Source organism: Phyllobates terribilis, unplaced genomic scaffold (genome assembly GCF_046119375.1).
Source record: "Phyllobates terribilis strain yellow unplaced genomic scaffold, ASM4611937v1 Scaffold_3__8_contigs__length_932513732, whole genome shotgun sequence".
Classification (NCBI taxonomy): domain Eukaryota; kingdom Metazoa; phylum Chordata; class Amphibia; order Anura; family Dendrobatidae; genus Phyllobates; species Phyllobates terribilis.
Window position 1 is genome coordinate 290,354,216 of NW_027362763.1, and position 132,265 is coordinate 290,486,480.

Consider the following 132,265-nt stretch of genomic DNA (forward strand, 5'->3'; position numbering starts at 1 on the left):
TGATGCTTAGTTGTAATTACTGCTGGCACTGATGTTCACATCACATACAGTCATGACTAAAAGCGTTAGCACCCTTGAAATTGTTCCGGAAAATTAAATATTTCTCCCAGAAAATTATTGTAATTACAAATGTTTTGTTATACACATGTTTATATTTTCTTTGTGTGTACTGGAACAACACAAAAAAATGGACATAATTTCACACAAAAGCCCAAAAATAGGCACCTTTACAAAATTGTGGGTAAACAAATTTGTTTCAAGCATTTGATGCTTGTTCAAACTCACCTGTGGCAAATAACACTTGTGGGCAATATGAAAATCACACCTAAAACCAGATAAAAAGGGGAGAAGTTGACTCAATTTTTGCATTGTGTCTGTGTGTGCCACGCTAAGCATGGAGAACAGAAAGAGGAGAAGAGAACTGTCTGAAGACTTGAGAACCAAAATTGTTGAAAAATATCAACAATCTCTAGATTACAAGTCCATCTCCAGAGAAAAATTGATGAAAGGGTGCAACGCAGCATAATCCGGATGATGGATAAGCAGCCCCAATCAAGTTCCAAAAAAATTCAAGCTGTCCTGTAGGCTCAGGGTGCATCAGTGTCATCGCGAACTATCCCTCGACATTTGAATGAAATTAAATGCTATGCAGTTTTCCAAGAAGTACTTGAGTAATCCAAAATCCTTCTGGGAAAGCGTCTTGTGGGCAGATGAGACAAAAATAGAGCTTTTTGGTAAAGCACATCATTCTACTGTTTACCGAAAACTGAATGAAGTCTAGAAAGAAAAAAGCACAGTACCTACAGTCAAATATGGTTGAGGTTCAAAGATGTTTTGCAGTTGTTTTGCTGCCTCTGGCACTGGGTGCCTTGACTGTGTGCGAAGAATCACAAAATCTGAAGATTACCAAAGGATTTTGGTGTCCAGTGTCAGTAAGCTGGGTTTCCGTCATAGGTCAAGGGTCTTCCAGCAACACAATGACCCCAAACATACTTCATGAAGCACCCAGAAATGGATGGAAACAAAGTGCTGAAGTGGCCAGCAATGAATCCAGGTCTAAATTCCATTGAACACCTATGGAGAGATCTTAAAATTGCTGTTGGGAGAAGGCACCCCTCAAATATGAGAGAAATGGAGCAGTTTGCAAAAGAAGAGTGGTCCAAAATTCCAATTGAGAAGTGTAAGAAGCTTGTTAATGGTTATAAGAAGCGATTGATTGCAGTTATTTATTCCAAAGGGTGTGCAACCAAATATTACATTGAGGGTGCCAACCAGCAAATTTTGAGGGTTAGTGTGAAATTAGGTCCAACTTGCCTTTTTTTCTCTGTTGTTTTTGTGTTGTTCCAAGGAAATAAACATGTGTATAACAAAACATGTGTAATTGCCAGAATTTTCTGGGAGAAATACTTCATTTTCTGGAACAATTTCAAGCATGCAAACACTTTCGGCAATTACTATTTCATATTGATGATATGGGTATTGTAGAAAAAAAAATTTCCCTGCACCAACAATTCCACGTGCTCATTCCAGTTCTCTTCGCCTGTTGTAACATTCTGTTCAAAGGTCAAGAACTATTTGTTGTGACAAATTTGCAAAAATACTCCACATCTTGTAATAGCAAGACACTATATTGTGCAATAGCATGCTCATAAACTTCGATGAAAACTTACTTCACATTTTTCTCTTGGATTTTATTTGGTCAACTTAACTTTGCCCTAAAAGATTTAGTGACTTTGAGAGTGAGTCCGATGTATCTCACTCAATCTGATTAAATATGTTACTGGATGATATGTAATTGATAATAGCCTATTACTGCCTGCTGAATTAATACATAGCAAATATGTTTATGAGCCATCCAATTTTCACTCCGATCATTAGTAGGATTAGTCTTCAATAGTCAACATGTTACATTAGTAGATACATATATAACAATTTTGATACTTGACTCACCAAACATGCAAACATAAGTCACTTAATTTCACCCAACTATATAACTTCACATACAGAATGCCACCAAACACTTTAAAAAGAATGTGTCACCATGTTTTTGCTACCCCATCTGAGAGCAGTGTGATCTTTGGGCAGAGACTTTAATTCCAGCAATGTATAACTTACTGGGCTGCCTGCTGCAGTTGTGTAAAATCACTGTTCCACCTGCTGCAGGATCTAGCACTTCTCTAAATGCTGAGCTCTGTATAACCCCGCCCACACCACTGATTGGTAGCTTTCTGCATATGCACAGTGCACACAGAAAGCTGCCAATCAGTGGTGAGGGTAGCGTTTTACCAAACTCAGGAATATGGAGGACTAAATGACAGCAGGTGTACTAGTCCTTTAGTGATAATCTCCTAAAACAGTAATTTTATCAAAACTACAGCAAGAAGCCCAGGGAGTGATACGTTGTTGGAATCGGGAGTCTCTATTATGTATTATGCTGCTCTCAGATTAGGTGGCAAAAACCTAATGACAGATTTCCTATAAGTTATTTTTCCACATAGAAATTGTGATATGCTGAAAAAATGGTCATATCGACTGTAGTAAGTGACATTTTCCCATGTATACTCTCATCAGTAAAACAATGTAAACCAATGACACATAACTCCATTTCCTATGGTTTACAATGATTATTCTCACTCACTATGATATTTTATGTTTTGCATCTATAGATCACATCTATTGAACTCACGGAACAGAATCTGAAAAAAAAAAAAATTGCTTAACATGTTATGTTTAGAAAAAGTTTATTCATATCCCCATTATGGTAAAAGGTGGGATCAGGGAATGCACTAAATGAAAAAGAAAACTGTTTAATAAGTTGCATTATTGGTCAGGAATGACATTTATTTTAAAATGTTAGGAGAAATAGTAAAAGCATCTCAATTAAAAATGAAATAACATTTATCAAAAATGGCACAATAGTAACACATTATTACAACAATACATATAATTAATCATGTGTTTCATTATTGCAAATGTGACTATTGTAAATTCTCATAAACTAAGGCATATAAAATTAGGACAAATTGATTAATCTATTATCAAAGTGTACATAGGATAATACAAGATTGTATAGGAACATTATATACAAAGGCGTAAAAATCTTTAGTGTTACTTTACAGTAGTATATGATGCATACAATCTCCTATACACATACTGATATTAAAGGGAGTATGTCACCAGGTTTTGCCACCTAATCTGAGAGCAGAATAATGTAGAGACAGAGACCCTAATTCCAGTGATGTGTCACTTACTAGGCTGCTTGCTGACATTTTGATAAAATCCCTGTTTTCTCTGCTGCAGATCTAGCAGTGCTCTGAATGCTGAGCTCTGTATAACCCCGCCCCCAACACTGATTGGTAGCTTTCTTCCCATGCACTGTGTACACAATCAGTGTTGGGGGTAGGGTTATACAGAGCTCAGCATTCAGACCACTGCTAGATCTACAGCAGAGAAAACAGTGATTTTATCAAAATGTCAGCAAGCAGCTCAGTAAGTGACACATTGTTGGAATCGGGGTCTCTGCTTCTACAGTATGCTGCTCTCAGATGGGATAGCAAAAACCTGGTGTTAGATTCCTTTTAACGAATCAAGATTAGACAGGCTGTGCTGATAGCAAAATTGGGCCAATTCTTCACACCAGGAATTTCCATTCCATAATAAGTGACAGCTCAGACGTACAAATAAGAAAATATTTGATTATGTAAAAAATGTATGTTTTCAAAATGATGAAAATCAATTTCTAATAACCTACAAATCAAAAACGATGTAACAGACCAGTAGAGCTGTAAACAATATGCTGAATGATCAGTCCGGGGTCTTTGCACATGATGTGATCAGCATTGAGCCTTTACACTTTTTAGCAAATTGATAAATTTACAATTGGAAAGACATCATTTTTCTCAGGAATAACAGCCCTTATGTTGAATCTATATATGTAAATTTGGTGGGGCATACCTCAAAATTCCAGGTGCACCTCTATAAACAGGATATAGCGAGAAAATATAAATTGATATTTTGGAAAAAGTGAAACATATTTTTGAAATGCACTATTTTATAATTTATTTTAGTGTAATCCAGGTGATCAACTGTTTATTATATCTATTAATTGTTTTTCTTAAATAAAAGCAAGCTTACAGGGGCTGAATCTACCACATCCACTTTAGAAAACAGATGTGGATGATTTGGGAGATGTGGAAAAAATTATGCAAAGTAACAATGCACTCAAACATAGAAGTGTTAAAGAGTGTATCATCATCAGAAAGTGACCTACTGTTTAAATCAGATTTTTATGTTATACGTATTTTTTTTTACATTTTGGTAATGCTTTTTTTTTCATATTACGTTATTGAAATAAATAAAATTAGTAATCTTGAAATTTTCACACTGGCTAATGGGGCTTTTTCAGGATATTACTTCCTGTTCTTTCAGGAAGAGACTATGACAGACTTTTCTTATTATGTGTTATTTCCTGAAACAAAAGAAAAATTGATGAAAGGTTGCAACACAGTATAATCCGGATGATGGATAAGCAGCCCCAATCAAGTTCCAAAAAAATTCAAGCTGTCCTGCAGGCTCAGGGTGCATCAGTGTCATCGCAAACTATCCTTCGACATTTGAATGAAATTGAATGCTATGCAGGTTGCCAAAAAGTACTTGAGTAAGCCAAAATCCTTCTGTCTTGTGGACAGATGAGACAAAGAGAGCTTTTTGGTAAAGCACATCATTCTACTGTTTACCGAAAACGGAATGAGATCTAGGAGGCTGATCCTGCTCCTTCCTTCACAATGACCTTTGAACACGCTCAATAAACACGGAAATGCAAAATATATGGCCAGGATCGACCAATGTAGCTATGTGGAAAGTATGAGTATGAGACTAAAAAAAACAATATCCAGTGTGAACATTGAAAGATTTCTAATTTTTTAACATTTTTAATTCAGATTGTGCTATGAAAAAAAATTGTCAAAAATGTAAAAAAAAATACATCTAATCAATACATCAATTTATGGTGATAACTTATCTTTAATAGTTTATTTTTATCAATTTCACAAAATCCAAAATGAATGAACAAAAGTAAAATCTAAATCAACTCAGTATTTGTTGTGTCTTTAAAGGGAATCTGTCAGCAGGTTTTTGCTATGTAATCTGAAGACAGCATGCATTAGGGGTTAAAACACAGATTTCAGCCTCTCTTATCAAGCTCCATGGTTTTGTTTGCTTACAATGATTGTTTTAGTACCAGGAGCTTATCATTGCTGTAACTAGCTGGACAAGCCCCCTCCTGTGATAGGCACCTCACAATCTATGGACTTTGTACATGGAGAGCCTGATGTGGGCGGGGTTAGCTTCCTCAGCTCTGCTTCATTCTACATATAAAAGCTCTGCAGTGTGTCAGAACTGCTGCACTCAGGAAACAAGATACATCGCTAGATTCAGCTTCTCTATGCCTACATCAGGCTGCTCTCAGATGAGGTAGCAAAAACCTGCTGACAGATTCCCTTTAGAGGAACGTGGCAGGGAGGTTGTTCCAAACACGTTAGAGAACTAACTCCAGATCTTCTGTGGATGTAGGTGTGTGCAAATCCTTCTGTCTCTTTTCAATTCAAGATAGACTCAATGACGTTTGAGATCAGGGCTCAGTGGGGACTATATTATCACTTCCAGTACTCCTTGTTCTTCTTTATGCTGAAGATAGTTTTTAATGATATTGGCTGTAAGTTTATTTCATTGTCTTGCTGCAGAATACATTTGGATCTAATCAATTCTCTTTTGTTCACTCACTTTGCATTTTCTTAATATTATCATATCTATTTTTTAAAACATTTTTACTTTGCAGTGTTTTTTATATACCTGCCTAAAACTTTTGCACAGTACTATAAGTCACTGCCAAAGCTGTTTGGCAGGAGCTGTCCCCATTGAAAACACATGAGCACTCTGCCAAGCTGGGTGTTCATCTATATGAGACTGTTGGCAAATATGTTGCCTTCACCCAGCCGACAAAAAGATAGCAACCCCGAATACAAGAAATTAATATGATGTCACTTAGTAGGTGAGTTTATACAGAATTACAAAGTATCCGTTGAGATGAATGGATTGTGTGTGTATTGCATGGATTTGTTGGGTGTCCAAAAGCATGGCACACTCTTGGTTGCTGCTCTCCCTATAAGTTATATTAGGTTCCTAAATGGGGGACTAACTCCAATATTTCTTAATAGGGCATTGAAAAACATGTTTTCTAACCTGAACTACCCTTATAAAGGGCGTTTTTGCTGACATTCAACGTACAAAGTGAGTTTTGGGTTGGATTTTGTGCCCATTTTGTTGACTTTACGTTTCATTTTTAGAAGCAAAATAGCTCATAGTCAGCATATGCTTTATAATACTTATAGGTTTATACTTACAGCTCAAGTGCAAAATGCATTAGCTTTAGTCTTATGGCTATATTGTTTTCTGTGACACTGGACAAATATGCAATATGTCAGTTATTCTACAAAATGTGCTGAACCTTTCAAGTAACGATCAACTAACCACACCACCCTAAGCGTTCTGAGAAATAGACCGCCTGTGGGTCTATCATTTTGAACTTAGCTGTTGGATGATGTTAATACTTCATCTAACTTCAAATTTCATTTCTGCAGAAATCCAAAATATATTACAAATGCATAAAACATTGAGTGAGAACAGTTAAGTTTCAGTGCCAGTTCTGCCAATGATGATGATGAGGATTGCAGTATAGTTGTAGTATATTTTTCATCTGTATACAAGAACTACCTGAGTGTATTGTTGCAGATATTGAAAGGGTTCTCTATGCATTTTTGCCAATATCCTCGCATACATACAAAACACTTACTGTTTATGTTCAGCTTTATAAAAATAATGATCCATAAAAACAAGAAGCTCTGTTTTTACCCTGTTTCTCATAAAATATTTTTTTAGAAATATAAAAACAACTGTCCAGACATCAAAGAGCTTAAGCATCTGTGCTTGATCCCAGAAACTCCATCTCTGTAGCCTTGTGCCCTTTGAGTTTCTTCCTGCGGAAATCCGCAGATATTTCCTCAAAAGACTTCCCTTTAGTTTCTGGAACTTTAAAGTATGTGAATACAGTGAAACCGAACAGGAGAACTGCAAATATGATGAACACGTAAGGCCCACACGCATCCTGCAAGTTAGAGCAAAGAGAGCCTTATATGTTATCTTATACATTTATATGTGCCTTATGTATTACGTAGAACAATATAATCAAAAAATAAAATATCACAATATATAATACGTTATAAAGCCAACTAACCTATGAGATGTTTTGGTAGAAAGCATTACTATGTTGTACAAAAAATTACAATCCTCAAAAAATTACATCCAGGTTTCAAGTATTAAAATATTATGCAAAACAGAATGCGATGTCCTTTTAAAACTTGCATTGGTAACAACGGACTCTTGTCATTCAGTTTTAAGCACTTATGAATATTTTTATATACAGTATGTTCACTATGCTGTATATGACTGATATTCTTTAAATTATTGGGTAACACGGCAGATTCCCGATGAACCGTAGCGCTTATGCCACGAGCCCTGTTTTTTCAACTACTGGCCCTTTAATTAATAGTGGGCGCGCGCACGCACGCATGCACATACGCAGCATTAATTACTGAATGCCACAGCACTGCACACAATGCTAGATTATGTCTGACGTTGGCCTATATCAGGACATTCTTTGTAGGCGGAGTTAGAGTTCTCTGCTCTCCTATCTCTCTCTACCTATGTGATGTATACAGCAGTCTCCATGTATCTTATGTGATGTATATTCAGCAGTTTCAGTATATGCTATATAATGTATATACAGCAGTTGCAGTGTTTCCTATGAGATGTGTACTGCAGTCTCAGTATCTCCTATGTGATGTATATAGCAGTCTCAGTGTCTCGTATATCATGTCTACATAGCAGTCTCAGTGTATCCTATGTGCTGTATATACAGCAGTCTCAGTGTCTCCTATTTGATGTATATACAGCAGTCTCAGTGAATCCTGTGTGATGTTTATACAGCATAGTTTCAGTGTATACTATGTGATGTATAATCAGCAGAGTTTCAGTTTATCCTAAGTTATGTTGTCACACACTTGTCCCTGGTGTGGGCTAAGTTCCCTACACCCCAGGCTACTAAACTTTCTTGTGCTGCTCGTCGGGCTTTGCAAGTAGCCCGACGCGCTCCCATGTGTTGAGCTTCCTAGGTCAAGACACACAACTTGGTATTAAAACTTTTAGTTTGTCTGCGCACAGTTCCTGTCTTTGGTCTCCAGGACACCTCTTGTCTGCCTGTGGCTTTTGGACATCTCCAATCTGCATGCAGCTTCCAGTGCCTCTGCTGCTTGTTCCTCGTCTTTAAAGACCTCTGCTATGTGTCTGCCTGCAGACTCCAGGATGTCTGCTGTCCACCTGCGGCTGCCAGTACCTCTGCAACCTGTCTGCAGTCTCCAGGATGTCTCCTGGCTGTGGCTTTCAATCCCTTAGTTACCTGTCCTCCTGTGGCTTCCAGTACATCTGCTAACAGTCTCCTGTCTGCTATCTATGTTCTATGTGCCTCATCAATCTGCTGCACCGACACCCGTGATGCATGTGCACCCCTGAACCTTGGGCGTAGAAGATCCATCTCACTTAGTGATTTCTTGACACATGTATATACAGCAGTCTCAGTGTCTCATAGCTATGTGTACAGCATAGTCTCAGTGTCTCCTACAGTCACGAAAGTGTTGCCACCCTTGAAATTGTTCCAGAAAATGAAGTATTTCTCCCAGAAAATTATTGCATTACACATGTTTTGTTATACACGTTTATTTCCTTTGTGTGCATTGGAACAACACAAAGAAAGAGAAAAAAGGCCAATTGGACATAATTTCACACAAAACCCAAAAATATGGCAGAAAAAATTGTTGGCACCCTCAACTTAATATTTGGTTGCATTCCATTTGGAATAAATAATAATAATCTTTATTTTTATATAGCGCTAACAAATTCTGCAGCGCTTTACATACATTATCGTCACTGTCCCCATCAGGGCTCACAATCTAGATTCCCTATCAGTATGTCTTTGGAGTGTTGGAGGAAACCGGAGAACCAGGAGTAAACCCACGCAAACACGGGGAAAACATGCAAACTCCTTGCAGATGTTGTCCTTGGTGGGATTTGAATCCAGGATCCCAGCGTTGCAAGGCTGCAGTGCTAACCACTGCGCCACCGCTTCCAACAAGCTTCTTACACCTCTCAACTGGAATTTTGAAGCACTTTTCTTTTACAAACTGCTCCAGGCCTTTCATATTTGAAGGGTGCCTTCTCCCAACAGCAATTTTAAGATCTCTCCACAGTTGTTTAATGGGATATAGATCCGGACTCATTGATGCTCACTTCAGAACTCTCCCTCACTTTGTTTCCATCCATTTCTGGGTACTTCTTGAAGCATGTTTGGGGTCATTGTCCTGCTGGAAGACCCATGACCTAGGAAGCAAACCACCTTGCTATCACTGAGCACTACATTGCGACCCAAAATCCTTTGGTAATCTTCAGACTTCATGATGCCTTGCACACAGTCAAGGCACCCAGTGCCAAAGACAGCAAAACAATCCCAAAACATCTTTGAACCTCCAACATATTTGACTGTAGGTAGTGTTCTTTTCTATGTAGGCCTCATTCAGTTTTCGGTAAACAGTAGAATGATGTGCTTTACCAAAAAGCTCAATAATCCTCTCATCTGTCCACGAGATGCTTTCCCAGAAGGATTTTAGCTTACTCACGTACTTTTTGGCAAACTGCAGTCAAACTTTTTTATGCTTCTGTGTCACCAGTTGGGTCCTCCTGGGTCTCCTGCCATAGCATTTCATTTCATGCAAATGTCAGCGAATAGTTTGCTCTGACACTGATGCACCCTGAGCCTGCAGGACAGCTTGAATTTCTTTGGAACTTGATTGGGCTGCTTATCCACCATCCGGACAATCCTGTGTTGCAACCCTTCATCAATTTTTCTCTGACGTCCACGTCCAGGGAGATTGGGTACAGTGCCATGGGTTGTAAACTTCTTGATTATGTTGCACACCATGGACCAAGGAACTTCAAAATCTGTGGAGATGGACTTGTAACCTAGAGATTGTTTACATTGTTCAACAATTTTGGTTCTCAAGTCATCAGATAGTTCTCTTCTCTTTCTGTTCTCCATGCTTAATGTGGTACACACAGACACAAAACAAAGATTGAAAAAACAAAGGGGTGGGATGGAGAAGCGCTGTGCTTGTGTGAACCTGTTTAATTGATGGAATACATATGCAGATACCAAATGGCTGCTCACCTTGATGGGTTGTGCAGACCGCACAACCCGGGTTTAGAGGCCTCTGGTGTTTAAAGCGTTACCGCCGCGTCCACTGTGTCTCCTCTAAAACCGCTGCCGGAGCTTCCGATCACGTGGTTCCGAGTGTAGATCACACGGGTGGTGACATCATCACAGGTCCTAGTTGCTGAAAGTGCATCCAGTTCCCTGCAGCTCCGAGCCACAATTCCCAGTGGGAAAGATAAGACAATGTGCAAAGTATTGTGGTCAATTCGGGCGCCGGACACAGAATTAAGCACCTGGGACAGATTACTTAAAAGAAACGAACCTCTTTATTTAGACACTCTTATGCCCACGACGCGTTTCTGCAGCGGTCTGCTGCCTTCATCAGGTGGAATTATCAATACAAAGATTGAGTCAACTTCTCCCCTTTTTATCTGATTTCAGGTGTGACTTTCATATTGACCACACCTGTTACTTGCCACAGGTGAGTTTGAACGAGCACCACGTGCTTGAAACAAAGTTGTTTACCCATAATTTTGGAAAGGTGCCAACAATTTTATCCATCCCATTTTTGGAGTTTTGTGTGAAATGATGTTCAATTTGCTTTTTTTTTTTTTCTCTTTTTTTTTGTGTTGTTCATATACACACAAAGGAAATAAACGTGTAAAACAAAACATGTGTAATTTCAATAATTTTCTGGAACAATTTTATGGATGCCAACACTTTCGGCGATGATAGTATGTGATGTATACTTCAGTCTCAGTGTATCCTCTGTGATGTATATACAGCAGTCTCCGTGTATCCATGTGATGAATACAAAAGTCCTCCTACTGCTGGAATTCTACAAATGTTACATGAGCAAAGATGAATTTCTCTCTTTGAAGACTAAGGGGTAACATTTCTCCTTTTGGAGAGTGACATACCGGCTTTGGCGCGTCAAGGTAAGGAGGCTTATTTGCCGTGCAATGCTCCTCTGGGAAATTTAATATGAAAATAATATGAGAACTGCTTCCAATAGGTGGCACTATGGAGTTCAAGTCCTCTTTTTCTCTGAAGAGGAAATTTGTATATCACTTTGAAAAGACATGCACTGAAATATGCATGTGTGTTCGAAACAACTTACTGCTGCGAGCAGTGCCTTTCAAAACGTATCATTGCAAAGAGTGGCTGCGCTCCACACTGAGCAACTCAAACCTGGAAAAGCAATTGTGAGTAGCATCATCATTAATAACACCAAAGAGAAGCAGTTTCAGACACCCCATTAGGGGTGAGTTAATTAAATGTTTGATCAAGTATAGCAGGATAATATTTAAGTTGATAATTTTGTATGGTCTGTGAATAAAGGGATAAATATCCAAATGGTCATTTGCAGAAAAATGTTCCCCACCCCTACACTAGACATAAAAGAATAAATCTGGGTTTTATACTCACTGCGATGTATTGGAAACACATTCCAATGATGAAGTTACATGTCCAGTTGCAGAATCCAGATACCGCCATAGCTGCCGGTCTAGGACCTTGGCTGAAAAGCTCAGCAACAATGAACCACGGAATAGGACCAGGTCCGACCTCAAAGAATATTACAAATAGAAAGATGGCGACCATACAGAGATAGCTCATCCCAGAATGGCTGTGCTGGAAGACATAATGAAGTTGTACAAGTCTAAATCTTTACTGATGATGATCACTCTTACTTGATTTTGACTGTTATTTGGCTGTAAAATAAAGAGGGTGGACTAATGTTTCTCATATTGATCTTACCAGCAAAGCTAGAGCAATTGTCATGATTACGGCACAAATACACATTCCTGCCAAACCAATGAGATAAAGGGATCTTCTTCCAGCTCTCTCCACAAGGAACACCTGTAATGTAGCATATGTTACTATTCTGTAACTATTACTCAAGTCTTATTAAGTAACTTAATAGATATGTGAAAAAAAAGACTTCACCATGGACTGAGCTCCCAGAGAATTCAGAAAGTAGCCAATACAATCTGCTTTATTCTATATTTTCCTTACATATGACGTCTTTAGACAAATCAGAGATACTGGAAAATTGCATACTGTCACATACATAAAATGGCACCGACCACAATGGAGGAGGTGGTACTGTTTATAACCGAGTTATAAGTTACATTGGCATAAAAATAATATAGTGGGAAAAACAGCAGCATGGATATCTACACATAGACAGAGAACTAGAAAATGCCCTAATATAAAGACCACCATATGAAGTATTATTACCTCCTTTGTGCTCTCCTTCATGTTCACCTTCATTTTATAATCAAGAATTTAGTTGATGTTTGAAGTTCAGAGGCTTAGCTCATAATGCCAGGTTATTGCTGTTTATGTGATACTTATATTTTAGACTAATAAATTTTTTATAATTTATAGTTTTATAATTATAACTTTTTATAGCTCTGTATCTGCGTTTTTGTATGAATGCTACTATTTTTACATTTTTTTTATTCTCCTGTAACTCAATAAAGTACAACAGACTCCATTGTAGTTGACACAGTTCTATCACAAATTTTGACACAGTTGTGTTGCAGATCCAATCTCAAAAGAGAGGAAAACAATGCGGGTTCACCCGACACCTTGCTATTGTGTAGCATTTGAATACACAGGTGAGGAAGTGTGCTACAGCTCAATCCATAGTTTATAAAATGAAGACTTCTATTGTAGGTCCATGTAAAAATAAATCATAAAATAGATATTTTCAGGATTACGTTTTTGCAAGCTGTCTTGTAACAAAGGTAGCATCCTATGATGGATACTGCTACCAAAGTTTGTCTGTGGAGCTTGCATGGCTGTGTTAGAATCACTTCAGTTTCATTTTTCTGTTTAATATGTACATTACTGTGCAAAAGTTTTAGGCAAGCAGGTGTGATAAAAGCGCTGCAAAGGAAGAATTCTTCCAAAAATAGAAGTGTAAGTAGTTTATTTGTATTAAAGTGAATGAGCAAAACAGAAATTTAAATCATATCAAAATTTGGTATGACTGCCCTAAAAATAAACTAAAAATAAACCATCAACCCTTCTATTTTTGAAAGCAATCTTATTTTGCAGCATTTTTTCCACACATACCAAAACCTTTTGCACAATATTTTTTAAACATTTACAGCTGGCATAATTTAAAGGGAGTTGTCTGATGAAAACAAGTTATCACCTATCCCCAGATTAGGTGATAAATTGGCGGGGGTTTGCACCAACTAGAAGACCTGGGCATCTTTATCCCCATTTCCCATGGGTCTGCAAGAACTGTAAGTGTGCTCAGCTTTTTCTGGCAGCCCCAATGAGAATGAACGGAGGGCTGATTTCATGTGAACTGCCACTGCATTATATCAGGATTAAAGTGCCGTATTGGGTATAAAAATTCCATGTTCTGTTGATTGGTGCTGGTTCCAGCGGTTGGACCCCTACCAGTCAATAAGTTATTACCTATCCTTTGGATAAGAGATAACTTATTTTCACCTGAAAATCCCTTTATGTTTATTGTGCATCTAAAGAATGGCAGTCGACTCCCCTAACATATCTGTTTTATTAAGGCGAACCTGTCACCAGGTTTGACCGATACGAGATACGGCCACCACCTTTCAGCTCTCATATACAGCATTCTATAATGCTGTATATATGCCCCCAACTCGACCGGCAAGACAAGAAAAAGAGCTGTTATTATACTCACCTGGGGCGATCCAGTCCAAGGGTGTTGCTGGTCCTGGTTCTGTGCCTCCCTTCTTCTTTCGATGCCATCATCCTTATTACTTCGTGTAATGTGATGTCATCCACACAGTCACCCTGAGATTGAGCTCCTGCGCAAGCGTACTTCTCTGCCCTGACCAGGGTAGAGTAAAGTACTGCAGTGCGCATGCGCCGGTTCTCTTTCACCTTTCACGGCACCTGCGTACTGCAGTACTTTGCTCTGCCCTTCACAGGGCAGAGAAGTATGCCTGCGCAGGAGCTCAATGTTGGGGTGACTGTGGATGACATACAGGATGCGTCATCCACACAAAGTAATAAGGAGGACGGCATCGAAAGAAGAAGGGAGGTGTCAGACCAAGACCAGCGACACTCCTCAGACCTGACCCTCCCAGGTGAGTATAATGAAAGCTCTTTTTCTTCTCTTGCAGGTTGGGTTGGGGGCTTGTATACAGCATTATAGAATGATGTAGATTAGGCCTGTAAGATGGTGGCCATATCTCATATCGGTCAAACCTGATGACAGGTTCCCTTTAAGTACTTGTATTTCCCACAAATTCTTCAACTTTTCCAATAACTATGTGTTCTGTTATACTTCTTTTATTTCTCCTACAAATGTATGAATAAATTGGAAACTGGGTGTTACCATTCACTTGGACCCTACACAGTTTGATACTGTCCACACTGATTGGATAATGTGACAGTGTGACTCGTGACAATCCCAACTCATCACACAAAGTTGGCAAACTATAGCTTTCTAAGAGAAATTACAGAAAAATAGCACAAAACGGGTCTAATAAAACCTACTTCTGAATTCTTAATGCTTGAGAATTACAATGATTAACTAAAATTGGCATGCCAGGAGAGCTGAAGATTCTCTTCAGGCCAGCTTACATAACGCATACAGAGCTTTTTCTATTCTGTTGGTACTTTCTACTTTTAACTATTCAAATATTACCTAGCTTGTTCGGTAATAAATAATGGGCTGCCAAGTTGCTAATGCAATTTTGTGGATGTCAGCGTTTGATTTGCGCTCGACTTTGTATGCCGAGATAAAAATGCTTACAGGCCGAAATACAGCAGTGCTGTGCCAGGTGAACCTATGTCAGCAATGTACCTGGCTTATTTCAGCAGACCTCTTTCTTGCTCACTTCTCTGTGCTAGATTAATCAGAGCAAACAGACAGCTCTCTGCCCTCTTAGCTGCTGCAATATGGCACAATTTTCTGGGCTATCTATGGTAAGCAAGAACATAATAAAGTGTAGTCAGATTTACCATTACTGTTATGGAGGAAAAAAGGGTAGTAGATGGGCACGTTATTCCAGAGAATAGATTAAAAGTTTAGATTTTATTAGTTATGACGCGCCCCCTGGGACATATTCCTTTTTGAGGGGAATACCCGGCACCGGATCAGATGGGGGGTTGTAGTCTCCGAGCGGCTGTGACCCGGCCCGTGCCCAGGGCGTCAAACTCAGTGTTATGTGGCAGTCCTACAGATGTTATTAAGAGTTCTTTTGTGTCGACTACGCCACCCGTTGTGATGCGGTCACTGTGGCCGCCGCTGCAGCAGGGTCCGCTGAGGCTGATGGTGGGTGCGCAGCTTGGTGGGATAACCCCCAACGGGAGGGGTATAGCCTCAGAGGGGACAGGTGCAGAGGATGGGGGTTGTGGTGGTGCAGTGCAGACGGCAGTGAAGACAGAGTCGGGTTGTGCAGTTAAGGGTGTTTACTTACTGCAGATGTTGTACTGGTCACTCCAGCTTCGAGTGACCACCCGAGCCGTGCTGCGTCCACCAGGTCCTGGATCCAGCCAACCCCCAAACAAGTCCGGAGCGTGGCCCTGAGCTCTCCTTCTGTCCCGTTCTCTGGCCGTCCCCACCAGTGATCCACCTAGGTCCAGCCCCCTCGGGCCTTCTGTTGGGACACCCTTGGCCTTGGGTTCCCTGACCCTTCATGTGGTGTGCCTTCGGGGTGGATGTGGTGGGTGACCGTGGCAAACGCTGCCCACGGTCTCCGGTCTCTGGCTGGGGAATGTTTTTACCCCCACCAGCTTGGGTTCCGGTACCCTGTGCCGACTCTTCACCCGGGGATTTAAGTTGGGATCTTGGAGTCCTTTTCTGCTGTTTCCCCCTCTGGGTCTCTCTCTTCTCCTCTCTCACTCTGGGTCTTTCTTCTCCTCTGCTCCTGACTTTCTCTCTGCATCTGACCCTGTTCTTAGTTGGTGCCCACCTTATATACACCCTCTATGTGTGAGCTCAGGTGACCAGCACCCAATGAGCTCCTAACTTTACCCAGGCTGCTCCCCCTATCTGCCCCTACACTACTTGGGATGTACCACCCCCCTCCCACTCCAGCCAGGAACAGACTCGGTCGTACCTGCACATTTCTAAGTGGGAGTACCGTCGGTCTGCTCCTCGGAAATGGGATGTGTGTAGTGCATGCAGCCTACCGAGCTCAGTTCCACACTCCATCCTTACCCGGGAGTGGAATATCACACCTCTGGGTTAAGGTGCAATACCCCTGTAGCAGCCGAATCCTCAGGGTGCTACATTCCCCCCTGGTAAATCACAGCACGTCCTCGGGCTGTAAGACATAACACCAAAAACATACAAATTTTTTTTTTCATAAACATATAAAACATATAAAACAACATATATATATATCAATATAAAACATTCTCGTCGCCTCTGGCTCCTCCTCCGGTCACTGTGCAACGTGTGACCGGGTAAAGTGCGACAGTCTCTCTGGAAAACTGGTTTTCCTATAAAACCGGTAGGGGGCGCTTTAGGACGCGCAACTATATACAGGGAATATGGCCGCTCTCAGTCCTCGGCCAGGTATTGGGGAGGAATGACCGCTCTCAGTCCTCGGTCAGTGGGATTAAGGGAAATACGGGTAACAGTTCACACTTGCTGGTCCCAACGGGGACTATATTAGCAACAACAACAGTTTCAGTTTCAGTTCACGATGCCCCGACGGGCAACTATATACAGCTTCTGCTTCGCTGTACTTAACGACGGCGTCCTCCTGCTCTTTCTTTATTGTTACCTTTGGCTTCAGACCCGTTCGGGCACGTATGCTGGGCAAACAGGTCCTCTTCCAGATGCGGCACTCTTGGTCTTATGGGCGCGGTGGTGTTAGCGCCCGGGTTGCCCGGGCCTTGCGGCCAGGCCTGGGGTATCTGGAAGGTAAAGGGCACCGTAAGGACGGCGGCGCCCTGGGCTACTTGGCCTTGCGACCAGGCTGGAGGCTCCGCGGAGGTAGGGGGCGCTGTTGGTGATGCGGCGCCCGGGGGTACTAGGCCTTGCGACCAGGCTGGTGGTATTTCCTGCTTTGTCACGCTCCGGGTCGAGGCGCGTGACGTCACAGGGGTCGCTGCGGCGGCTTCCGGTCGGGGCCTAGTCCATAGCGGTGACATGGCGGCTACGGGCACAGCAGGGGGACTTTCGGGCTCTGCGACGGGGAGCTGGGGCAGGTGGGCGGTTTCCCAGCTTGGGGTATAGGCGTCCCCTTTACCTGCCTCCTTGCGTCCGGCTCCCTTCTCGGCGCCGTCTCCGGCCTTTGGTCCTCCCGCGCCATCCTCAGAGGCGGTCTGTTTCCTCTTCCAGGGTAGCGTGCTCCGTTGACTGGTCTCAGCTTGCTGGGCCATCTCCCGGCTCCATTCCGCCAATATCTCGCGCTGTACCCGGGCCATCCTCCGTGCGAGGCCCTCCAGGGCAGTCTGTGCACACTCCCGGTCTCGGGGGAGCTGTGCAAGGACCTCCACTAGGCCTAGTGGGGTCGTGGTGTCTAGCAGGCTCCTGACCAACGGGTCGGTGCTGCTCTGCTCTTCTTCCAGCAGGCTCCTGGCCAGCGGGCCGGTGCTGCTCCGCTCTCCTTCCTCGGTCTCTAGCAGACTCCTGGCCAGCGGGCCGGTGCTGTTCTGCTTTCTCTCCATCTCCGGGTAAGCTCCTCCGCTACTCCTCTCCAGGCTTCTTGCCTCCGGGTGCGCTCGCTCCAGACTGCTCCAGGCGGCACCCATCTTCGTTCTTTCCTTTCGTCTCCTCCCACTTCGAGGGCGGTCCCGGGGCAACTCGGTGACTGTCAGCTCCAGGGGTAGTTCTTTCACGCTGACAGACACCTCCAGCATCACAGTCTCTGTTGGTGGGGGCGGTTTCCACTTTTGGCGCCATTTTCTGTCCTGGCCCACGATGGGAGGCGGCCTCTTGCCCTCCTTTGGCACGCCCATAATGGCGTCCGCTGCTCTTCCAAGGCGGGAAATCTTCGGATTTGGCGGGAAGCGTCGCCCAGTGGCGGGAAACTCTGCAGATGGCGGGAACAAGCTGGAAATGGCGGACAATCGGCGGGAAACGACCTGTGATGGGGTCCGATGGCGTGGACCCTCCGGAACCGGCGGGAGACTTCTTTCTGAGGTAAACTTGCACTTTTCTTCAGGCACGCAGTACCCGGGTGTTGCGGGCACGTAATCCTGCCGACTACGCCAAAGTTGACGCGCCCCCTGGGACATATTCCTTTTTGAGGGGAATACCCGGCACCGGATCAGATGGGGGGTTGTAGTCTCCGAGCGGCTGTGACCCGGCCCGTGCCCAGGGCGTCAAAGTCAGTGTTATGTGGCAGTCCTACAGATGTTATTAAGAGTTCTTTTGTGTCGACTACGCCACCCGTTGTGATGCGGTCACTGTGGCCGCCGCTGCAGCAGGGTCCGCTGAGGCTGATGGTGGGTGCGCAGCTTGGTGGGATAACCCCCAACGGGAGGGGTATAGCCTCAGAGGGGACAGGTGCAGAGGATGGGGGTTGTGGTGGTGCAGTGCAGACGGCAGTGAAGACAGAGTCGGGTTGTGCAGTTAAGGGTGTTTACTTACTGCAGATGTTGTACTGGTCACTCCAGCTTCGAGTGACCACCCGAGCCGTGCTGCGTCCACCAGGTCCTGGATCCAGCCAACCCCCAAACAAGTCCGGAGCGTGGCCCTGAGCTCTCCTTCTGTCCCGTTCTCTGGCCGTCCCCACCAGTGATCCACCTAGGTCCAGCCCCCTCGGGCCTTCTGTTGGGACACCCTTGGCCTTGGGTTCCCTGACCCTTCATGTGGTGTGCCTTCGGGGTGGATGTGGTGGGTGACCGTGGCAAACGCTGCCCACGGTCTCCGGTCTCTGGCTGGGGAATGTTTTTACCCCCACCAGCTTGGGTTCCGGTACCCTGTGCCGACTCTTCACCCGGGGATTTAAGTTGGGATCTTGGAGTCCTTTTCTGCTGTTTCCCCCTCTGGGTCTCTCTCTTCTCCTCTCTCACTCTGGGTCTTTCTTCTCCTCTGCTCCTGACTTTCTCTCTGCATCTGACCCTGTTCTTAGTTGGTGCCCACCTTATATACACCCTCTATGTGTGAGCTCAGGTGACCAGCACCCAATGAGCTCCTAACTTTACCCAGGCTGCTCCCCCTATCTGCCCCTACACTACTTGGGATGTACCACCCCCCTCCCACTCCAGCCAGGAACAGACTCGGTCGTACCTGCACATTTCTAAGTGGGAGTACCGTCGGTCTGCTCCTCGGAAATGGGATGTGTGTAGTGCATGCAGCCTACCGAGCTCAGTTCCACACTCCATCCTTACCCGGGAGTGGAATATCACACCTCTGGGTTAAGGTGCAATACCCCTGTAGCAGCCGAATCCTCAGGGTGCTACAGTTACATGATTAAAAATTTTAAAACTGAAACCTCAGACCTGACGCGTTTCAGGTGCAGAACGCACCCTTATTCATAGGATAAAAGGAAGTCCGTGCTTATACACTGGCCGTCATTCAAAATTACATTTACATAATCAATTGCATTAGAATAAAAACAGCTCCTATGTCCATAGAAAGTCCAATAATACCAGGATTAAAGAACATGAATTATATATGCTAATATCAAAACATTAAATATATATAATATGCAAAAACAATCAATATATAAAGAACAAGTCATTCCTATAATTCATGCCCCGAGGGTATTTCGTGTCTATTTGCAGGATCCAAAACGCCTCACACAAGGCTAATTCTTTCTGCCAATTCCCACCACGAATAGGGCGGTTAACCTGTCCAATTCCAAAGAAGGAACGCTGGGGTAAGTCGCCTTTATGTATAACTATGAAGTGTTTCACTGCACCAGAGCATCCTGTGTTATTGCTATTTATATTGAATAGATGTTCTGCCATTCTTTTTTTCGATTTTCTAGTAGTATATCCGATATAGTATAAATTACAGGCACGGCAGTGAATGCAATACACTACATGGTTAGATTCACAATTTATAAATTATTTTATTTGGTACTATGTGCTTTGTGAGGAGTAAAAGGTATGTTTATTATTTTCTGCATAATTGCAAACATTACACCTGTTAATACAGCATCTGTAAAAACCTGAGATAGAAAGCCATGAAGTAGGTGGCTTAGATTTGCGGAGTAAACTTGGTAATTATATCAGTGAGCAGCCTCTCTTAGGCCACAGCCACACTATCAGTATTTGGTCAGTATTGGGTCAGTATTTTTTCTCAGGAGAGGGTGATAAATGCAGAATTGGTGACTTGTTTCTATTATACCTTTTCTCTGATTGTTCCTCACCTGGTTTTGGCTCACACTCCTGAGAAAAAATACTGACCGAATACTGACCAAATACTGATAGTGGAGCTGTGGCCTTAGCTACACAGTGGCATCCCCCTGCAATTAGAATATGTAGGGTGTCATCTTGATTCACTACTGAAACATACTTGCAGACAATTTTACTGATGCTATCAAATTGGGGACTATAGGCAGTGGAAAAGGTAATAGAAGATGAAAATTGATTATTTTCTTTTTTACTAGGTTTATATAAAAGGAAAGGATGTGGAATTTACTGTCAGGCTGCGTGCCCACTATGCGTTTTTCAAGCGTTTTTGATGCGGAATTTCCGCTTGGTAATACGTGCCCCATGGTCCCCAATGATAATCCGCATGTGCTGTCCACATGATGCGGAATTTTCCGCTGCGGATTTTCCTAGCGGAAAAATCCGCAGCATGTCCATTATTTGTGCGTTTCCGCATGCGGATTTGAGGTCACAATGCATTTGAAAAACGCAAGTCAAATCTGCATGTAAAAACGCTGCAAAAACGCTTAAAAAACGCATGTAAAATCCGCATGCGTTTTTACTGGCAAGGACATGCAGGAACGCTGCGGAAATTTTCTGCTTCAATTCTGCATCGTGGGCACATAGCCTCATGCCAGAATTCTGGCATTACTTGTGCCAAACATTTTGGCACAAATCATTTTGTTATTTGTTCCAAAAAGAACAGATGTTGTCTAGAATATATACCTGTAGAGATATAATATACACTAGATTCATTACTGGCGTGTGCCAGGTCTAAACTATACCACTCAGGATGTGGTATAAAATTGGAAAGTGAGTGTAATGTGCACCAAAGATGTCCCAAATTTATCAACAAGTGTGCGCCACTTTCATAGACATTGCAAATCTTCTGACTGCCTATTGTTCTGCTGTCTAAATAGTCAAAGGCAATAGTTAATATGTCTCATTATGTGTTACGCTAAAAACTCTTAACTGTTGTTAAATATTTAAAGGGGTATTCCTATCTCCAAGATCCTATCCCAATATGTGGTAGGTGTAATAACCCCTTCATGACCTTAGACGTATCCATAAGCCCAGGTCGGTAGGTAATCACTGACCTGGGGCGTATGGATATGTCTAGGCGATTTTGCACACACAGAGGCTGTTCACGCGCGATTGCCGCCGGGTGTCAGCAGATTTTGACAGCTGACACGCAGCACTCAGTGCCAGGAGCGGTCCCGGCACTTTAACCCCCGAAATGCTGCGATCAAAATCGATCGCAGCATTTAGAGAGCCAGGCAGAGGGAGGAAGCCCATTTGCCATTGGAATGGCGCGGGGGGCAATTGTTGCTATGGTGACCCGATGTCGTCATGGTGACATCCGGGTCACCAGAGCTAGCAAAGTTACTAGATCATGCGCAGTGCATGATCTAACAAGTTTGTCTGTCAGTGCAGCACTGACAGTTTGTATAGTATAGGAATGCTCCGGCATTCCTATACTATGAAAGCGATCAGGCTGAAAAAAAATGAAAATCCCATAGTGGGACAAAGTAAAAAAGTAAAGAAAGGTGAAAAAAAGTAACAATATTAAAAAATAAATAAAAAAATATATATACAGTACAGACCAAAAGTTTGGACCCCATTTATAAGGCATAAAATCCCACTTATTAAACCTGACAGGGCACACCTGTGAAGTGAAAACCATTTCCGGTGACTACCTCTTGAAGCTCATCAAGAGAATGCCAAGAGTGTGCAAAGCAGTCATCAAAGCAAAAGGTGGCTACTTTGAAGAACCTAGAATATAAGACATATTTTCAGTTGTTTCACACTTTTTTGTTAAGTATATAATTCCACATGTGTTAATTCATAGTTTTGATGCCTTCAGTGTGAATGTACAATTTTCAAAGTAATGAAAATACAGAGAAATCTTTAAATGAGAAGGTGTGTCCAAACTTTTGGTCTGTATTGTATATTGTACGCGTAAATAAATATTTTTTTATGAAAAAAAATATAAATAAAAAAGTACACATATTTGGTATCACCGCATTCGGAACGACTCGGCCTATAAAACTGTCCCACTAGTTAACCCCTTTAGTGAACACCATAAAAAATAAAATTAAAAACAAGGCAAAAAAACTATGCTTTATCATCATACTGCCGAACAAAAAGTGGAATAAAACGCGATCAAAAAATAAAAGTAAACTAAAATCAATAAATAAAAAAAAAATCAGTAAATCAAAATGTTACCGCTGAAAACAACATCTTGTCCCGCAAAAAAACAAGCAGCCATACAGCTCTATCAGCCAAAAATTAAAAAAGTTATAGCTCTCAGAATAAAGCAATGCAAAAATAATTATTTTTTCTATGAAATAGTTTTAGTGTAAAAGCTCTAAAACATAAAAAAAGATATAAATGTGGTATTGCTGTAATCGTACTGACCCGAAGAATAAAGCTGCATTATCAATTTTACCACACATGGAACGACAAAAAAAAAAAAATTCCTATGTAGTGAATGGAGTATATACTACCGCGCTCGCAGACGTCAAAAATAAATGTCTGAAAGAATCTACTGTAGAACACCAGGGTAAACATATGTCAGGAGTAATCTGGCTATTGCCGTAATAGACCTACCTACAATAGTGTCAATAATAAAATGGAAAAAGGATCCCTGCACCTGCAATCCCCTATTGTGCTGCTATAGGGATCACAGAGACAACTGATAAAACCATCCAATTAGACACTACATATTAACCAATGCAGTGGATACCACAATGGTTAAAGTACCTGTGTAGTTTGCTTTGTCCTCCTATATTGTGCTGGGTCCGGGAATCCCCGTATAATGCCTGGCGGTGAAAAAGTCTGTAATGGGAGCGTCCTCCCAGAGATGCCCCTTGCCGTGAATCTTCAGCTGGCGCTCGACCTGCGGTGTGCCCCGGCCGGAAGCTACGCCGCTAGCTGATGCCGCACGGGAGGGAGGAAGTGGTTAGGGTGATGTCACTGCTCAGAGAGCCTCAGAGCGGCCACAAAATCCAACGCATATCGAAGGAATCACTGTTCTTCTTCTTCAGGGAGTGCCCCCCCCACATGCTCATCATGATTATATAGCACTACTAATTAACCTTTCCACCTACAGAGGAGTTTTAATTCCCCTAAGCACACCTGATGTATAGGCTCCAGGAGACACACCCAGAGCAAAAAGGGGCCCCTAGATATGTGATAAATAGTGGATGCAAATAGATATATTATATATAAAAAGGAGCCTGAAAAATATATAATAGTATCTTTATTCTGGATAGAAAAACACTGATTAAAAATTAGTTTATTTAATAGTAATTTATTTAAAAGGTATATGAACCTATATCAAGAATTAAAAGTTAAAAATATATATATACATGATTGCATGAAATATGAAATATAAATGGATGTATGAATATCTAATATGTACACATACACCCCCATAAAAAGTTATTATATCAACTATTAAAGTGATATTAAAAATATAATATATGCTAATAAAGTGTATATATATATATATATATATATATATATATATATATATATATATATACTGGATGGTGGCCCGATTCTAATGCATCGGGTAATCTAGAATAAACATGCGGCTGACCGGGCGCCACTAAGCAGCGAAGCAGTGTTTAAATGGGTTGTGCACTACTTTTAATTAACTTCACAATGTATCCCCTCGGTGCCCCTAATGAATTTGGTCATTATGTTATGTTGTCAATCCTGCTTGTGACAACATCGCTGACGACGCACAGGCAGCACGTAATTCTCCCGCCTGCAGCCGGATCTTGCTTCCGTTTACATCACGATTATTTGCGGCTGCAGCCGGGGTTCTGCTGTTCCGCGCACCACAGTGAATGACGGGCTGTGGCCGGGGTTATCCGTCATCGTGTCACATCCAGCATCCACAGCGTGGTCTATCAATGTGGTTTGTATGGCTCCGTCATTCCTCTAATCCTGGTTTGTATGGCTGACTTATTTTAGATTGTACGCCTTCCTCATCTTAGCTTGTATGGCTCCCTTATCCTGGTTTTGTATGACCTACTCATTCCCCCATCTCCACAGCACATTTCAAAAACTAAACCCCAATCCTCCCTTTGTTTCCTTTCTCTGCTCCAGCGCTGTCTGTCCTGTTTTCAGCAGCTCCTCGCAGGATCGGAGGCACAGCACGCGCTCTCAGATACTGCCGTGATTAGCTGCTGTCTGTAGATTCGCTGCTTTCCACTCCGGGACTAAGTGCGTGGACAGGCACAAATCGGCATTCACTTTAGTAGCACATGCTGCAGATGTCGCTATGAAGATTTAACAATAATACAATGAATACAGAAAATAATACTTTATTAACTATTATTGGTTATGGAACTTAATACAACTGAACAAAATTATTAAACAGATAATCAAAATATATAAACTATTCCATGAATATGTAGCAATATTTTACAATAAATCATCGGACAAAAGAAGTACGACTTTAGAATATATTTCTTAACAATATCAACCTAAAATATTTTTGTACACGACATTTTTGGTGAATACTTTTGGACTATCTGTAAGCAACTTTCCTTGTAAATGGGTATCCAAAACTTGCACCTTGACATTGGATCTCATTTTAACTCTTGAAAATGCAACATACAGTTGTCCATGTCCAAAAACGGGCTCCGGTAAATATATTCCAACACGGTGTAGAGTTTGACCTTGTGACTTGTTTATTGTCATGGCAAATGCAAGTTTTACTGGAAACTGTCGACGTCTAAGCCTAAATGGAAGACCGGTGTCTGAAGGACATAAATCAATGCGTGGAATGAACACTTCGTCTCCTTTTGCAGATCCAGTGATCACTGTAGCTTGAATTATGTGGGAATGGAGTCCAGTAACAATAAGGCGAGTTCCATTACATAGACCATTTCTTGTATTTAGATTCCGCAGCAACATGACGATTGCTCCAACTTTAAGTTGTAGTCTGTGGGATGGCATTCCTGATGGCGTAACACTATTTAAAAATTCAACTGGATAATGCTCTCGTTCATCTTCATTGTCGACATCCACCGAATCATCACTTTTGTATAATTTATACTCTCCAGGCATTCTATCCATCACACGGGAATTTAGCACAGCTACGTCATCGTTCTTGGGACAGAGAATAGCATAGGAAGAGGCTCTCTCAACACTGTTTTGGTCGTTCACATCTATTTCAACGCGTTGTCCAAAAACATCACTTACGATGCAGTCAGTGCACAACATGTCTTCTGGTATTTCAATAATGTCTTCTCCAAGGTTATATTCATTGCTAAGTTCACCATTCCCAAGTTTAAGAAGCCAGTTGCTGTACTCTGGGTCAGAAGATCGCATGTTGTTAATTAGTTGTAGTTTATTAAACTCTTTCCAAAGGTCTGACATTTTTAGGGTTGACTCGATAATATTTGTTCTTGTTCCATTCGGTACAACTGGAAGGCATTGCCTAAAATCTCCGCCAAGGACAAAAACTTTACCTCCAAAAGGAATTTCATTTTTTTCAGCAATATTTGTAGTCATAACTTCACGCAGAAGTCTGTCAATTAAGCTCAAAGCATATTTAGGCGCCATGGTGCACTCATCAAGTATCAAAAGATTTGCACTGTTCAACTGTTTTCCTGCAAATGTGTCTTGTTTGATTCTGGAAACGGAGATTTCATTGACCGGAACCTGTATCCCAAAGAGTGAAAGCATAGTGCGACCTCCTCTTAAAAGGTTTGCTGCAATACCTGTTGTAGCCGATGGCAATACGACTTTTCCTAACCCTCTAACGTGATGCATTAAAACTTCATAGAGGTATGTTTTACCGCTGCCTCCAGGACCGTCAATAAAGAAACATTTTGGCGTTGGATCGGCTTGGTTTTCTAAAGCGCTCACAATAGTGTCATATGCAATTCGTTGTTCTTGATTTAAGGAGTTTTTCTTCTCTGTTGCCAACAATAATTCATAAGCTTCGTCATACTCTTGAATTTGTGCAACTTGACTTGTAGGCTGTGGCAAATTAAAGTCTGAAAATGTTTTTCCATGCAGTAGTAGGATATTTTGGATATCTTGCATGGCATAAGATTCGCAATTGTGACAATTTCCACTTTTGTTGTGAAGACGTAAGCAGTAATCTTCAATTATATGTTCTTTGAAATTTGTCCAAAGTTGATCCGGATTTGTAGGCGGTCCAAAGACACAAATGTAGGCAAACAATTCACGAAGTTTCTTAGGCATATGTAGGGTAACTGCGTCTTCTAAAGTAAGTGTCCACATAGTATCATCCAATAGAAGTCCTAAAGCCAAAGTTGCAGCTTTAAATGTATCGTGCACTACTCCATTAACTGTTTTCAAATCTTCGTAACTTCTAGCAACTTTGACAAGCAGTAGTAACAGCCGAAGGCAATATCTTTCTTGATCCTTGACACTAACAGTATACATGCGTCCAATTATTCTGCTAAGTCCTCGTTGTCTTGGCTTCCAAGTTTTATTCCAAACGTAATGCTCTGGAATCTCTCGATACAAATACTGCCTTGCATTTTCGTCATGTTGGTTCAGCAAAAACCATTCCATTAATGTTGACGTTGTGCTTAAATTTTTGGAGACATCTTCGACTTGAGCATTTTCAAAGAAATAAAGCTGTTGTTGATTTGGTAAATGAATAGCTAAACGTATAATGGCATGGGACTGTGAATGCATTGGAAATGCAAATATTCTCCAAGCAGCTTCTGGAGCACTGACATATCTTGAGTCAACAAACAGTGATGATTCATCTTGATTGACTGTTTTTTGTTGGATTTCGACGTTAGCTTTGTCATGTCCCTTGTAGATGTACTTGAAAAGATATTTAACACTTTTTATTGAAGCGCAGATTTCAACATTGATGTGACAGTTGTAGCGTTTTAATAAGTACGGGTTGTATGGAACTATCCATGAGTTATTTATAATCTTTTTGTTGTGTAAAATGTTATCAATCAGTTGTCTCCGGTAGGATGGGTAGCCGTCCAAATCTTTAACAGTGTGCTGTCTCAACTGCTTTGGAAACCCTTTTGTACACTTTCCGTTTTCCATGCGTGGACTTTTTGGATTTGCTACACCGCATGGGCCATGAACCATATTACAGATTACAATATTATACAATTCAGGATACTTTTCTTGGTTAGGAATTTCAGCCCACACTATGTTGTCAATTTCGTCCTCCGCGCGAAACTTGGAATCCGCGTCTAGAATAATTAGTATATGCGCATGTGGGAGACCTCGTTTCTGAAACTCTATGACATGTACCATTGCTACGACTGTTCCAAAAAGGCTTTTTTTGATGTCTTCTAAAAGGCTGCTGAGTTTTAGTCGAAATACGCGTGCAACTAAGTCCGGCCTGTGTTCAACTTGCTGCCAGGGTTGTAGATTTTCTGTGATTTCCGGCCATTTAGGATTACAGGTCATTGTTAAAAAAATGTCAGGTCTTCCATACTTTGTTACTATTGCCATTGCATCTTGTTAACGCTGTTGCATGTTGCGGGGGCTACCTTCAAAGGACGACGGGAGAATTACTGTTTTTCCTATTGGAATTCCTTTTTGAATGGATTGTTTTTGCAAATGTTCTTGAAGAACGCAGTAGTCTTCAACTTTAAGTTGTTTTTGGTTCCTTCGTATGAAATTGAGCCGATTTGCTTCAATTTTTACGTATGCGTCTACTAAGTACTGTTGTGTCAGTTTCCCACCGTTTAAAATAGGATTGAAGTAATTTCGCACAGACAGAAGAAAACTGTAGTACTGTAGTTGTGTAATTCTTCTTGAAGTTCCTTGCTGGTGTAGGTTTTCATGCCAGCCTTGATCACCGCTTGGAAAGAATAGCGGATACAGAAGAGCATCAAGGTTGCTGTGCAAAATGCTAATCCGTTGTGTTTTGGGAACGAAAGGGTTGTTTTTGTCTGGCTTAAGATGGACTAATATATCTCTTTGAAAAGGAGGCTCTCCATCATCGTTTTGAAAAACAACTGCGACCTCACTTACACGTGGTTTGTTGTAACATCGGGGATCTTGTTGATGTTCTTGTTTAATGGCCATGATAATAGAAGGCATTTCCGTCCCATTTTGTATAGCTCTCTGTTCCTCTTCAGCTTCAACGTCTTTTAGCATGCGATATGCGGCAGCAAATGGGCTAATTGTTTGTAAATGTACGGAAATTAGGTTCATCAGTTCTGCATTACACTTTTAATTTTCTTTTCGGTTCATCCTTTGTTCTGTAGCCTCATTTGGATCAAAGTTGTATAATTGTGCAAATGTTGGTGGTTGTCCTAGTTCTGGGTGAAGTGTTCCAGTACGGTGGTAGATCTGGCCATGAATTTTAAAACAATACGGTCCGAATCCAGGGGGCGGTGCAATGTTGGCACCAAATGAAGCAAAGGCATGAGAACTGTTGATACTTCTGATATTTTCCATAAAATTTCTACTGTGTTCATGCGTTCCTTTCATCAACTGCTCAAACAGATCTGAGTAGTGACATCTTGGTAGCATTACTTTTCCTTTTTGGCAGCATTGAGTAAACTGATTGTCAGATGGTTTTTCCTCGATAAAATTCATAGATTCGCATTTTGAACAAACTACATTCATCTTCCCACAGTAGTGTTGAATAATGTTAGTTTCATTGTCTGTTACGTAACGTGCAAGTTGTTGAATGTTCTGCTGGGTTTGCCTTAGTTGGTAGAGCATTCGTTTTTTATAAATTTGTCGATCGTGTTGTTCTTGGTTTGTCCTGGATTCTAGAGATTCATTGAGACAACATTGTCTATGGGATTCCGCATCGTGTTCCTGTCTAGCCGCAGTGTGTTGCGGTGTTTCCCGTTCCCGACGTTGTCTGTGAGATTCCGCATCCTGGGCTTGTCTGGCGACAGGGTGTTGTGGTGTGTCTTGTTCCCCGCGTTTTTGTTGAGATTCCGCATCCTGGGTTTGTCTGGCGGCAGTGTGTTGTGGTGTCTCTTGTTCCCGACGTTGTCTGTGACATTTGGCATCCTGGGCTTGTCTGGCGACAGTGTGTTGTGGTGTCTCCTGTTCCCGACGTTTTCTGTGAGATTCCGCATCTTGGGCTTGTCTGCCGGCAGTGTGTTGTGGTGTCTCCTGGTCCCGAAGTTTTCTGTGAGCTTCCGCATCTTGGGCTTGTCTGCCGGCAGTGTGTTGTGGTGTCTCCTGGTCCCGAATTTTTCTGTGAGCTTCTGCATCCTGTGCTTGTCTGGCGGAAGTGTGTGGTGTTGTCTCCTGCTTCCGAATTTTTCGGTGAGCTTCCGCATCCTGGGCTTGTCTGCTGGCAGTGTGTTGTGGTGTCTCCTGTTCCCGGCTTTTTTGGTGAGATTCCGCATCCTGGGCTTGTCTGGCGGCAGTGTGTTGTGGTGTCTCCTGTTCCCGGCGTTTTTGGTGAGCTTCCGCATCCTGAGCTTGTCTTGTGGCAGTGTGTTGTAGTGTCTCCTGTTCCCGGCGTTTTTGTTGAGCTTCTGCATTCTGGGTTTGTCTGGCGGCAGTGTGTTGCGGTGTCTCCTGTTCCCGGCGTTTTTTGTGAGCTTCTGCATCCTGGGCTTGTCTGGCGGCAGTGTGTTGTGGTGTCTGTTGCTCTCGACGTTGTTGTTTTCTTGCTGCTTCTGCTGCTTTTCTGTCTTCCTCCGTGGCGTATTTTCGCTTACGACCCATTATAAAACAGGAAACCTAAATAAGTATCTATTCACGCGCGCTGTCACTGGCAGAACGTGTTCAGTAAACCTGACTGAAGTCCCTCGCACAATGTGACTGAAGTCCCTCGCACAGTGTGACTGAAGTCCCTCGCACAGTGTGACAGAAGTCCCTCGCACAGTGTGACTGAAGTCCCTCGCACAGTGTGACAGAAGTCCCTCGCACAGTGTGACTGAAGTCCCTCGCACAGTGTGACAGAAGTCCCTCGCACAGTCTGACTGAAATCCCTCGCACAGTGTGACAAAGAAAACCTGCTCAGTACGTTATGAGCATTTTGTGAGTCACATGACAAATGGGCGGAGTTAGCCGTGCTATCTCCCGAAGGTGGCGTAGATATTTCAAATGTTGCGGTAATTGGCCGGAGAGCGGGTTTAAATTTGGAGCGGAAATCTGTGATTGGTCGCGGACGGCGTCCGCGACCAATCATAAAAGCAGGGTTTAAATCTCGTACGCCGTGTTACTAAGCAGCGGACAGTATGTTTGAATTCAACGTTAAAATCTGTGATTGGTCGCGTCAGGAGAGCGCGACCAATCAGCGTATCGTATTGGTGAGGACCGGGGAGCGGCTGCCTGTGCGGCTACTTCCGCTCCGAGAACCCGGGACATGAGCGGGCGCTGGCAGCAGAAGTATCCGGACTCGCAGCGCCGCTCCCCGGTCCTCCCTTCAGCATGGATGTCAGCGGCGCTGCTGGGCGGATACTTCCGCTGCGAGAACCCGGGACATGAGCGGGCGCTGGCAGCAGAAGTATCCGGACCCGCAGCGCCGCTCCCCGGTCCTCCGTTCTGCATGGATGTCAGCGCCGCTGCTGGGCGGATACTTCCGCTGCGAGAACCCGGAACATGAGCGGGCGCTCGCAGCAGAAGTATCCCAACCCGCAGCGCCGCTCCCCGGTCCTCCCTTCACACCCTAGCCGCTGATCTCCCCACAGCATCCGAATAGTGTTCCAAAGGTCCTGACATTTTTATTCAAAATCGCCGATTAGTCGCCGGCGCTGCCCGCGACCAATCACCGATTTTGGCGCCACATTTAAATAGCGTCCGCGACCAATCAGCACAGCGGAGTTTAAATGTGGAGCCAAGATCAGTAATTGGTCGCGGCCGATATTTGAATGTGGCGCCCAAATCGGTGATTGGTTTCGGGCAGCGTCCGCGACCAATCAGCACAGTAGTGTTTATCTTTTGCGGCAAGATCAGTGATTGGTCGGGGGCCAAGACCGCGACCAATCACCGATTTGTGCGGCACTTTTAAATATCGGCCGCGACCAATTGTATGTCAGCGCCGCTCCCCGGTCCTCCCTTCACACCCTAGCCGCATGGATGTCAGCGGCGCTGCCTGTGCGGATAGTTCCGCTGCGAGAACCCGGGACATGAGCGGGCGCTCGCAGCAGAAGTATCCCGACCCGCAGCGCCGCTCCCCGGTCCTCCCTTCACACCCTAGCCGCTGATGTCCCCACAGTATCCGCATGGTGTTACAAAGGTCCGGACATTTGTGTTAAAAATCGCTGATTGGTCGCTGGCGCTGGCCGCGACCAATCACCGATCTTGGCGACAAATTCAAACACCGCTGTGCTGATTGGTCGCCGACGCTGTGCGCGACCAATCACCGATTTTGGCGGCACATTTAAATAGCGTCCGTGACCAATCAGTACAGCGGTGTTTAAATGTGGAGCCAAGATCGGTGATTGGTCGCGGCCGATATTTAAATTTGGCGCCCAAATCGGTGATTGGTCGCGGGCAGCGCCAGCGACCAATCAGCGATTTTTAACACAAATGTCCGGACCTTTGTAACACCATGCGGATACTGTGGGGACATCAGCGGCTAGGGTGTGAAGGGAGGACCGGGGAGCGGCGCTGCGGGTCGGGATACTTCTGCTCCGAGCGCCCGCTCATGTCCCGGGTTCTCGCAGCGGAAGTATCCGCACAGGCAGCACCGCTGACATCCATGCGGCTAAGGCGTGAAGGGAGGACCGGGGAGCGCCGCTGCCTGTGCGGCTACTTCCGCTGCGAGAACCCGGGACATGAGCGGGCGCTCGCAGCAGAAGTATCCCGACCCGCAGCACTGCTCCCCGGTCCTCCCTTCACACCCTAGCCGCTGATGTCCCCACAGTATCCGCATGGTGTTACAAAGATCTGGACATTTGTGTTAAAAATCGCTGATTGGTCGCTGGCGCTGCCCGCGACCAATCACCGATTTTGGCGCTAAATTTAAATATCGGCCGCGACCAATCACCGATCTTGGCTCCACATTTAAACACCGCTGTACTGATTGGTCGGCGACGCTGGGCGCGACCAATCACCGATTTTGGCGGCACATTTAAATAGCGTCCGCGACCAATCAGTACAGCGGTGTTTAAATGTGGAGCCAAGATCGGTGATTGGTCGCGGCCGATATTTAAAGTTGGCGCCAAAATCGGTGATTGGTCGCGGGCAGCGCCCGCGACCAATCAGCGATTTTTAACACAAATGTCCGGACCTTTGTAACACCATGCGGATACTGTGGGGACATCAGCGGCTAGGGTGTGAAGGGAGGACCGGGGAGCGGCGCTGCGGGCCGGGATACTGCTGCTCTGAGCGCCCGCTCATGTCCCGGGTTCTCGGAGCGGAAGTATCCGCACAGGCAGTGCCGCTGACATCCATGCGGCTAGGGCGTGAAGGGAGGACCGGGGAGCGGTGCTGACATCCAATTGGTCGCGGCCGGTATTTAAACGTGGCGCACAAATCGTTGATTGGTCGCGGACTTGGCCCGCGACCAATCACTGATCTTGCGGCCAAAGTGAAACACTACAGTGCTGATTGGTCGCGGACGCTGCCCGCGACCAATCACCGATTTGGGCGCCAAATTTAAATATCGTTCGCGACCAATCACCGATCTTGGCTCCACATTTAAACACCGCTGTGCTGATTGGTCGCGGCCGATATTTAAATGTGGCGCCCAAATCGGTGATTGGTCGCGGGCGGCGTAGGCAACCAATCAGCACAGTGGTGTTTAAGTTTTGCGCTAAGATCAGTGATTGGTCGGGTCCGAAGACCGCGATCAATCATCGAATCGTCTTGGTGAGGATCGGGGAGCGGCGCTGCCTGTGCGGCTACTTACGCTGCGAGAACCCGGGACATAGCGGGCGCTCGCAGCAGAAGTATCCCGACCCGCAGCGCCGCTCCCCGGTCCTCCCTTCCGCATGGAGGTCAGCGGCGCCGGCGGTCCTTCCGCTGATACCGGCCGGGAGATGAGCGCCTCGCGCTGCTCATCTCTCGGCTGCATCTCCGTCCCGCAGATGGGTCCGGCGGTCGGGTTCCTTCTGCTGTTGCCGGCCGGGAGATGAGCGCCTCGCGGCGCTCATCTCCCGGCTGCATCGCCGCTCAGCTCCGTCCCGCAGTTGAGCCGCTAACGGCCGCCATCTTTTTTACAGTGCTGATTGGTCACGGACGCTGCCCGCGACCAATCACCGATTTGGGCGCCAAATTTAAATATCGTTCGCGACCAATCACCGATCTTGGCTCCACATTTAAACACCGCTGTGCTGATTGGTCGCGGCCGATATTTAAATGTGGCGCCCAAATCGGTGATTGGTCGCGGGCGGCGTCGGCGACCAATCAGCACAGCGGTGTTTAAGTTTTGTGCTAAGATCAGTGATTGGTCGGGTCCGACGACCGCAATCAATCATCGAATCGTCTTGGTGAGGATCGGGGAGCGGCGCTGCCTGTGCGGCTACTTACGCTGCGAGAACCCGGGACATAGCTGGCGCTCGCAGCAGAAGTATCCCGACCCGCAGCGCCGCTCCCCGGTCCTCCCTTCCGCATGGAGGTCAGCGGCGCCGGCGGTCCTTCCGCTGATACCGGCCGGGAGATGAGCGCCTCGCGTCGCTCATCTCCTGGCTGCATCTCCGTCCCGCAGATGGGTCCGGCGGTAGGGTTCCTTCTGCTGTTGCCGGCCGGGAGATGAGCGCCTCGCGGCGCTCATCTCCCGGCTGCATCGCCGCTCAGCTCCGTCCCGCAGTTGAGCCGCTAACGGCTGCCATCTTTTTTCAGAAATCCCGCGGCGCTGATTGGCCGCTGCCGGACCAATGAGCGACGCGGGATTTCCTGGACAGACAGACACACAGACAGACGGGATAAGACGATTATATATATATATATATATATATATATATACAGTGCCTACAAGTAGTATTCAACCCCCTGCAGATTTAACTGGTTTGATAAGATGCAAATAAGTTAGAGCCATCAAACTGCAAACGAGAGTAGGTTTTATGAACAGAAGCATAAATCTTACAAACCAAAAAGTTATGTTGCTCAGTTGAATTTTATTACATTTTAAACATAAAAGTGTGGGTCAATTATTATATAACCCCTATGTTTAATATTTTGTGGAATAACCCTTGTTTGCAATTACAGCTAATAATCGTCTTTTATAAGATCTGATCAGGCCGGCACAGGTCTGTGGAGTTATCTTGGCCCACTCCTCCATGCAGATCTTCTCCAAGTTATCTAGGTTCTTTGGGTGTCTCATGTGGACTTTATTCTTGAGCTCCTTCCACAAGTTTTCAATTGGGTTAAGGTCAGGAGACTGACTAGGCCACTCCAACACCTTGAATTTTTCCCTCTTGAACCAGGCCTTGGTTTTCTTGGCTGTGTGCTTTGGGTCGTTGTCTTGTTGGAAGATGAAATTACGACCCATCTTAAGATCCTTGATGGAGGAGCGGAGGTTCTTGGCCAAAATCTCCAGGTAGGCCGTGCTATCCATCTTCCCATGGATGCGGACCAGATGGCCAGGCCCCTTGGCAGAGAAACAGCCCCACAGCATGATGCTGCCACCACCATGCTTGACTGTAGGGATTGTATTCTTGGGGTCGTATGCAGTGCCATCCAGTCTCCAAACGTCACGTGTGTGGTTGGCACCAAAGATCTCGATCTTGGTCTCATCAGACCATAGAACCTTGAACCAGTCTGTCTCAGAGTCCTCCAAGTGATCATGAGCAAACTGTAGACGAGCCTTGACATGACGCTTTGAAAGTAAAGGTACCTTACGGGCTCGTCTGGAACGGAGACCATTGCGGTGGAGTACGTTACTTATGGTATTGACTGAAACCAATGTCCCCACTGCCATGAGATCTTCCCGGAGCTCCTTCCTTGTTGTCCTTGGGTTAGCCTTGACTCTTCGGACAAACCTGGCCTCGGCACGGGAGGACACTTTCAAAGGCTGTCCAGGCCGTGGAAGGCTAACAGTAGTTCCATAAGCCTTCCACTTACGGATGATACTCCCAACAGTGGAGACAGGTAGGCCCAACTCCTTGGAAAGGGTTTTGTACCCCTTGCCAGCCTTGTGACCCTCCACGATCTTGTCTCTGATGGCCTTGGAATGCTCCTTTGTCTTTCCCATGTTGACCATGTCTGAGTGCTGTTCACAAGTTTGGGGAGGGTCTTAAATAGTCAGAAAAGGCTGGCAAAAGAGATCTTTAATCCACACATGTGAAGCTCATTATTCTTGGTGCCTGAACTACTTCTTAATACTTTAGGGGGACCAAACAGAATTCTTGTGGTTTGAGGGGTTGAATAATAAATGACACTCTGAATTAACTTTTAACGTTTTTAAAAAAAAAAAAAAAAAAAATCTGCTGCAGTGCATTTCCCACTTCCAGGCTGATCTACAGTACAAATGTCACAATGCCAAGTTAATTCCGCATGTGTCAACCAGCTAAATCTGCAGGGGGTTGAATACTACTTGTAGGCACTGTATATATATATATATATATATATATATATATATATGTATATATATAAAAAAAAAACTAAACTAAGCCTTTTGGCAAATGTTCCTTAATCAATCCTGAAAGGATGTCTTGCAGGGAACACAAATACTTGCCCCATCGATAGCCTACCTACCCTTAAGGGAAAAAAATATAAATAAAAATATAGAAAGGTAAAAAGGTAAAAAATGAGGCATAGGGGTTCATGCAAAAAAAAAGGGGGGGGGGGGGGGCTGACTGGATTTGGTGAACCCCTAATTAAAGGCATATAATTCGATCTCATGATTCAAACCCCTAGGTGCCAAGTAATCCATGGTTACGACCACTCATATAGTAACAGTTGGTTGGTTAGTTGGTTAGTTAGTTGTTAGTGGTCGTAACTCTAATCAGGTACTGGAGTGAGATATCTGGCTTTGGGAACACCACAGGTCATCATGAATTAGACGGACTGTGGTGTCCCACCCCAGCTCTACCACAATGGAAAATGGAGGGGAGACAACTAAACTCGCAAAATTTAGGTGCAGCTAAAAGTTGCCCCTAAATTTTATGAGTTTTCAAAGCTTTCAGCTCAAGAATTCTGACATGAAAGCTTTGATGAATCGGGCCCAAAGTGTCCATGTGAAAAAAATCACATTATGCACTATTCTCATTTAGATGAGACTCACGTATTCAAGTCTGTGGGTGAGCAAGAAAATGAAAAAATAATCAGATCCCATACAGATCATCCGTATTGCATCCGATTTTTATGGATACATTGCCATTATTAACATTAGCAATTGTATTTGATCTTGTACATTTTAAAGTGTTCATACCTAAATGTGGATGCCACATGGATGTAAAAAATAGACACACAGATGGCGTAAGGATGGCAAAATGTATGAAAATCTATTTTTTGTACTCTCATCTAAACCCAGTCTGATGCCAACATCCAACACTTTTAATTGCTTTGCATATGATACTCATGTACATTGGCTCCAGAACACATCGTCCTGTGTAGTTTGTACACATTTAGGATGTTGAAAGAAGAAAGATATGAAGGATCCTAAAGTTGTACTATGCACTATGTAGGCTGCAGACAATCCCCCATCTCAGCTTGTACAAATAATCACATGCATTTAGAAACAAACAAATATGGTGAACAGATTCCACAAATAATGATTAAAAAGACTTACCGAAACAATAGTAAAGATTGTGTTCACTGCACCAACTCCAATGGTTGCATACACTGGTTGACCAATTCCGGCTTTATAAAAAATGCTTGTTGAATAGTAGAAAATCTGTTAAGAGATGAACATTTATGGTTTATGTGCCAGTAATGCAACTGTGCTGTAAATAAAGTGTGATTTGAATATATCATTCTTTAGTGCAGGGGTGGGGATCCTCAGGCCCGCTGGCCGTTTACAGCTCTCGATGACCTTTTATCCAGCCCTCGGGCAGTTTCCCGGGTACCACAATGCTTGGGCCAGCAGCGGTATTTTGACGGGCGCTGGCCCATTAATTTCTTCTTGCTCTGTGAGAACGAGCACGCAGTGTTCACTACTGAATGCTGAGATGCATGCAATGAAAGATTATGTCCTGACACCGGTGCCAGCATCAGGACGTACTTTGTGGGGGGAGTTAGCGCACAATTTGTACGGCCCCCAAAAGATGGTATAGATATCCAAATGGCTTTTGGCAGAAAATAGATTCCCCAACCCTGCTTTAGTGAAACATCAGCTGTATTTATATGACCTATGACTGATTATAGTCAGCACACAAGGACAGGTTTAACACTAGCTTAAATACAGACTGCACACAATGGTGTATGTTTATCAATTCTGACTAATTCTTACATAGTACAAATTTAGAGAGTCTTAAAATGTGTTACATTTATCATAGTGGTTCATGCTGTTTCATAAATCTGTCTAATTTTAAGACTGTCTAGTCTAAATTTACACCACTTATTAGTTGGCTTAGTTTGTGCCAAAAATTTGAACAAAAATTTTGGCACTTGTCTGGAAGCAAGGCATGTCACATTAAGCCACACCCCTTTTCTGGCAAACCATACCCTTTTCAGCTAGGCAACTCCCACTTGTCAAGAAAGGTGCAAGAAGTGTGTAAATACATAAATATGGAAGATAAAGGAGAAAAATGAGTATGACACTTGGCCAAAGTGACTATGGGCTGTGCATTATATTACATGAATGACTATGGGCTGTGCATTATATTACATGTATGACTATGGGCTGTGCATTATATTACATGGATGACTATGGGCTGTGCATTAGACTAGGTGGATGACTATGGGCTGTGCATTATACTACATGGATGACTATGGGGGGCACATTATACAGTACTAGATGGTGGCCCGATTCTAACGCATCGGGTATTCTAGAATATGTCTCCCGACGGTGGCATAGTTATTTTAAATCTGCCGCCAATTGGCCGGAGACCGTGTTTAAATTTGGCGCCGATATCGCTGATTGGTCGCGGCCGGTGGCTGCGACCAATCAGCGAACCGTGTTAGTGAGGACCGGGGAGCATCTACCTGCCTTATAATGCCCCATGCGGGATGTCACTCCCCCCCTCCATATAATGCCCCATGCAGGATGTCACATCCCCCATCCCTTATAATGCCCCATGCAGGATGTCACATCTCCCCCTCCCTTATAATGCCCCATGCAGGATGTCACTCCCCCCCATATAATGCCCCATGCAGGATGTCACATCCCCCCCTCCCTTATAATGCCCCATGCAGGATGTCACAACCCCCCTCCCTTATAATGCCCCATGCAGGATAATGCCCCATGCAGGATGTCACATCCCCCCCTATATAATGCTCCATGCAGGATGTCACATCCCCCTTCCCTTATAATGCCCATGCAGGATGTCACATCCCCCCCTATATAATGCCCCATGCAGGAAGTCACATCCCCCTATAGAATGCCCCATGCAGGATGTCACCCCCCCTATATAATGCCCCATGCAGGATGTCACATCCCCTCTCCCTTATAATGCCCCATGCAGGATGTCACCTCTCCCTCCATATAATGCCCCATGCAGGATGTCACCCCCCCATATAATGCCCCATGCATGATGTCACCTCTCCCTCCATATAATGCCCTATGCAGGATGTCACATCCCCCCCTTATAATGCCCCATGCAGAAAGTCACATCCCCCCTATATAATGCCCCATGCAGGATGTCATTCCCCCACATATAATGCCCCATGCAGGATGTCACTTCCCCCCCATATAATACCCCATGCAGGATGTCACTCCCCTCCCTATATAATGCCCCATGCAGGGTGTCACATCCCCCCCCTCCCTTATAATGCCCTATGCAGGAAGTCACATCCCCCTTATATAATACCCCATGCAGGATGTCATCCCCCCTCGCTTATAATAGCCCCTCCACGATGTCACACCCCTCCACCCCACCATTTAATGCCCTATGCCCCCATACAATAAAAAAAAAATCCAATACTCACCTCACTTCTCAGCTGCTGCTCCGGACTCCAGCGTAGCTGGCATCTTTCCGCTCTGCGCTGTGACCGTTCAGGAGAGAGCGTGGTGTAAAGACGTCACCGCGCCCTCTGACCTGAGACGTCACAGTGCAGCAGCGGAAGACACAGGACCTGCTGTGGAGGCACGGGGAGGGGTAAGTATGGCGCCGGGTGCCGGGGCCCTGAGCAAGCGGGGGGAGGGGAGAGGAGGAGAGGGGAGGAGAGGGGAGGGGAGAGGAGAGGGGAGGGGGGGGCGTCACACTTGCCGTCAGGAGATCAGCGGCCGTAGCCGCTGATCTCCCGACGGTAGCCGCATGAAAGTCAGCGGCTCCTCCGGTCGGGGGACTTATGCTGCGAGCAGCCGGCTGCATCTCCCGGCTGCATCGCCGCTGACCTCCGTGCGGCAGATGAGCCGCTAACGGCCGCCATCTTTTTCTGAAATGCCGCGTCGCTGATTGGCCGCGGCCGGACCAATCAGCGACGTGGGATTTCCTGGACAGACAGACAGACGGGATAAGACAATTATATATATTAGATGGGGGACTATGAGGGGTGCATTATACTATATGGAGGACTATGGGGGGTGCATTATACTATATGGCGGAGTATGGGGGGGTGCACTATACTTTAGGGAGAACTATGGGCTGTGTATTATACTCTAAGGAGGACTATGGGTAGTGCATTATACTTCTGTTATGGGGCCCCATGACTTCTATGTTCGCCCCTGGTGAGTATAATGTTTTATTTTTTCTATACATTAAAGAACAGAGGCAAAATGGGGGACATATACCAGGGTGGGGGATATATATACCAGGATGGGTCCCAGTATAAGGGACATATACCAGGATGGAGGATATATATATATGAGGATGGGGCCAAAAATAAGGCATATATACCAGGATGGAAGGCATATATATATATATATATATATATATACAGTACAGACCAAAAGTTTGGACACACCTTCTCATTTAAAGATTTTTCTGTATTTTCATGACTTTGAAAATTGTACATTCACACTGAAGGCATCAAAACTATGAATTAACACATGTGGAATTATATACTTAACAAAAAAGTGTGAAACAACTGAAAATATGTCTTATATTCTAGGTTCTTCAAAGTAGCCACCTTTTGCTTTGATGACTGCTTTGTACACTCTTGGCATTCTCTTGATGAGCTTCAAGAGGTAGTCACCGGAAATGGTTTTCACTTCACAGGTGTGCCCTGTCAGGTTTAATAAGTGGGATTTCTTGCCTTATAAATGGGGTTGGGACCATCAGTTGTGTTGTGCAGAAGTCAGGTGGATACACAGCTGATAGTCCTACTGCATAGACTGTTAGAATTTGTATTATGGCAAGAAAAAAGCAGCTAAGTAAAGAAAAACGAGTGGCCATCATTACCTTAAGAAATGAAGGTCAGTCAGTCCGAAAAATTGGGCAAACTTTGAAAGTGTCCCCAAGTGCAGTTGCAAAAACCATCAAGCTCTGCAAAGAAACTGGCTCACATGAGGACCGCCCCAGGAAAGGAAGACCAAGAGTCACCTCTGCTTCTGAGGATAAGTTTATCCGAGTCACCAGCCTCAGAAATCGCAGGTTAACAGCAGCTCAGATTAGAGACCAGGTCAATGCCACACAGAGTTCTAGCAGCAGACACATCTCTACAACAGCTGTTAAGAGGAGACTTTGTGCAGCAGGCCTTCATGGTAAAATAGCTGCTAGGAAACCACTGCTAAGGACAGGCAACAAGCAGAAGAGACTTGTTTGGGCTAAAGAACACAAGGAATGGACATTAGACCAGTGGAAATCTGTGCTTTGGTCTGATGAGTCCAAATTTGAGATCTTTGGTTCCAACCACCGTGTCTTTGTGCGTTGCAGAAAAGGTGAACGGATGGACTCTACATGACTGGTTCCCACCATGAAGCATGGAGGAGAAGGTGTGATGGTGTGGGAGTGCTTTGCTGGTGACACTGTTGGGGATTTATTCAAAATTGAAGGCATACTGAACCAGCATGGCTACCACAGCATCTTGCAGCGGCATGCTATTCCATCCGGTTTGCGTTTAGTTGGACCATCATTTATTTTTCAACAGGACAATGACCCCAAACACACCTTCAGGCTGTGTAAGGGCTATTTGACCAAGAAGGAGAGTGATGGGGTGCTACGCCAGATGACCTGGCCTCCACAGTCACCAGACTTGAACCCAATCGAGATGGTTTGGGGTGAGCTGGACCGCAGAGTGAAAGCAAAAGGGCCAACAAGTGCTAAGCATCTCTGGGAACTCCTTCAAGATTGTTGGAAGACCATTTTCAGTGACTACCTCTTGAAGCTCATCAAGAGAATGCCAAGAGTGTGCAAAGCAGTCATCAAAGCAAAAGGTGGCTACTTTGAAAAACCTAGAATATAAAACATATTTTCAGTTGTTTCACACTTTTTTGTTAAGTATATAATTCCACATGTGTTAATTCATAGTTTTGATGCCTTCAGTGTCAATGTACAATTTTCATAGTCATGAAAATACAGAAAAATCTTTAAATGAGAAGGTGTGTTCAAACTTTTTGTCTGTACTGTGTGTATGTGTATATATATATATATATATATATATATATATATATATATATATATATATATATATGCATATATAATGTCCTCCATCCTGGTATATATGTCCCTCATCCTGATATATATATATATATATATATATATATATATATATAGATAGATAGATAGATAGATAGATATAGATAGATATACATATATAATAAGGATGGGGGGGCAGATGCCAGTGTTACACATCTGTCCTGAGTCTGGGCTCTGCTGCCTACACCCCGGTCCGCTAAACTTTCTTGTGCTCAACATTAGCCTTTGCAAGAAGCTTGGTGTACTCCCTTGTGTTGAGACACACACCTTGGTTTTGGTATTAAGATATTAGTTTGTCTATGCACAGTTCCTGTCTGCAGTCTCCAGGACATCTCCTGGCTGTCTGTGGCATCCAGTACCTCTGCAACCTGTCTGTGGCATCCAGTACCTTTGCAACCTGTCTGTGGTCTCCAGGACTTCTCCTGTAATGATCTGTTGGTGGCTCTTGAGTAGTGGACTTGGGGAACACTGCTCTAAGCTATTAGGGGGGCGTATGCTTTCTCTGGTTGCTCCCCTCTTATGATTGGTCAGCATTATACTGGGAGAAGAAGTACATGCCCCAATTGAAAATTATCTGATAACAACTACTTGGTTTTAAACTAAAGTTAAATCACTAAGTGCCAAATAGTTTGATTGCTAATTTCTCCACATTGAAGAGGAAAAATTAAAAGATAACAAAAACGTTTTATTCTGCTCTGTAGCCTCTACATCACATGTCTAGATCGACTTGAAACATTTTGTGAAAGGTCCTCTTTGATAATTTTACCAATTTGGTATTGCCATAATCGTACTGACCTGAAGAATTATCTCTTTCCATAAGTGGCTTTGCTGGAGATTTTACTGTTGTTTTTGCTACTTCATGAAGTATTATCAAAAGACTGAACATGTACACAGCATTGTTATTTTTGCATTGCTGTGCATTATGTTCATCTTTACAGCAGTTTTGCAGCGCATTTTGAGACAGATTCCAGGAGGAAGCTGCCTGCAAATGACATAGTGTGCACATACACCAAGTTTATCTGAGTGCTTTCACAAAATGTTTCAAATCCTCAACAGTCCCCCTGGTTCCGATTGCTCTTAGTGCTCTCCCATGCCTTTTCTCAGCGTTAGACATAGCAGCAGGGATGGGTAGGTGGTTGTATCCATGTATCCATAGAACAGTGAGGGAGAAAAACTGGCTTATAGGAAAGGAGTAAAGCATATGAAGAGGAAATAAGTGGAAGATAAAACCCATGCTTATCCATCCTACATTACTGTGAGAGACATCCAGTAAATGTCTCCACAAGTGAAAAATCTGAAACTTGGATCAGGCAGCAAACTGCATATCATGGACTCTGAAAATGAATGAAGGCATGAAGACAGCAGACTGAAACTTAGTTCAGTTTTATTACCTAACAATAACTGCTAACATACAGAGAGGAAAATAAGTATTTGATACACTGCCGATTTTGCAAGTTTTCCCACCAACAAAGAATAGATCCGTCTGTAATTTTTATTGTAGGTACACTTTACCTGTGAGAGACAGAATCTAAAAATAAAAAAACAGAAAATCACATTGTATGATTTTTAAATAATTAAATTGCATTTTATTACAAGAAAAAAGTATTTGAACACCTATCAATCAGCAAGAATTCTGGCTCTCACAGACCTGTTAATTTTTCTTTTAGAAGCCCTCATACTCTGCACTCATTACCTGTATTAACTGCACCTGTTTGAACTTGTTACCTGTATAAAAGACACCTGTCCACACACTCAATCAATCACACTCCAACCTCTCCACCATGGCCAAGACCAAAGAGCTGTCTAAGCACACCAGGGACAAAATTGTAGACCTTCACAAGGCTGGGATGGGCTACAGGACAATAGGCAAGCAGCCTGGTGAGAAGGCAAGAACCATTGGCACAATTATTAGAAAATGAAAGAAACACAAGATGACTGTCAATCTTCCTGGGTCTGAGGCTGCATGCAAAATCTCGCCTCGTGGGGTAAGGATGATTCTGAGAACGTTCAGGAATCAACCCAGTACTACACGGGAGGACCTGGTCAATGACCTGAAGAGATCTGGGACCACAGTCTCGAACATAACTATTACTAACACACTACACAGTCATGGATTGAAACACTGCAAGGCACACAAGTTCCACATGCTCTCGCCAGCACATGTCCAGGCCAATTTGAAGTTTGCCAATCACCATCTGGATGATCCAGAGGAGGCATGGGAGAAGGTCATGTGGTCAAATGAGACCAAACTAGAACTTTTTAGTATCAACTCCACTCGCCATGTTTGGAAGAAGAAGAAGGATAAGTTCAACCCTAAGAACACTGTCCCAACCTTGAAGCATGGCGGGGGAAACATCATACTTTGGAGGTGCTTTTTTGCAAAGGGGACAGGACAACTGCACTGTATTGAAGAGAGGATGGGGTCATGTATCGCGATATTTTGGCCAACAACCTCCTCTCAGTAAGAGCATTGAAGATGGGTCGTGGCTGGGTCTTCTAGCATGACAATGACCCAAAAAACACAGCCAGGGCAACTAACGAGTGGCTCAGTAAGAAGCATTTCAAGGTCCTAGACTGGCTTAGCCAGTCTCCAGACCTGAACCCAATAAAAAATGTTCGGCGGGAGCTGAAACTCAATGTTGCCCAGTGACAGCCCCGAAACCTGAAAGATCTGGAGAAGATCTGTATGGAGGAGTGGGCCAAAATTGCTGCTGCAGTTTGTGCAAACTTGGTCAAGAATGACAGGAAACGTCTGACCTCTGCAATTTCAAACAAAGGTTTCTGTACCAAATATTAAGTTCTGTTTTCTATTGTATCAAATACTTATTTCATGCAATAAAATGCAAATTAATTATGTAAAAATCATACAATGTGATTTTCTGAATTTTTTTTTAAAGATTCTGTCTCTCACAGTTGAAGTGTACCTATGATAAAAAATGCAGACCTCTCCATTCTTTGTAGGTGGGAAAGCTTGCAAAATCGGCAGTGTATCAAATACTTATTTTCCCCACTGTATGTAAAATGAATTTTTTTAATTTCAAAGGATGTGTTCACATCTGCATCAGATTCTCTGTGTGGAGCATGTAGTATTATGATGGTACAGTGGGTACAGAACGTATTCAGACCCCTTTAAATTTTTCACTCTTTGCTTCATTGCAGCCATTTGGTAAATTCTAAAAAGTTCATTTTTTTTCTCATTAAAGTACACTCAGCACCCCATCTTGACTGAAAAAAAAAGAAATGTAGAAATTTTTGCAAATTTATTAAAAAAGAAAAACTGAAATATCACATGGTCATAAGTATTCAGACCCTTCTTTGCTCAGTATTGAGTAGAAGCACCCTTTTGAGCTAGTACAGCCATGAGACTTCTCGGGAATGATGCAACAAGATTTTCACACCTGGATTTGGGGATCCTCTGCCATTCTTCCTTGCAGATCCTCTCCAGTTCCGTCAGGTTGGATGGTGAACATTGGTGGACAGCCATTTTCAGGTCTCTCCAGAGATGCTCAATTGGGTTTATGTCCGGGCTCTGGCTGGTCCAGTCAAGAATGGTCACAGAGTTGTTCTGAAGCCACTCCTTTGTTATTTTAGCTGTGTGCTTAGGGTCATTGTCTTGTTGGAAGGGGTCTGAATACTTTCCGTACCCACTGTACATGAACTATAATGAGTCAAATTGAGCAGCATTTATGTCTGTCATATTAAGGATCCATCAGTTTAAATTTCATTTTTAATATTCCTCTATGGAACAGAAAAAATTAAATTCAAAACACAGATGTGAACTCCAGAAACTGTAACTGCAAGTAATTGTGAATCAGTAAATGTTTTTAAGTTAATAGATTTTTTATGAAGCAGCAACTCCCTCCTCAATTGCACAAACAGGTGTAGTGCCCCAAACAACTTACCCCATTGATTCCAGAAAACTGCTGAGAGATGTGTAGTACCAGTGAGACTAGGAGCGGCTGTCTGTAATTTGGGGATTTAAAAAGCTGAATAATAGAAACTTTCTTTTCACTTGCTGCTTCCTCCTTTTCCCGCTTCATTTCCTCAATGTCTTTAGAAGGATCATAGTCTCCTTTCAGTTTTCTCAAAACTACAAACAGAAAATTGATAAACAACATGATACACCACTCATATGCTCAGTATATAGACAGTACTACTGTTCTACTACTTTCTGATCTGTTATACATAACTGAACTTATGCAATAAAACATGAAACATTTTTATTGATTGCATTATTTTTAAAAACAAAAATGGGTTTGACCTGAAATTAAAAATTCTGAAGACATAATGTTATAAAATAAAAAGAGTCAACCCTATTAACCCCAGCATTCCAATTCCAGTGCTTTCCCCATTGGCCTCTTTACTACCCTTCAGCTGATCATGGGCTGCGTAGCTTGTAACCATTGTATTCAACCAGTAATTGTAGCTAAATGGCATATGAGAATAGATTGGTAAAGTATGACTTTTTATTTTGTTTTGTATGTATGTATTATTGTTATGGTCATTGTTTTATCATCTGTAGGTATTATTCCTAGAATACTTAAGTCTTTTTGGGGCATAAAAGTATTTACATTTATTTTGATTTATAACATTTTAAACTATATTGTTAAAATATTTATATTCAATTCCTTTAAAGAAGTTGTCTGGTTTTTAAAATACTTTTCTAATACTTGATTAGTGAATTCTGCGATAAGTGAAGTCACACAGTTCAGGTCTCTGCACTTCATTTACTTTTAGGTCACAGAAACAAGCTGCAGCAACATGGAAGACATTATACAGTAGAGCTGAGGTGTCTTGATCTGAATCAGCTCTGATGCAAGGTAAAACACTTGTTACACAGAAGACTACACAATGTTTTTCAGTTGGCCTCTGTCTATTCCCTTCCCTGCTCTTCACTCCTCCACACCCTCCCCATAGAAGATAATAAGCTGTGTCACATGACACTTGCAGACTCTTTTGAGCAAGATGGACTTGAGTTTTGCTGTGGATAATGAGTTCAGGGGGCAGGGGGAAGGGGAAAAAGTGTCTGATAAGTAGCTGATTTCTCAGATAAAATATGTTACAAAGTCTCTTATATTCCCCTGTACTATTGATTTATGCAAAGTTTGTTGAAACTGCAGTTCCAGTTTGCCACCAGATTACTGGATTACAGCAGTCTGCTTTATTGTTGACGGAACTGTCTAGCAAGAAAGGTTTTTCCAAAATTGACAATCCTTTTAAGTTTGTCATTAAAATTAGATATAGACATCAGATAGTAGGATAATATCTATAATTATCAGTTTTTAAATTGTAATGGTATCATAGTATACTAGGAGTTACTGTATGTGCATGTCTTTAGCCACTGTCTGTTTTTGGTTTTCTAGTGAACTTGTATACAGTCATTTAATATCTATGTTTATGGTGAAGCTTAACCATTATAAATTGTCAGGATTACTCTTTAAATATTTGGTTATTTGGTTACTCTATTTTTTTTCTGTGCTCTAGAGATTTGGACCTGTCAAATTTCTTTACTCAACTGATAAATGAAGAAAATGTAGTGCTCCAGTGGAGCAGGATGTGCTTACATGTGGGGAAGCAAAAACAGGAATGAACTGTCTGTTTCTTATTGGTAATTAAACAATTAAGTTACTGTTCCATGCATGACCACGTAGCATCAATTCAGTGATTATGGTTAATCTCATATTATTGTGAAGAATATCCAGTAAACAACTAACAAATATATTAGATTATATCAGGCCCGGTTTGAAAATCTGCCCTACCCACCAGATGCCCACGGGGCAGATGCGAATACATTTGCAGAGACAGAGGCAGAGCAGCGCTCGTCAGCCTCCGCCCTGACATGCAGCAGTGTGATGAGGTCAGCATGCTGCTAACGTCATTACACTGCTGCCCGCGCAGAGGAGCAGAGACAGCGCAGGCAATGGTAAGCGCTTCAGGAGGAGCCAAAAATGTTAAATACTTTATCATTGTGGATGGGGGGGGACAATTGTGAAAGGGGGCACAGTTTTGCTAGAGGCAGTGTGGGGGATGTGGGTTACTTTATTCAGAGGGGCAGTGCATGTGTGTGGGTGGGGGGGTATATTTTGCATAGGGGCAGTGTGTGTAGGGGGACTTTTTGTAAAGGGATAGTGTGTGTGTGGGGGATATTTTGCAGAGGGCTAGTGTATGTGGGGGAGATTTTTGCAGAAGGGGTGGTGTGTGTGTATGTTTGTGTGTGGGGGATATTTTGCAGAGGGACAGTGTGTTTAGGTCGGATATTTTGTAGAGCGGCAGTGTGTGTCTGGGAGGGAATATTTTGGAGAGAGACAGTGTGGGGGTATATTTTGTGCAGGCAGCACAGCAATTATTCATTCAGCATGCAGGCACAGCATGGGAGATATTTTTATTTATGGGGCAGTATAATGATACTTTTATTTTTAAGGGCACCATGTCGGGATGTGTAGCTGAAGGTGGAGAAGAGGGAAGTTTGGAAAGAAGAGCTCTGGGTGTGAAAACTCATCATAGTGTCTGTGCTACATGGAGACAAAAGGGATGGGAACTAGTGTTGAGCGAGCATGCTCGACACTGCTCGGTACTCGCCCGAGCATCTCACTACTCGGGATGTTCGGCCAGCACCGAGCATTTCCGGGTTACTCGGGTCGGAGCTCGGGTCTCCGCCCTGCACGTTTGGCGCTCTTTACAGAGCCAATGAACATGCAGGGATTGCCAGCCAGTCATTGTAATGCCGCAGCCATGTTCTTTGTGGGCATTACAGTGATTGGCTGGGCCACACAGTGTCACCTTGAGTATTTAAAACCGGGCGCCGCCATCTTGTGCACAGTCGCTCCGGATCAGACAGTGTAGGGAGAGTGCTGCTGAGCTAGGGAGAGGTTTACAGTTATATCAAAAAGTTTGGGCACCCCTATTAATCTTAAGCTTAATGTTTTTTAACCCCTTAAGCCCCGGAGCATTTTTCGTTTTTGCATTTTCGTTTTTGCTCCCCTTGTTCCCAGAGCCATAGCGTTTTTATTTTTTGGTCAATATGGCCATGTGAGGGCTTATTTTTTGCAGGACGAGTTGTATTTTTCAACGCCATTACTAGTTTTACCATATCCTGTACGGGAAAACGGGAAAAAAATTCCAAGTGCGGTAAAATTGCAAAAAAAGTGCAATACCACAGTTGTTTTTTATTTATTTTTTTTACCACGTTCACTGAATGCTAAAACTGACCTGCCCATCTTATTCTACAGGTCATTACGAGTTCATAGACACCAAACATGTATAGGTTCTTTTATATTTAAGTGATGAAAAAAAATTCCAAAATTTGGTAAAAAAAAAAATAATAAAAAAATAGCGCCATTTTCTAAGACCCGTAGCGTCTCCATTTTTCGTGATCTGGGGCTGGTTGATGGATTATTCTTTGCGCGCTGGGCTGATGTTTTTATTGATAACATTTGGGGTAGATCCGATGTTTTGATCGCCCGTTATTGCATTTTATTGCAATTTTGCGGCGACCAAAAAACGTAATTCTGGCGTTTAGAATTTTTTTCTCGTTACGCCGTTTACCGATTGGATTAATTTTTTTTTTATATTGATAGATCGAGCGATTCTGAACGCGACGATACCAAATATGTGTATGTGGGTTTTTTTTTTATGTATTTTATTTTGAATGGGGCGAAAGGGGGGTGATTTAAACTTTTATATTTTTTTATTTTTTTTTATATTTTTAAAAACTTTTTTTTTTACTTTTTGCATGCTTCTATAGTCTCCATAGGAGACTAGAAGCAGCAACTATCCGATCGCCTCTGCTACATACAGGGGACGAGCAGGTCCCCTGCATGCAGCAGAAATGGTCCTGTGCTATGAGCGCCGACCACTAGGTGGCGCTGATAGCGACAAGATCATGACAACCACAGGCGTCTGCTGCAGACCCTGGGTTGTCATGCATGCCCATCGGCGACCCGCGATCACGTGACGGGGTCGCCGGTGGGCGGGGCTTATGACGCGCTACCCGGAAGCGCGCGTTAAATGCTGCTGTCGGAGATTGACAGCAGCATTTAACATGTTAACAGCCGCGGGTGGATCGCGATTCCACCCGCGGCTGTTGCGGGCACATGTCAGCTGTAAGAATCAGCTGACATGTGCTCCGTTCAGTGAGGGCTCAGCGCAGCAGCCCTCACTGAACGGGGGGATCGCAAATATGCGTACTAATACGTCCCCGGTAAGTAAGGGGTTAAAAATTGGTGTTTTTGCAACAGCTATTTCAGTTTGATATATGTAATAACTGTTGGACACAGTAATGTTTCTGCCTTGAAATGAGGTTTATTGTACTAACAGCAAATGTGCAATCTGCATTCAAGCAAAATTTTACAGGTGCATAAGTATGGGCACCCTTATCATTTTCTTGTTTTAAATACTCCTACCTACTTTTTACTGACTTACTAAAGCACTTTTTTTGGTTTTGTAACCTCATTGACCTTTGAACTTCATAGCCAGGTGTATGCAATCATGAGAAAAGCTACTTAAAGTGGCCACTTGCAAGTTGTTCTCCTGTTTGAATCTTCTCTGAAGAGTGGCATCATGGGCTCCTCAAAACAACTGTCAAATGATCTGAAAACAAAGATTATTCAACATAGTTGTTCAGGGGAAGGATACAAAAAGCTGTCTCAGAGATTTAACCTGTCAGTTTCCACTGTGAGGAACATAGTAAGGAAATGGAAGAACACAGGGACAGTTTTTGTTAAGGGCAGAAGTGGCAGGCCAAGAAAAACATCAGAAAGGCAGAGAAGAAGAATGGTGAGATCAGTCAAGGACAATCCTCAGACCACCTCCAGAGAGCTGCAGCGTCAACTTGCTGCAGATGGTGTCACTGTGCATCGGTCAACTATACAACGCACTTTGCACAAGGAGAAGCTGTATGGGAGAGTGATGCGAAAGAAGCCGTTTCTGCAAGCACGCCACAAACAGAGTCGGCTGAGGTATGCAAAAGCACATTTGGAGAAGCCAATTTCTTTTTGGAAGAAAGTCCTGTGGACTGATGAAACCAAGATTGAGTTGTTTGGTCATACAAAAAGGCGTTATGCATGGCGGCAAAAAAACACAGCATTCCAAGAAAAACACTTGCTACCCACAGTAAAATTTGGTGGAGGTTCTATCATGCTTTGGGGCTGTGTGGCCAATGCCGGCACCGGGAATCTTGTTAAAGTTGAGGGACGCATGGATTCCACTCAGTATCAGCAGATTCTTGACAATAATGTTCAAGAATCAGTGATAAAGTTGAAGTTACGCAGGGGATGGATCTTTCAGCAAGACAATGATCCAAAACACCGCTCCAAATCTACTCAGGCATTCATGCAGAGGAACAATTACAATGTTCTGGAATGGCCATCCCAGTCCCCAGACCTGAATATCATTGAACATCTGTGGGATCATTTAAAGAGGGCTGTCCATGCTCGGCGACCATCAAACTTAACTGAACTGGAATTGTTTTGTAAAGAGGAATGGTCAAAAATACCTTCATCCAGGATCCAGGAACTCATTAAAAGCTACAGGAAGTGACTAGAGGCTGTTATTTTTGCAAAAGGAGGATCTACTAAATATTAATGTCACTTTTCTGGTGAGGTGCCCATACTTATGCACCTGTCAAATTTTGTTTGAATGCAGATTGCACATTTTCTGTTAGTACAATAAACCTCATTTCAAGGCAGAAACATTACTGTGTCCAACAGTTATTGCATATATCAAACTGAAATAGCTGTTGCAAAAACACCAATTTCTAAAAAACATTAAGCTTAAGATTAATAGGGGTGCCCAAACTTTTTCATATAACTGTATACTCCGAAATAGTTAGTGTAGGGTCTCTAAAGCCTGCCAAATCAAACAAACAGTCCTTCTTAGGACTAATATCCATCCCAGATATAAGGCAGGCAGGCAGGCTGTATAGGAGATGCAGTGGTTATACCAGCAAACGCTGCATTACAGTCCTGTGTGCTCCTGTTGGTCAAATTGCTAGACTTATCACCCCGGTCTCAGGGGCCAGGAAAAATTATTTTTTTTTTCATCTAAATCCTGTATTTTTTTTTCCTCAGTCAGACTGCACAAATACACGTCTTATTAACCTTTTGGTATCCCTCCCCCTTCCCCCCCCCAAAAAAAAAAATTGAGTGTGTCTGTGACTGTTCAGACACCAATATATCTGTTTAAAAGAGTCTGGTGTAGGCCAGAAAAATATAACTGTGGTTTTTCAGTTCCACGGTTCAAATCTCTGTATTATCCAGCTTTTGGTATTTTTTCCGTAAAGAAAAACAGTAATAGTGTCTCCCTGATTGTTCAGACACAAATATATCTGTTTGAAAGATTCTGGTGTAGGCCAGAAAAATATAACTGTGGTTTTGCAGTTACACGGTTCAAATCTCTGTATTATCGACTTTTGGGCCTTTTTTACAAAAAAAACAGTTTGAGTGTGTCGCTGACTGTTCAGCCCCAAATATATCTATTAAAAAAAGTCTGGTATACGCCAGTAAATTAGAACTGTGGTTTTCCTCTTCCACGGTTCTAATCTACTTTTTATTACCCTTTTTCCATTGATAGTGCGAGTGTAAGCTATTTTACTTCATTTACAATGGGCAAGGCGTGTGGCAAGGGACGTGGAACTGGACGTTCTGATGATGGTGCGTGTAGAGGGCGGGGCCGTGGCCAAGGTGAAAATGTGTCACAACCAACAGTCACATCTTCTCGCTCCCACTTCTTGACCGAATTACTAGGGAACCACACTACAACACCAGTATTGAGAACTGATCAGTGTGAACAGGTTATTAATTGGATAGCAGATAATACTTCCAGTTACCTGGGCACCACCACCTCCGGTCTGTCTTCCACACGGTCAAGTTTTAGTAGCCATGAGTCTCGACCGCATACTCCTCCTCACCCTGATGCTCCTTCCTCCCACCATGCCGAGTGTCGTCAGACAGCAACTGATCCCACAGTTGGACACTCTGAAGAGCTGTTCACTGGTCCATTTCCACATTTGTGCCCCTCGCCTGCTCCGCTTGAAGTGCTGGAAGAGGAGATCCCATGTAGCGATGCCCAAATATTTGAATAGCCACGGCCACAGGAAGTCGACCCTGGCAATTTGTCACAAGAGGTGGACGATGACGAGACACAATTGCCACAAAGTGAGGAGGAGGATCGTGGTGCGCAAGTGGAAGAGGAGGAGGTGGTGGATGATCTAGTAACTGACCCAACGTGGCAGGAGGACATGCAGAGCGAGGCCAGCAGCACACAGGGGGAGGGAGGCAGAGCACCCCAACAGGCAGGAAGAAGCAGTGTGGTGGCCACACACAGAAGGCGGGCAACAGTTCCCCGTAACACCAACACGAGGGACGTTGCCAGTACAACCGGTAGGTCTTCCAGAGTCTGGAATTTTTTTAAAGACTCTGCTGATAACCCCAAAAAGGCCATTTGTACCACCTGCCATGCCAGCATCAGCAGGGGTGACAAAACTACCAGCCTGACCACCACCAGCATGATCAGGCACATGGCAGCAAAGCACCCGACTTTGTGGGGCGAACCCCAAGGTCCACAACCAGTGTCAGCGGGTGTCACCATTGCTTCTTCTGCTGTTGTGCGTGTAATAGAACCCCCTGTTGTGCATGCAAGGCAATTCCCTGTCCATACTGCATGCAAAGATGCCCCCTCCTCTCAGTCTTCACTTGTTATGGCAGTTTCTCAAGAAACAGCATCAATGTCCACGTCCCACCGCAGCGTTCAATTGTCCATATCCCAGACCTTTGAACGAAAACACAAATTCGCAGCCAACGCCCCACAGGCCACAGTCCTAAATTCGCACATTTCACGACTGCTTGCGTTGCAAATGCTGCCTTTTAGGCTGGTGGAGACGGAATCCTTCCGCAACCTTATGGCGGTGGCCGTCCCTCGGTACTCAGTCCCCAGCCAACACTATTTTGCCCGCTGTGCCATCCCCGCACTACACAAGCACGTGTCCCAAAACATCTGCCGTGCCCTCAACAACGCAGATACTGGGAGAGTCCACCTGACAACGGACACGTGGACAAGTGCTTGTGGCCAGGGACGGTACATCTCCCTGACGGCACACTGGGTAAACATAGTGGAAGCCGGGACCCAGTTGGACCTTGGGACGGAACACATCCTCCCCACAACGAGGATTGCGGGCCCTATGTCAGTCAGAGTTGCCCCCACAGTGAACAGCTACTGCACCTCATCCTCCTCCTCCTCATGTTCAGCCTCCATCTCAGATATCACCACATCAGTTACAAGCTGAAAGCACTGCAGTACTGCCTCAGCCAAGTGGCAACAGGCTGTGCTGAAACTCCTAAGCTTAGGTGAGAAACCTCACACTGCTTGTGAGTTCTGGACAGCTGTGAAAGAGCAGGCAGATCTGTGGCTGAGACCGCTGAACCTACATCCAGGCATGGTCGTGTGTGACAATGGCCCTAACCTGGTGGGGGCTCTGAGGCGAGGCGAGATCACACACGTACCATGCCTGGCTCATGTGCTTAACCTTGTGGTTCAGCGGTTTCTTAAATCGTACCCCGAGTTGCCAGATCTGCTCGTCAAAGTACGCCGCCTATCAGCTCATTTTCGCAAGTCGGCTACAGCTTCCGCCGCCCTTGCTGTGTTGCAGCAGCGTTTGCAGCTTCCGGCACACTGACTGGTGTGTGATGTCCCCACATGTTGGAACTCTACCCTCCACATGTTGCAAAGGATTTGTGAGCAGAAGAGAGCAGTTGTGGAGTACCAGCTGCAACAAGGCCGTCGATATTCAGGTCAGACTCCACACATAAGACCTCAGGAGTGGACCTGGATGTCTGACATATGTACCATCCTGACAAACTTTGAGGAGTCCACCAAGATGGTGAGTGGCGATGACGCTATCATTAGCGTCAGTATCCCACTTGTCTGTCTTTTGCAACGTTCTCTGCAGAGAATTAAAGAAAAGGCATTGCAGCCAGAGTATGATGAGATGGATCAAGAAGCCGTAGCGGGTGATTACACACAGCCCAGCCTCATCTCATCCCAACGTGCATTGGGGGACAATGAGGGAGAGGAGGAGGAAGAACAGGGGCTGGTATCATGTGCTGTAGACGGTAATACCTGTACAACTTTCGGTTCAGCGTGGGTGGCCGGAGGACAGGGGGGAGGAGGAGGAGGAGGAGGAGAGCATGGTCAGTCGTCATCTTGGTGAGGACACGGAAGTCTTGCCCGTTACCAGTCTGGCACGCATGGCTGACTTTATGTTACGCTGCCTTAACCGTGACCCACGCGTTGTAAAAATGTTGGGTGACAGTCATTACTGGTTGGTGACACTTTTAGACTCCCGCTACAAGGAGAACTTTCACTCTCTTATTCCTGAGGTGGAGAGGTCTACAAAAATGGGGCAGTACCAGAAGGCCCTTGCTGCAGAACTGTTAAAAAAAATTCCCATCTGAACACGCTAGCGGCAGAGGTCACAGTTCGTTGACCAACCAAGGCCTACAGGCGAGAGAGACGCAACTCCAATCCAGCAGAGGCAGGGGAACACTGTCAACATTCTGGGACAGTTTTCTGAGACCCGCCCAGCTTACAGGCCCTGAGGCGCGGGGTACTCTCACAAAGAGTGGAAAGTTTCAAAAGATGGTGAGGGAGTACCTTGCCGACCGTACCAGCGTCCTCCGTGATTCCTCTGTGCCTTTTAATTATTGGGTATCCAAGCTGGACACTTGGAATGAACTCGCTCTGTACGCCTTGGAGGTCTTGGCCTTCCCTGCCACTAGCGTGTTATCGGAGCGTGTTTTTAGTGCTGCTGGGGGAATTATAACTGATAAGCGCACTTGCCTGTCAACTGACAATGCTGACAAGCTGACCCTTATCAAAATGAACAAGGGCTGGATTGGGCCAGATTTCTCATCACCACCAAATGACAGCAGAGTAACATAACGTCAAATCCACTGTGTTATTTCGGGAGGTGTATTCCCATGCACCGCTTCACACCCACACATGGGTATACGCTTCCTCATTTCGGCTGTATTTTGCTCTTCTCCTTATCCTCAGCCTCCACCACCACTATACCACCAGGGTGACCTTTGTCCGTGTTGCCAGCATTGCAAGTTCCTCCCTCCTAATTTTTGGCAGCTTTTGCTTGGAAGGCATAGGCAAAGACTATGGGAGACCCACTCCCCAATAATGGGAATAATGTTTTTAAGATGCTGTACTGCATTGCTCTTCCAAGGGGCATTAAAACCGTCTTGTTAAGCTACTGCGACCTCCACCACTTCTCCAAGGGGCATTAAAACCGTCTTGTTAAGCTACTGCAACCTTCACGTCTCTTCCAAGGGGCATTAAAACAGTCTTGTTAAGCTATTGCGACCTCCACCACTTCTCCAAGGGGCATTAAAACCGTCTTATTAAGCTACTGCGACCTCCACCATTCTTCCAAGGGGCATTAAAACTGTCTTGTTAAGCTACTGCGACCTCCACCACTTCTCCAAGGGGCATTAAAACCGTCTTGTTAAGCTACTGCGACCTCCACGTCTCTTCCAAGGGGCATTAAAACCGTCTTGTTAAGCTACTGCGACCTCCACGTCTCTTCCAAGGGGCATTAAAACCATCTTGTTAAGCTACTGCGACCTCCACGTCTCTTCCAAGGGGCATTAAAACCATCTTGCTAAGCTACTGTGACCTCCACGTCTCTTCCAAGGGGCATTAAAACCGTCTTGTTAAGCTACTGCGACCTCCACGTCTCTTCCATGGGGCATTAAAACCATCTTGTTAAGCTACTGCGACCTCCACGTCTCTTCCATGGGGCATTAAAACCATCTTGTTAAGCTACTGCGACCTCCACGTCTCTTCCAAGGGGCATTAAAACCGTCTTGTTAAGCTACTGCGACCTCCACGTCTCTTCCAAGGGGCATTAAAACCGTCTTGTTAAGCTACTGCGACCTCCATGTCTCTTCCAAGGGGCATTAAAACCATCTTGTTAAGCTACTGCGACCTCCACGTCTCTTCCAAGGGGCATTAAAACCGTCTTGTTAAGCTACTGCGACCTCCATGTCTCTTCCAAGTGGCATTTAAAACTGTCTTGTTAAGCTACTGCAACCTCCACGTCTCTTCCAAGGGGCATTAAAACCGTCATGTTAAGCTACTGCGACCTCCAGGTCTCTTCCAAGGGGCATTAAAACCGTCTTGTTAAGCTACTGCGACCTCTACGTCTCTTCCAAGGGGCATTAAAACCGTCTTGTTAAGCTACTGTGACCTCCATGTTTCTTCCAAGGGGCATTAAAACCGTCTTGTTAAACCATTCTGAACTTCACAGCTCTTCCAAGGGGCATTGAAATGTTGTTTTTAATTAACTCTAACCTCCATGACTCTTCCAGCGGGCATTGCATTTCCTCCTAATTTTAGTCAGCTTTTGCTTTTCACTGCATAGGCGAACACTAAGGGAGACCCACTCCCCAATAATGGGTAGAAGTTTTTTAGTATGCTGTAATCCACGTCTGTTTCAAGGGCCATTGCAGTTCCTCATAATTTTTGGAAAGCCTACCATTCATTGCTTAGGCCAACAGTGCACAGGAGACCCAGTTGCTATAAATGGAAAAAACGGTTTAGTTAAGGCTCTCTGACCTCCATGTCACTTCCAAGGGGCATTGGAGTGCCTCGAAATTTTTGGTAGGCATTGCACTCACTGTATGCCCTATAACTGTGTAGCTGAACCGCTCCTTTTGGTACAGAAACATATCCTACAAGACATGTGTGGTTGACTGATATTGATGAGAATGGTCCCTGTTCCTCCTGCTCTTTCTCCTTTGCCACCACCTCATCCATCATTCATCACCTGAAGCTTTGTTTTAACGGGAGTCATAGAACTGGGATAGTAGCAGGAAAACATCTAGCAATCCTCAGAGGAGGTAGGATATGCGCCAAAACGCTGACCACTTCATGCCTAGCCGCTACTACATACATGCATTTGCATTCCAAGGAACAGAAAGCTAAGGAGATGGATGGCCTCATGATCATGAATAATTTACTCGTTGTGTAGGAGGCCGACCACTGCTGCTGTCTACCTTTTGAACTTTGTGTTGAAGCCTGATTGACCCAGGACCCACAATCCTCTATGTTTTTAGGACGTGTTGCATCCCAGTGTCCAACTGTGTCCAGGCTTCCACAATATTAACCCAGTGTGAAGGCGTGAGCTCGACCATCCCTGGCCACATTCACTTGTCCACGTGTTTGTGTTTAGGCTGTCTTTTAAACAGGAAATAGGGGCGGCTGGGGACCGTTTATGGACACCCGGCCGCCCCCTGGCGGCTAGGGACCGAGCGTGGACACCCGGCCGCCGGGCGGCTGGGGACTGAGTATGGATACCAGGCCGCCGACGCAGCCATGACGTGGTGGCCAGATTCCGCCTCCACATGCCTAAAAGGCCCAATTTCAAGTGCAAGCAAGCTAGCAGTATGGTATTGCAGCCTGGGGGTGGGTGGGTGGCAGGCTGTATACTTGCACTTGCATTGCAAGGAATGGGGGAGGTACAATTGAACACTGCCCTGGGACAAGGACTTGCATGGGGATAGTTGCAAGTCTGCATCTTCTGATGCGCAAGGATCACTTCTGATGGGCACACTTTTAGGCAGTGACCTGGGTGTCAGAGATGCTTCCAGGGGTCTTCCCCATGCTGTTCCCATGTCTTTTCAGCACTGCATGCATGTGTCACACAGCACATGGCCAGATAAGATTGTAAAATGTTAAAATGACATTTCCCGGTGAATGCATTTGTCACGGTTGAAAGGAATACAAAAGTGCAAAAACGCATAAAAAATGCTACTTGTGAACATAGCCCAAGGTGTGGAGGAGTATTTTTGTTTTTGGTTATTTATTTTACCTTATACACAAGTCTTTACCCTGGAAAGGAAGTTCCTTAACATATTTCACAGGAAAACCGTTTCAGTTTCGTTTTTGAACGTTTTAATGTGAGCCCGTAAAAGTGGCTTAATACCTCTGACCACGTTGTTGACAGCAGTGACCTGGGGGTCAGAAATGCTTCCTGGGGCGATGCCCATGCTGTCCCTATGTCTTTTGAGCACTGTCACTATAGTTTTTGGCACTTTTTAGGCTTTCTACAGACTGCCGTAGGTGCCGCCGCAAAAATGCTCGGGTCTCCCATAGACTAACATTGTGCTCGTTGCTTGGGTCAAGCACCCGAGTATCACGGCGAGCTCGGCCCGAGCTTCGAGTACCCGAGCATTTTAGTGCTCGCTCAACACTAATGGGAACGACTCCAATCAGAGAAGATATCACCTACAGTGGTGGCCAAAAGTATTGGCACCCCTGCAATTCTGTCAGATAATACTCAGTTTCTTCCTGAAAATGATTGCAATCACAAATTCTTTGGTATTATTATCTTCATTTAATTTGCTTGCAAGGAAAAAACACAAAAGAGAATGAAGCAAAAATCAAATCATTGATCATTTCACACAAAACTCCAAAAATGGGCCAGACAAATGTATTGGCACCCTCAGCCTAATACTTGGTTGCACAACCTTTAGCCAAAATAACTGCGAACAACCACTTCCGGTAACCATCAATGAGTTTCTTACAATGCTCTGCTGGAATTGTAGACCATTCTTCTTTGGCAAACTGCTCCAGGTCCCTGATATTTGAAGGGTGCCTTCTCCAAACTGCCATTTTGAGATCTCTCCACAGGTGTTCTATGGGATTCAGGTCTGGACTCATTGCTGGCCACCTTAGAAGTCTCCAGTGCTTTCTCTCAAACCATTTTATAGTGCTTTTGGAAGTGTGTTTTGGGTCATTGTCCTGCTGGAAGACCCATGACCTCTGAGGGAGACCCAGTTTTCTCACACTGGGCCCTACATTATGCTGCAAAATTTGTTGGTAGTCTTCAGACTTCATAATGCCATGCACACGGTCAAGCAGTCCAGTGCCAGAGGCAGCAAAACAACCCCAAAACATCAGGGAACCTCCGCCATGTTTGACTGTAGGGACCGTGTTCTTTTCTTTGAATGCCTCTTTTTTTTCCTGTACACTCTATGTTGATGCTTTTTGCCAAAAAGCTCTACTTTTGTCTCATCTGACCAGAGAACATTCTTCCAAAACGTTTTAGGCTTTCTCAGGTAAGTTTTGGCAAACTCCAGCCTGGCTTTTTTATGTGTCGGGGTAAGAAGTGGGGTCTTCCTGGGTATCCTACCATACAGTCCCTTTTCATTCAGACGCCGACGGATAGTACGGGCTGACACTGTTGTACCCTCGGACTGCAGGGCAGCTTGAACTTGTTTGGATGTTAGTCGAGGTTCTTTATCCACCATCCGCACAATCTTGCGTTGAAATCTATCGTCAATTTTTCTTTTCCGTCCACATCTAGGGAGGTTAGCCACAGTGCCATGGGCTTTAAACTTCTTGATGACACTGCGCACGGAAGACACAGGAACATTCAGGTCTTTGGAGATGGACTTGTAGCCTTGAGATTGCTCATGCTTCCTCATAATTTTGTTTCTCAAGTCCTCAGACAGTTCTTTGGTCTTCTTTCTTTTCTCCATGCTCAATGTGGTACACACAAGGACACAGGACAGAGGTTGAGTCAACTTTAATCCATGTTAACTGGCTGCAAGTGTGATTTAGTTATTGCCAACACCTGTTAGGTGCCACAGGTAAGTTACAGGTGCTGTTAATTACACGAATTAGAGAAGCATCACATGATTTTTCAAACAGTGCCAATACTTTTGTCCACCCCCTTTTTTAGGTTTGGTGTGGAATTGTATCCAATTTGGCTTTAGGACAATTCTTTTTGTGTTTTTTCATTGAAGACAAATTAAATGAAGATAATAATACCAAAGAATTTGTGATTGCAATCATTTTCAGGAAGAAACTGAGTATTATCTGACAGAATTGCAGGGGTGCCAATACTTTTGGCCACCACTGTATAAGGTACATGGATGTGCAAACTTGGATGTTGTTAATGCAGCTGATGTGGTTTATCTGGACCTTGCAAAGGCATTTGATATTGTACCACATAGCAGCCTTATAATGAAGCTACAGAAGCAAGGACTGAGAGGAACTATATGCAGACGGGTAAGGAATTGGCTAAAAGACAGGAAACAAAGAGTCATCATGAATGGTACATATCCCAGTGGGACTATATCTTGTGGAATATAGTCAGCAGTGGGGGCCGCAGGGATCTGTGCTAGGACCGATTCTTTTTAACCTCTTTATTAATGACCTTGTGGATGGGATTGAGATTAAAGTATAAGTCTTGCTGACAACACGAAACTATGTAGGATATTAACCCCTTTCTGACGTGATCAGTAATAGTACATCGTACTGACCTGAGCCTATTGGACCAGATGCGCACTATTACGCATCACGGGATCGCGCCCACACACAAGCTGTGCGGGTCGATCGGCGCCGAGTGTCAGCTGATTGTCACAGCTGACACCAGGTGCTATGTGCCAGGAGCAGTCCCACACCATTCCTGGCACATTAACCCCTGAAGTGCTGTGATCGAAGTCGATCGCAGCATTCCGGGAGCAAGGGGAGGTAAGCACGGCTTACTTACCTTGTCTCTGGCGTCCCGTGCTGTCTGTGCCGGGTCCCGGTAGTTGCCGTGGTGACCCGATGTCATCATGACGACATCCGGGTCACCAAGCATCAGCAAGTTAGCTAGATCGTGCTCAGTGCACGGTCTAACTACAGTAACTTGTGTGGGCAGGGGCTGCAGCCTGCGAAGCATAGAGATGCTGCTGCAGCATTTCTATGCTATGAAAGCGATCTGCCTTCAAAAACTGAAAGTTCCATAGTGGGACAAAGTGTAAAAGTAAAAAAAGTGTCAGAAAGTGAAAAAAAATTGTAAAAATATTTTTTTAGAAAAAGAAAAAATAATCAAAAAAAATAAAAATATACTGTACCCATAAATAAATATTATTATGAAAAAAAAAACAACAAACCAATAAAAGTACACATATTTGGTATCGCCGCGTCCGGAACGACCTGCCCTATAAAACTGTCCCTCTAGGAACTCCTTTAGTGAACACGGTAAAAAAAATAAAATAAAAAACGAAGCAAAAAACGATGCTTTATCATTATACCGCCAAACAAAAAATGGAATAAAACGTGACCAAAAAGATGAATGTAAATAAAAATGGTACAGCTGAAAATGTCATCTTGTCCCACAAAAAACAAGCCACCATACAGCTCCATCAGCCGAAAAATAAAAAAGTTATAGCTCTCAGAATAAAGCGACACAATTTTTTTTTTCTATAAAATACTTTTTATTGTGTAAAAGCGTCAAAACATAGAAAAACTATATAAATGTGGTAACGCTGTAAACGTACTGACCCGAAGAATAAAGCTACCTTATCAATTTTACCACACGTGGAATGGCATAAAAAAAAAAACTTAAAAAACAATTCCTGAATTGTTGGTTTTTGTTTGTTCTGCCTCCCAATAATCAGAATGGAAAGCGATCAAAAAATGTCATGTGCCCGAAAAGGGTACCAATAAAAACGTTGACTTGTCCTGCAAAAACATGACTCTGTTGGCCAAAATATGGAAAAATTATAGCTCTCAAAATATGGCGATGTAAAAACTAGTCTTTGCAAAAAAGGGTTTTTGAGTGTGTGACAGCTGTCAATCATAAAAACCCGACATGAATCTGGTATCGCTACAATAGCACCGACCCGACGAATAAAGTCGTCTAATCACTTATAGCACATGAGGAAAGGCGTAAAAAATAGGGTTAGGGTTGTGCTAGGGTTAGGGTTGTGCTAGGGTCAGTGTTAGGGTTGTGCTAGGATTAGATTGTGCTAGGGTTGGGGTTAGGGTTGTGTTGGGATTGGGATTTTTTCAAAAGTAAAGAAAAAAAAATGATGACGATATGGCGACTAGTGTGGAGCGCAAGTGCTCGCTATTTGAGTTTGCATTGGGTGCTCGGGTATGCACCAAGTATAGCGGGTGCTCTGGTGACATGCTTGAGTCTCCTCCTCATATGTTTCGTGACTGTTATACAGTCAAAAAAACCTCACGGGGATTGCCTGCCATGCAAAGCGATCCCTGCATGTTTTATTTTGGGTGTCTAATAACCGTGAAACATGCGATGCGGAGACTCGAGCATCTGCAATACATGGTTTATGCGGGGGCATTTATGCATATAGCATTTATGCATACTTTATCGAAGTGCCATAATTTATCAAAGTGCCCTGGCAGTTAGAAAATGGCATTGCTAATATTCATCTTTCTTCTCTTCTTACAGGTATATATTTTTCACTGCTTGTGTGACCTCTCCTGAATTGTATCTCCATGCAATGCTCTGCAGCCTATCAATCTCTGGTATATATTTTTCACTCCTCTACGTTTTTTTAATACATGATACTGAAAGGTCATCACACTTACTTTAAGAGTTTATGATCCATGCCGAGTTTGCTAGTCTGTTTTTTTGTTTTTTTTTTCCCTGCACTTTATGGTCTCCTGTTGTCTTTTAAGCTAGTGATTGATTGTTAATGAGTTAAATCTGTGTAGATCTAAGCAGATACGTCCCTATATATTGAGACTTGGTTAAGGGGCAGCATTTATGCGGGGGCATTTATGCATACGTTATCGAAGTGCCATAATTTATCAAAGTGCCCTGGCAGTTAGAAAATGGCAGTTGGACAGGGCAGGAGACAGGTAAGACATGCAAGACAATTAAACAAACTTGCTTCCAGGTCATCTTTTTGGCAAACAGTATTCACCATTTGTATCTGTGCCATTTATACTCTGGTTGCTACAATCATCCACATTCACCATTCTCCCACAAATGCGGCACACTTCATCCATATTAATCCCTCACTCCTCTCTTCTCCTATGTACAGTTGTCATGCTCTCTTCACAATGTTATACCACGCAGATCCATTCATTCCCACCATACAACGCAGGAAACGCTCTCACAAATCACTCAATCATCTGCTCACTCTCTGTATCTTCCTTCTATTAGTCGCAGGTGATATTTCTCCCAACCCAGGACCCTCCAGTAATAATAACGCTAACTCTTTCCCTGTTACATTCAGAAACCCTGCTAATCTCATTAATATTCCCTGCATATCTTCTGTCTCATTCAACTGTGCCCTTTGGAATGCACGCTCAGCATGTAATAAACTCTCTTACATCCATGACTTTTTCCTCTCTAATTCCCTCAATCTTCTGGCTCTCACTGAAACCTGGATCCAGCAGTCGGACACCACCGCCGCTGCAGCTCTCTCCTATGGTGGCCTACATTTCTCTCATTCTCCGCGACCTGACAACAGATCAGGTGGAGGTGTTGGTCTGCTTCTTTCAACAAAATGTACTTTTCAGGTTATCCCCCCTGTACCTTCCCTTATCTTCCCTTCTTTTGAGGCCCACACAGTCAGACTCTACCGGCCCTTCACCCTGCAAGTGGCGGTTGTCTATCGCCCTCCAGGTCCCCCCCGTCAATTCCTGGATCACTTTGCTGCCTGGCTTCCAAATTTTCTATCCTGCGACATCCCCACGATAATCATGGGAGACTTTAACATCCCAATTGGCGATCCTCTTTCCCCATCTGCCATGCATCTTTTATCACTAACCTCCTCCTTCGGCCTTTCACAGCTTGCTAATTCTCCTACACATGAGGATGGGAACACATTGGACCTGATCTTCTCCCGGCTTTGCTCAGTACATGACTTTACTAACTCTCCCCTTCCATTCTCTGACCATAATCTTCTTTCATTCTCTGTCAAGAACTGTGACTCTACTCAAGACACTCCCACCATCCACACTTATAGAAATTTACGCGCCGTTAACACCCAGAAATTTATAAAAAGGTTGCAATCATCATTGGCCCCAATCTCCTCCCTCTCATGTCCCGACTCTGCATTGAAGCATTATAACAAAATAATGCTATGCGCCCTGGATGAAGCCGCACCTCCTACACAAAGAAAAATTCAGCATAGACGGCGACAACCCTGGCACACGCCTCAAACACGTCTTCTCCAGAGGTACTCCAGGTGCGCTGAACGGCTGTGGAGAAAATCAAATCTGCCCGAAGATTTCCTCCACTATAAATTTATGCTGAAAACATATAACTCTGCCCTTCACCTCTCCAAACAAACCTACTTTAACAACCTCATTTTCCAATAATCCTAAATGACTCTTTGACACGTTTGATTCTCTCCTCAATCAAACAACACAGGCCCCAACCACCGACCTCAGCGCTGACGATCTGGCCAATTATTTCAAAGAAAAAATTGACCATATCCGACAGGAAATTTTCTCCCAATCCCCAAATGTTATGCATGCTCTCCCCCGCCACATTGTATCTTGCTCATTTTCTGACTTCGAACCAGTCACGGAAGATGAAGTGATCAGGCTCCTTGCATCTTCTCGCCCTACCACCTGCACCAGTGACCCTATTCCCTCACATCTCCTTCAGTCCCTTGCTCCAGCTGTCACCACTCACCTAACTAAAATTTACAACCTTTCCCTCTCATCTGGTATCTTTCCCTCTTCTTTTAAACACGCCAGCATACAACCATTACTTAAAAAACCATCCCTCGACCAGAACTGCACGGCCAACTACCGACCTGTTTCCAATCTTCCCTTTATCTCTAAACTCCTGGAACGCCTGGTCCATTCCCGTCTAATCCGCTATCTCTCAGACAGCTCTCTTCTTGACCCTTTACAATCTGGTTTCCGCTCTTTACATTCTACTGAAACTGCCCTCACTAAAGTCTCTAATGATTTACTAAAAGCTAAATCTAATGGTCACTACTCCCTGCTGATTCTCCTGGATCTCTCTGCAGCATTCGACACTGTGGATCACCAGCTCCTCCTCACTATGCTCCGCACTATTGGCGTCAAGGACACTGTTCTCTCCTGGTTCTCCTCTTATCTCTCTGACCGCTCCTTCTCTGTGTCTTTTGCTGGCTCCTCCTCCTCCCTACTTCCTCTTACTGTCGGGGTTCCTCAAGGATCAGTCCTAGGCCCCCTTCTTTTCTCCTTATACACCGCTCCTATTGGACAAACAATCAGTAGATTCGGTTTTCAGTACCATCTCTATCCTGATGACACCCAATTATACACCTCTGCTCCGGACATGCATTACTACAAAAGACCAGTGATTGTCTTTCTGCTGTGTCTAGCATCATGTCCTCCCTCTGCCTAAAACTGAATCTGTCAAAAACTGAACTACTCGTCTTTCCTCCCTCCACTAACCTACCTGTGCCCAATATTGCCATTTCCGTTTGTGGCTCAACCATTACTCCCCAGCAACAAGCCTGCTGTCTTGGGGTCATTTTTGATTCAGATCTTTCTTTCACTCCTCACATCAAATCACTCGCTCGTTCATGTCATTTACACCTCAAAAACATCTCAAGAATCAGGACTTTTCTCACCTTTGACTCAGCAAAAACTCTTACTGTAGCTCTTATTCATTCTCGTCTTGACTATTGCAACGCTCTACTAATCGGTCTCCCTCTTACTAAACTCTCCCCTCTCCAATCCGTCCTGAACGCAGCAGCCAGGATCATATTCCTCGCCAACCGCTACTCCGATGCCTCTTCCCTGTGCCAGTCATTGCATTGGTTACCCATCCAATATAGAATTCAATTTAAACTTATCACGCTTACCCACAAAGCGCTCCATGCTTCAGTACCCCCCTACATCTCCTCCCTTGTCTCAGTCTACCACCCTACACGTGCCCTCCGTTCTGCAAATGACTTAAAACTAAAATCCTCCATAATCCGAACTTCCCACTCCCGTCTCCAAGATTTCTCGCGTGCTGCGCCAATTCTTTGGAATGCACTACCCAGGACAGTTCGATTAATTCCCAATACCCACAGTTTCAAGCGAACCCTAAAAACACATTTCTTTAGACTGGCGTATCACCTAAACACACTCTGTCCGTCCCAGTTTTCCCCCATATTAAAATCTAATTCAACTTCGGGTTCATACCAACCATGCACATAATAGCCTCTGTCAGGACTGCACACATACTGGCTGACGACCAGTCCATGTATTATTATTTATCCTATTCAGTATATCAAGGCTGCATTATACAATATATGTACTTTTTACCTTTTGTGTCTCCCCCACTTCCTCATAGACTGTAAGCTCGCGAGCAGGGCCCTCACTCCTTTCGATATGAGATATGCTTATTCTGTATTGTCTGTATATGTCCCCCCTAAAATTTGTAAAGTGCTGCGGAATATGTTGGCGCTATAAAAATAAAAACTTATTATAACTTATTATGGTGCATACCCTAGTACCCGATGCAAACTCAAGTAGCGAGCACTTGCGCTCAAGACTAATGACAACTTATTAAATATGATGACCTAATGTTATCAAATTCTGTGTTGTACCTCTGGGTTTAAGATGTTGACTATATCCCTTGATAAAATCTTTGAGGGGTGTAGTTTCCAAAATGGGGTCACTTGTGGGGGGTTTCCACTATTTAGGTGCATCAGGGACTCTCCAAACGCGACATGGCGTCTGCTCTCGATTCCAGCCAATTTTGTGTTCAAAAAGTCACACAGTGCTTCCCTTCTGAACCCTGCCGAGTGCCCAAACAGTGTATTTTCCCCACATATGGGGTATCGGCGTACTCAGGAGAAATTGAACAACAGTTTTTGGGGTCAATTTTCTCCTCTTACCTTTGTGAAAATAAAAAAAATGGAGGCTAAAATCATTTTTGTGGAAAAAGTTTGATTTTTTTATTTTCACGGCTCTACATTATAAACTTTTGTGAAGCACCTGGAGGTTCAGGGTGCTCACCACACATCTAAAGAAGTTTCTTGAGGGGTCTAGTTTCCAAAATGGGTTCAGTTGTGGGCAGTTTCCACTGTTTAGGCACATCAGGGGCTCTTCAAATGCGACATGGCGTCCGCTAGTTAATCAAGCAAATTTTACATTAAAAAAGTCAAATGGCGCTCCTTCCCTTCCAAACCCTGCCGTGCACCCAAACAGTGGTTTTCCCCCACATATGGGGTATCGACATACCTAGGAGAAATTGCACAACAAGTTGCATGGTGCAATTTCTCCTGTTACCCTTGTGAAATTGCAAAATTGGGGGCTGAAAAACATTTTTGTGGGAAAATGTGAAAATTTTATTTTTACGGCTCAATGTTATAAACTTCTGTGAAGCACCTGGGGGTTCAAGGTGTTCACCACACATCTAAATAAGTTCCCTGAGGGGTCTAGTTTCCAAAATGGTGTCACTTGTGTGGGATTTCCACTGTTTAGGCACATCAGGGGCTCGCCAAATGCGACATGGCATCCGCTAATTATTCAAACAAATTTTACATTAAAAAAGTCAAATGGCGCTAACTTCCCTTCCAAGCCCTGCCTTGTGCCCAAACAGTGGTTTTTCCTCACATATGGGGTATCTGCGTGCTCAGGAGAAAATGCACAACAAATTTTGGGGTCCATTTTTTCCTGTTACCATTGCGAAAAGAAAAAAATTTGGGTCTAAAGTAACATTTTTGTGAAAAAAAAATGTTCATTTTTTTCTTCCACTTTCTAACAATTCCTGTGAAGCACGTGAAGGGTTAATAAACTTCTTGAATGTGGTTTTGAGCACCTTGAGGGGTGCAGTTTTTAGAATGGTGTCACTTTTGGGTATTTTCTGTCATAAAGGCCCCTCAAAGTCACTTCAAATGTGATGTGGTCCCTAAAAATAAATAGTTTTGTAAATTTTGTTGGAAAAATGAGAAATCGCTGGTCAACTTTTAACGCTTATAACTTCTTAAAAAAAAAATTTGGTTCCAAAATTGTGCTTATGTAACATAGACATGTAAGAAATGTTATTTATTAACTATTTTGTGTGACATATCTCTCTGATTTAAGGGCATGAAAATTCAAATTTTCACCAAATTTCCGATATTTTCACAAATAAACACAATCCTTATTGAAGAAATTTTACCACTATCATGAAGTACAATATGTGACGAAAAAACATTCTCAGAATCAGGGGGATCCGTTGAAGCGTTTCAGAGTTATTACCTCATAAAGTGACAGTGGTCAGAATTGTAAAAATTGGTCCGGTCATTAACGTGCAAACCACCTTTGGGGGTAAAGGGGTTAAAAACTGACCTTGACATTACAATATTGCAGAACGATGTGGATAAGATGACTGAATTGGCAAACACTTGGTAAATGAGGTTTAATGTTGATAAAAGTAGAGTAATACACCTAGGACGGAGTAATCCTATTGCTGCATATACATTAAATGGGATTATACTCGGGACTACAGAACTGGAGAAGGACTTGGGTATTCTGGTTACAAATAAACTGAGTAGCAGTACTCAATGTCAAGCAGCAGCCACAAAAGCAAACAAGATTTTAGGGTGTATAAAAAGAGATAAAATTCCATGATCCCAATGTATTGTTACCCCTCTATAAATCACTTGTGAGACCACATCTAGAATATGGGATCCAGTTTTGGGCTCCATATTTTAAAAAAAGATAATAAAAAGTTAGTCAGTTCAAAGGCGGGCATCTAGATTATTATGTTGGAAAAGTTGGTCTTGTTTAGCTTAGGTAAAAGACGCCTCAGAGGAGATCTCATTTACATGTATAAATACATGTGTGGTCAAAACAAAGGAATGGCACATGACTTATTCCTTCCAAAGACCATACTAAGGAGCTCTCATTATGGGTGGAAGATGTTAGAACCCTCCTGTTTGTTTTTTCTATCTTGTGTTTTGTGGTCATGTGACCATCTGCCTTTATATTCCAGCTCCGCCCTTTTGGCTTTGCTGGACTTCAGTGTTGTTTGACTGTTTTGCTAGCCAAGTGCTTCGGTGCCTATCTCTCTCAGTTCGCTTGGTCCTTCTGGGACCTCTACAGTAGTACCTTTTTGTCATTTTGTGTTCTGTAACAACTTTCTCTGTTCAGGAGGTGTCCCATTTTTGTTCCAGTCCTTAGTTCTTTTAGGGACTCCTTCCTTTATTCTATAGGTTTTCGTTCAGACTAGCCGAGGACTAAGATGGGTCCGTTTGCAAGGAACAGGCAACCCGCTATATCGTAGGGATTCAGCTTAGTCTTACTGTAGGGACAGCTTTCCCCTTTCTTTCCCTAGTACATGTTGCAGATCATAACAGAAGAAAGGTGATTCCGGCACCTAAACAGGAAAGGGTTCTTTACAGTCAGAGCAGTCAGACTGTGGAATGCCGACCACAAGAGGTAGTGATGGCCGACACTATAACAGCTTTTAAAAAAGGGCTGGATGATTTCCTCATTACACATAACATTGTGGGTTATATATTATATTTAGTGATAAAAAATGTATAATTGGTGGAGAAAGATTGAACTTGATGGACCTAGGTATTTTTTCAATCTATGTAACAATGTAAGTATGATGTATATGCTCATGTGAGTGAGCCCTTAGGCTTAGAAGATGTATGCAACCACATTATTTTAGTTATTATTTTTAAATTTGTTTTTCAATTGAATTTCACAGATTATTGGTAAAGCTGGAAAAAGTTCTATAATGATTTTTATTGACAGTTTTTTACATGACAATAAACTGACATTTTAGAGGGATTTGTAGACTTTTCATGTCCACTGTACTTATAAATGCTTACTATGCCATATCTAACTAAATACATTAAAAGCAATCTGTCTCTAATATCATGCTCCACTATATGTGTTAGTGATAGGAATGGGAAGCATAGGCAGTAAGATTTAAAATACATTAATGTTTCTATAGTTGTTTATATACTATTTTAAATATTGAGATCTCATAAAAGATCCAAAATGACATTTTATAGCATATATAATGCCTTATATTTATAGCAACTCTAGATATTTTGTACGGAAGGAGAACGATGAGTCAATGCTATTCATGTTAAAAACATAGTTTATTTCATAATAGATAAAATATCAGTCTTATATGCTAAAAAAGGGGCGGGATAAGGGGCAAAAATAGAAGGGTAACAAAAAATGAAAAAAGAAGCAGAAAACCCAGTACAGGAGGCTGGTAATGCCATCCACTAAATAGTAGAATCACATAGTGCTACACCTGGCCATATAGGAAATCCGATCCAAGTGGATAAATATCCCAGCTGGAAATATTAAAGAGGATAATGCAATACAATCATAATAATAATAATAATCATATACAAAATGTCCTAACAGTGTAACCTATTGCTAGTAATCCTATCAGTTCAGTATTGAACAAAGCAGGGATAATATAAAAATATACATATATAAATAAGTTAAACACCCATGGTCACAGGTGGTGGCAGTCCAGGCTCCTCAACCCCTTATCTAAAATATTGGTTGATGGCCATTGTAATATACTAGGCCAGTGGCGGCGAACACATGGCACGTGTGCCAGAGGGGGCATGCAGAGCCCTCCCTTTGGGCACACACACCATCTCCTCAGCATTAGCGCCACCACCACTCTCCTCTACTGGTGCGTGCAGAGGAGAGTGGCGGTGGCGTTAGTGCTGAGGAGATGGCGCGTGTCCCCACAGGTAGGACTGTAATATATGAAAAGACCAGAGCAGTGGGGGATCAGACCGAGGTGAGTAGTTTTTTTTTAAATTTTTATGTGGGGCCATTATACTGTATAGAGCACTATGTGGGCACATTATATTATATGGAGCACTATGTGGACCCATTATACTGTATGGAGCACTATGTGGGGCCATTATACTGTATTGAGCACTATGCGGGGCCATTATACTGTATGGGGCACTATGTGGGCACATTATACTGTATGGAGGACTGTGTGGGGCAATTATACTGTATGGATCATCATGTGTGGCCATTATACTGTATGGAGCATTATGTGGAGTCCATTATACTGTATGGAGCATCATGTGTGGCCATTATACTGTATGGAGCATTATGTGGAGTCCATTATACTGTATGGAGCATCATGTGGGGCCATTATACTGTATGGAGCACTATGTGGGTACATTATATTGTATGGAGCATCATGTGGGGCCATTATACTGTATGGAGCCCTATGTGGGCACATTATACTGTATGGAGCCCTATGTGGGCACATTATACTGTATGGAGCACTGTGGGCACATTATACTGTATGTATTTATATGTGGGCACATTATACAGTATGGAGCACTATGTGGGCACATTATACAGTATGGAGCACTATGTGGGCACATTATACAGTATGGAGCACTATGTGGGCACATTATACAGTATGGAGCACTATGTGGGCACATTATACAGTATGGAGCACTATGTGGGCACATTATACAGTATGGAGCACTATGTGGAGCCATGATACTGTATGGAGCATCATGTGGGGCCATGATACTGTATGGATCACTATGTGGAGCCATTATACTGTATGGAGCACTATGTGGAGCCATTATACTGTATGGAACACTATGTGGGCATATTATACTGTATGGAGCACTGTGTGAGGCCATTATACTGTATATAGCACTATTTGGGCCCATTATACTGTATGGAGTGCTATGTGGGGCCATTATACTATATGGAACATCATGTGGGGCCATAATACTGTATGGAGCATCATGTGGGGCCATAATAGTGTATGGAGCACTATGTAGGGCTATTATACTGTATGGAGCACTATGTTGGCCCATTATACTATATCGATCCCTATGTGGAGCCATTATACTGTATGGAGCACTATGTGGGGCCATGATACTGTATGGAGCATAATGTGGGGCCATTATACTGTATGGAGCATTATGTAGGGCCATTATACTGTATGGAGCACTATGCAGGCTTATTATACTGTATGGAGCATTATGTAGGGCCCATTGCACTGTATGGTGGACTATGTGGGGCCATTATACCGTATGGAGGACTTTTTGTGCCAATTATACTATATGGAGGGCTGTGTGGGGATTACAGTTGGAGAATCATACTGTGATGGGGTCACCATTTTTTATTGGGGAGATTGAGGGAGGGGAGTACAGTAGGGTCATCATACTGTGCATGTGGAGGGTACTGTGGAGGAATTCCCTATGGGGGTATCATACTGTGTTTGGGGGCAGTTTTGTTTGAATCATACTTATTGTTAGAACTCTCCTGTTAGTTTTTTTTTAATTTGCTGGTCACATGACCATTTTTGCCTATTTAATCCGGCTCCGCCCTCCTGGTCTTGCTGGACTTCATTGTATTTACTACTCTTGAGCTAGCTTGGTGCTCTGTTGCCGTTCTCTGTTAGTTTTGCTAGGTCTTCTGACCTCTATGCTTTTTGTTGTGTGTTTGTCTTTGACTGCTACTATTTCTGCTAGGAGGTGTCCAACTTATCCCAGTCCCTAGTTCTTGTAGGGATCCCTCCCTCACATCTATAGGTCTTCGTTCAGACTAGCCGAGGACTTTAGCGGGTCTGATCGCAGGATCAGGTTCCCCGTTACATCGTAGGGATCTAGTTTAGTTCTATTGTAGGGACAGTTCTCCTGTCTTTCCTTAGTCCCTGTAGCAGATCATAACAGTAAGTCCAGCCCTAAAAGAAAAAAAAAATTTTCTCTAAGGAAAGACCTACCGTTTTCCATCATGGTCTCGGTTCAAGATTTGGCTCAACGCTTGCAGGGACTCTCTCTGGAGGTGGCCAAGCTCCAACAACACGTGAGTGTGGAACCAAAGGTACGTCTGCCTGATTTATTTTTTGGCGAACAACAAGATTTTTTTTCTTTTAAAAATGCTTGTTTATTGTATTTTCGTTTGAGACCCGGATCCTCTGGTGATGAATCACAGCGCATAGGGTTCATAATGTCACTTTTGCGCAAAGATCCTCAGGGATGGGCCTTCTCTCTCCAAACTAGTGATCCGTGCTTTAGATCAGTGGATAGTTTTTTTTCTGCTTTGGGTTTGTTGTATGATGATCCTGATCGTGTCTCATCTGCTGAGTCTGAATTGAGACGTTTGAGGCAGGGATCAGGTAATGTGGAAAAATATTGTTCTCACTTCCGTCGGTGGTCTGCCCAGGTGGGGTGGAATGATTCAGCTTTGAAAAGCTTGTTTCTTGCAGGGCTAGGTGAAAGGGTTAAGGATTTACTGATTGCTTATCCCACACCTGGAAACTTGCAGGAGGCTATGCAATTAGCTATACGGGTGGACAGGAGACTGCGTGCAAGGGTTAATGAGAGCAAATCCTCTGCTATGTCAGCTCCGAGTCTTGAGAGGGTCTGTGCTGACAATGGAGAGCCGATGGAGATTGGGGCGATGCCACCCCGCTCTCAGGAAAAAGATTGCAGGCTTTCTGAAGGCTTGTGCTTCTATTGCGGAAATTCTGGTCATTTTATTAAGAACTGTGTGCTTCGTTTGAAGAAAGAAAAAAAAATGGTCAGTTATGCCCGTATTGCCTGTTTAAATTCTAAGGGAGTATTCCTATCTGCCACTACTGCTGCTCAGGATGAATTAATTGAATTTCGGGTATTTGTGGATTGTGGTTCTACTCTGAATGTGATTGATGGGGGATTCTTGGAAAAACTTAGATTAGAACCTAAAACTTTGTCATCCCCTATTGCTGTGGTTTCTGTTGATGGCTCTCCCTTGAAGAGTGTTACTCATAAGGTCTGTGAATTTCCCCTCACTATTAATGGTATTCACCAAGAAAATTTGGATTTGGTGGTATTGGATAATTTGCCTTCTCCAGTAATATTGGGGTTACCCTGGTTAAAATTGCACAATCCTGTACTGGATTGGTCTACCAATGAAATTAAGTCCTGGAGCCCTAAGTGTTATGACAAGTGTTGTAACGGACGTATTGCTGCGGTGGAAAAAGGGGAATTACCTGTACCTATTCAGGATTTTTGGAGAGTTTTTTCTGAGGAGGAGTCACAAATTTTGCCTCCCCATAGAGACTATGATTGTACCATTGAATTTGTCCCTGGAGCGACTCTTCCTAAAAGTTGTTTATTTAATCTTACTATTCCTGAGAGAAAGGCTTTGGAGGAATACATACAAACAAGCTTGGCCGCCGGTCACATTAGGCCTTCCAAGTCTCCTGTGGCTGTTGGATTTTTTTTTGTAAAAAAAAAAGATGGCGGTTTACGTCCTTGTCTGGACTTTCGTGAGATTAATAAAATTACTGTACGCAATCCTTACCCACTGCCATTGATTCCTGATTTATTTAACCAGTTAGTGGGGGCCAAGTGGTTCTCTAAAATTGATCTCCGGGGGGCATACAATTTGTTGCGCATGAAGGAGGGTGATGAATGGAAGACTGCTTTTAACACTCCTGTGGGTCATTTTGAGAATCTGGTTATGCCATTTGGTCTTACCAATGCTCCAGCATTTTTTCAGAATCTTATTAATGACATCCTTAGACCTTTAATCGGCAAAAATGTGGTTGTGTATTTGGATGACATTCTGATTTATTCGCCTGATCTGGAGTCTCATTGGCGGAGCGTACGTGAGGTATTACAGTTATTAATGGACAATTCGCTTTTTGCTAAGCTGGAGAAATGTGAGTTCGCTGTACAGAGAATTCGTTTTTTGGGCTACATTATCTCCAGTGAAGGTTTTGAGATGGACCCGGTTAAAGTTCAAGCTGTGCAGGAATGGCCTAGGCCTATTGGTTTGAAATCGATACAGAGGTTTTTGGGTTTCGCCAATTATTACAGAAAATTCATAAAAAATTTTTCTATTATTGTCAAACCGCTGACCGATCTCACCAGGAAAGGTGCTAATGTGGTTCAGTGGACTTCTGAGGCCATTGAAGCTTTTGTGTTTCTAAAGGAGAGGTTCACCTCTGCTCCCATCCTTATGCAGCCTGATGTGACTAAGCCGTTTTTGGTTGAGGTTGATGCTTCTTCGGTGGGGGTCGGTGTGGTGTTGTCTCAGGAAAACAAGGATGGAGTACATCCCTGTGCCTTTTTTTCAAAAAAATTTTCTGAGACTGAACTTAATTACGATATTGGTAATCGGGAATTGCTGGCGATTAAACTCGCATTTGAACACTGGCGTCACCTCTTGGAAGGTGCTGAATTTCCCATTCAGGTTTTCACTGATCATAAAAATCTGATCTATCTTGATGCTGCCAAGCGCTTGAATGCCCGTCAGGCTAGGTGGGCACTTTTTTTTCTCGCGGTTTAATTTTTCCGTTACTTACATCCCGGGTACCAAGAATGTTAAAGCGGATGCTTTGTCTCGCAGCTTTTCTCCCATGGTCGGTGTTGAGGAGGAAGAGGAGAGCATTTTACAAGAAGGTGTTGTGATTGCTGCTTTGGACTCCGTTTTGGAGGATGAGATTCTTAAAGCTCAGGAGAATGCCCCATCTAACACTCCCCATGGGAGGTTGTTTGTGCCTAGGACCTTTAGGAGAGATTTGTTTGTTGAGTGTCATGAGTCTCGGTTGGCAGGTCATCCAGGAATTTCTGAGACCAAGAGACTTGTGGGTCGCAGTTTTTGGTGGCCTGGATGGCAGAAGGAAGTCATTAAGTGGGTGCGTCAATGTACTGTGTGTGCTAGATCCAAGTCTTCGCATGCTCCTGCTGCGGGGTTGCTTTGCCCTCTGGAGGTTCCTAGTGCACCTTGGACACATCTGGCTATGGACTTTATTACTGACCTTCCCCCCTCTGAAGGTTTCACGGTCATCTGGGTGGTCGTGGACCGTTTTAGCAAGATGTGTCACTTGGTTCCCTTCATCAAACTGCCTTGCGCTAAGACACTCGCTAAGGCCTTTGTCAAGGAAATTGTCAGACTACATGGTGTTCCTACTGACATTGTTTCTGATAGGAGACCTCAGTTCGTGGCTCGTTTTTGGCGTGCCTTTTGTGACAGGTTGGGAGTTCATTTGTCATTTTCATCTGGATATCATCCTGAGTCTAATGGCCAGACAGAAAGGAAGAACCAGGATGTTGAGCAGTTCTTGCATTGTTTTGTGGCAGACAATCAAGAGGGGTGGTCTGAGTTTCTGCCACTTGCTGAATTTGCTCTTAACAACCATACATCCTCTTCTGCTGGGTGTTCGCCTTTTTTTTGTTGTTCTGGGAGACATCCGTCTTTTGGGTCATTCTCCAAATTGGTTTCGGCTGTGCCTGAGGAGGAGAGTTTTTCCGGTGATTTGGAGAGAGTTTGGACGGATGTGCGTGGTAATCTTCAGGAGGCTAACAAAAAATCTAAGAGGTACTTTGATAGGAAACGGCAAGAGGTTTTGTTTGCTGTTGGTGACATGGTTTGGTTGTCCTCTAAGAATCTGCGATTGAGGATTCCTTCTAAAAAATTGGGTCCCAAGTTCGTAGGGCCCTTTAAGGTGCTTCAGATAGTTAACCAATCTGCTGTTAGGTTGGAGGTTCCTACGTCCTGGAAGATTAACCCGGTGTTTCATGTTTCTCTGTTGAAAAAAGCTGATGTGTCTGATGGTGACGCCTCTGCCACTGTTCCTCCGGTGGTGGAGGACGGGGAATATGAAATTTCCCGCATCCTAAATTCTAGACGGTATAGAGGGAGTTTGCAGTATCTCGTCGCTTGGAAGGGTTTCGGACCTGAGGATAACTCATGGGTGAGGGCAGATGATGTTTCTGCTTCCAGACTTGTCAGAGCGTTTCACAGGAGGTTTCCTGGTAAGCCTGGGCCTAGGGGATCCGGAGGATCCTCTTAGAAGAGGGGGTACTGTTAGAACTCTCCTGTTAGGTTTTTTTTAGTTTGCTGGTCACATGACCATTTTTGCCTATTTAATCTGGCTCCGCCCTCCTGGTCTTGCTGGACTTCATTGTATTTACTACTCTTGAGCTAGCTTGGTGCTCTGTTGCCGTTCTCTGTTAGTTTTGCTAGGTCTTCTGACCTCTATGCTTTTTGTTGTGTGTTTGTCTTTGACTGCTACTATTTCTGCTAGGAGGTGTCCAACTTATCCCAGTCCCTAGTTCTTGTAGGGATCCCTCCCTCACATCTATAGGTCTTCGTTCAGACTAGCCGAGGACTTTAGCGGGTCTGATCGCAGGATCAGGTTCCCCGTTACATCGTAGGGATCTAGTTTAGTTCTATTGTAGGGACAGTTCTCCTGTCTTTCCTTAGTCCCTGTAGCAGATCATAACACTTATCTGTTTTGTTCAAGGTATTTTATCCTTTGTTATTACATATTTAAATTAGCCCATTGGGCCATATGCTTTTTACTGCTCTTCCATAACATATTATATTATTCAGATATAATTTCAAAAGTTAATCCTTTTATTTGATGAGGAAAAACTTCCTCAATAGTAGCCATTTTTTTTAACAAATATCAAGGTTGGTCCGCGACTTTGTCCAAGCTTTTAATTTTGGCCCTCTATGTATTTGAGTTTGACATCCCTGGCTTAAAGGGTTATTCTCATCATGATAAAGGGTTACAATTGCGAAGAGGTTGTAAAATCAAACAACTTTGCAATTTTACTTTTGATTAAAAATCCTCTCCATTGACAAGAACAGACCTCCTCTGCAATCGATGGCTAGTATCTTAGGCTTGGAGTGCAGCTCTTACAAGCTCTTTGCTGTAGACTCTATAGCACACTAATGTATGAGTTGTTTTTCTAAATTAAAACCTCAGTATTCAAGTTAAATTGCCGTGTTGGCACTTTGCAATAAATAAGTGGGTTTTTGATTGCAGTTTGGGCACGCTGTCTCTAAAAGGTTCGCCATCACTGTACTAGGCTAAGGGAGAAATGTCCAATGGGTGGCTCTCCACTCACTTGTACCATGTATCCTTGTACCATATTTGGGTTTAAGCATTAATATTGTATATTTGCCACAGAGAGCAAAGCAAAGACGCCTATCAGACAATTCTCCATGAGCCCTCCAAATGACACTGGGCATGATCCAGTTATTTTTTATTACAAACATGTATATTTTTAACTATTCTTAATTTGTTTTTTAAAGAAGATTCAAATAACAGGGGCATAAATAGAAATTACACTGGCCCGTAGCAACGGTCAGAATAAGGGGCTCACACCCTCCCCCCTAAAAAAAACAACAATTATTTGATGGGGCCTCTCCGCCACCAAATAGTTGACCCTTATTGCCCCTAGTGATGCCCCTTGGTGTCCCCACACATTATAATACCCCTTTCATGATGTCCACACCATATGATGCCTCCCAACACAGTATGTCACTGCACAATGCTCCTTCACACAGTATGATGCCCCAAAGAAACCCCCATCACACAGTAGGATGTCACCACAATGAATTCCCCCACACATTTTACAAATACAGTGCCTCCTATAAGCACAGTATAATGCCCCCACAGTGCTTTTCCCCCATACAGTATGATGCTCCCATAGTGGTCCTTACCCACATTATGATGCCCCCACATTGCACCCCAATAAGGTAAGGTATTGTAGCCCCACAATGCACTCAGTAAGGTATTTTGCCCCCACAGTGCTCTTTATACATGATGATGCCCTCCACAGTACCCTCCAATACAGTAAGAAGCCCCCTCAGTGCCACCAATACATTATGAGGATGCCACTGGGCCTCCAATGCAATATGATGCTTCCATGATGCTGCCACTGGCAAATGGACCCCACAGTGGCCACATGGTCTACCGCCAGTGGTTTACCCAATAGACTATTGTTCAGATGATCGGAAGGCTGATCACAAAAATGAATAAAGATTAGGCCTGCACACATGGTAATGTCATGGTCACAAAACAAAGTGTGTCATGACTAGAACTACAGAAATCTAGCTGCCGTAAATCAATATATTTGTTCAGCTAGGTAATGGCTTGTTTTCTAGCATTACCTCTTTGTATCTTATCTTTGTTAACTTTTAACCAATGTTAAGGGATTCTGTATCCCAGCAAAGTCAAGAGTTCAAGTTCATTGCAAGTAACAAGTTGCTGGATGAAACAACTGTTTAAGATTGAAACCCAGTACTACTCCAATATGATTTCCTTGATTTTTTTTTACTGTTCCCTTTAAAACACATTTTCCTGATCAGCACATTTACTGATCATTCTGAAGATTACCTTAAAGGGGTTTTCCACTGCAGGACCACTTTTTAATTGACCCAGTATGCTGGATAAATTTAAAAAACGGTATACTTACCTGTCCAGCCCCCTTTCTCCACTCTTAGCCCTGTGTCTCATGATATAAACAATGTCACATGGCTGCTGCAGTCAGTCAGTAGCAGCTGATTGGCTGCAGCCTACATTATTACATCAAAACAGAAAAACACTACAATCGAGACTCTTCATAGAGGCTCCATGTCACACAACTTTGATGTCTGCATGAAGCCTTAGATTGTCCATAACCAAACTAAATATTAGATTGACTTACATGGTCAATTTTAGATCAGGAAAATCTAATTTCATGTAATTGCCCTGGGAGCCCATCAGCAGAATATAGACTTGTTGTAAAACAGACTGTACCTCCTGAGAAGAGACCAATGCCTGTCTCTATTAGCAAAAATTCAACAACTTCGAAATGTGGTGCTGGAGAAGGATGTTATCAATATCATGGTTGGCAAAAAGAACAAACACACAAATTTTGGAACAAATCAAGCTAGACATGTCACTGGAAGCAAGGGTAACCAACCTACGACTTGCCAAGCCAGCGTAAGGAGACTTATAGGCCAAGTAATGCTCTTCTGGGATTTTAAAAATGCAAATTCCTCAAAATATGCTCCCTACAAGGAGAAACGTTCCTCCTTAGACTCGCTGTCAGAGGCCTCTCACCTAGCCAAATCGGATCTTCTGGTTTGCACTGAGGAGGAGCAAAAACTCCAAAATACGTGTATGCAAATGGAGTTTCTAGTTTGGCTTCTTATCCTAAGTCACGAGACAAGACTCATTAAAGGGTCGATATTGACTTTTAGGATTGCTACATCCAATAGTTGGCGCTAGAGTTCAAGTCCTCTTCCTCCCTGAAGACGTTATTTGCAAAGTGCAATATAGGTATGGCACATTATTACTAACATAGCATGCACCTATTTTTTTTATTTTTTTATAAAAAGAACCGTTGAACATCACTTACTTCTTTTGGCAACTTCTTCTCTTCCAAGTTTGATATAGGCATATCTGGGGCTTTCTGGGCAAAAGAACAGACAGATTGTCTGAATCACAGCTGGTACACCAGAAAGACCTAGGAGGACAGGCCATAAGTCCTTGCTGCCCAAGATAAAGTCTAATCCAATAATCTAAAATGAAGCAACATTGAGTTTTTACTATCACTCTGACAGTGGTTGTCTATCGAATCAATAGAAGCATAGTGCAGGAGAAGAAATGCAAAGAACTGTCTCTAATGTAAGAACATTAAATGTAATAATGTGGTGGCAAGCAACATAGTATTAAAGCGTTGAATATACCACGGTTAGATGTAAAAGTATTTTAATTATCCTTTTACATAAACAATATACAGCGGATGAAATAAGTAGTGAACACGTCACCAATTTTCTAAGTAAATATATTTCTAAAGGTGCTATTCACATGAAATTCTCACAAGAGGTAAGTAATAACCCATCCCATCCACACAGGCAGAGAAATCAAACCAAAGATGGTCATAAATTAAGTTGTGTAATACTGAGAAATGAAACAGGGAAAAACTATCAAACATGCTTACTGAAATATATTTAATTATTTGAACAAAAGTCTTTGTTAGTGATGACAGCTTCAAGATACCTCCTGTATGGAGAAACTAGTTGCATGCATTACTCAGGTGTGATTTTGGTTCGGTGGGCTCCTCCTATGAACTCTGAGCTTTAGTTCCTTCTATAAATGTTCTACTGGATTCAGGTCAGATGATTGGCTATTGGCTGGGCTTTATTATTATTATATTATTTATGATATTCACTATTATATTATTAAGATTATTATTTAGTAACTTTATTTTCTTTCTCTGAAAACAACTTAAAGTTTCCTTGGCTGTGTTTTTGGGGTCATTGTCTTGCTGAAATGCCCATCCTTCCTTCAATTACATTAAGCTTGCCAGTACCGTATGCTGAAAAGCTGCCCCACACCATGATATTTCCACCTCTAAACTTCACTGTTGGTATGGTGTTTTTGGGGGAGATATGCAGTGCCTTTTGGCCTCCAAACATGGTGTGTATTATGGCATCCCAATAGTTCAATTTTGGTCTCATCTGACCAGACTATATTCTCCCAGTATTTCACAGACTTGTCTAAATGTTGTTGAGCAAACTTTATACGTGCTTGAGCATACTTTTTGCTCAGCAATAGAGTCTTGTGTGGTGAGCGTGCATACAGGCCATGGAAGTTTATTGCATTACTTATAATTCTCTTTGAAACAATTGTACCTGCCAATTCCAGGTCTTTCTGTATCTCTCCATAGGTGGTCCTTAGCTCTTGAACAACTCTTCTGATACAGTTATATGAAAAAGTTTGGGCACCCCTATTAATCTTAAGCTTAATGTTTTATAAAAATTGTTGTTTTTGCAACAGCTATTTCAGTTTGATATATGTAATAATTGTTGGACACAGTAATGTTTCTGCCTTGAAATGAGGTTTATTGTACTAACAGAAAATGTGCAATCTGCATTCAAACAAAATTTGACAGGTGCATAAGTATGGGCACCCTTATCATTTTCTTGTTTTAAATACTCCTACCTACTTTTTACTGACTTACTAAAGCACTTTTTTGGGTTTTGTAACCTCATTGAGCTTTGAACTTCATAGCCAGGTGTATGCAATCATGAGAAAAGCTACTTAAAGTGGCCACTTGCAAGTTGTTCTCCTGTTTGAATCTCCTCTGAAGAGTGGCATCATGGGCTCCTCAAAACAACTGTCAAATGATCTGAAAACAAAGATTATTCAACATAGTTGTTCAGGGGAAGGATACAAAAAGCTGTCTCAGCGAATTTTTCCTGTCAGTTTCCACTGTGAGGAACATAGTAAGGAAATGGAAGAACACAGGTACAGTTCTTGTTAAGGGCAGAAGTGGCAGGCCAAGAAAAACATCAGAAAGCCAGAGAAGAAGAATGGTGAGATCAGTCAAGGACAATCCTCAGACCTACTCCAGAGAGCTGCAGCATCAACTTGCTGCAGATGGTGTCACAGTGCATCGGTCAACTATACAACGCACTTTGCACAAGGAAAAGCTGTATGGGAGAGTGATGCGAAAGAAGCTGTTTCTGCAAGCACGCCACAAACAGAGTCGGCTGAGGTATGCAAAAGCACATTTGGAGAAGCCAAACTTTTTGGAAGAAGGTCCTGTGGACTGATGAAACCAAGATTGAGTTGTTTGGTCATACAAACAGGCGTTATGCATGGCGGCAAAAAAACACAGCATTCCAAGAAAAACACTTGCTACCCACAGTAAAATTTGGTGGAGGTTCCATCATGCTTTGGGGCTGTGTGGCCAATGCCGGCACCGGGAATCTTGTTAAAGTTGAGGGATGCATGGATTCCACTTAGTATCAGCAGATTCTTGACAATAATGTTCAACAATCAGTGATAAAGTTGAAGTTACGCAGGGGATGGATCTTTCAGCAAGACAATGATCCAAAACACCGCTCCAAATCTACTCAGGCATTCATGCAGAGGAACAATTACAATGTTCTGGAATGGCCATCCCAGTCCCCAGACCTGAATATCATTGAACATCTGTGGGATCATTTAAAGAGGGCTGTCCATGCTCGGCGACCATCAAACTTAACTGAACTGGAATTGTTTTGTAAAGAGGAATGGTCAAAAATACCTTCATCCAGGATCCAGGAACTCATTAAAAGCTACAGGAAGTGACTAGAGGCTGTTATTTGTGCAAAAGGAGGATCTACTAAATATTAATGTCACTTTTCTGGTGAGGTGCCCATACTTATGCACCTGTCAAATTTTGTTTGAATGCAGATTGCACATTTTCTGTTAGTACAATAAACCTCATTTCAAGGCAGAAACATTACTGTGTCCAACAGTTATTACATATATCAAACTGAAATAGCTGTTGCAAAAACACCAATTTTTATAAAACATTAAGCTTAAGATTAATAGGGGTGCCCAAACTTTTTCATATAACTGTAATTCATTTCACTCCTCTGTCTAAAATCTTGTGGTGAGTACCAGGTCATGGTCAGTTTATGGTGAAATTATGTTCTTTCCACTTCTGGATTATGGCCCCAAAAGTGCTCACTGGAGCCTTCAATAGTTTAGAAAGTGTTCTGTAACCAATGCCATCAGTATGTTTTGCAACAATAAGGTTGCAAAAGTCTTGAGACAGCTCACTGGTATTACCCATCATGAGATTTTTCTTGTGTGTTACCTTGGTAATGAGACACCTTTTTATAGGCCATCAGTTAAACCAGCTGTTATTATTTTTCACTAAGTGGCAGATTGCTTTGTAATTACTGATAGATTTCAGCTGGTGTCATGACTTTCCATGGCTTTTTGCACCTCTCTCTCTTCATGCGTTAAATTCTTTTTCCTGGTGTCATTTCTCATTATTACACATAGCTTAATAACTGGACATCTATGGTTTGATTTCTTTGCCTGTGTGGATTGGATGGGTTGTTACTGACATCTGGTGAGAATTTCATGTCAATAGCACCTTTAGAAATATATTTACTTAGAAAATTGGTGACTTGTTCAATACTTATTTCAGCTGCTGTACTTGTTATTTATTTATACATTGTTGTTAAGCTTTGAAATGTTCACACTGTTCTTATGTAGACCTCCAAAAAGTGTGTTACGGACTTTGATTGAAGATGTGCACGTCAACTAAATCTTCACCCAAGATCTTGGCTTGAGGACTGTATCAGCACAGTGTTGGTTGTAAACCTTTATCACATGAGGCTGTCTCATCACAGACAATCTATTTACTAGGGAAGCTGCAGCCAGAACAGCCGAAATGCAGTATTACTTGGTGGTCATTCAGATGAGTGGCTAGCCTTCAGGTGTGTAAATGGATAAATGTCAATACATAATAGATTACATTTTCTATTCTCCAAATCAATATCTAATTATATTCATGTGTACTGTGCATATTATTCTTAAATTACATTTACTTCTACAATGATACTGTATATATTAGTTTGAAATATTTATAAATTTGTAACTAACCTGACTGATAAGAATCCCAGTCACAATACCAAGCTGGTGTAATGTTCCAAGAGCTCCTCGTAAGGAAGTGGGAGAAATTTCACCTATATAGATGGGCACTAGTCCTGATGATAACCCTAAATAAAAAGTATTATAATGATGATTTATGGCTAACACAAAGATTGTTCTTATGTACAAAGTTGATGGCTGGTGCCTAGAAGGAATTTATTAACCCTAGAACGCATACCTGGGGCCTCGCAGGCCCGCCCTGTTAATTGTTTTCTATTTTCGGCAAGATTACTTTAGTTAGAATTTTGAAACTCTAGGTATTCCTCAGGTATATAGTTGTTTGTCATTTTTGTTTGAGTTATTCCATGTTATTTGCACACGGCCTAAAAGGCCCCAGGTATGTGAAAAAGTAGATTTTTATGGTCATGCGTTCTAGGGTTAAGCATATCCCAAATTTCTCTTTTCTCTAAAATATCCAAGACAGTCAAAGCGAATGGTTTCTGTACCATATTCTAAATTCACAATTTACAGTTATGCATTTTAAAAGCATGCACACACATTTTATGTCTTAGACTACCCAAAATTATATATAATTTCAGGACAGATAATAATAATCTTTTATATATATATATCATATATCATATATATTCCACCAAGCTATACTATGTAGGGATTTCTGGAACAGCTGTTTCCTGTGTAGTTTCTCCAACTGTGTAAAAGAAAGAAGAAATAAATAAGAGTAGAAAGGCTTCCTTCCTCAATTGGGCGCCAGCATTTGCCTGACCGTGCTGGGTGCTGACACTGCCCTCTTAAAGTATCAAACTGAAACCAATGCAAAATATCTTTGTAATAATCGGCTTATCCCATCTGTCTGTCCTTCTGTCCAGGAAATCCCGCGTCGCTGATTGGTCCGGCCGCAGCCAATCAGTGACGCGGGATTTCCGAACAAGATGGCGGCCGTTAGCGGCTAATGTGCCGCACGGAGGTCAGCGGCGATGCAGCCAGGAGATGACCGGCGCTAGCATAAGTACCCCGGCCATGACCACGACCAATCAGCGATATTGGCACCAAATTTAAACACCGCTCTGCTAATTGCGCCCGGTCGGCCGCATACATATTCTAGAATACCCGATACGTTAGAATTGGGCCACCATCTAGTCTTTGTATAATTGTTTAATTTTGTACTCAGAATTTACCTCAATTAGAAAGGGTTGTTTTATCAGAACTCCTTGTACAACTGAAATCAGCCCAGAGATAAGCAGGTCTGCAGGCCTGGCTTCTGGAACATGACTGACTGTGTAATACATGGTCCACCAGATCAAAAGGTGGCTTTTTTTTTATTTTTTTTTTTAGCAACTTCGGCCAATAGAGGGAAGCCCTCTATAAAGTTAATATTCCTAATATGGCACGTGGAAAGGGATTGTGTTATTCAACCTACTCCATTAATTTTCCAAATCTCTCTTGTATAATAATACTAAAAACTTTTTATCAAAGTTTTAAAGGGAATCCTTCAGGTAATTTTTGCGTACCTCACTAATATTATCCTGAAATAGGGCTTGGGCAACCCTTTCAGGACATGTAACTAATATTAATGTACATTACCCCGTTGTGTTGCTGTGAGCACCTGAAAATTTATTGTCAAGTCAAATGTATGTTAATGCGAAATCAATATTTCTTCCCATCCCTCTGCGCCGGTGTCAGGTATTCAGTCAGACTGCCATATGCCTGAGGATCGCATCGCAATCCTAGGACTGTCCATACGACTGGTAGGGTACGCAAAAATGACCTAACAGATTCCCTTTAAGTGAAAACTTCCAGTTCATGTTTAAATGTAATCGTTAGATGTGATCCCTTCAGTGTGGAGTTCATTCATTGTTGCTGATAGATTATTAAGTTAAACTATGTAGTACTGTTTGTTAATATTTTGAGTTTTCTGTTGTCATGCTGTAATTTTACTTTTAAAAATTCAATTAAAATTCGGATATGTATACAATACAAAAAAAGTTAAAACTTTCAAAAAATGGTCCACTGTTAGAGGAGTTCTATAAATCCATATACAGTTCATTGAAAAAGTGTTTTTTCACAATTTTCAGATTTATATTTTTTAAATAATTCGAAAACCATGTATAATTTCCTTTACACTTTGTGGGTGTAACGTTAAAGAATGTGGAAAAGTTCGTGGGGTATGAATACTTTTTCAAGGCACTGTAATTCAGACTGTTGAGACAGTGTGTTCATGCTAAAAAGCATGTGACCATGTTCATCACTGTTGTGAAAATCTAGGCTCAAGGGTCTATAACAAGCATGGTTCTCTCCTGTCCTTATATAAAACTCACTGATAAACACTGGCTGTCTAGCATTACAAGTTTTGAACAGGTAATACTTATTTAGGCAACAAGCTATACTATGGGCAGCTGCTGTAGTTTGAAGCGTTTGCTCCTTTTGTTATGGTGCTAGTAAGCTTTCCCAACATTATTGGTGTAGATTGTGAGCCCTCGCGGTCACGGTCCTCTGTCCTCCTTTACCAGTCGCTGACTTGTATTGTTCAGAATTATTGCACTTGTTTTTTATTATGTATACCTCTTTTCACATGTAAAGCGCCATGGAATAAATGGCGCTATAATAATAAGCAATAATAATAATAACTAGATTACGTTTTATTTGTAATAAAAAATAAATAAAAAAACCCTTCTAGTTGAAAATATGAGCAGTTTAGAAATGATCCACTTACCACAATAAAGACCAGTTATAAGTCTACCAGCAATGACTAGGGCGTGGGCTTGTCCCAAAGGAGCCAATCCCATGAGAAGGGCACCAATGACGGCCAAAGTATTTACAATCATCATGGCTTTAATCCTAAAATACAAAAGATCTGAAATTTTAGGGAATCTGTCACCAGGCTTGTGCTATGTAATCTGAGAGCAGCATGATGTAGGGGCAGAGACCTTGATTCTAGTAATTTGTTACTTACTGGGCTGCTTGCTGTTGTTTTGATAACAATCAATGGGCAACTTTCTGTCTACATTGTACATTGGCAAAAAGCTGCCAATCAGTGCTGGGGTCAGGGTTACACAGAGCATGAGAACTAAAGGACACGAGACAACTAGTCCTCTAGTGATAATTTCCTGCTGGTAAAACACTGATTTTATTGAAACTGCAGCAAGCAGCCCAGTAACTGACACATCTCTGGAATCAGGCTCTCAGCCCCTATATTATGCAGCTCTCAGACTATATAGCAAAAATCTACAGACAGATTCCCTTGAAGGAGGATATATATGGATAAATGGTGTAACCTACACAGGACCTTTAGCTTGATAATAATATCTTTACACAGAATCTCCCCTTATTGATCGCAACATACTTCATCATATTAGGAGTGTAATCTTGAGCTTTCTAAAGAAATGTGAATCTGGACACAGATAAATATTAAAATGTGACTTTGTCCTGTACACCACAAATGAGCTATATAATCAAAGTTTTATTGTATTGAGCATAGTTCATAGTACAGAACAACAAGCAGATTCTTACATAACTGGTTTTACAGAGTTTGACCTTAATGTGTGTGACTTTTTACCAATATACCGCAATCTCTCATCTGAAAATTCTTAATTCCTTTCACAGAATGGAAAAAATAATCTTGTTGTTGGAGCTAATATTCTTCATGATGAATGTGCTCTTCCCATAGGACATGAAACTTAACTCTCAAATGAATGATTGTGGGACACAAAGACTTACCATATATAGTTCATGTTTGTCCAGAGTTCATAGGTAACTTCTAGTACCCACATGTATCAGAACTACAACCACCAAAGACTTTTTGCTTCTATGGTAACTGAATTATTAAAAAAAATCAATTAGGCTATGTGCCCACGATGCAGAAATGCTCCGGATTTTTTCCTGAGCGTTTCTGCATCTCCCTGGCAGAAAAAACACATGCGGATTGTACATGCGGATTGTACATGCGTTTTTCCTGCCAGGGACATGCGGATGTGAATCGTTCTTCACTTGCATTTCCGCATGCGGGTGTCAAGCGCTTTCCAAGCGATTTTAGCATCACTTGGAAAGTGCTTGACAACTTGGTCACACTATATAAATCCATGCAGCCGGCATGGATTTATATAGTATGACCTTAAAGAATGTTAAAAAATAAAAAATAAATATTATACTTACCTTCTGATGGCTCCCGGAGTCCTTGTTTCGGCTTGCCGGCAGCTCGCGGTAGACTAAAGGACCTGCCGACGTCAGCGGTCGCGTGACCCATCACATGACTAAATGACGTCAGCGCAGGTCCTTCAGTCCACCGCGATCTGCCAGCAAGCCAAGACAAGCACACCGGGGGTCATCAGAAGGTAAATATAATATTTATTTTTTCTTTTATTCTTGTTTTACAGGTACTATGGTACCCGGGTCCGGAGGAGAGTCTCCTCTTCTCCAGACCCGGGTACCATCCGCACATTGAAACGCTTGGATTCTGCATGTACAGATACAGTGATGCGTAATCCATGCGTTCCAATGCAAGTCAATGGCAGCGAAAACGCAGCGCTTCCACAAAATAATTGGTAGTGCTGCGTATTTTTCCGTAATGATAATCCGCAGCGGAAATTTCCGCAGCATGTGCACAGCACATGAGGATTATCATTGGGGAACATGGCAGGCCTTCTACCAAGCGTTTTTTAAGCGTTTCTGCAGCGGAATTGCTGCTGCGGAAACGCTTAAAAAACGCATCGTGAGCACACAGCCTTAGGCCAATATTAGATGTTACTATGTGCACAGAGTTGTTTAAAAAGTAAGAACCCTGAAAACTTCTAGTACAGTGCAACCCCAAAATTTACCAATGGAAAAACAAAATGTTGCTCTTTTCTTCAATATTAGGTCTAATGCTGCACTCTTATGTATGCTACATACCTTCCAAATTTGTCTGCAAACCATCCAACAAAAAAGGAAGACACCAATCCGCCAAGAGAGAAAACGGATACCGAGAGCGACCAGTACATGGTAACAGATGGGTGGACTGCAGGTTCAGCGGTCTCATTTCCACTTCTGTCTATGATTTCTTCTATCGGCACCTCCAGGACTTTTGCATAGTGGTTTTCAATTATCTAGAGAATAGAATAGAACAGGTTAAATAAAACTAATTCATGTGATTACACTAAACACTCAAGGGTTCCTGTTAAATTGTTCATACACGTAAAGGGGGCATTTACACTGCATGATAATCATGAGCGATTACTCATTTCATGACTATCTTGCAATGTAAGCAGGCTGCCAATCACCCAATGAAAGAGCAAAACCATCGTTCATAATAATAATAATCTGTATTCCGCAGTGCTTTACAATTCAGACAATTTACAGACATCATCATCACTGTCCCCATTGGGGCTTGCAATCTACATTTCCTATTAGTATTTCTTTGGAGCGTGGGAGGAAACTGGAGAACCCAGAGGAAACCCACACAAACACAGGGAGAATATACGAGCTCCTTGCAAATGTTCTCCTTAGTGGAATTTGAACCCAGAACCGCAGCGCTGCAAGGCTGCAGTGCTAACCACTGAGCCACCGTGCTGCCCTATATCATCGGGTGAATTGATCTTTCGTGCAACACAAACGATCATTGTTCTCAGCAGTAAACAGGACTCACACTGCCGAGAACAGGTGCAGCCTATACACACCGAGCTATCTAGTATAGATCCCTCAGTTGTCATCATTTACTTGGGTCTGCCTGTGAGAATAGGCACTTAAACGACAGCCGGTTGGTAAACGTTACCGATCAGAGGTCATATCATGCCGCTGGTTGGTCTTTGTAAACGGTCCTTTAGGCTAGTGCTGTACAATGAACACTATCATGTGCTGTCATTTCACTGCACACACTTTCCTTCATTGAGGGTATGTGCTCACGATGCGTAATTCATGCGTATTTTGTGCGGAAATTTCCGCAGCGTAAACGCATGAATTACGCATTAAGCCTTCTCCCATGGTCCCCTATGGCATTCCGCAATTGCAATGCCCATGCTGCGGAATTTTCCGCAGCGTTTTTGATGTGCGGAAAATTCCGCAGCATGTCAATTCTTTGTGCATTTACGCATGCGGAATTGCCATCTACAATGCAGTAGAATACGCAAGGCAAATCCGCATGTGCAAAACGCACGAATTCCACGCGAAAAACGCATGTCAAATACCGCATGCGTTTTTCCGGGAAAAGGACATGCGGAAATGAAGCGCAAATTTCCGCTTCATTTGCGCATCGTGGGCACATACCCTAACACGTGGGACAACGCATGTATGTAGGTTATATACAGCGCCTAGTCAGCTCTGGTATTATCTTACAATATTAATATTGTGGGTCAGTGACAGCCCCATCACCATCTGGGGTAACAACTGTTTCCACTGTTCCCCATGATGGGAGCTGCGCTCCTATAATACTGCACACGCGCCTATTCACACTTACACGTGGAATGCTGCTTATATCCAGCTCTATACACAGTACTTCCTTCAGTGCTGTCATCTCTAACTGAGCAGGCAGCGCCATAGAATAACACTGGGAATCCTGACTGATCTTTGGTGGTTGGAAGGGGATTCAGATCTTTAATTTAATAACAAGGACCCTGATCCTGCCATATGATTCATATGAATACACGGATTCCCACTTTGTACTCAGATTATTACAGTTAGTGGCAGTTTAAATTTATCAGGATTATTAATCCCTAGGTGTGTGGTTTGATTAATGGTAATATAATCCAGTTGGCTTTCTATTCATCCAATTTTTGGTCTATATAGGCATTTTTACTTGAGGGACATTGGCTATTACTATACATATATTGAGCAAAAAATGTACTGTCATCTATAAGACTATACTGAGAATTGTATGTAATAAATATGGCAATTTAATTATGCCATTGATTTTATACAATAGATAACTATAGCAGCCTATTTTGTTAATTTTATTGGTTAATTATTAAAAGTTACATTTTAATTCACACCCTTTTTCCTTCCCTCACTATATATGCAGTGAAGGACAGCTGAGGAGCTTAAAGTAATTCTTACTCAGAGAATGTATGCTCCATTGTGGATTTCCAGGGCTTCACCTCAATGATCGGACATAGCACTCCTGAGACTCTCTGCTTGGAAATATTCAGTTTGCAGCCCCCTGGTATAGCTATGTCTACACTGGAGACTGGAGGGGTAAGTAACCACTGGAGCTCCAGGTACGCAGAAATAACCCTTCCTCTGCGCTCTACCAAAAATCCTAAAATTAGCCATTTCACTGCCACCAGGCATCCTGAAATTAACCCATCAAATGCCATAGACCAACAGGAATACTGGAATCAAACCCTTTATTGCCATAGACCTCCGGAAGTAACTAAATAAACCTCTCCACTGCAATAGACCACCATAAATAAGAGAAAAAATAACTTACTGGTAATTGCCTTCTATTTTGAATACAGACCTAATTCTAGACTGCCAAACAGGCTTATAATAACCCATTTTCTGCCTTGTGGCAAAAGAAATTGAGACATTGAAGGGGTTCTCCAAGAATGTGATAAACTGACCCCGTCATGTAGTTCAAACTGCTGTCCTAGTCACGTGTCAGGATGGGTTTCAGTCTGGAGAAACACAACTCCTATCTCAACTGACAGGTGAGCATTATATTGTAAGCACACATGCCTCCATGAGCTGAGGGCTGTGATATGAAAAAAATGAATCTCCTCAGCTGACTGCACACAAAGGACTGAGGCTGGAGAAATAAATCCTTTGTTCTCAGTCAGCCAAGGAGATTTCTTTCTTCTCATGTCACAGGCCTTTTCCGGCAGTTCAACAGTATGCGTGATTACGATACAGCTCCCTCTGTCAGTTGAGACACTGGTCTCAGGAACTGTGTTTCTTCAAACTGCTTCAACAGGTCCTGACATGTGACTGGGATGGGCTGCCATTTGAATTATGTGACAGGGCCCATTTTATCACATTCTTGGAAAACCTCTTAAACCTCATTACTGGCCTATACCATCAGTAATCCAACCATAAACCTCTTTAGTATTTTCTCACACCAGGAATGCAGTCATTAATCTTCACTGTTCTGGACATAGATACAATGAAGGTAATAATTAGTATGCTATATATTAATATTAATTTGATGCCGTTCTGAATTGCCCAGCTTCGAGAGAACACTACTGTAGTCACTAACTGCCCTGCTCATTAAGGAATGGAGGATAAACCTATTGGCATCATTGTTGTCTTATTTACTCACTTATATAGCTCCATTAATTCCACGGTGCTTCACAGACATTATCATCGTTGTCCCCATTGGGACTCACAATCTAAATTCCCTATCTGTATGTCTTTGGAGTGTGGGAGGAAACCGGAGAACCCGAAGGAAACCCACGCAAACACGGGGAGAACATACAAACTCCTTGCAGATGTTGTCCTTGGTGGGATTTGAACCCAGGACCCCAGCGCTGCAAGGTTGCAGTTCTAACCACTGAGCCAAAATGTCATCCATTTTTACATTTAGGGCGTTGTTCATTTTTCAAATCCATATGGAAATACTGAAAAGTCACAGTATAGAACAGTTTTATATACTAATAATATAATAGACTTTTATGTTTTACCTTTTGTGGTGCATTAATAACTCCAATACCATAGCCATATTGCAGAGATCCCAGCACAGACGTGAACACAGCAAAAATCAGGGTCCCCGTCAGGCTCTAAAGAGTAAAATAAGAGAGAATTAATAACACCAGGTACTTGATATTCAATCATTTGTTAACTCTCTGATCTCTGCGTGCATCACTATTGTATATCCCTGTTTCTCATTTCTCATATTAGATATTTTTATTTGGGTACATTATTAGGCTGCTTTCAAACTATTTGATGCTTTTTATCAAAGCTGAGAAGGTTAAAAGAAAGAGAAAACGCAAAAACGTTTATCCCTTTCTGGTTATAACTTAATATACTAAAAGAAAGGGAAAGTCTTCAACGGGTGTTGAAATGTTTTATTTTTGTTTAGACAAAGTCAGACGTAGATCTTACAGACAAGGTAATATAAAGGAAATAAAACCTGTAGCAACACAAAGAGGAATAACAACCATAGATCAAACCAATATTATAAAAAAGAAAAAAGCATTTTTACTGAGCACCAAAAAGGGAATATTTTAGCTATATAAAAGCTATATAAAACAGCGAGAGAAAGTCCTATTGGCAAGTATCTGCCAGTCAAACATGAACATAGGCCAGGTGTGCAATAGTAGCTGGAACACACAAGTACACAAGCTGAAGTACCACAGTTAATAGATATAGGCAAACTATTATAATGATGGTGTCATATAAAGACAGGTTAGGCTGTACATATAGTGATAGATATCCACTAAAAGCACAAGTTCAGTAATATAAAAATTGTCAGACTGAAGAACATTGGGCCCACCTTTCTCCCCCACTCAAGAGCCCCATAGTAATTGCAAGGTTTGCACTATGAACTCTCGAAGTCAGGGCCCACCGGAGGATTCTCCGGTTCTCTGGTGGGCCAGTCCAACCCCCTGAATATAAGCTACAGTAAGGAATATAGCAGTAACAATTATATAAAATACAAGGAGTATCACCCTGCACAGCATGATGATATAATATAGGACAGAATAGGAAAAAAGCTATTGCATTGAATTGTAGCTATAATTAGTCACATTTGGTGCCCAATACTGTGTCATATTTAACAGTAATAAAGATACATCCAACCAACCTTGTAAGAGGGTTGAAAATAGTGTTCACCCTCTTAAAAAGGACTAGCCCCTTTGAGTTGCCATGTTTGTAGCCCTCCATCTTTCTTGTGTTACAGTACTTAAGTTTGATTGTTTCAAGTCACCATTTGGGCGGTTAACCCATTTGCATACTTCATGCAACATATTATTTTCCTGCTGTGCTGTGTTTGTGGGAACATACAGGTATGAATGTGGGGCATTGTGAGAACGGTCAGCTGTTTCAGAAATCTAGGGATTAAGGTAGTTTTTTACTTAGTACAAGACCGGGGGGTGGGTAAGCGTGTGGACATATTGAAAGTACAGCACGTACATGTGGCCCGGGTGACTTAAAGGCTAGGTTCCTGCAAGTCGGGGTCAGTCGCAGAGTAGGTAGGCAAGAGTGATGCTTATGATACTTGCCTGTAACTTGTAAGTGGGGGATGGGCTCATCTGTCAGATATGATGTTCCTCCAAAGGTTACCTCTGACTGTTCAAGGCAGAGGAAGGAGTGGAAGAGGAAAACCACCCTCTACAGAGCGCTGTTCCCCGTAGAGTGAGACTGGGGGAAAGTTTAGTGGTCTGCCACGGTGTCTCAGTGAAACTATTATATGATCATGTTCATACACAACATCCGCTTAAAACTCCAATACATTTCGAACTGTAAATTTGTTTGAAACGCATCGGTGTTTTAAGTATATGCTATATATTAACAGGATCATGTAATAAAGCCAGAGGTTTTAATCAGCAGATTGTGTGCTGGACTGAACTTCACATGTTTTTTAGATCACTAACTTGCTGATTTGGCTGGGTTATCTACCAAAAAAGACAATTACCCATTAAAAATTAACTTTTAATTTAAACACACTAAAATAATGTACATAATAGTACAGTTGGGACAAACTAACATATAAGAAAGGAGACATAGAGGGATATAAAGGTAAAAAAGGACTAGAAATAGTGTCAGCTAGGCCGGTTTGGTAGCATCTATTATCGATGCACCCTATCCCTCATTTAAACTTTCTTTTTTTTCCCTGATGAGCCCCACATTCAAGGAGGGGGGGCGAAACGCGTAGGGATTATGGGAACAATTTTTTTTTGGACATTTGTTCCATTGGTATATTTTCATATTGAAGTGAAACCTGCTGCACTGATGTCTTTTTGGATATCCGTTAACTCTTTCCTCTGGTGATCGCATCGTTGAATTTGATCTCTACAAACTGAATATTTTTGGATCAACAAGTGGAACTTGCCTTTATACCAGCCTGAACATTTCTTGGATGCAACAAGATAAGTCCATTGATTTTTATTACATGTATACATGTTTTTTCTGACTAGCAGCGTTTTTTTTTTTGTTTGTTTTTTTTTTTTTCCTCATTGGATTTTCTTTATTTGGGACACTGTCATTTTTGTATCCATCAGCACCTCTAATATCATCTATATTTCCTGTAACTGTTTTGGTGATTACTGGACTATTATTTTGCTTTACACTGGTCATCTGATATGGCTTTTTGAAAAAACTCTGGACTTTATATTTATTTCAAGATTTAATTGGACTTTTTTTTTTTTTTTTTTTTTTGAGTCTTACATGACTCTGCATGCTGGTGGACTACATTTCCATACGCCTCAATTTTTTTGACTTATTGGGATGTTAGTATTACTGTGGACATTTAGCTTTCTATATGCCATTGATGTCATTATTGGATATTTGCTGAATATGCTACTGAGGACGCTGTTTGCAAAATTCATATGTGTACTCATTGAATTGCATTATTAAGGTTTCTTGGGGACTAGGTCAAGGATAGCCGTGGTACAGTGGGGGCACTATTTGAATATTGGGGGCTGATATACTCCACTGCCAGAAAGGGATTAGTCTATTATCCCTTATAACGTATTATTTACGGCCTAGCTGACACTACTTCTATTCCTTTTTCACCTTTATATCCCTCTATGTCTCCTTTCTTATATGTTAGTTTGTCCCAACTGTACTATTGAGTACATTATTTTAGTGTGTTTAAATTAAAAGTTAATTTTTAATGGGTAATTGTCTTTTTTGGTAGATAATCTTTTCTTACCCTCCTTCCAACGTATGTTGGTTATTTTCTAGTATTTGATTTGGCTGGGTCCATGCACGGACAGAAGGGAGACACAATTTGCAGATGCAGTGAACCGGGGTGTCCTATTTATCTGAGAGAAAGTGAAGAGTGACCAGACAAAGTAGAAATCCTTTAAGCAGTGGATCAGAGAGAGAGAAAGTCCTGGGAGAGAAGTGAAGCCAGTGAGGACCTGAATATGTGAAACCAGGGACCATCCAGTACACTGTAAATATGTCAGGCTATGTTCAAATGCAGCGTTTTTGCAGCATTTTTTCTACACCCAAAACCTGCTTTCTTGGCAGAAAAATGCTGCATTCAAGATGCAGGTATTGCTACATTTTTGGTGCGGATTACATGTGTGATTTATCTACAGTACATGTTTAATAAAGTCAGCCTTATTCACCTAAAATGCAGCAAAAAAAACGGTGCAAAAGCACAGCGAAAACCTGCTTGCTACATTGTTTTGCACTTTTGTCATTGCTTTTGATGGGTGAAAAAACGCTGCCAAAAATGCTGCAAAAACATTAAAGAACTGACATGGTGCAGATCTCAAAATCAGTCAAGAATAGAAAAACTGTGTGCATGAGACTTCTGAAATCTCATAGATTTTGCTGCTACTGTAAAATGCAGCTCCCTTTTCTGCAGAAATAAAAAACAGCAAAAAACAAACAAACAAACAAACTCTGCTTCTGAACATAGCCTTTGAGTAAACTTTACCACTCCTTAGAGACTGTATTGTTGTGTGCTTCTGCTCCACCATTGGAGGGTAGTCTACAGACAGGGCAATCCTGCATTACTTTTAAAGGGGCTGCCCATCTACAACCACCCCATTACAGCCGTGCTCTTATAACATCTGTACCTAAAGTTACTCAATCAATGGATCAATTGATCGATACACAAAAATTACCAACATGCAAAGTCTGACACGCATTTAAAAAAAAGTTCTCAGAACTTGTCAGACCGTGTTACTCTACTTCTGAAAACAGATTATCACTGTCAGGACGGAGTCTGGGCAGTGTCCACAGTGACTTTGCCGGCTTCATAATAGTGAATGACTGCACTGGGGATCTGGTGGGGTTTCCATTGGAATCCTGTTTTTCGGGGGATTAGGATGGAAGGCTGGACGCAGTGCTCATGGCGCATACTGAATGTGTGAACATAGCCTTAAGGTACCGTCACACTTAGCAACGCTACAGCGATCCCGACAACGATACAACCTGGCAGGGATCGTTGCTGCGTCGCTATGTGGTCTCTGGTGAGATGTCAAACAGTGAGATCTTCCCAATGACGCAGCAACGATACGGCGACCTGTAGCGACTTGTTTAACCCTCCGTCAGGGGCAACTGATCTGACAGGCGCAGCTCACTTAGTTTCATTTCTCTATTTTCAGTGGTTTGTCTGGGAAACACCCTCCTCCCAGTACCTTCCTAACTTTAAAGGTTGTGTGAAACCTGAGAAGCCTCTTGTGCTGCAGAGCTTCAGGAGATCAGATATCAGTGTTTTGGCTTCTCAGGCTCATTGCCCCTGAATGCGTCACACCTTTGACGGTTAGTATTTGCTGTTTTTATTCATCCCAATTGTTTTTTTAGCTTGTTTTATGAATAGCTAGTGCTAAATTTGTGGATTTGTCATAGAAGGTTTTGTTAGAAATAAGAGTGTGCTTCTCAGGCACATTGCGCCCTAACACATATTCTCTCTCTTGCTTCAGCTTTTCTTCTGAAATGGCGAGGAGAATATTTGACTTGTCAAATGCCCTTCATGTTGAGCAAGTGCAAAATATACTGCTTGATGATGATGAGACAGACCCCTTACAGCTAGAAGATTTAGGGGAAGAAAGTGACATTGATTCAGAAGATGATGTGGAAGAATGTCCAGATGTGTCTGATACAGATCAAGATGGAGAGAGTGAGGAGGATGCTCAAGACATAGAAACATATTATTTGGGCAAAGATAAAACAACAAAATGGATAAAAAGCCCCCCCCTAAACGTTCTCACACATGCTCGCATAACATTTTGAGCCACCTTCCTGGTGTCATAGGAACTGCAAGGAATGCTAAAAATGAAATGGAATGCTGGAACTGTTTATTCACTGATGACATTCTGGTCACAATTGTGACATATACAAATCAGTACATGGACACCATAAGGGACAGTTTCATTAGAAAGCGAGATGTCAACCCTATTGATGTAATTGAACTGAGGGCGTTTATTGGTTTGCTATATCTTGCAGGCGCCAATAGGGCAAACCGACAGAGTTTGGAGGAGCTCTGGGGTAGAGATGGGGATGGCATTGAGAAATTTTCCTTGGTAATGAATATAAAGAGATTCAAAATTATAATGCGGTGTCTTCGTTTTGACGACAGAAGTACCAGAACTGAGCGAAAAAAATATGACCGGCTTGCTGTGATTCGTGAGATATTTGAAAAATTTGTGAAAACCTGTCAAAAAAGCTATTGTCTAGGTCAAAATGTCACTATTGATGAAATGCTCCTGGGATTTCGTGGTAGATGTGGCTTTCTGCAATATATCCCATCTAAACCAAACAAATATGGGCTAAAAAATGTTTCCCTTGCTGACTCCAGGATTACTTATACCTACAATATGGAAGTTTATGCAGGGAAACAGCCAGCAGGTCCATATTGTGTAAGCAACACACCGAGTGAGGTGGTAAAGCGAATGGCTGAGCCTTTGTATGGTTCGGGGAGAAATATAACTGCAGATAACTGGTTTACTGATGTGGGTTTGATTGATTTTTTGAAATCCAAAAAAATATCATATGTGGGTACTGTGCGAAAAAATAAAACACAATTGCCGCCACAGTTTATCAATGTGAAAGGGAGAGAACAATACCACAGTATGTTTGGATTTAGTGAAGGCAAAGTTTTAGTGTCCTATGTCCCACGCAAGAACAAAAATGTTATTCTTGTATCCTCGCTTCATGATGATGATGCGATCGATCCTCGGTCTGAAGCACAAAATAAGCCGGAAATGATAACGTTTTATAACGAAACCAAGGGTGGTGTAGACACTGCAGATCAGATGTGTGCTACTTTCAGCGTGTGCAGAAATGTCAGGCGCTGGCCAATGGTAATTTTTTTCACTATGCTAAATGTGGCAGGAATAAATTCTCAAGTTATTTACATAGGAAACCAGCTGGGATCACAGCGTAGAAGACTCTATCTAAAAACATTGGCTCATGGACTGGTCATTGCAGAGCTTCACAGAAGAAGTGTGAAAACAATTGGAATACCCTCTAGCATGCAAATGCGGCTGAGAAAATTTCGCACAGAACATGAACGCGAAGAATCACCAGCTCCCCCACCACCCAAAAGACAGAGATGCAACACCTGCACTGTAGAAACAGGACTCAGGAGACTCTCAAATGATGCATGTAAAAATTGCAAAAATGCTATTTGCCTGTCTCATGCAGAAATGATGTGCAAATCAAGCTCATTGCTCTGCAAGTGTACTTTTACAGGTGAACCGCTAACATCTGATAGTGACTGATTTTGAGTACAGTACTATTTCAGCAACCTTATAATTTATTTTGCTTATCTAAATTTTAGGTTTACTAATAGTTTTTGAAGAAAACTGTCGGGTTTTTTTTGCAAGTAGCAAAATGTGTGCACTTTGAAACATATTACTTTTCTGGTTAGTAAACATTTTTTTTTCCACCTGATTATGTGTATTCTCATTTATTACATTCCTATTAAGGTAACTGATCACTTTTAGAGCATTGAAATTTTTAAAAAAGGAAAATATAGCCAATTTTCTAGCCTGTGCCTGACAGGCGCCATGCCCCTAAACTCGTTATGAAACATATTGCCCCTGACGGAGGGTTAACGATGTCGGCGGTCGTTGGGACCCTGTCGCATAGCACCTACTCTGACGATTCAGACCTCGATGACGGACGATTTCTCAGTCGCCAACGAGATCATTGGTAAGGTGTCAAACACACCGATGCATGCTACCCAGCGGGACCTCAATGATCAAAAAATGGTCCAGGCCATTTCGACACGACCAGCGAGCTCACAGCAGGGGCCTGGTCGCTGCTACGTGTCAAACGTAGCGAGATCGCTGCTGAGGTCGCTGTTGCGGGGGGGGGGGGGGGGGGGGGCTTTAGTGCTCATCCCCCTATGCTCTGATGTCACCAACAGGCCTAAGTCTAAGATAATTGCATTTTATGGCTCTTGCTGTTGATTTTGTCCTCCCCCTCTGGGTAGTGATGCCTATCTTCAAAGGAATGCATTCCCAAGATTAATGTGAAGAAACACAGAGTCCATACAGGAATCTTTGCAAATGAACAATATTCCTTACGAGACCCAACTTAATATAAATATTTTTCCAAAATCACAATGTAACGTAGAAAGGGAGAAAAGTGTCTACACGAGGTCTGCAGTGAATCACTGGGCTCAGCAGTATACAGAGGTGGATAGCACAAAACCATTAGGCTGCAGACATGTTAACAAAGACCCCATGGGGGGGGGGGGGGGGGGGGGGCAGTGAGAGGCATTGCTGGAACCGCAGGGGGTAAGGAAGGCTGTTTTTGTTTTGTTTCCTTGTTTTCATAGACCTCAAATGTAATCTTGTACATATGGACACAGTGCAATATGCACACATCTATTTAGTTTAAAGTGTACATTAACCCATCAGCGTAAAAAAAGGTTTTGCATGCATTGCTTCTCCTATCTTGTACTATACTGAGTTCCAACTTGTTTTGTCATCCAGAGCTGTATTCACAAATCTGCCATCCTGTCATCTCGCTGCACTCTTTACTGATATCAAATCTGCCCAATATGCTCACCCTTCTGATTAGCATTCTTGAAAGGGTTACTTCACATTTTGCCACCATATAGCAGAGAAAAACAAATGCATCTCTCCCAACTTTTCCAAAATAGAAACAAATATATAACTAATATAAAATATACAAGCATGTGTAGCGCTCTGGGACAAACTTTGACTATGCCTCTAGCCACACGACCAAGACACATCCGCCATTTCTTTCTGCCCTGGCAAGAGAAGATGCTAGATCAGTCATGGTGGCAGTGAGGTACATTCAGCAGACACCAGGACTGCGAGGTGTAGACCCAAATCCGGGACTGTCCCACTGGATCCAGGACGGTTGGGACCTATGGATTTATTTTTTGTTCATTCATTCTTAGTTGTAGCAGCTAGAAATTTTTCATTTTTACATAAACTTCACTATATGAGATCTTGCTTTTTGGATTCCGTAAGGCCGTGTTCACACATAGTGTAAATACTGTGTTTTTTGTTTTCTACAGGTGTCCGCACCAAACTACACAATAAAAATCTCCTCTGGTTATTGCATTTTTGCTGCATTGTTTTCTGTGTTTTCCCTCTTATTTGATGTGTTTTGGTGCAGATTTGAAGCAGCATTTTAACTTTTTTTTTTATAATACAGAAAAGTTTTTTTGACATGCGTTTTTTTTACACAACTCATAGAAGTCTATAGAGAAAAAAAGGAACAAAACTGCACAGGGGGCACATTTTTCATGAAATCATATCTGATTTGATTGGACAGTTTAATGCAGCAGAATTTTCCCCTCACCCATGACAGCACACCTGGAGAGAGGGATCCGCCCCACCAAGGACAGGAAACCGTCTGAAATAAAAGGGCGGTACCTCTCCCTCGCTTCAGTTGGTTTCCTGTCCTTGATGGGGAACCTGTCTGGAAGAAAGAAGACTTACCTGGGGCTGTTCCAGTGTGGAAAAGCGGGCACTGGCCTGTGCACCGGCTTCAGTATCCCAGAAGCGCCGTCCGCAGCTTCCCCTGGGGTTTCTGCGCCGAGCGGGCGCACGTGGGGAGGCAGGCTCCGTCCTCCCGTAGACCGCTGCGCCGCCCTCCCCCTGCCGCTTCTGCCGGCCGCGCAGTGACTTCCGGGTATGACGCGTCTGACGTCACGGCGCGGGGCACTCTGGGAGAGGCGTGCCAGATGACGTCAGGAGGCGGCACCCGATCCAAGATGGCGGCGCCCTGTGAAGCGTTCCAGGCCGTTTTTTTTCGATGGAGCTCCGGCCTGGGAAGGGGGGAGGGCCCCATGAACCAGAGGAGGTGCTGGATGGCCCTATTTTAGGAGGAGGGGGTTATCCTGAAAGCGTGGTACGCTTCTGAAGCATGGCTGACCAGGATAGCCAAGAGCAGCAGCTAACCCCCCCCCCCTCAGCAATGGAAGAAGTAGAGGGATGCCTCTCACACCGACAGCCGCTCGAGCAATCGCAGTGGCAGCCGCAGGAGCAAGGTGTCAAGCGCCTCTGGTCCATCCAGAAAGGAATCATTGGTTCCACTACAGCCTCCGAATCCGGTACCCGTTTGTGACTTCCAGGGGTGAGTGATCTTCGTGAATGTCACCTTTTAGTAATGGGAAGTCTCTTATGTGCTGCCTTTTTATAGGAGCCTAAGAAGAGTAGCGCCAAGCAAAAGCACAGAATGTGTGCCCTATGCCAAACTTCCCTCCCCATAGATTGGCAAAAGCCGCTTTGCCCAACTGCGTTGCTAAAACTATAGCGGAAAATTCCCTGGGGGGTCCCTGAAGGGGTTGCTTAGAGGGAAGAAAAGATCCCATAGAGATGTCTCCTCCAACTCTGATTCCTCCCAGTCCGAGGATCTGTGGCTGAGTGAGTCATCATCCTCTTCCTCATCGGATAACGGTAGACCCTGTTTTCCCATTGAGAGTACGGACAGACTGGTTAGAGCAGTCAGATCAACCATGGGTCTGGGGGAGGAGAAAGAATCTAAATCCCGGGAAGACATTATGTTTGCGGGCCTTGGAGAAAGAAAGAGGCGCTCCTTTCCGGTAAACACTAAAATTCAGGGAGAAAGATCAGGGACCTTACCCTCCTTCTCTAAAAGAAGGTACCCCTTCGAAGAGAAGGACTCTGAGCCTTGGGATAAGATCCCCAAAGTTGACGGGACTGTAGCCAGGTCGTCCAAAAAATCTTCCCTGCCTTTGGAGGACTCAGGCGTCCTAAAAGATGCCCTTGATAAAAAGGCTGACTCCTTTCTCCGTCATACTTGGGAAGCTGCAGCAGGAGGCATGAAGCCAGCTGTAGCGGGCACCTGTGTGGCAAAGATCCCTAATGGTGTGGCTCCAACAGTTGGATCCTTTCAAATCTACCCCTAATGCAGGCAGCATCGGCCTTCCTGGCGGACTCTTCAGCAGACTCTGTCAGGCTTTCGGCTAGAGCAGCAGGTCTATCTAATGCTGCCAGACGGGCCTTGTGGCTCAAAGGTTGCCAGGCGACCTACAGTCGAAGCATAAATTGTGTTCCCTCCCGTGTGATGGTAGACTCCTGTTTGGCCAAAAGTTGGAAGACCTTTTAGCAAAGGCGGGCGATAAAAACAAAGGGTTCCCAGGATTTTCAGGGGACTCGAAAAGGTTTGGTTTTCGGAGGAGGAAATTTAATCGGGGTCGCCCTCCAGGAGACAGGAGAAGATGGGAGACCAAGTCCAAAAAGGAGTTGGGCTATATGTTTGGGGGACCGTCCTCAAATACAAAGAGATCCTCCCAATGACGCCATGCCGGAGGTTGGGGGGAGGCTTTTCCACTTTTTTCCAGCTTGGAAAGCAATTACAGCAAACCCCTGGATTTTGAACATTGTAAGTGGTGGTCTGAAGATACGGTTCAGCCAGATCCCTTGTCGGACCTTTGTGGTTACCCCCAAAAGGAAGGTCCAGGAAGAACAGATAACACTGGAATCAGAGATATTAGAGCTAGTAAGGAAACGAGTCCTTCTCGAAGTGCCGATACCACAAAGAGGGAAGGGATTCTATTCCCCTCTGTTCATGATAAAAAATAAAAAAAAAACAACGGGTCCCTAAGGACCATCATCAACCTCAGGAGTCTGAACCAGTTAATAGAAAATCAGACCTTCAAGATGGAATCAGTGGGCTCGGCAGTGAAGCTCTTACACCACAATTGCTTTATGGCAGTAATAGACTTTGAAGGACTCATATTATCACGTCCCAATTCATCCAGACTACCAGAAGTATCTGAGAGTAGCCCCGTTCATTCAGGAAGAGCTGAGGCATTTTCAGTTTGCTGCCCTACCCTTCGGCCTCTCCATAGCACCAAGAATATTTACAAAATTAATAGCGGAAGTAACAGCCTTTCTACGAATCAAGAACGTAGTAATCGTGCCCTCTTTAGACGATTTCTTAATAGTAGGGAAATCAGAAGCCCACTGCTCCAGTCAACTTCTAGAAGTCACGACAGTGTTGCATCAGCTAGGGTGGTTGGTAAATTCCCAAAAGTCAAAACTAACCCCCTCAAGGACTAGACTCTCATCTCCAAGCCTTGCTTCCTCCCAGAAGACAAGGTCCGCAAATTGCTCGTTTTAGTCTTGAAAGCCATGCGATCTCCAGTGATGTCTCTGAGAGGCAATGTCCCTCCTGGGCTCTATGACGGCCTGTCTCCCAGCAGTCAAATGGGCTCAGGGGCATATGAGACTTCTTCAGTGGGAGGTCCTGTCAGCGCAGAGGTCCTTCAACGGGCATTTAGAAAGCAAGTTCTCTCTCTCCCCAGAAGCTGTAGATTCCCTTTAGTGGTGGACAGACAAGGGAAATCTGACCTCAGGCGTACAGTGGTCCAGGACAGTCGATCGGGTGATTACGACCGATGCGAGCAGTTCCGGATGGGGGGGGGTCATCTGGCAGAGCTCTCAATACAGGGTCACTGGACATACCACGAGATGGGGGGCAGGGCCGGCTCTAGGTTTTTCTGGGCCCCGGGCGAAAGAGTCTCAGTGGGCCCCTTTAACACATACCATGATTCATGATGCAGAGATACGGCGGAGAAATATATATATATATAGTACAATGCAAAGCTTTCACTTCTTACATTACATGAGTGATATCTATTGTAAATTTCACAATAGCTCAGAAACCGGTGAATCGCTCCACACAGAATACTGGCCCCCATATAAGGCTCCATACGGAATACTGGCCCCCATATAACGCTTCATACGGAATACTGGCCCCCATATAAGGCCCCATACGGAATACTGGCCCCCATATAAGGCCCCATAAGGAATACTGGCCCCCATATAAGGCCCCATACGGAATACTGGCCCCCATATAAGGCTCAATACAGAATACTGGCCCCCATATAAGGCTCCATACAGAATACTGGCCCCCATATAAGGCTCCATACGGAATACTGGCCCCCATATAAGGCTCCATACGGAATACTGGCCCCCATATAAGGCTCCATACGGAATACTGGCCCCCATATAAGGCTCCATACGGAATACTGGCCCCCATATAAGGCTCCATACGGAATACTGGCCCCCATATAAGGCTCCATACGGAATACTGGCCCCCATATAAGGCCCCATACGGAATACTGGCCCCCATATAAGGCCCCATACGGAATACTGGCCCCCATATAAGGCTCCATACGGAATACTGGTCCCCTTATAAAGCTCCATACAGGATACTGGCCCCCATATAACGCTCCATGCAGGATACTGGTCCCCTTATAAAACTCCATACAGGATACTGGCCCCCATATAACGCTCCATACAGGATACCGGTCCCCTTATAACGCTCCATACAGGATACCGGTCCCCATATAACGCTCCATACAGGATACCGGTCCCCTTATAACGCTCCATACAGGATACTGGCCCCCATATAATGCTGCATGCAGGCTGTTACCCCCCACATAATGCCCCATACAGGCTGTCCCCCCCTTATAATGCTCCATGCAGGCTGTTACCCCCCACATAATGCCCCATACAGCCCCCCCATTTTAATGCTCCATGCAGGCTGTTACCCCCCACATAATGCCCCATACAGGCTGCCCCCCCTTATAATGCTCCATGCAGGCTGTTCCCCCCCACATAATGCACTATGCAGGCTGCCCCCCCTTTATAATGCCCCATGCAGGCTGTTCCCCACCTTATAATGCCCCATGCAGGATGTCACCCCCCCTCTTTATAATGCCCCATGCAGGATGTCCCCCCCCTCTCTTTATAATGCCCAATGCAGGATGCCCCCCCCTCTCTTTATAATGCTCCATGGAGGATGCCACCCCCCCTTCTCTTTATACTGCCCCATGCCTCATACATTAAAAAAAAAATCAAATACTCCCCTCCCTTCTCCTCACCTGCTACCTGCAGCCCGCTGCTCGGGTCCGAACTCCAGCGTTGTCGGCGTCTTCCCGCTCAGCGCTCCCTGTGACGGCTCAGGGGAGGGCGCGGTGTAAAGACGTCACCGCGCCCTCTCACCTGAGACGTCACAGGGAGCGCAGAGCAGGAAGACAGCTGATCTGCGGAGGCACGGGGAAAGGTAAGTATCCAGCTGCCGGGGCCCTGAGCAAGCGGCGGAGAAGGGCGGGCGCTGACACCGCTCTCCTCCGCCCATAGCCCAGCGGGGTGCGCGACCGCCTGTGGGCCCCTCTGCCTGCTCAGGGCCCCGGCATTTGCCCGGGTGCGCCGGGTGCTGACGCCGGCCCTGATGGGGGGCATCCTCAAGCATAAAGGAGCTTTGGGCAGTAGAGAGATCCCTCATAGGTTTCCTTCCTCACATTCAGGGTCACCACGTCCAGGTCAGGTCCGACAACCGAACATCAGTAGCCTATGTGAATCATCAGGGGGGAACAAGATCACGCTCTCTGATGGCTGTGGCAGACAGAATCCTTCATCTGGCAGAGCGACACCTCCCATCCCTCAGTGCCCTTCACATAAAGGGGATAGAAAACGTAGAAGCAGACTTTCCCAGCCACCATACCCTAAGACAGGGGGAATGGAGCTTGAACCCGGAGGTCTTCCAACAGATTGTCCAGTTATGGGGGCAGCCAGACATAGACCTGTTCGCCACAGGAGCAAACAGGAAGGTAGACAGATTGTTCCTTAAATCCAGCAGAAAGTCCCCATGCCATGGATGCCCTACAGATCCCTTGGAAGTTCAGGAAGGCCTATCCCTTTCCCCCGTTAGTAATGGTTCCAGTAGTAGTGAGGAAGATTCGGGAGGAAGGAGCAAGGGCAATTCTTATAGCCCCTTTTTGGCCCAAGAGGCCTTGGTTCTCCCTTCTCCGACTAATGTCTGTTTCAGATCCCTGGGTTCTACCAGAGAGGCCGGACCTTCTCATTCAGGGACCAGTATTCCACGCCCAAGCCAGAGGTTTCCATCTTGCGGCATGGAATTTGAGAGGTCACTACTAAGTAGCAAGGGGTTTTCACCAGGGTTAGTCTCTACCTTGTTGGGTAGTAGGAAACCAATAACGACAAAAATTTATAACAGAGTCGGGAGTAAATTCCTAGAATTTATAGATACCTCATTATCAGACAAGCCTCCAATCAGGGGAATCCTGGAGTTTCTGCAAAAGGGGCGCGACCTAGGTCTAGCCACGGGGACTCTTAAAGTTCAGGATGGGTCTCGAGGTTTATCAAGTCCTGTGCCAGACCGGTTCGGTCCCTAAGAGTTCCATCCTGGGACCTGAATTTGGTCTTGAATGCACTTACCAGTGACCCGTTCGAAGCCCTACAGGATGTCTCTCCTAAGATCCTCACCCTTAAAACCATCCTCTTAGTGGCCTTAACGTCTTCTCGTAGGGTGGGTGACCTGCAGGCCCTTTCGGTTAATCCTCCCTACACACAAATTTATGATGATAGTCACCTTGCGTCCAGATCCAGCATACCTTCCCAAAGTGGTATCTAGATTTCACTGTAACGAGGAGATTGTGCTTCCCTCGTTTTGCAGCAATCCTAAAAACCCAGGGGAAGTTAGATTCCATAACCTAGATGTTAGAAGATCACTACTACAGTACATTAACATGACTAGTGTATGGAGGAAGGACCATTCCTTGTTCCTGGCCTTTCAGGGGAATAGGAAGGGTCACGGGGTGTCCAAGGGTACCATTTCTAGGTGGCTTAGGGGGGCCATTTGTCTAGCATATACGTCCACAGGAGTTCTTGCCCTGGACAATGTCAGGGCTCATTCCACCAGAGCCGTCGCAACCTCCTGGGCGGAAAGGGCAGACGTCTCAATCGATCAGATATGTACTTGGTCTACACCATCCACCTTCTTTAAACACTATCGGTTGGATCTGTCCTCCTCTGACCTTACCTTTGGGAGAAGGGTACTTCAGGCGGTGGTCCCTCCCTAGGGTGCTCATAATTCTCCAAAATTCTCTCCAGGTGTGTTGTCATGGGTGAGGGGAAAACACCACGGTTACTTACCGGTAGCCGGTTTTTCCTGAGCCCATGACAGCACCCGTAGTTTTCCCTCCCTATTTTTTCTGTTTCTCACACCCTGGTGTGCACTGTTTTGGGTGTTTTATTTATTTATATATATATATATATATATATATATATATATATATATATATACAGTACAGACCAAAAATTTGGACACACCTTCTCATTTAAAGATTTTTATGTATTTTCATTACTTTGAAAATTGTACATTCACACTGAAAGCATCAAAACTATAAATTAACACATGTGGAACTATATACTTAACAAAAAAGTGTGAAACAACTGAAAATATGTCTTATATTCTAGGTTATTCAAAGTAGCCACCTTTTGCTTTGATGACTACTTTGCACACTCTTGGCATTCTCTTGATGAGCTTCAAGAGGTAGTCACCGGAAATGGTTTTCACTTCACAGGTGTGCCCTGTCAGGTTTAATAAGTGGAATTTCTTGCCTTATAAATGGGGTTGGGACCATCAGTTGTGTTGTGCAGAAGTCAGGCGGATACACAGCTGATAGTCCTACTGAATAGACTGTTAGCTGTTTTTTTCTTGCCATAATACAAATTCTAAGTAAAGAAAAATGAGTGTCCATCATTACTTTAAGAAATAAAGGTCAGTCAGTGCGAATAATTGGGAAAACTTTGAAAATGTCCCCAAGTGCAGATGCAAAAACCATTAAGCGCTACAAAGAAACTGGCTCAGATGAGGACCGCCCCAGGAAAGGAAGACCAAGAGTCACGTCTGCTTCTGAGGATAAGTTTATCCGAGTCACCAGCCTCAGAAATCGCAGGTTAACAGCAGCTCAGATTAGAGACCAGGTCAATGCCACACAGAGTTCTAGCAGCAGACACATCTCTACAACAACTGTTAAGAGGAGACTTTCTGCAGCAGGCCTTCATGGTAAAATAGCTGCTAGGAAACCACTGCTAAGGACAGGCAACAAGCAGAAGAGACTTGTTTGGGCTAAAGAACACAGGGAATGGACATTAGACCAGTGCAAATCTGTGCTTTGATCTGATGAGTCCAAATTTGAGATCTTTGGTTCCAACCACTGCGTCTTTGTGCGACGCAGAAAAGGTGAACGGATGGACTCTACATGTCTGGTTCCCACCGTGAAGCATAGAGGAGGAGGTGTGATGGTGTGGGGGTGCTTTGCTGGTGACACTGTTGGGGATTTATTCAAAATTGAAGGCATACTGAACCAGCATGGCTACCACAGCATCTTGCAGTGGCATGCTATTCCATCCGGTTTGCGTTTAGTTGGACCATCATTTATTTTTCAACAGGACAATAACTCCAAACACACCTCCACAAGGTGCAAGGGCTATTTGACCAAGAAGGAGAGTGATAGGGTGCTATGCCAGATGACCTGGCCTCCACAGTCACCAGACCTGAACCCAATCGAGATGGTTTGGGGTGAGCTGGACCGCAGAGTGAAGGCAAAAGGGCCAACAAGTGCTAAGTATCTCTGGGAACTCCTTCAAGATTGTTGGAAGACCATTTCCGGTGACTACCTATTGAAGCTCATCAAGAGAATGCCAAGAGTGTTCAAAGCAGTCATCAAAGCAAAAGGTGGCTACTTTGAAGAACCTAGAATATAAGACATATTTTCAGTTATTTCACACTTTTTTGTTAAGTATATAATTCCACATGTGTTAATTCATAGTTTAGATGCCTTCAGTGTGAATGTACAATTTTCAAAGTCATGAAAATACATAAAAATCTTTAAATGAGAAGGTGTGTCCAAACTTTTGGTCTGTACTGTATATATATATATATATATTGTAGGTGTTGGTTATATGCCTAACCTCTTTGGGAGGTCCTCTCAATGCTCTGTAAACAACTGAAGCGAGGGAGCGGTACTGCCCTTTTATTTCAGACGGTTTCCTGTCCTTGGTGGGGCGGATCCCTCTCTCCAGGTGTGCTGTCATGGGCTCAGGAAAAACCGGCTACCAGTAAGTAACCGTGGTGTTTCTGAGCAAAAAAAATGCAGCATTTGCACTATATGTGAACGCGTCCTAAATATCTAAAGTGGATGTGGTTTCATGAAAACTCCTGCCCACTTTGCATCAAAAGACACTGTTGAACTGTGCTGTTTTGTTGCATTTTTTCACACAGCAAAACTCAATAATCAGAGAAGATTGTTATTAAGTAGTGTGGTGCAGATACTTGCAGAAAACGTGCAGATAAAAAGCAGCAGAAAAAGCAACATTTCTGCTGTGTGTGAACACGGCTTTAGCGTTACATTTTAGGCTTTAAAAACTTATTTTTTGAATTGTTTTTAATTATTTTTTTAATAATTTTATAGGTTGGAAAAAATCTGACTTTTAGTTTCCCTCTAGAATTCATGTATATAGAAATGTATTGGTATATAGGGATGTAACTCTATGTGTTAGTACAATTTGCCTGTAATTTCGGAGAATACACTGCACATTCAAGTACAGAAAAGGTTTGGTGTTCGAATCCCAGAGAAGTCAGATCTCAAGTAAAATTATTTAATTGATTGTAAGTATCTGCTGAGCAGAGGGATGTCTAAGGAGGCACTAAGGAGCAATGAAGACATTGAGAGAAGGCAGTGTGTGGAAGTCAGGGCATGGCCCTGTCCTCCTGGAACAACTTTCCCAAATCGGGACAGTCCTGTTGGCTCTGGGATGGCTGTTAGCTATGCATGCAAATTTCTCATTTCATTATAGAAACTCAGATAAGCTTCTAGACAAACTTATCTGTTTGAACTGACAAAGAGCCGAATTGTGCCAGGAGAATTGGACTATGATACAGCGGTAACACAGAAACAGAACAAGATAAATAATACAAAGTAATGACAAAATAACTTCATTTTATTTTGACATATTTTATATATAGTCCGTAAAATTTAAATCAATCGTAAACACATGATTTAAGCAAAAAAATAAAAGATCCGCTTGTTTGTTTCCCCTCTCCCATGTATAACTCTGAGGCTCTACTGACATTTCTCACCCACTCCAAACCATCCTCTACCTCCATACAGCACTCAAAACGTTCATACAAATCATTGCATCACATACTCTTTCTCTTTTTTCATCTTCTTCTAGTCGCTGGCGACATCTCCCCCAACTCTGGGCCTCCCTCCACCAGCATACACTACTCTCTTCCAGCTACATATAGAAACCCTGCTAATCTTATTAACATTCAGTGCTTGCCCTCTCCTATCGCTTTCCATTGTGCTCTCTGGAACGCAGAGTCTGTATGTAATAAACTAACTTACATTCACGTTTTTTTTCTTCTCTAATTGCCTTAACCTTCTGTCTATTACAAAAACCTGGATCCAGCAGTCAGACACCACCGCCGCTGCTCTCTCATTTGGTGGGCTGATATTTTCACATACCGTCAGACCTGAGAATAGACAGATTGGAGGTGTTGGTTTGCTCCTTTCATCACAATGTGCTTTCCAGGTCATCCCCCCAATTCCCTCACTTAAGTTTCCTTCCTTTGAAATCCACACCCTCAGACTCTTCAAACCCTTCTCCCTGCGAGTAGCAGTTGTATATCGCCCTCCAGGCTCCACCCACCAGTTCCTGGATCACTTTGCCACCTGGCTTCCTCACTTTCTATCCTGTGACATCCCCACCCTCATCATTGGAGACTTTAACATCCCCATCGATGATTCCCTCTCCCAATGTGCCTCTCATCTATTTTCTCTAACCTCCTCATTCGGCCTCTCATAGTTTACCAACTCTCCTACGCGTGAAGACGGGAATACTCTGGACCTGGTCTTCTCCCGTCTCTGCTCGCTGCATGATTTTACTAACTCCCCTCTCCCGCTCTCAGACCACAATCTTCTTTCCTTCTCTGTCAAGAACTGTCTCCTCATCCGGGACTCCCCCACTTACCACACTTATAGGAACACACGTACCATTAATACCAAGCAGCTTATGGACAATCTACACACATCTTTAGCTTCCAGCTCCTCCCTCTCCTGTCCAGACTTAGCATTGTCACACTACAGTGATACACTGAAGAGAGCCCTAGATGAAGCAACACCTTCTATAAGCAGAGAGACCCGACACAGACAACGGCAGCCCTGGCACACGCTTCAAACACGCTTCCTTCAGCGTTGCTCAAGGTGTGCTGAGTGTCAGTGGAGAAAATCTCTTTTAGCAAAAGACTTTATCAACTATAAATTCATGCTCAAAACCTATAACTCTGCCCTTCATCTGGCCAAACAATCCTACTTCACTACCCTCATCACTTCACTGTCCAACAATCCAAAACGACTTTTTGAAACCCTAAGCTCCCTCCTGAGCCCTAAAGCACAGACCCCCCATCACCAACCTCAGCAGTGAGAATCTGGTCACTTATTTCCTAAAAAAAAATCAACCACATCCATCAGGACATCTCAGCCCAATCTCCCCAGTGCCTGGATCCCCTTCCCTGACGCACTTCAAGCTTGCTTGCCTTCTTTGAGCCTGTCACAGAAGAAGAAGTTACCCAGCTCCTCTCTTCTTATCGGCCTACAACCTGCAACAGTGACCCCATTCCCTCACATCTCCTGCAGTCTCTCTCACTGGTGGTCACCACTCATCTGACTAAAATATTTAACCTCTCTTTTCTTCGGGTATCCTTCCCTCTTCATTTAAGCATGCCATCATAACCCATTTACTTAAAAAGCCATCCCTGGACCAGAACTGCACTGCTAACTACAGACCTGTCTCTAATCTGCCATTCATCTCTAAACTCCTGGAACGCTTGGTCCACGCTCGTCTAATCCGCTATCTCTCAGATAACTCTCTCCTCGACCCTCTACAATCTGGTTTCCGCTCTTCTCACTCCACTGAAACTGCCCTCACTAAACTCTCTAATAATCTACTAATAGCTAAATCCAAAGGTCATTGCTCCCTGCTGATTCTCCTGGATCTCTCTGCCGCATTTGACACTGTGGATCACCAGCTCCTCCTCACTATGCTCCTCTGTATAGGCCTCAAGGATACCATTCTCTCCTGGTTCTCCTCCTATCTCTCTGACCGCTCCTTCACTGTATCTTTTGCCGGCTCCTCTTCCTCTCCTCGTCCCCTTACTATCGGGGTCCCGCAGGGCTCAGTCCTAGGCCCCCTCCTCTTCTCTCTATATATTGCTCCTATTGGACAATCAGCAGATTTGGGTTCTAGTACCATCTCTATGCTGACGACACCCAATTATAGGCGTCCTCTCCTGAAATTACCCCTACCCTAATACAAAATACCAAGGATTGTCTGTCTGCTGTCTCTAACATCATGTCCTCCCTCTATCTTAAATTGAATCTCTCCAAAACTGAACTTCATATGTTTCTCCCCTCTACTAACCTAACCCTACCTAACATTGAAATTACCTTGAAGGGTTCAACCATAACTCCCAAGCAGCACGCCCGCTGCCTTGGGGTCATATTTGACACTAAACTTTCCTTTATTCCCTATATCCGATCACTCACCCACTCTTGCCACTTGCATCTTAAAAACATCTCCAGAATCCGATCTTTTCTCACCTTTGAAACTGCTAAAACTCTTACTGTCGCTCTTATTCACTCTTTTCTGGACTACTGCAACTCTCTTTGATCGGTCTCCCTCTTACCAAACTTTCTCCTCTCCAATCCATCCTGAATGCGGCAGCCAGGGTCATATTTCTGTCCAGCCCCTTCACCTATGCCTCCATCTTGTGCCAGTCATTACACTGGTTACCCATTCGCTACAGGTTCAAATATAAACTCATCGCTCTCACCCACAAAGCTCTCCACAGTTCTGCACCGCCTTATATCTCCTCTCTCATCTCTGTCTATCGCCCTACACGTGCCCTCCATTATACAAATGACCTAAGACTAATATCCCCCATAATCCGAACCTCGCACCTCCGTCTCCAAGACTTCTCTCGTTCTGCGCCAGTTCTCTGGAATGCTCTACCCCAGACGATCCAACTGATGCCTAGCCCCCATGTCTTCAAGCGCGCTTTAAAAACTTATCCCTTTAAACAAGCCTACCACCTCAACTACTCAGTAAACTAACTTTTCCCTGTTCCCTCCTTCTAAATATTATTGAGAATCTGTTCCCCACTATTCATCTGTCTCCACACCCTCCATGCACACGATAACTGCACTAGATACTTGATTATTTCACTTAAACATACCGGTTGATGACCGGATAATGCAGCTTTATATGAAAATCCCTATTTATTATAATTGCGAGACCTGAAATAACAAGCACTTTTCACCTATTGTGTCCCCCCTATTCCTTGTAGAATGTAAGCTTGAGAGCAGGGACCTCACTCCTAATGTAACTGTTTAAACTGTGTTACCTTATATTGAATTTATTGTATGTACATGTCCCGCTTAATTGTAAAGTGCTGCTGACTATGTTGGCGCTGTATAAATAAAAATTATTATTATTTGTTTGTAACTATCTCACAGCCATTTTTGTCTCCATTACTAGTGGAATAAATATATGGCTCCCAGTACAGCAGGTATGTGTACACACTGTCTTTTTGTGTAGCCTTGACCCATTAACTGATAAGGTTACCAATGCCCTCATAGAAGAATAAAGCTGACCATACTCATAACTGTCATAAATAAATAAATAAATGTCATAAATGTTCAGCAAACAGCTAGATCTCCCAGTCTGGTGGAGCATTCCTGTGGTTTCAACAGGGGGAGAGGAGAAATGATTTGCCAGACTCCTCTTGTCCACCTTGAAATCAAAAGGATCATCCGTTGATGTTTCAATGAAACAATCCTTCTTTCCTCTGACATCATCTGATCCCCATATACATCAAATGGTCAACCGGTCCCATCAGCAGTTTCGGCGGTCTTTCATCTACTATGTATGGGGGCCTTAAAAGGGTTGTCCACTAATGGGCCAAAGGAGGTGGAAATCAATCAGTGACTGCAGCGCTCAGGTGACGGCCCTGCCAGGTGATGATATCAGAATACTGCTGGGAGATGTTGCCCTGAATATGGAGGAGAAACTCCAGTCTGGGAAGTAATGATTTGTTTTTTCTTTTTTTATCACCATCCCAGTCCCATTAATAAGAGCTTGACCAGTAGTAGACAGTGCCTTGGAAGTTTAGACACCATCTCATTTCTAAATATCCTTTACTTTAGAGATGTAATACTGTTATATGGGAGGACTAAACAAACATATCCAGAATTCACAGAACGAAGAGAATTGCAGCAACTACAAGGAAAAATATACAACGGTCATCAAACACCAGTCATTCCCCATAAAATATTAGGTTTTAAAGACACACTGCTCTCGTAAAGGAACATCTTGCTTGTCCAAGCATCTTTTTATTAACAATAAAAGGTAATTGAGAAAGACCAGTTTTTTTTGCAGATTTTAAATTCTACTTCCAGTAGGTAGATATTCACGCTCCGTACCATAGGTAGAGTAATATCTGGTTCCATATTATTCTCTCTCTAAATATACACACAGCATTCAGTCTTATTACAGAGGCATAATCTATAGACCCATGATACAGTAACAAGAGCCTGTAATAAGCACATATGCCTCCTTCCCACACACACGATTTTGTTTTCTGTATGCCATATTTTATTAGTTTTTACATATGCAAATTGTCTCTTCAGACTTGAACACTACTGCTGCCTATTGGAAGTAGCAATCCTACAAGTCAGTATTGACCCTTTAACGAGCCTTGCAATATTACTTAGGATAAAAGCCAAAACAGAATCCCTATTTGCAGACACTGTGTTTCGGGGTATTGCCACTTGTCAGCGCAAAGTATGAGATCTGATTTAAGGCACTTAAGTCTCATCATACTGTCATGCCAGACCTGTCTTGTCACACTTCACAAGGAGAAACCTTACCCCTTAAATCCCAGTCTTAGCCTGTCATCTAGCCAAATCAGATCTCATACTTTGCACTGACGAGGGGTAGTGCCCCGAAACAACGTGTCTGCAAATTGGGATTCTGGCTTGGCTTTTATCCTAAGTTATATTGCAAGGCTCATAGGGTCGATATTGACTTGTAGGATTGCTACTTCCAGTAGGTGACACTAGAGTTCAAGTCCTCTTCCTTTCTGAAGAGACAATTTGCATATGTAATTTCCCAGAGGAGCATGCAAGGCATTTAAATCTCCTCATAATGGCATGCCAGAACTGGCTTGTCACTCTCCAGAAGGAGAAACCTTACCCCTTAGGTCCCATTAGTTTTTACAGAAACCCATATGAAACAGCTGGTGGGGGGCAACCAAAGCATTTGCCCTGGGTACTTGGTGTGAATGGATGGGGGGACCAATAAACCACTTTGCCTGAGCGAAAGTATTTAGACAAAGAGTGAAGACAGTACATTAAGGCTATGTTCACACCAGTTGTGTTTTGCAGCAGATTTTTATGCAAATTTTCAGCTGCGTCTAGCAGTACCAGCAAAGTGTATGAGAAACCAGAATTCTCTGTGTATTTTCTGCCTTGCTTGCGTATTTGGAAAATAGAGCATGTCACTTCTTTCAGCGTTTCTGCAGCAGAAAACGCACCTGTGTTTTTGCTGCGGTTTTTTTACCCATAGGAAGTAATGGGTGGTCAAAAACACGCAGCAAATACACAGCAAAAAACGCAACAAATAAGCAGCATATACGTGCGTTTTTTACTCAGCTGTTTTCCTGCCAGAAAAAAGTTAGCAGCTGATTTGCAGCAGAAAAAAAACACAACGTGTGTGAACATAGCCTAAACCTTTTATCCTGGGGGAAGAAAAGTCTAGCTGCAGCTCTATATGAAGACACACAAAATGCCTAATGTCTAATATAAACCCCGGGGTTCCATGTGTACTGTCAGATAAAGTCTAATCAACTTTGCCAGAATTAAAAAAAATACACAATCTCTAAATTATTTTTTTCATAGAGCTAAATAGCATACTAACAATTTTAGCCACCTAATGTAAATGTCTCCTAGCTTATCTTGGTGCAGGGACTTCCGGTCTTTGCTATCTACTGTCTAAAAAAGATAAGTGACAGCCCGCAACACAATGGTTCTCAAAATGCATTTATGCTGCACCAATAGGAACGCTTATTTACCTGTAATTGGAATGTGTAAACCGGCTGCCAATGTCCTGACAAAAGAGCAAAATGCTTATTCATCAAGTGAAATTATTTTAAAGGGAATCTATCAGTAAGAACAACCCTCCTAAGCCGTCTATATGGGCATGTAGGTCATAGGAAGATGAATAAAATTATATTTTTACATCTGCGATCCGATGTCTTACTCCAGAGAAGTCCACATTTTCTTAATATGTAAATGAGCTCTTAAGATCTATGGGCGGGACATAGATCTCCCTGAGAATCTGCCTCCAGAACTTATTTTAGATGAAAGTGGGTATTACCAGTGTGAGACATGTAATGACTGACAGTCTGCTCTTCTGATCTACATGTGTCACATTGGTAATGTTCCCTTTCTTTTAAAATAAGCTCCAGAGGCAGATTCTCAGGCACATCTATGTCCCGCCCATAGATCTTAATAAGTCATATTAAGAAAAAAAGTTGTATTTCTCTGGAATAAAACATCAGATTACAGATATCAAAGTGTAATTTTATTCAATTTACTATGACTTACATTTCCATATAGAAAGGCTTAGGATGGTTGATGATACTGACAGATTGCTTTTAAGCTTCCTTAAAAATCAGCATTCTTGGCAGCACATTTCCCAGTGTAAACAGAACCTATGCTGCCGAGAACTATGACAGCCTATGCGTCCAGAACAATTAAACACTGACCGTACTGTGCGCATAGGAAATACCATCTGCGTGACTAAACGACTGCCAATCTGCAAACATGTAGTCGATCAGTGGTTGTTTTTGGCACAAGTCATGTAAAGTATACGAGAACTTTGAGCAATTATTACTATTTTGACCAAGCATATCCTTCCAGATCTCTACTCCATATAATTCACTATTTTTTATTGTCTAAATATATCTTAGACTTGATGCGTCTGATGTGCTTACTTTGAACATTCAGGTCAGAGTGTCTGCATAATCCTAAACTGAACTCATTCTTAGCATAACAAAAAACTGCTGGACCAGTCCCTAATGTCCTCCTCCCTCCTGCTGCGGAGATCACACACTGCTTTGTAAAAACTGCATCTGTCAGTCAGGCTGGATGGGTGGGTGGAGATTAAATTCACATGGACTCATGAACTATTTAATTCTATGGCTACAGCCATTTTACATGGACTTTCAAAGTAAATACACCAGCCTAATCAGGTCTAAGAATGTTATTTATCAATATATGAAGTTTGTATTGGAAAATTTAGTATCAGATCCGCTTTATATAGATATATACACAGCACAATGTGCGGTCACGTCCCTCATCCTTATTGTACTGAGCAAGTAGGAGCTGTTGAAATGAGATCAGAAGGACAATAATGATCAGAATTGCTTTTATTTTCTAAATGGCTTCACTGGGATTGAAAACGGATGTGCTAGTTATCTGTTTAACATTTCAGTTCTTTAGACATTGAGAATTCCCCGCACCCTCCAAAAGTACTAGAAACTAATGGGAACTTCATTTCCGATTTTACTTTCTTTAATAGCATATTGCTAGTGAAAAACATAGGTCCTTTCTTTCCTATATAAACTATGTATGGATGACCCTACAGATAGTACAAGAGAGTGCAGTATACAGCTGTACATGAGGATGTCTGAAGGGTCATAAACCTGTTAACTTGTGTCATAGGAAAAGTGCTTATCCATGGAAAATGTGCACTTGTAGCAAAGGCCCCGCAGCTGTTGAGAGCAGAGGTTAGTGTTATATAGGTGCTTCTCTCCAATGTCTGAATGATCCTTCACTAAACATAGTCATCCCTTCTGCTAATACTTATTGCACCCACATAATAGCAATGTATTAGTAATGGATCACAAATTAGTGCCATCTATTGTACCGTACCTACTAGTAATAGGATGTGGCCACAGGATAGATAATGCATGAATACTATCTAATGTACTTTACCCCTAGTAATACGATATAGTTATACATTAATTCTATCTAATGTTTCCCACGGCCAGATTCATTAGGGTTTGTTCACATATGGTGTTTTTCTTCTCTGCGTTTTCTTGTGCGGAAAAAAAGCTATGTTTTACAGTACCTGCAAAGTTCATGAGATCTCTCTGCATTTTTTTTTTCCTTGTGTTCTTTTGAAATTTGCGAAATGTCAATTCTTTCAGCGATTTTGTCTCATTAAAATCAATGAAAAAAAAAAAACCACAAGTAAAAACCACTGCAAAAACGCACCAAAAGCACATCAATAATATGCGCAGAATTTTTCTTGCCAGTAGTCTGGGATGTAGAAAAATCTGCAACAAAAATAGCTGCATGCGAACATACCCCAAGGATAGTAAATTTGGTAACCTACTGGTAATTAAAACCTTAAAAAAATTAAATCTCCTTCTCTTTGATCTAGGTAATGTACAAAATTTTTCCAGAAAATATTGCGTCGACTGCGCAGCATATTGTAATTTCCACTGCATATGTACAGATATAATTATGCAACAACGTCCTGCAAATAGGGGGCACTATCAGTCCTGTTTGAAATCCTGAGTTTTCCCGATTACCCTCTCTATAGATGTAATATAATCAGGGGTATGTATGGAGGGTTAGAAGTGCGGAGTCTATTCAGGGGTCATACCGGAATGCCTCTCGTAGAATGACTCCATTGTCCGGCTGATTATCCCCTGCATTGAATGGCTGTACAGCTGAATAGTTAAATGTGTGGACAATCCAGCAGAGACACACAAGGTCTCATAGTATAGATGGCAACAAAACATGGTTACCATTCAGTAGAAAAAATCTTATTCCGTTGTAGGTAGTTGATGCTGATGGTGGTGACGGGGGTGGTTAGATCAGGTTTCTGTTACTTTGTAATGTAGAAATATCCATGATATAGTGAGTAGATATTAGAATATTCCACCACATATAAAATAATTAGTTAAACTAACACCGGCCGATGACACCAGAAGTGATGGAATCATTTTCCAATAATGACTGGTAAAACAATGCATTAAACAACTACACTGACAATATGCCCTGGATGTAGATGGTAACGCTGTCTTCATTTCTTTGTATATAGATGGTATAATATACTTGTACTTGGTAGAGTTTTAGATATAGACTCCTCCACTTTTTTCAGGCTACTTACCATATATTTACAGAAACAATTCTACTTCTGCCTTTAACAAAAATATATAAAGAGTACAGTACCTTCGGCTCTTGCATTTTCCTGTCCATTGTTTCTTTGTCCAGTGAGCTCCAAGAGACTGAATGTTGTCTGTGACCTGTGGTTGTATATATACAGGTACATAGAGGCCGTCCTAGAGGAGGGGAGCTCTTAACTAGCTAAAACAACAACCAGCAGTTGTGAAACAGCCAGGGGCAAAGGGCCATGACTGCTATTCATTCACAGTCACTGAAAAGTTGGCTTGATTTTACAAATAATACCATTTTTTATGTTAGTCATTTATTGTAATGTATATGTAATGTATGTAGTGTCGAGGGGCATTGTTGTAGCAGCTAAGCTTAACATAACATAAAATTGCATCTCTATTTCACTTCCACAATTCAATCTTATCAAGCCAGGAATTTGCATAGTTTATTCATCATTTACTGAATATGCAGCTGGTACACTTTAAGAGTGGCCATAGACATTAGATTATTGCAGGTCGAACCTTCCAATTTTAGTGGGACCAGTAGACCATTAAAGAGGAGCAGAGGAGCCTACCAACTTTCCCTCTTTATCTGCTGTTGGAGACAATTTGGAAGACCCCCCATGCATCAAGAAGGATTCAACACTCCTTTTTTTTCCCAAAAGGGATAAACCTCTTCCAGAGATGTCTTGTAGCATTTGACTTACTTTTTCCTATAGAGCAGAGGTCCCCAACCGCCGGTCCGCGGACCAGGACCGGGCCGTTGGGGTTTTTCAGCCGGTCCGCGGGGAGAGGGGGCCCCTCCAGCCTCCAGCAGGGCCGCCATCAGGGCATGACTGCCCTGACTCCAGTATGGGGCCCGGCCGGTAGGAGCCCCCTCAGAGCCCCCCTCTTGTGCGTCTCTCTCCTCATGGGGCCCCCGGCCGCATGCTAAGCGCCGGGTCCGGGACATCTTAGCGCTGCGCTGCTGCGGCAGCACCTTCATGTGACGCGCCCCCTGGGACATATTCCTTTTTGAGGGGAATACCCGGCACCGGATCAGATGGGGGGTTGTAGTCTCCGAGCGGCTGTGACCCGGCCCGTGCCCAGGGCGTCAAACTCAGTGTTATGTGGCAGTCCTACAGATGTTATTAAGAGTTATTTTGTGTCGACTACGCCACCCGTTGTGATGCGGTCACTGTGGCCGCGGCTGCAGCAGGGTCCGCTGAGGCTGATGGTGTAGGTGCAGCTTGTGATGGTATAACCCCCAACGGGTGGGGTATAGCCTCAGGGGGGACAGGTGCAGAGGATGGGGGTTGTGGTGGTGCAGTGCAGACGGCAGTGAAGACAGAGTCGGGTTGTGCAGTTAAGGGTGTTTACTTACTGCAGATGTTGTACTGGTCACTCCAGCTTCGAGTGACCACCCGAGCCGTGCTGCGTCCACCAGGTCCTGGATCCAGCCAACCCCCAAATAAGTCCGGAGCGTGGCCCTGAGCTCTCCTTCTGTCCCGTTCTCTGGCCGTCCCCACCAGTGATCCACCTAGGTCCAGCTCCCTCGGGCCTTCTGTTGGGACACCCTTGGCCTTGGGTTCCCTGACCCTTCATGTGGTGTGCCTTCGGGGTGGATGTGGTGGGTGACCATGGCAAACGCTGCCCACGGTCTCCGGTCTCTGGCTGGGGAATGTTTTTACCCCCACCAGCTTGGGTTCCGGTACCCTGATGCCGACTCTTCACCCGGTGATTTAAGTTGGGATCTTGGAGTCCTTTTCTGCTGTTTCCCCCTCTGGGTCTCTCTCTTCTCCTCTCTCACTCTGGGTCTTTCTTCTCCTCTGCTCCTGAATTTCTCTCTGCATCTGACCCTGTTCTTAGTTGGTGCCCACCTTATATACACCCTCTATGTGTGAGCTCAGGTGACCAGCACCCAATGAGCTCCTAACTTTACCCAGGCTGCTCCCCCTATCTGCCCCTACACTACTTGGGATGTACCACCCCCCTCCCACTCCAGCCAGGAACAGACTCGGTCGTACCTGCACATTTCTAAGTGGGAGTACCGTCGGTCTGCTCCTCGGAAATGGGATGTGTGTAGTGCATGCAGCCTACCGAGCTCAGTTCCACACTCCATCCTTACCCGGGAGTGGAATATCACACCTCTGGGTTGAGGTGCAATACCCCTGTAGCAGCCGAATCCTCAGGGTGCTACATTCCCCCCTGGTAAATCACAGCACGTCCTCGGGCTGTAAGACATAACACCAAAAACATACAAATTTTTGCAAAAACATATAAAACATATAAAACATTATATATATATAAAACATTCTCGTCGCCTCTGGCTCCTCCTCCGGTCACTGTGCAACGTGTGACCGGGTAAAGTGCGACAGTCTCTCTGGAAAACTGGTTTTCCTATAAAACCGGTAGGGGGCGCTTTAGGAAGCGCAACTATATACAGGGGAAGTTGGCCGCTCTCAGTCCTCGGCCAGGTAAAGGGAAGGGAATAGCTGCTCACAGTCCTCAGCCTGGTATGAATACGGAATAACGGGTAAACAGTTCACTCATGCTGGTCCCAACGGGGACTATATATATGTAGCAACAGTTTCTTTGGTACCCGATCGGGTAACTATTTACAGCACCTACTCCGCTGTACTCAACAACGTCTTCCTCCTGCTCTTTCTTTGGGGATCTCAGCTTCAGACCCGTCCGGATCCTCTTGCTCTTCCTCCTCACATCGCAGCTCCTCCTCTGTCAGGCGATGCACATGGAGGGCGTAAGGTCCTTTGGCACACTTGTGCCGGGTAAAGGTGACCTCGTCCCTGATATAAAGGTCACGACCTCTGTGCCCCTCCGGCAGATGGGACTCCACATCTCTGCGCGTGACAAAGACGTCGCCGGGGGTGTTGTTGTCTCTGATGAAGCCCCACCCATGCTGCAGGTTAAACTTTATTACAGTCCCGGTGGTACGGGGACTGTGCGCTGCACGGGGGTCCCTCCTGGTTCGGCTCTTCTGCTCGGCGCTCCGTACTTGGGCCTGTTGCTCCCGGACCCGCCTCTCTCTCCGCTCCCTCGCAAACTCTTCGAGCTGCTGTCGGCAACACTCAGCACGCTCCGCTGCAGCTGCCCTGGTTTCCTGAGTGAACCCCATTAGGTCTTCTCCGGTGGGGTCCCACTCAAATTGGGCTTCTTCCAGAGGAGGCGAGACCCGTGCCACGGGCTTCGGAGCCGGAATCAGGGGCTCACACAAGGGCCCTAGTCTCTGCTGCCGTTCCAGCTCATGGAATTCTTCGGGCCAGATGAAGGGCCGCCCGTCCGGCCATGTGAGCTGGCTGAACAAGTCCTCCCCCAGGTGTGGCACCCTTGGTTTTACGGGCGCGGGCGCGGTGGTGGTGGCGCCCGGATTGCCCAGGCCTTGCGGCCAGGCCTGGGGCACCTGGAAGGTGAAGGGCACCGTTAATACGGCGGCGCCCTGGGCTACCTGGCCTTGCGACCAGGCCGGAGGCTCCGCGGAGGTAGGGGGCGCTGTTGGTGATGCGGCGCCCGGGGGTACTAGGCCTTGCGACCAGGCTGGTGGTATTTCCTGCTTTGTCACGCTCCGGGTCGAGGCGCGTGACGTCACAGGGGTCGCTGCGGCGGCTTCCGGTCGGGGCCTAGTCCATAGCGGTGACATGGCGGCTACGGGCACAGCAGGGGGACTTTCGGGCTCTGCGACGGGGAGCTGAGGCAGGTGCGCGGTTTCCCGGCTTGGGGTATAGGCGTCCCCTTTACCTGCCTCCTTGCGTCCGGCTCCCTTCTCGGCGCCGTCTCCGGCCTTTGGTCCTCCCGCGCCATCCTCAGAGGCGGTCTGTTTCCTCTTCCAGGGTAGCGTGCTCCGTTGACTGGTCTCAGCTTGCTGGGCCATCTCCCGGCTCCATTCCGCCAATATCTCGCGCTGTACCCGGGCCATCCTCCGTGCGAGGCCCTCCAGGGCAGTCTGTGCACACTCCCGGTCTCGGGGGAGCTGTGCAAGGACCTCCACTAGGCCTAGTGGGGTCGTGGTGTCTAGCAGGCTCCTGACCAACGGGTCGGTGCTGCTCTGCTCTTCTTCCAGCAGGCTCCTGGCCAGCGGGCCGGTGCTGCTCCGCTCTCCTTCCTCGGTCTCTAGCAGACTCCTGGCCAGCGGGCCGGTGCTGTTCTGCTTTCTCTCCATCTCCGGGTAAGCTCCTCCGCTACTCCTCTCCAGGCTTCTTGCCTCCGGGTGCGCTCGCTCCAGACTCCTCCAGGCGGCACCCATCTTCGTTCTTTTCTTTCGTCTCCTCCCACTTCGAGGGCGGTCCCGGGGCAACTCGGTGACTGTCAGCTCCAGGGGTAGTTCTTTCACGCTGACAGACACCTCCAGCATCACAGTCTCTGTTGGTGGGGGCGGTTTCCACTTTTGGCGCCATTTTCTGTCCTGGCCCACGATGGGAGGCGGCCTCTTGCCCTCCTTTGGCACGCCCATAATGGCGTCCGCTGCTCTTCCAAGGCGGGAAATCTTCGGATTTGGCGGGAAGCGTCGCCCAGTGGCGGGAAACTCTGCAGATGGCGGGAACAAGCTGGAAATGGCGGACAATCGGCGGGAAACGACCTGTGATGGGGTCCGATGGCGTGGACCCTCCGGAACCGGCGGGAGACTTCTTTCTGAGGTAAACTTGCACTTTTCTTCAGGCACGCAGTACCCGGGTGTTGCGGGCACGTAATCCTGCCGACTACGCCAAAGTTGACGCGCCCCCTGGGACATATTCCTTTTTGAGGGGAATACCCGGCACCGGATCAGATGGGGGGTTGTAGTCTCCGAGCGGCTGTGACCCGGCCCGTGCCCAGGGCGTCAAACTCAGTGTTATGTGGCAGTCCTACAGATGTTATTAAGAGTTCTTTTGTGTCGACTACGCCACCCGTTGTGATGCGGTCACTGTGGCCGCCGCTGCAGCAGGGTCCGCTGAGGCTGATGGTGTAGGTGCAGCTTGTGATGGTATAACCCCCAACGGGTGGGGTATAGCCTCAGGGGGGACAGGTGCAGAGGATGGGGGTTGTGGTGGTGCAGTGCAGACGGCAGTGAAGACAGAGTCGGGTTGTGCAGTTAAGGGTGTTTACTTACTGCAGATGTTGTACTGGTCACTCCAGCTTCGAGTGACCACCCGAGCCGTGCTGCGTCCACCAGGTCCTGGATCCAGCCAACCCCCAAATAAGTCCGGAGCGTGGCCCTGAGCTCTCCTTCTGTCCCGTTCTCTGGCCGTCCCCACCAGTGATCCACCTAGGTCCAGCTCCCTCGGGCCTTCTGTTGGGACACCCTTGGCCTTGGGTTCCCTGACCCTTCATGTGGTGTGCCTTCGGGGTGGATGTGGTGGGTGACCGTGGCAAACGCTGCCCACGGTCTCCGGTCTCTGGCTGGGGAATGTTTTTACCCCCACCAGCTTGGGTTCCGGTACCCTGATGCCGACTCTTCACCCGGTGATTTAAGTTGGGATCTTGGAGTCCTTTTCTGCTGTTTCCCCCTCTGGGTCTCTCTCTTCTCCTCTCTCACTCTGGGTCTTTCTTCTCCTCTGCTCCTGACTTTCTCTCTGCATCTGACCCTGTTCTTAGTTGGTGCCCACCTTATATACACCCTCTATGTGTGAGCTCAGGTGACCAGCACCCAATGAGCTCCTAACTTTACCCAGGCTGCTCCCCCTATCTGCCCCTACACTACTTGGGATGTACCACCCCCCTCCCACTCCAGCCAGGAACAGACTCGGTCGTACCTGCACATTTCTAAGTGGGAGTACCGTCGGTCTGCTCCTCGGAAATGGGATGTGTGTAGTGCATGCAGCCTACCGAGCTCAGTTCCACACTCCATCCTTACCCGGGAGTGGAATATCACACCTCTGGGTTGAGGTGCAATACCCCTGTAGCAGCCGAATCCTCAGGGTGCTACACATGATTCCCCTGACTTCCGGTCATGTGACGGCGCCGTCACATGGCCGGAAGTCAGGAGAACCTGGTGTCAGCGATTTGGACGAGCGCCAGGATTCTGCAGGGATCGCATGGGGGTAAGTATAACAAGTTTTATTTTTTTTTAAATACAATTAACTAGGAGTGGGGGGAATGGGAGATGCACATGGGGGGAGGGGAGAGATGAGAGATGCACATGGGGGAGGGGAGAGATGAGAGATCCACATGGGGGGGAGGGGAGAGATGAGAGATGCACATGGGGGAGGGGAGAGATGAGAGATCCACATGGGGGGGAGGGGAGAGATGAGAGATGCACATGGGGGAGGGGAGAGATGAGAGATCCACATGGGGGGAGGGGAGAGATGAGAGATGCACATGGGGGGAGGGGAGAGATGAGAGATGCACATGGGGGGAGGGGAGAGATGAGAGATGCACATGGGAGGGAGGGGAGAGATGAGAGATGCACGGGGGGGTGAGAGATGCACGGGGGGTGGATGAGAGATGCACGGGGGGGTGAGAGATGCACGGGGGGATGAGAGATGCACGGGGGGTGGATGAGAGATGCACGGGGGGGTGAGAGATGCACGAGGGGGATGAGAGATGCACGGAGGGGATGAGAGATGCACGGGGGGTGGATGAGAGATGCACGGAGGGGGATGAGAGATGCACGGAGGGGGATGAGAGATGCACGGGGGTGAGCTGCACATGGGGGGGTGAGAGATGCACATGGGGGGGTTATGTTTACATAACTTTGTTGCCTTATGAAGGGCGGGGGGGGCCCCCAAAAATTTCTTGCACAGGGGCCCACTACAGTCTGTGTCCACCCCTGGGATGAAGTAAATGCAGCTGAACAGCAGCTGTCAGGACAGCTGCCCTGTCCTGCTGCAGGGCGTGATGGGGCCTCAGTGATGCGGCTCCTGGCACAGCACATTATGTGGGGCTCCTGGCATAGCTCCTGGCGGGGACCTGGTCTACACTATATGATAAGTATGCACTAAACTCCAAATCCCTCCATTACCCCGCCCCCATATGACCAAAGCCCCGCCCACCCCACCCCCTCCTTGCTGGGCCATGGAGAAATGATCTTGCTTCAAGCCGGTCCCTGGTGCAAAAAAGGTTGGGGACCACTGCTATAGAGAACGTCTGCTCAGCCAAGCCAAGCATGTACAGTATATCTATAGACAAGGGTTGAAAGCTATCAAATGTGTTTTCCCAGCCTCACAATTCAGCTTCATAGTATTATTATTTATTTTCAGAGCACCATTGATTCCATAGAGCTGTACATGAGAAGGGGTTACATACAAAATACAAATATGAATTACAATGAACAAACTAACAATGACAGACTGCTACAGAGGGGAGAGGGCCCTGCTTACAGCCTACAGGATAATGGGGAAAGAGACAGTATGGCAGCAACAGTGGTGGTGAGGGGGCAGCTGGTTCATTGCAGGCTTTAACCTTTCTTGAAGAGATACAGTGAGGAAAATAAGTATTTGATACACTGACGATTTTGCAAGTTTTCCCACCTACAAAGAATGGAGAGGTCTGTAATTTTTATTGTAGGTACACTTTACCTGTGAGAGACAGAATCTAAAAATAAAAAAATAGAAAATCACATTGTATGATTTTTAAATAATTAAATTGAATTTTATTTAAAAAAAAAAAGTATTTGATCACCTATCAATCAGCAAGAATTCTGGCTCTCACAGACCTGTTAGTTTTTCTTTTAGAAGCCCTCCTACCTGTATTAACTGCACCTGTGTTGAACTCATAACCTGTATGAAAGACACCTGTCCATGAACTCAATCACATTCCAGCCTCTCCACCATGGCCAAGACCAAAGAGCTGTCTAAGGACACCAGGGACAAAATTGGAGACCTGCACAAGGCTGGGATGGGCTACAGGACAATAGGCAAGCAGCTTGGTGAGAAGGCAAGAACCGTTGGCACAATTATTAGAAAATGGAAGAAACACAAGATGACTGTCAATCTTCCTCGGTCTGTGCAAAATCTCACCTCGTGGAGTAAGGATGATTCTGAGAACGGTCAGGAATCAGTCCAGAACTACATGGGAGGACCTGGTCAATGACCTGAAGAGAGCTGGGACCAAAGTCTCAAACATAACCATTACTAACACATTACACAGTCATGGATTGAAACTCTGCAAGGCACGCAAGTTCCCCCTGCTCTTGCCAGCACATGTCCAGGCCCATTTGAAGTTTGCCAGTCACATCTGGATGAACCAGAGGAGGCATGGGAGAAGGTCATGTGGTCATATGAGACCAAAATAGAACTTTTTAGTATTAACTCCACTTGCCATGTTTGGAGGAAGAAGAAGATAAACTTAAGAACACTGTCCCAACCGTGAAGCATGGCAGGGGAAACATCATACTTTGGGGGTGCTTTTCTGCAAAAGGGATAGGACGACTGCATTGTACTGAAGGGAAGATGGGTGGGGTCATGTATCGCGAGATTTTGGCCAACAACCTCCTCTCAGTAAGAGCATTGAAGATGGGTCGTGGCTGGGTCTTCTAGCATGACAATGACCCAAAAAACACAGCCAGGGCAACTAAGGAGTGGCTCAGTAAGAAGCATTTCAAGGTCCTAGACTGGCCAAGCCAGTCTCCAGACCTGAACCCAATAGAAAATCTTCGAAGGGAGCTGAAACTCAATGTTGCCCAGTGACAGCCCCGAAACCTGAAAGATCTGGAGAAGATCTGTATGGAGGAGTGGGCCAAAATCCCTGCTGCAGTGTGTGCAAACTTGGTCAAGAATGACAGGAAATGTCTGACCTCTGTAATTTCAAACAAAGGTTTCTGTACCAAATATTAAGTTCTGTTTTTCTATTGTATCAAATACTTATTTAATGCAATGAAATGCAGATTAATTATGTAAAAATCGTACAATGTGATTTTCTGAATTTTTTTTTAAGATTCTGTCTCTCACAGTTGAAGTGTACCCATGATAAAAAATTACAGAGCTCTTAATTCTTTGTAGGTGGGAAAGCTTGCAAAATCGGCAGTGTATCAAATACTTATTTTCCCCACTGTAGGTTTTCAAGTTCTGTCAGAAAAGAAATGGGGGATACTCGGGAGATGTCTTAGAAGTGATCGAGTAAGGAACGTATGAGTGTGGTGAAGAGGAGAAGGTCTTGGGAGGGCCGGAGATTGTGTTGGAAGATATTGGGAAATTTGTTCAGAGATATACAGAGAAGATGGATGGATTTGTAGGTCAATGTTAGTAGTTTGGCTCCCAATTCTCCAATGTATTCAGTTCAATGAAGGGATTTTCAGAGGGGAGAGGCAGAGGAGTAACGAGGGGAGAGGTGGATTAGTCGAATCCACCTCTCTAATAGCTTAGGTCATCAATTTGCAGAAAATACATTTCATAAGACCGTCAAAGACCCTGGATAGACATTAAATGATGATATCTAATGGTTGAGACTTTGGCAGTACTTGCAGTATTTTTTGTAGCGACAAGTAATGATCAGTAAAATGGCAAAAGAGTGGAAACAACAAAATATCTCATAAACTGATCAATTACTGTTGAAGCACAGAAAGTGTCCATACACAGATCAAATTCACTTACAACCGGTAATTTTGGCAGGATTGTCTCACAATATATTTTGCATTAGGTTTACTATCTCTCTCTGTCATTTCCTAAATTTCAATAAGCCTGATCCTTTATACCCCAGAAGATAAGCTACTGTCTGGGACCTTTTCCTCCTCATTGAAATAAACATGGATCCTCAGCCAATCTAAAGTAGATATTGAGGCTATGTGCCCACGATGCAGAAGTGCTGCATATTTTTTACGCTTCTCCCTGGCAGGAAAAACGCATGCGGATTTTACATGCATTTTTCCTGCCAGGTAGAAGCGTTAGTTAAGCGTCTTTGCATGCACTTCTGCATGCGGGTTATCAAGCGCTTTTCCAAGTGATTTTAGCATGACTTGGAAAAGTGCTTGACAACTTGCTCACACTATATAAATCCATGCAAACGGCATGGATTTATAGAGTGTGACCAAGTAATAGTTAAAAAGAAGAATAAGAATGGTAAAAAATAAAAAATAAAGTTTATACTTACCTTCCGATGTCCTCCCGGTGTTTTGTCCACGCCGTCCGGTCTCTTGCAATGCTCGCGGTGGTGTGAAGGACCTGCGGTAACGTGATTGAGTCATGTGATGGGTCACATGACTCAGTGACGTCATGGCAGGTCCTTCACAACAGCGCGAGCATTGCAAGAGACCGGACGGCATGGACAAAACACCGGGAGGACATCGGAAGGTGAGTATAAACTTTATTTTTTATTTTAAATTCTTATTTTTACAGATTCTATGGTACCAGGTCTGGATGAGAGTCTCCTCTCCTCCAGACTTGGGTACCATCCGCACATTAGAACGCGCCAATTACGCAAGTACAAATGCAGTCTTGCAGAATTGGTGCGTTCTAATGCAAGTCAATGGCGGCGAATACGCTGCGTGTCCGCAAAATTAATGGACATGCTGCGGATTTTTGAGCGCAGCATAAACGCTGTGGAAAAATACGCAGCATGGGCATTGACAGTGCGGAATTGCATTGGAGACCATGAGGGAAGGTTTACCAAGCGTTTCCCAAGCGTTTACGCTGCGGAAATTCCGCAGTGTAAACGCTTGAAAAACGCATCGTGGACACACAGCCTTATGGACAAGTAAAGAAAAAGAAGGACAATGTAATGCACTTTTGTAGATATGTCTAGCAGTTGTCTAGAATAGTAGCTTGTGCCAGGACAAATAATGATTTATTGAGCATGATAATGCAGTAAAACAGAGTCCACTTACTGCTCACTCGTGTCCAGTGTCACTTGTGTGCTGCTGACGTCTTTTAATCATATTGATTGGCTGTTAAGAGGCTACAAGTAGCATCAAAGAACATGACTATTTTAATAAAAGTCATAATTAAAATGCATTTTCCTGCAAAAATGCTAAAATATTGACAGTGCCTCAAAATACATACATCCAGCTGCTTTGTGGGGTCTCAAACATTAAGGATGACTGCTAAAATGATAATTTTTCAGGTGCAATTTTACAAGGGACAA

At 43.8% G+C, this 132,265-nt stretch overlaps 1 protein-coding gene across 1 annotated transcript; it reads right to left on the reverse strand.

The window, feature by feature from the left end:
• Positions 1–4,874: 4,874 nt before the first annotated feature.
• On the reverse strand, positions 4,875–121,461 carry SLC2A2 (solute carrier family 2 member 2). Its single transcript, XM_073674885.1, has 11 exons — positions 121,335–121,461; positions 93,703–93,798; positions 90,005–90,198; positions 87,831–87,955; positions 85,112–85,227; positions 81,078–81,240; positions 46,086–46,273; positions 37,236–37,340; positions 12,077–12,178; positions 11,747–11,950; positions 4,875–7,162 (listed from the first exon to the last, which is right to left on the reverse strand). The coding sequence occupies exons 1-11, from the start codon at positions 121,359–121,361 to the stop codon at positions 6,971–6,973; spliced, it is 1,512 nt and encodes a 503-aa protein (XP_073530986.1). The 5' UTR covers positions 121,362–121,461; the 3' UTR covers positions 4,875–6,970.
• Between the last annotated feature and the right edge of the window lie 10,804 nt (positions 121,462–132,265).

Bases quoted from the DNA above. Each gene is read 5' to 3' on its own strand.
- SLC2A2 (XM_073674885.1), bottom strand. From the start codon at position 121,361: ATGGACAGGAAAATGCAAGAGCCGAAG. The intron at 81,241-85,111 runs GTTAGTTACAAA...GCTTCATTTTAG, and splicing joins CTGGGATTCTTATCAGTCAG to ATTATTGGATTAGACTTTAT. The intron at 12,179-37,235 runs GTAAGTCTTTTT...GCTACATTACAG, and splicing joins CAATCTTTACTATTGTTTCG to GTGTTCCTTGTGGAGAGAGC.